A 144,179-nucleotide genomic window follows, 5' to 3' on the forward strand; every position below is an offset into this window, starting at 1 on the left:
ACAAGATTGTATTTTCTATAATCCACCAGATTACAGAAAATGGAGACGCCTCGGTGCCTTTGTGGTCCACATGTCTACAGATGTGATCCCAGCAGTTTAGTGTGGGCACTAAAATAAAGTATTTGTGAATGTATGGTGGGTTTAAAGCTCAAAATAAATTAGAGTTTTCTAGACAAGCATGAATTTTACAAAAGTTAAATATTTACTGCAAACAGTTAAGACTAATGTAACAACAAAATTAAGAGGAGGAGGGGCGGTGGGATGTGGGGAGGGGGGTGTTGTTGGTGGTTTTAACAAGAAGATCTCTAATTGCAGGTCAGCATTCCTCAGAAGATATAGAGAAGCTGAGACACAAAGATGAAAAACATCTATCAATTACTCATCAACCTGCTGTGAGAGGTAGAAAGGCATCAACCAATCCAACCAATAAAGGCATCAACCAATAAATCCAACCAATTTTGTCAACCAAGAAGGTTGACAAAATACTTCAGCTCTTAACTTGGAGACTTTTAAGTTCAATAAGCTTTGGCCAAACAATATTGCCAGTCAGATAGGATTTTTCAGCTCTCTATTCTCTTATTTCTTAACAGGAGCACAAAAATTATTCACAGAGCTGTGTCAGACCAAAAGTCCATCTAGCCCAGAATAATTTTTCCACAGATGAACAGAAGCAGATGCCACAACATTAAAGATGTTAAACCACAGAAAGTACAGTCTGACACTTTGCCACTTTCAACACTGTATTTCAGCAGCCAGCTGTTCAAGGAATTCTGACTGTGCAAGTCGACTGTTATTAAACAGTCAGTGATGATCTACTCTCAGCAAAATTTTCTAACTATTTTTAATCTGTTCCTGGACTCCATGACATCCCGTGGCACTAAGTTCAATCAGTTAATTATCTCTCAAAAGGAAAACTACTTCCTTTGTTTGTGTTGAATCTGCTGCCAAATATGTTAATGTTGTACTCTAGTTACCAGAACAGCAAATACCTCTCCTATAATCAATAGGGAGAAAGATGTCTCAACTATTATGTTTGCTTACACAACTTCTGACTCACAAGTAGTTTTATCACGTTTGTTGACTCTGGATATCAAACAGCAGATTCAAATCTATTTTCATTTTACTCATACCAATGTCAGCATCATGTTGACCTAAATCATTGGATTTTAAGAAAACACCTGTAGTAAAATAATTAAGAGATTATAAGAGATTATTAGCCTATCTATGTGTTGGGAGAAGTTGCTTTTCTCTTATTTTTGTCTTGTCATAAAATAGCCATTGTTAATTATTGAGAGAAACAGCATAACAAAGTAGATGGATTTTTGTTTTGTTTCTGCAAGGCCTTTCCTTTTTCAAATTCTGATATTTTAATTTTTTTTTTCTTAAAACTCCATATATTAATATCTTGACTTGTCATGGACAAAATATTTAATTGACAGCAAGAAGAATGCTACAGCCTCAATTAGTCACTCTCTGCAGCCTATTTGACTTACATTCTGGTATGAAAACAAAAGCAGTAACTATGTCCAAAAAAGAAGTAACATTAAAAGATTGGCATCTTTCAGACACTCTTCATTAATATTTTAGTATTTCTCTACCATTACATAATTTTTACATTATGCCATGTAAATCAGAGAACTTTCCCTGTCTCAACCCTTGATGGTGTTATTCCTTTCAGTGCCTATCACCACCACCACACCACCCACCACACAAAACTCCCCCCTTACTTTTCCTACTTCTGTATTTGCAGACAAAGCACTATTGTGCTTTGTTACCAAAATAAAGACATCATCTATACTTTAGAATTTACTCAAACTCTTGGCTGAGCAAACAATAAAACCATACACTCACATCAGGAGATACTTCTCTGTAACAGTTGTACAGTCCAAGTGAATCAAGGAAGTATATTGAAGACTATTTTGATAATAAATTCCCTGGAGAAACTCATTTTCATCTGGGGACAGTAGCAATGGTTCTCCAAAACGAAGAAAAGAGTCAGTTTTTCCTTTACAAAATCCTGATGATGCAGGAAAAATTTGCAATTAGACTACAATAGAAATAAACATGATTTTAAGGAACAGCTGTATATGTTTTACATTGATTTCAAGACCATAAAGCCAAGTCAAAATTCACATGCTCTCCAAAATTATTAAGTACAATGCATTGATTTGTTTAGCCTGTAACAGGGTTTGCTGGGACAAAAACATTACCATTTTTACTATGACAAGACTAGAGTTCCTGATTTTGCAGGATGGATTATGGGGAAAACTATGCAAATGTAAAGTCTTTGTTGTGAAACTCCAGGCAATTCAGTTGGTGGTATTTCTCCTTACAAAACAAAAGGTTATGTTCAGAGTTGTGTAACTTGGGTGGGGCTATAATGAAATATTCATCCAGATGATACACTTGGTATTCAGTGGCTTAAATTATTCCAAGGAAGTGTGTCCATGCCAGCTGAAAGAGCAAAATAAGTTCAGTCTTGGCTCTCTGCAAAAGGGGTGTGCTGGCTGGTAAATACCCAGGTGCAAGGGATGGAAAGCTACAATGGGATCAGAGGGTTCAGCTGTGCTCTCCAGTATCTTTACAGGCTTATTCAGTGTTCTCCAGCTCAGCAGATGCTCAGCTACACAGGAGCCGGGTCCTTGCTATTGTACTGAACACCCAGTGCAATGCCATTTCCCCATTCCTGTGTGACAAGTTCCTCAAAATGAGAAACCACTGTAGCAAAAAACCCCTTCCATAGTCAGCAGATGAAAATTCCCCAGAAAAATACATTATGGTGATTTTTGTCTGATACCAGGCCTTTTACTGGTATCCTCTTCTTCCTCTTCCTGCATGTCTGACAGCTGCCTTGGCCTTTTGAACCACTCAGATCTCACACATCAACACAGATCCTCTTTCAGCACAGGCTGTCAACACAGTTTTGGAGCAGAGACTTGCTGCTTCACTAACTTCAGAACCATAAGTGCAGGGGCCAACATGCACAGCCTGAATCCTGACTGACCACACAACTGGGGAAGAATTTAATAGTCATCTGTGCATGGGAGCACTGTTTGAAACCCTATGCTTGTTACAAATATTTCATATAATTTATTTTAAAAAAAAAAGAAAAATAAAAAACCAGAAGGATGGACTTGGACTGATTGAAATGATTTTTCACAGATTTGGGACTACAAAAGTAGTGAGAATTGTGAGAAGCTGAAACATTTCACTTGTAGTTTCTGCATTTTGTTTTTGCTATTTCAATAATTTTTTTTAAAAAAATGTTTGAACGGAATTCAGGACAAAATAAAATCTGGGCTAACTGAAAACATTTCTTTTTATTTTGGATTGCCCTTTCACCAAATAGTGTTCCATCAGCTTTGTCTTGGTTTTTTGACTTGTAGGAGGCAGTAAGGTTTTAAACAATGTTTCTTACCTCCATGTCAGCACTCTATCCTAGTATTGGCACTAACTTTTTGATAATAATGGATGAATGATATTAGTCAATTGTTGCATGAGAAAATTTATTTTTAAAAAAACAAACCTCAATTTCACTCAGCTGAAAATAGAAACTTTATGAGCACATCTACAAATTATTTCCATAGTTTTGAATTAAATGTTTTGCTTTTAGGCAATCTTCACTAGAATACTTTCTTAAAATATTTTATGAAAATATAAACATATTTTTAAAAAGTGATAAAGTTTTGCCTTTATTGCTAAATGCGCTAAAGGTGGTAGGGGGGTGTTTTCTTAATATTTTTTCCCATTATATTTTTTAAAAGCATTTTTTGCATCTGGTGCTTTTGGAGAATGTCACTTCTATTCACTGTAAAAACTTTCAAAATAATCCTTTTGGCAAAAGAGCAAAGTGTTATCAGAGGTAGAGGATCACTGTATCATATTACAAATGCTCCTTTCTATTAAGCTTTTTACTGTTGAGAACAAGAAACACTCACAAATTGTCAGGAAAGATACAGAAACACATTTGATATACCCAGAAGAACTACCAAGCTAAGGCTGCTTCATGGCTTCCAGCCATGTGGAAAGCAAATTCAACCTCCCTGCTTTGGGTGAGCTTTTGAGAGCATTTCATTCCAGTTACTGCTAACTTGCTCCTTTCATACAGGTTCATACAATCATAGAAAATAGTAACTTAGAAGGGACCCATCAGGATCACTGAGTCCAGAAGAAGGCTGTGAGAAACAGTTTTCAAAGTTTTGCTGAAGTGCAAAAGGATTACATCTACTGGCTTCCCTTGATCAGCCAGCTTCCTTCCCTGTCGTGGAAGAAAGTGAGGTTTGACCAGCAGGACTTTCCTCTCATGAATCCATGCTGGCTGTGTTGTACTCCAGGTGTTTTTCAATATTTTTCAGAATAATCTTTTCCATGCTTTTACCAGGCACTACAGTGTCACTGACAGACCTGTAGTCCAGGGTCATCCTTCTTGCCTTTGTTGAAAGTCAGAACAACCACTTTCCAGTAGCTGAGACCTCTCTGGATTCCCAAGACAGTTCAAAAACCTTCAGGAGAGGCTTTGTGGTGATACCAGCCAGCTCTTCGAGGATTCTTGCATGAATCCCATCAGGCCCTATAGATTTGTAGGGATCCAGCTGGAGCAGCAGATCCTGCACAACTTCAGGGTCAAGGGGGTGTTGATCATTCTTACAGATGTATACAATTGCGAAATACAGAATTTGCTCCTTTGACAACAAAGGAGCTTGGTGGAGTTGATGTAGGATCTGGTAGTGATTACAGGAAAATACTGAATCCTGAGTCTATTCCAGCCTCTGCTAGCATCATAACTGATATTCATGGCATGACAGAATTGCTACAAATAATTATCAAAACACCTCTAATAGCAGGAAGCAAAGATCAGCTAAGACTTTCATTTCTAAGTATTTATTTTGGCTGTGATTCTGTGTAAGAAATATGCAGAGTATAGAGCTCACTAGAATCTTCCAAGTAGATTTGGATAAGAATACAGTGAAGGGAAGAAATAGGGTTCCTACCTTTTAGATAGTAATCTCAGACACTTTAGGCAGTAATAGGATTAAATATAGTTAAAGAAGGGTTACATAAGAACACAGAGAGAACCAAGATGAAATTGATAATGCTTTTAAACATATGGAGGCTTTATCCTCTCTCCTTCAGCTTGTTTTGAGCCAGTGACCCAATCTTTTTCTATAAAGTTGTTGATATTTGCAGTGATTTTTCCTTGTTCTAATTTCCAACTACTATCAAATTATGTAGCAGCTGCACAAGTATGTTCTCTTAAGCAAAATATCAATAAGGTTTGTCCAGTTTCCTTACTATACAGAATTTACCGCTGTAATTCTATATATAATTTACATTTCTAGATTGAGAACTGTGAGGTTTTTTTTTCTATAGAACTGCATTTGGACTGCTGGGATAGGTTTTGTCTTCAACTGATACATGAACTGATACCTAAAAGAGGTGAAAGATTTAACTTCTTTCCTTGTCATATTTTATTATGAAAATTTTAGGGCATTATATTTTATATAGAACTTGGCTTTGCCTCTGGCTTTCTGAAAAAAAAAACCCAAGTGGATATTCAGGGATTTGTTTTCTCTTCTAAACTTCCTAAAAATGAGACTCATCTGAAACCATCCTGCCAGTTATGATCTCAAAGATGTCTCAGTTTGACAGCCTAATCTTTTGTAGGGCTTTTCATTTTTGCAGAGGCTTTCTTTCATCAGCCATCTCATCAGAGTGACTGACTAAAGACTTAGCTGAGGAACTACCAGGACTGCTGCAAGACCAGAAAGGTTTCCGTTAGCAGGGATGGATCACGATACAGATCTTGAATGCTTTTGGTTATCAGTGGTTTATGTGGAATGAGGTTTGTATTTCATGAATGTTTGTTTAAGGACTTCCAGAGAAGAGTCTAGAGCAGTTAGGATGTTTCTTTGAGTAGATGGAATCTAAGTAGATACATCAAAAGATGTATGTTCAGAGGAGTATGGTTAGGTCATAATTTCTAGTACTGAAAAGCTAGAGTACAGCAAAGTAATGTATCCCGTGCAATCCTTGGATTACACCGCAGCTTCTATTTCCCTGGCCACATACTCTTTTCTTTTCCCACCAGTAAATATCCTCTTCAGTGTGCATACTGAACTGTGCTAGTTCTTGTGCTCCTGCTCCTTCCTCTCCTTCACCTTTCAAGAAGATGAGCCAGGATGCACACAACCTCCTAAAATCAAGTGCAGCTAACATGTGATAGTATGCCACTGGTGATCTGTTCTCTTTCCACATCTTGTTTGTTATTCATTGTCCAAAATGTGTCCCACACCCTGTATAATGCATGTGACTCAAGGTTTTCTCTAGATACGAAATTATTATTTTCCTCCTGGGCTTTCCTGTTGCCTGCTGTAGTCACCAAGTGATGCACAAACAACAATTAAGTTATTTTCACAACATACCAGTGAGACAGCATGCTATTATTATACCTAATTTACATGTGGAGAACTAAGGTATGAGGAGCTGTGGTTCCACGTGTAAGCTATGAGCATCTTTAACTACACAAGCTGGGACCATTCTTGGAACAGAGATGACCTATTAACTAAATGAGGTAGGGTTACTGTTGAAAAATAGCATGTGATCGTGTAATTAAAAACGAAGTCATACCACAGGTGCCTGATAGAGTCAAAAGAGCCTTATTAAAGCAGAGGTAATTCTGATATTTCCTAATCTTTCAAGCTAAATTTATGGCTCTTACTTACATATTTTAATCTGGTTAATATTTGAAAATTGTAGGATACCCCACAAAATCAGGAAAAAGGAAATTTCATTAGATCTCATTATCCTGGCTTTCATGCAAGTCATCAGAAGGGTCTGAGTTCTTTGACCTCACAGTAGAGTCCTACAATATCTGCCTGCCCCAGGCTGTGCTTCTGCAGAGGTCTAGACCCATCTGCTGCTAGTAAAATGAATCTGAGGGGAAAACAACTGCAGTTTCTTTTCTGGAACAATGAGCACTCACAGCACATAGGTAATATGGAACCACAATCTGAATCAGTAGCATTGTCTGAGTGGGGCATGATGGGTGTTTTGGTTGTTTGATTGGTTTTTGGTGGGAGGAGTTTGAGGTTATTTTGAGGGGTGTGTTTCTAGAGACACTGTTTCATTAATAGGTTTTAATGGGATTTTATAGCATTAGAGGCTCAGATAAGTTCAGTTTGAAGAGACTTTATTGATTTTTCAGTCTCCCAAATATGATCCTCGATGCTGAACTCACACCTCTGCCAATCAGATACATTTTGAGTTGCTTCAACATTTCTCCTATGACTTCACTTACGTTTATAGTAAAGCTTCATGAAAACAGTTCTACTAACAGATCTACTGTCAGATCCACTAGGCAATCACTGTGTATTCAGCAGTGTACTCCAGAACCTGGCCTAAAAATAAGACAATGGCAAGATCCTGCTACATTTTATGCTAATTTATTCCTCAAGGAAGGCATTTTACTCCTTGTCACTTCCCTTGTTATCTTTAACAACTTCCATAATTTAATTGTGGGTTTGGTTTATCATTTGGATAACATGTCTTGAGTGCAGTCTTCCCATACGCAAGAAGTTCTTTGTATTTTTATTTTGTCAAGCAAATAAAAGCAATGACTTCTATCTAAATTAGAAGCTTCATTTTATCTTTTAGTTTGAAACATACAATCCACTAATATCTCTTGATGGTAAGGCACAGGAGAGTTTAATGATATCTAGATCAATCATACATATACATATATATGTGTGTATATATATGTACCTCAGCATTGTGACTTTGTGACTCAGTGTATTCACCTACCTGTGATTTGTGCCATGTTAATCATGTATCCTGTTTGTTACACAATGCAAGGCTGGCCTTGAAAAGGGAATTGGAAGGTCTCTAAACATATGTGGGTTTAGGAAAAAAATATGACTATTTATTACTAGTTTTTATGTATTATTTTTTCTATGTGGAAAAAGATGCTTTTCTTAAAATTCTTTTACCTCTTATGGCTGAGAAAAACCAGAAAAATTGGCCAGCAGCTGGAGCTGTAGGTTTATACAGTAGCTCACACATTAACAACCCTGGAAACACCAGTGTATTTTATTATAAAGTAACTTTCTTGGAACTATGCCCTTACATGTTTAAAAAAAGAAATTGAATAACACAGAAGTAACACTAAATCTTAAAACGATTACTTTAAAAATCTTAGCTCAGAGGGATTTTCTCCTTGAATTTGCTTTGTTTGCAGTCAGTGACTGCACTCCTCCATAGCAATATTTGTCCTGTGAGTATAGAGCCCTCAAGGGTTTATCAAGTCTGCTCTCCCTCTAGTCCTGACGCTTACATATTCACACTCAGGAGATAAAGGGAAACACATCTGATGGCACACCAGAGCAACATGTCATTGTGTCAAAATCCTTTTCCCAAAGAATAATGATTTCTTTCCAATTCTTGGGAGCCACCTCCTACACAAGTACTACCTGGATTGATACCTTTAAAACGCTCAGTCCTCTCCAGCCCTGCTGAGGTCAGTGGGAACTGAGGTGCACTTTTCTTCTAAGAATGATCAAAGCCTGGCCCAAGAGACACCTATCCTGATGGTCAGTCATTACTAACACTGAGACAGGAGTCATCTCTATGAAACGTGGAGGTGCGGACAAAGTACACTTTCAGACACGGAGCAGGAGTATTTTCCTTCATGTACAATGTGCCAGTTCTCAGCTCCTCCAGGCTGTCCTCATTCTCTAACTCAGCAAAACACTTGAGACAAGTGCCTAAACTTAGGTGTGTGAATACTCATACTCAAATAACACTGAAATGGGTAGTATTACTGTATTATTAAGATTTATTCTCTCTTATATCCTTTCACAGCTAAATTCTCCTCCACTTGCCTGAGACCCACAGAATAAGGTTGGAAAACCCTTGGAAGCTTCCCCAGGCTGAGAATTCTCAGGAATATTCATCTGTATTTGTAGTCTTATCCAGCCTGTAAACATTTTTACAGATAAAACATCGTTCACTTTATTATCAAGGGGAAAAAGGGGGTCAGTGAAGTTGCAAGATAAGGTTTTCCACCTTTTCTTAGGTTTTCCTCATTTTTTTAAATCAATTAATCTTCTAGAACTGCTATATCCTATTTTAACCAGAATATCCTATTGATTTTTTAATACAAACTGCCTAATTTCAGCTACAGGCTTCTGAATGTCATTAGCCTATTTAATACTATTTTGATTTTAAAATGTCAATGTAAATCAACAGCAAACTAGATATTTGAGCCATTATGGCATCTTCATTGTTACCCTAAGAAATTATTTACCATATTCTCAGATTTATTTCTTTTTCAAAGCAAATATTTTCTTTGTCTCTAGGATGTTCCTGCAGCTTGTTGACTAAACTAGAAGTTACAAAGTTTGACTTCAAGCCCTTGGGGTGCGCGGATCCCACAGTGAGCAGAACAGAGCTTTCCAAAATAAGCTTGCTAACGTCAGAACCCCTTGTTGCTAAGAGAAGAAGCGACTGTAGCCTGGTAAAAGCACGTTGTTTCAACAAATCCGTTTCAGCTAGCAGCCAACCTGTCCAAAGACAATGGAAGTAGCTTTAAGCAATACATACCAAATTGTTACATCAGCCTGTTTTACTAGAGTAAGAAAATATTGGAAGGCTATTGAGGAAAATAGCAGCGGGGGGGGCAATATTCTCTACTTACAGAGGTTGGAGAATGTGTATGTGTTCTATCAGTCAGAAAACTAATGGAGGGGAGAATGACCTACCCCAGGCTAATAATGTACAGTACATGCAAGTTCTCAAAAGAATTTCCAATTAAGATGCTTTTTATTACCACACTAACCGAAGGCCCCACTACCACATGGTACATTACTTTTGAGAATTAAATATTAGTTTAGATCAGAGGTATGTATTCCCATGCCAGCTAGGAGGAATGCTACACAATACTGACCCTCCTCTAGGAGCAGCACGTAAATTCATCCATACTTCTCAATATACAACTTACATTCACCTTCTGGACCACCTGGATGAATCTCTGCACTGTGGTTCTTTGTTTCTCTTCAACTGCTAATCTATTAAAATGAAACACCTTACAGTCTTGTGTTCTGATCTTCCTAAAAATACATACATGCCTGAGAAGATGAAATTAGACTAAAATACAAGAGAATTCTTAGCCTTCACAGATTACAAAATGACATGTTATACTGGCTACATGGATAATACTTAAAAACTTGTGACTTTTTTGGAAGTTCACAAACTTCACAGATAAATGGTAACTAACAAATGTTTAACTAATGGCAGTGGGATACAACTTATTTACCCCTACTATGTCATTTACCCCTACTATCAGACAAAGCAGAACCAAGGCTCCACAGAGTGAAAATATCCATGAGAAATTTACCTTAGTAGGAAAACCACATTTGTATGTTTGATTCATTTATCATGTATTTTATAGAAACAAGTTACATATCAGTGGGGCTGGCTTGACTTTTCTGTGCAAAATTACTGTACCTCGAAAATACTGACATTTCAAAAGCACTTCAGCTGGTTTGTGTGTCCTACCTTTGCTGGTTTGTTTGGGTTTTTTTGGGGTTGGTTTTTTTTTTAAATTTTAATTTCTTTTAAATCACTGCAGGATGAAATGTCAACTTTTGGAGACCAATTTGCAAAGCCTTTATGGGTACACATATATTTATGCATTTATACCAAAATAATTTTGTTTTAAATCCCTAAAGCAAGAAGAAAATATCTGTGCTCAAAAGAGATAAAGAATATTCCAGTTTTAGAAAATAGGCCTTGATTAAAATTCTCTTATTTTGATGCTCTTTTTATTGGCTTAAGAGAGTTGTGAATCCTCTCTTATGGAATACATACAACTGAGACTGACTTCAGGAACATTCTCTCAGTTCAGGGCAGCTCTGCCTTGCTTATATATGTGATCATGCTAGTTGTTATGAGGAAAAATCACATCAAAACCACCCCCAAACTACTGCTCTTATAATTCAGCCAGCACTGAAAGGCAAAATCAGCTTTTCATGACCCAAAACTAATTTCCCTGGGAGTCCATAGAAAGACTTGGGATTTCTCAGTGGTCTTTCCATCAGATGCAACAGCTGTTCAAGTAGAGCTTCCTGCTCTCTGGTCCTCATTCGTGTTCCCCCTTACTATGTAGTTCTCCTGATATTAAGTCTGAGCACCAGACTCTGCCTTGATTTTCTCAGTCATTAAACTAATAATTAGCATTAAATCTGCAAGGTTCTCTAGTGGAAAACTCTATGTTAGCATAGTGTACTGTTATCTAGTATGAGGAATTGCAAAATAATTGTCCCTTAAATATGAGTTTAACTCAACTATGATCTTTTGAGATCACTTGCAACATATATCTAAATGAGATTCTAACTATAGATAGATTTTAGGAAAAAAAAAAATTTACAGGGTTTTATTTCAAGTTTTTACATACAAGTCCTTGAAGGTGAAATGCGCAGTTACGCAATCATAAGGCAAAGATTTAATGTCCCTCTAATTAGGAACATGACCAGTTCTGTTCATTTACCTGAAGGAGGAAAGGCTGTTCAATGGAGTGGGCATTAATTTGGGCCTTGGGAGACTGCAGCTCAGCTCCCTGCTTTTCCAGGTGTCTCCTCTGTGCCTAGGTATGAATCATATATACCCAGATTCTGACAGATATTTCATTGTCTGCCATTAAAATCTTGCTTAATTTGTCAGTTGCCTAAATCAAAGAACTAAAAATGGCCCTATGAAAATGACCGAGGATGTTTGATATCTCAGAATATTCCCTATCCCACTTAAAAAGACCATCTATATCTATAGTATTGCTTACAAATGTCTCCTTGGTATTGCCACCTGCTTGATCTGCTTTAATACAAAGCTCATTTCTTTCAAAATATTATTCTACTACTTTCCTATTCTTAAATCCTCATTTCTGGGCATCAGAACTAAAATCTTCCATGCTATATTTATTCACTTAGAAAATGGCATGACTTTAACTAAATTGTTGCAAGAATGAAAGCACTTCCATCTGAGAAATTTATATTAATCAAGTTTAGGTACTGAAATCAATGCACTTCATATTTGAAGAGCTTATGTGAATAACTAATCAAAAAGAAGCACCAAAATTCTGGAAGTTTCCAAATAGTCCACACAAAGTAACTATCTGAAACATTCAAGCAAAGCCAAGTAGTAAAGGTTTTTGAATAAAATTCTGTTGATGGCAACAAATACAATTTTTCAAAATACAATAGGATATATTACTCCATAGAATTTTATGAGGGGAAAAAAAAGGACTAATTAATTTATTTTGTTCAGCTTTATTTGATAGTCTTCACAAACTCCTGTTACAGTGGTTGAATGTGAAAATATTATATACAAAGGACACACCCCAAAACAAATATACTCTGTCTACTCATCAGTGCACAGCAATGACATTCTTTTCAAAATTAATCTCAGGAAAAAGTGTTAGAGATGTTGAAAAACATGAAGTTTAAAAGCAGACATAACCTCATGTTTCCACATTTTTTAAACTTTATAATTCCAAGTTCACATCTTTAGTAAAAACTTCCTTTTTCAGATTCAGAATATGATTTTTAAATTTAATTTTTATATTTAGGAAAAAATATAAATACCTAGCAAATTTGGAATTCAGGACTTTCAAGCTATCAAAATGAAATATTGTATTGGCCAATTACAATTTTCTGATTGATTACTGGTTCATGCAAATTATTGGAAATTTGATTTATTGTCTTGGTGGAAATATTTATGTAAGACTTGAAGTATGGGAGAGATTTTCTTCATACTTTGCCTACATAATAACAGTTAAAATTGACATTTTCGTTTTTTCACTAGGAAATACCAGGTTTGATTTATTTGGCAGTTGGCATTCAAATGGCAGTTTAAATTCAGCAGCCTATTGCACAAATTTTGGAAAAGCATGTCTACCTTTGTCAATGTTCCATTTCCCACAAGAGATTTTAAAATTTAACACGTGAGTTAACAAGAGAAGTCTTTCTCTATTTCTTGTCAGCATTTTATAACAGAGTAGGATTGTTTTTTCTAAAATATAGAACTGAACATTTACTGTGGACTAAATTTGTTCAGCTGTAGCTACATCAGGCAAAACAGAAGAATCAGGACCCTTTCATCATTGTGCATTACAAGACAAGGAGTTTGCACAGTGACTTCATTCCCCACCACCTCTATAAGTGCAAACTCTGTTCCTTACTTGTGTTCACCTGCTTTTTAATTAGCACCTTGCAAAGCTGCACACCTGCAGCAGCTCTCTTCTCACCTCACTGCACATTGCCCATTAGGTTTCCACAGCACACCCTACGCAGAAATAATTTTGTCACTACATCATTACACCTCCTTCCCGTTCAGGGAATATCAGCAAAAGTCACCTGCTTATAATTATGTTATTCTTGGGGAATGAGAACTATTAATTTTCTTTTTAAAAAACATTAAACCTTTTCAAATAAAAATCTTACATATCCAATATCAGTTTTGCAATGGTTAAGATCAGCGTAAGGTGTTGAAAAAAAAGCCCAAACAAAACAGAAACAGAGATTTTTCTCTTTGGATCTCATTAGCAAGTATGCCAAACCACAGCCAAAGGTTTTGAAATGTTCCCACTACTGAAACATATAATTTTGCATTAGGTGCATTTCTTGTAAAGTCACACCACCCCTGTTCTGTTGAGCTGGTTGCTGCTGATGAGGGGTTCTTTTACTTTTCTATGTTGCATCACATTTTGTGTAAATCACATGCCCATACAAACACATACCACACTCACCCATGAGCCCAGCTGCTCATGAATAACTTAACTGAGAAGTAGTTCAGCAAACCCCAAAAACCTTGAAAACTTCAGGGGAGTCTGATGCTTGGCCACATTTTGAACTGTAGTAAGGAACACTGTTTTCTTATGAATTTCCTTACAGTGAAAGAACTGTCCTCCTCTAAGCTCTGCCGTATGACAAACATCCTGTCACAGACTGTATTTTCCTCAGACTCCCAGACAGGTGTGCACATGTACATTTGTGAGTGTATATCTGCAGGAAGTGCAGAGAGTGATAATCTGCCCTAATACTATTTAAATCACTGTGATTATAAATGATAAGTTACATGCAAAATGGAACTTTTAAAAAATGTCACAGTGGCTTTATATGCATAAATAATTTATATGGCCTCTCCACATATTTAGTATGTTTTATTTAAGTAAAAATACTGAATATTCTGTGATTTTCTTAATCCCCTAGAGCCTGTAATTCTGTTTCTAAGTGTTCACTTATGTCTCTTTGAAGCAAGTAGGACAGGATGCTAAGTGCTACCCAAGCAAAACTGTCATGTATCACTATCATTTTGTGGTCATGTTGCAGAATTGTAAATAATTTCACCAAAGACAGCAAGGACTTCTTAGAAAGTAACATACACTTAAAATCACAGTATTGCAGTCTTTACAAAACATAAAATTACAAAACACAGTAATGGAAAATTGTGGTGGGGAAGAAACTGTGATCAAAATTACTAAAATTAATATACTTACAAGAAAACAAGGACCAAGGTTTATGTGGAATGACATTTTTTACCTGAACCGTATCCTTTGTTTAGCAGGGTGTGTTTGTGGTACAGTGGTACAGCACTGATATACCAGCTAAATTCTGTGCTGTTTACTGATGTTTTTAAGAAAGGATTGTGCAACTGAACTTGTAGAATAGAACAGTCGTAATTCATTTACTTTAATGGCAAAACAGAGTTAGGACTAAGAAAATATACAAGCAATTTAAGAGCAAAGACAAGGAAATTGCACAGTATTTGAGAACAGAGCTTTCAGCACTGTTAAATCCTTTAAAAATTACAAATCCTGTTGAGGGGTGTAAATATGCAATAAAAGTTAGCTGCCATATATCTATATGCAAAATCCACAGACATTTGCAAAGTAGAGAAGATATTGCATGCTTGCAACTCAACAATAATCAAATATAAGTTTCACAATGTGCTTCTAATAACATTTCTGTGAATTAACATTAAAGGATTTCTGTCAATGAAGTACACTTAGTTAAAGCACAAGTTGGTCATACAAATATGTCTAATGACTTCATTTAAAATATTATTTTTAATATTAAATGAAAATAAATGTAGAGTGAAAAATATAATTAATTTGGAATTTATCAGTTGAAAAAATACCTTTAGAATAGGAAAACTCCATTCCATTTCCTGTCCTAATTCTTGTTCTAACTTGCACAGAATATTTTGTTCCAATGATTGCACTACTTAGCAGATACATTCCTGCCCAAGAAACCCAGCCAAGTGTTGAGATTAAATCTTTATTTAAATTATAAGATAAAAATAGTGCCATGTGCTTTTTTTTCTCTGTACCCTGTGGTATTAAAACCTAGATATCAATCTCTGTAACAATGAATCAGTGAAAGAAGCCATAATTCTGAAATCCTGTTGAGAAAACACACATCATGTGGTCTCAGAATCACAGAATGGCTGGGTTTGAACGGGACATCTTGCGGTCATCTCGTCTAATCCCTCTGCCCATGCAGGGCCACCTAGAGTTGGCCCATATCCAGGACCACGTCCAAACAAATTTTAAATATCTGCAAGAATGGAGACTCCACAGCCTGTCAGTCTGTGCCAATGCCCAGTCACCATCACAGTGAAAAGTGTTTCCTGATATTCAGAGGGAACCTCCTTGTTTCATGTTGTGTCCATTGGCTCTTTCTCTGTCACTGGGCACCTCTGAAAAACAGCGTGTTTCTGTCTTCTTTATAACCTCCCTTCATATTCTTATAGATATGAACAAGAGGCCCCAAAGTGCCAATTCAACTTCATGTATCACAAAGTTTAGCTCAGACCTGCTTCGACTTGATCAACATTTAAAGGCTGGAGTAGGGTGCAGACAACTATTGCAATACCTAAGCCACGGACATCTGTCCTTAGGAAGGTGAGTCCTGATGCAGCTAAACAAGTGGGACTTTTTAAACTTTTTTTTAACACTGCAAATCATCCTGACAGCCCCTCTACATGCCTTCTTGGTTAGTCAGTAGAAAAGCTCAGTACCAGTTTAAAAGTGGCCCTCTCCCTGTGTGTTTCCAGACACCCCAGAGAAGGAACAAAGTAGTTTAAATATAGGTACTCACCCATATTGTCATGACTTCAAACACAGTTAGGCCACAATACACACAAAATGTTAAATGTCTCTGATGAGGCACTTCAGTAGTTATTCACACTGACAAGGAAACACTAACAAGGAAACTGCCTCAAGCTACCTAGTAGGTATGTTAAGCCTGTCCCAGGTGGCGAATCCAAACCAGTCATCTCTTGGTCTTTGCCCCAAGACTAGCATGCAGTCATGCTTTGTAAAAAGTGGGAGAATATAATTTTGGCATGCATGTAACCATTCAGTTTTTCTACACCCTAATAATTAGAATACACAGATGATATTCTTGTCTTTTATCAGTGATGTCTTCTTCTAGGGAAGTGTCAGAAACCCAAATATAGAATTGACCAAGAGAGAACACTTTGCCGCTGTCTTATGGACAACTATATAGCCAAGGGACAAGAGTAGTCATTTTTCTTCACAAATATTTATTCTATATCACTCTATTGTTATTAATCATAAAAAATAGTTTAATTATACTAATCACATATAATTAAATAAAACTACTTGTCAATCTACCTCTATTCTTCATTCTTTCTTCAACAAATGCATTCTGAAATGTTTATATGCAGTCTGAGAAAAATTGCTTCTCATATGTCAAATAAATTAATACCATAGAAGACATAGATTATGAAAAGTATCAAGCACACATAAATACTGCAATGAATATGCTTATTTTGCAGTGCCAATACAAGTGAGTCTTGTCATTTTTGCATACAGCCTTGGGAATTATAGCATCAGTTATCATCAGTCAGAGGAAAGAATAAAATAAATACCAATCTGTATAGAGAAAAATAATCTGCACTGTTCTGATCATTACCAAAATAAAACACAATGGGAACGTAGGTCATTTATACTTATAAGACTTACAGACTTAGATACACAGAGAATTTAGCCTTTTAGCTGAACTTGGTTGATTAAAAATCATGTCCCAGTAATTAGTCAACACCTGTACTCTGAAAATTCACACATGGTATCTATATAAAATATATTAGAAACACAACTGGGATACTAGTTCTTAATAAAATATTTCTTGAAAGAGCTATTCTGTTAATGAAATACATGCCACATTCTCAAAATATGTTTTTTCTCAAATGCTTTATTACCTTCTATCACCCCAAATGAGGGGTGGCAAGGGTCGGGCTTAGATCTTGCTGAGTCAGAGTTGACAATGAAAGCTTCTGAGGAACAATTGAGTGTTCAATCTGTTACATATTTTGGTCACACAATCTGGTTTCTGCTTTGTAAATGGAAGATTTCATAGTCCCTCTTTGATTGAATTCTTACACCTTCAGGCATAAAAAAGATGCCTTTTACAGCAGTGCAAATAATTTCACAATTTATGGTAACCACAATTGACTACAAGATACTCACACACACAAAGATGGAATTTTTCTGTCAAAACCACAGCAAACAGTTCTCTAGCACAGTAACACTTGAATCTGTTGAATGAACTCATAATTTTAAAATGTCATTCAAGTTTCTCTGGTATCTCTGAAAAACTTGTGGAAGAAAATATGTCTAGCACCTGTGGGTTTTTTGATATAACAGACTATGTTCTACAAAACCTATGAATTACAAAATTTTTACAGGCTCTTTTCATTGTTCCTTCAGCCTCAATATGGTTTCAGTAGGTCTGAAAATGTACTGGTATATATCCAGGCTCCCCTTAAAAATAAATGCAGTTTAGGCTGTTCTAGTTTCTTAGGCTAGTGTTTTACAGCTTCTCTGTGAAGTGTTTTCTGGATGTTCTTCATATTTTAGTTCTACAGAGTCGTAAATACAGAAGGGAAAATGATAATGTAAAAATCCATTACTTATGGACATATTCCTTCAAACTTTCTGCCAGTCAGTAACAGAGCTGACTGCTGCAACTGGCAAAAAATGGGTATGGTACTCCCAGGTTTCAGCCATACAGAATGGTGTACTTACATGCTCTTAAACCAGTTACCTTGGCCAAAGGAAATAGAAATTTTATTTTCATGAACACAGAGTCACACAATGAAAAAAATTCCATAGAAGTCTATATCTAGCATTCCAAACAAGTAAAAAACTCATCTCCTAATCTTCTCAAAGACTGCTGAAGGGCAAATATGTAATTAAAATATAAGAGTTTCTGTGATTTTACAGTTTGGTAATACTATTATTTTCTTTCATTATTTTCTTACTGTTCTTACAGTGAAAAACCATTTTGATAAGAAGAAAGGGGCAAACAAAACAAAAAATTGATTTTATCGTAAAGTATTTCCTCATCTGTGAAACTGTTGTAATTAATTGCTTATTCAGGCAGAACATATTTTATCTTTCCCTGTTTAAATTAGTGGTAATAATATTTATTGGGTCAGCTAAATATATAATTGCATAGTGTACAGATCTACCCAGGCCTTTTTATTTAAGAAAAATTAATTATAGCTTCACTGGTCCTTTAACAGTGCAGATTCATGTTCTCTACACATCAGTGTGTTGGGGAAGTGTAAGATGCATTGTGCCTCCAGAAGAGCAAAATATTTCCATATTTCAAATCTGTGAAGTTTCATGGATGAGCAAACAAAAATAATCACTGCTGCACACATTTGTGTCAGACAGCCTTATGGATACATATTTCTGCTGCTGAAATCTTTATTTTTTTAATGTGCCAGTTTATTAGATCATGCACAAGTCAAAGTACATGAAATAATATCTACTAAGCCAAAATAATTGTGGCCATTGCTCCCTCTTAGATGTCTGTTTGTGGGATTTTATTGTTACTGAAATATAGCTCTAGTCAGAAAAAGGCCATATCAATTATTCCAAGGTATCTCCTAAGAAAATGCATTTACATATTGCCACAAGAACAGCTGAACAGATTTAGAAAGTCTAGCTTTTGGGATCAGGCTGGTTGAAAAGTATTTTGAAATGAGAAGGCCACCATTTTGTTTCTATGAAAAAGAAAGAAACACAGAGGGTTCTACTGGAGCAGCACAGAGGCTGAAATGAGCTTTTTGACTACAAAGCAGCCAAATAAACAAACAGAAAACCCAAACAATCATTTGCATGGCCCTGTTCAGAAATGCCTCCCAGCTGCTTATATTCCTATGGGTGCTTAGAATATGTGGAATGTAAGAATTAATCAGTGTTTCATTTAGGAGCTTGCTTTGGACTTTATTGTTTATAAATAAACCAATCTATTTGTTTGTTTATTCCTAAGTGTACTGTGCCTTAGAGCAAAACCTGATAAAAATGTCTTAGAAATTAAGTATATGTGTTTCTATGAATGCTAAACATATTTTATAGCAGTTATTAAATCAGTTCAGATTTAGTAGATAACTGTTTCAACCAAAAAACAAATTGTGGGATGGTTTAATAATCCTATACTAAATTATGCAATTCTATTAAATTATGTGGAAAATGAACATAAGGAAGAGAGTCAGCAGAGACAAATTTCTAATACATTAAAATCCAAGTGAAAAATTTTTTTGGTGTTTAAAAGAAATAGGATTACTATCCAGAGGTCATTTTTCATTAAAATGCTGCACATGTTAACACCTACTGCACATGGATTAGAGGTGTTCTGTTGTTTAAAAAAGAAAAAAATCCTACTGATTGAGGATTTTAAAAAAAAATCTGTCATGCATATAAGACACAGACTATGAGTCCATAACAATATGCATTGCCATGAAAATGTTGTAACAGCTGTAAGGAGTTGTGCTGCCACTTTGCCAAAAGAAAAACAAAACCTATTTCAAAGCACAGAAGACTGAAAAATAGAGCAGGGTCTGGCATGCACTATGCATCACATTTTATACTTGGATTGGTCAAATGGATACTTGCTCTTCATACAAATTTCACTGAATTAAGATTTCTGAAGCAGTGAAATAAAGGAATAGTAATCAAGTGCATGCAGATTCACAAGTAAGAATATTCAATATTCATTTCCTCCAAATTACTGAAATGTGTATATACTCATTTACAGCAGCAGGAAAGGTGCTGAACTTTTATTATGCCTTTTCATCTGAAAAATTTCTTTGCACATAGATGGAAATTTATAATTCTGCTTTGCTTCTGTAAATATAATTTAATATGGTAATCACAGATTATTGCCTATTTTTTCTGGCATTGTTTTTTACCATTAGAGGTCATCTAAATTCAGTCAGCAGTATTGTCGAAAATTTATCAGATTTTGCTGTATTTCAAAATCAAGACTAAGAGTATGAAATACTTATCTTAAATACTTTCAGAAAAGATAAAGCAAGAGTGCACAAAATCCAAATAAATGCACTAAATAAACAATATCACACTATCACTGTAACTGAAATATCCCACTGGGATGTAATTTTCCTCTAATGACTGCAACAGTCGGCATAATTTTAGCTTGAATTTCAAGACCTATATTCATTCCTAAACATTAGACTGAGGCCATACTTTTTTAAATGTAATGTCCAAAATAATATAACAACACTTATATGACACCAGCCAATACCTATTCATGGAGTTTCAAACTGCTGATGAATGATAGCAAGTCCAACTGCTTTTTCTCACCTGTCAGGTAGAATCCACTGTCCCTGTCTTAAATTTCGTCTTTTACTTTTATTAAAGAAGCTCACTTTTAAGCTACAATATATTTTTTTTAATATCTTCAATATAACAATTTAAGCAGAGCTTTTATTCAATAGCTAAAAACTTTGATCTATAAGTTTTCCCACCTAGTTTTTGCATGTCAAGGTCACTACAACTGGTAACTTGTGAAGATGTAACATGTATCTACCACTATTAATTTAAGAGAGCAAGGGCAAGAATGGAGAAATGAATGAGGGAGAAGACTTCTGCATTACAATTTGTAATAAATGGAATTAGGATTTGCCTTGTTTAGAAATACAGCTCTGTGCTTATTTAATTAGAGACAGGATTATATTTCACAAGCACATAAAAAACTGAAGTTACAGCAGCCTATCTTCATCACCACCTTTTCTACTTTGGGGATTTATTTTCACTTCTTATTCTCTTATTCTCCGATGATGAATTTTCATTCAATTTTTTTTTTTTTTTTGCGCCAACATGGAGTGCTTTTACATCCAGTCTATTCTGTGCTGAAAGCAATTTGGAGAAGCAATGTAAATGAAATGTCATCTTGTAACAGGTGACATAATGAAGCAGTCCTCTTCCACCCAAGGACTTCTTGCCACACAGACATAATTTCTTGTCTTTAAATATCTCTTTTTGTGATTGCCAAATCAGCAGGCTAAAATCTTATAATCCAGAAAGACAGTTCTGGACAGAAAAATCAGTCACTTTTCAAAACAGAATTAGAAAAAAGAGATTGGCAAAAGGGCATGTGCAAAAATTATTGAACAGCTTGGGATGATTCCTGTTACATACGCAGGTTTAAAGAATGGCATGGCACTCTTGTTACAGAGCTCAGGAGTGGCAGTATACTATTGTCCAATTACTAAATTTTGTAAGAGGAATTCCTGCAGAGTTAAGTCCCCAAGTACTACTTCTTTGAAATAGTCTTTTGAACTACATAGCCAAAGTGTCCCTGTCTGTGTCTTGCATGACTGAATAAAGGCAGCACCATTCTTAAAGCTGTAGAAATAGCTGGAAAGAATGATCAGCAAAAGTAGCAGAACACTATTTGTTAGAAAACTAGAATGCTAGTTGGATAGCAATGAAGAGCAAATACAGAAGTAGCCAAAAAAACAAACAATGAAACAAACAAAAAAACACCCCCCAGAAAAAAAAATAAACAAACCAAACCAAGATGAAACAAAACAAAACAAAACCACAAAAAAAACCCCTGTATTAAATCTGTATTTAAATGTCCAGATATATACATAGTTGAAAATGTGGAAATGAGAAAAGTCTGATCATTAGATTTCTTATTTTGTCAATATGAACTGTTAAGAAATACACACACATATACACATATATATGTGTATATATATGTGCATATAAATGTAAACATGAATGTAGAATGGAAGGGAACTCTGGAGGTCCCAAATCTGTGAAGTTCTGAAGTGAGTGTGGTTGCTTTGGTTTCATCCAGCCCATGTTGGAACAGCTTCATGGGTGGAGATCTCAGAACCTCTCTAGGCAGCAAGTCTGGTCTTATGCTCTTAACCTCTCTGAATCTACAGACATGTATTTATTATTCATCTGTTATTGAAGTATAAGACCTTTATAGCAGAGAAAAACCATCACAGTTATCATGGATATTTTCTTTATAATGCATTATTTATTTTTATATAGACAGCAGTTAACTCCTTGTGACACAAACTGAAGAAACTAATAGATACTATATAGGAAAATCTTTCTTTCTGTAGTTGAGTGGAAGGATTTGACCACAGGAGATTGTACTGATATTTTCCCAGGTACTGACAAGAATGAAAGCTTTGCAATCAGCTCCTTTTATCTAGCACTGTATAATATCACACTCATTGCAAAACGTCTCCAGTATCACAAGGGCACCTTGAAATCCATGTTCCTCTGAGCTAAAGAAGTCCCTGCAATACTAGCTGCAATCTGCAGCAATAGTCCAGATACTCACAAAAAAACTCTGGGACAGTCTAACCTGGATTCACATTCATTACTTAAATTGAGGCTATTTTTGTTCAAATTGCCCATCAGTCTATTTGTGTACATATTAAAAGAAAGCAGAAATAAAGGAAAATAATTAAAACCATACCCAGAAAAGTTATATAAAGTAAAATTTGGGGGGTTGAATATGATCTTGATCCAGAAAACATAACATGGGGTTTACATGGTCTCTTTGAAGGGGAAGAGTGGAAATTTATCTACACATTATCAGTGTGTAGGTGTCTGAAGACCATGATGAAAGGGAATTTATTTTTAAAACAACATGCTGTCAAAACTGGCATATGTAATTTGATCAGGGACTATTTAATTACAAAGCCTTATGACATACACTAGTACAAAAATATCTATTAGAGTGATATTATCCCTTCTTAATTCATCAGGATGGCAAGAGTTTTTGCCTAAAGCTTTCTGAATAGCTCCCAATACAAAGTTAATCATGTTTATAATCTATTTCAGAATTAGCTGGATTTGTATTATATTGTAACACAAATGTTTTGAAAATATTTTGGAAAGCATTTCAAAAGGAAAACTTAATCCAATTCTGTCTGGCAGTGCATCCACATGCTGAACCTTGAAAAACCACATTACTGCATGAGTCAAGTTTCTCTTATCCTTTCACCTAATTTTGTTCTCTGATTTTTATGCCAGTTATAAACTTAGAAATATTTAGAGTCAGTGCAATGTTTAATGGAAAAATCAACTTTATATTGTAGTATATTCAGTGATTTAAGTATTTTCTTTTATACACAGGCAGAGTAATGCAAATTCTTCACATAAACACACTTTAATTTTGATGTTAGCGAAAGATATAGCTAAAGACTTGGATGACTTAAACACACTCTGAGTACCATATCACTGATGTTTTTTCTTCTTGTGACTAGAAAAAGGCATTTAGAAGTGTCAAGACCAAGTGGTTCTTTTTGATTTTTCTCTCAGGCAGCTGCAAAATTACATGAGAAGAAAAAAAAAATTGAGAGTGTTATATTGAGAAGTGTGCATGTCCGTGCATGAAGTTCAAACAAAATATGCTGGCAACACAGAACAAAGTTCACCGGCTAATTCCAAATACATTCTTTGGGTAATTTTTCAGAGGGCAGTGATCACAGAGTTAGCATAATAAAGGCTCTTTCAATAAGTAAACTTCTAAAGGAGCTAAAAATTCCCTTCTCTTGAAGCATAGATGCAATGCCAAGACCGTGCCAGCACACTGCCTTTCTGTGTGTCTGCTATGTTCTGTATGCCTGCTACTCTGCTCCACAAGTTCTCCTGACATGCTTTTCTTCTGTTTGTTTAGGTCTCCTGTGCAATTTCTTTCCTCTCCATGCCACACCTTGGAGAAGAGAGGGTCATCTACTCTCTCAGGCTGCATCCTGATTCCTGTCAGAGCTCCTTTGAAAAACAAGGATTCTCCTCATAGCCCACTTCTAAAGGACAAGTCATATGCAGAAAATTTTGAGCTGCTGGAGTGCTCTCATTATATTTCCAGGCCTATAGGTGTGGTCTGGAAAGTGGATGTATCTGGCACTGGCAGGATCAAGATATGCAATTTAATTTAACTCCCTTGAAGACCACAAAAAAACCCTACACTAATGCAGAACCCCAAAAGGAGAAGGAAGCTTGGAGGTGTCCTCAAATGGTAAGCCATCACCATAGAAATTAGAGAATGTGACTGATGCCATCAGGATTCAGTCCCATTGGAAGTGCTGATTTAACAAAGAAAAGTTAGAGTTACAGTGGAAGGCATATCAGAATATGCAAATTTATGCTAACAGAGTTTATTCTGGTACTAAACTGGAAGGAATAACATGTGAAAATATATATGTACTTAAACAGTCCCCCTCATATCTTAACACAGTGACCATGAACTGATCTGTCTTGTACCTTTGAAGTGGTCTACCTTCCTATACCACAGCTATTTTCTAGCTAACAATCTACACATCATGAATTCAAACTTCCCTCTATTTGAGTACATTTTCATCTATTTTTGAGAACATTTGCATATTTTTTTATATATTCTTAATGTGCAGTTTCTTAGGTCTTCCTGCTTTAATCCATGAAATAATAGTTAGACCTAAAAATGATTATCTGGTGGTATAGATCCACTGTACATCCACAAAGAAAACTTAAAGCCAAAATACATACACAGGAGAACAGCTCCACAAAATGCTTTTCAGTAATTCTCCATAGAATAGCCATAAAAAGCATTAAGTGTAGAGATGGGTGAACACAGCTGTGGATTCTTCTGTGATCCTGTATCACGGGCTGTTCTGTGGATAATCCTTTTAGAAATTCTCTTTGGCCTGAGCCAGCATGTGCCAAGTTTCTGCATCAGTCATGACATTTTGCCTTGCCTAGATAGAAGCCAGTCAACAGCTAACGCGATTACATGGCCAAGAGAGTTTTTAACAGGAAAATGGTTTAGAAACTTGAAATTGGATTTGAACTGATAATTCCTTGATTGAAAGGTAGCTTTTCATGTACTGATGCTGAATGACTATTTCTAGCAATGAAAACAGAGGACAAAAGTAAAAAAAAATTTGGTTTTCTCTTTCTTTTTTTTTTTTCCCCTTAAGGCTTCAGTTTGTTGAAGTACATGTCACTTGGTTTAGAAGTCATTCAGAAGTCAAACATGTCTCTAAATACAAAGAAAGATCAACTTGCAGTGGACATATGCTGATTGTCAAGATATTTACAGTAAATGGGCTGTGAGCTTTGCAATCCACATTGCAGCTCAATTAGAACAATCAAAGATATCCATGAAAGTGTAATTATGGTATAGTGAAGATTATCCTATTTGCAGCTGAAAATTGCTTATTAACTGCATGTGAAAATGTAAAATATTATATCCTAATAGTTCTATTATATTGCATTTTAGCAGAATTAATTTTATCTCAATAGCCAAAATTCATTACTTTAGACCACAAGCTGAATGCAAATCACACTAATTTGCTAATTGTTCCATTTCATTCAAATTAACATCAACTTCTTAAACACCAACTTGTTGACTGATTTCCCTGTCACGGGCCATTTCCCTGTCATTTTTTCTGAGTTTACTGTGGAAAGACAGGAAACAGACCTTGAAACCTGAAAGCTTTGCCTTCTGAACACAAGGGCCTACCCAACATAGAGTTTTAGCTGTTTCATTGATCAAGCACAAATTGTAAACTCGGTTGGAGCATTTAGAAGGCACTGTAAATCCAGAAGAAGATGCAGTATGAGGATGACCCAAGTAAAAACATGCAGAGCTTATATTTGCTTATTTCCTTTTGCCTATCACAAACAGCACTTTAAATGGAAAATCTTGGAACTTTTCCTGTCACAAACAGCACTTTAAATGGAAAATCTTACTACTTAAATGGTCATCTTACTACAATTTATCAGTTAGCAAGTACTTGATAATTTCAGTTAATCAATATTTAACTATTTTTGGTCTCTCTGCAATTGCAAGCACTTGCATTTTACCCACATTTCTATCTGTGAGAACCTCTTAGGGAGGTAGCTGGCTGCCTGTGATCTGAGAAGCTTTAGTCCTTACACATACTTAGGCTGACACTTGCCTGACTCTCAGTATATCCAGGCTATGGTGGAACATTGTGCCTTCTCTGCAACACAATACATAGGGGAAACCCCTCATATTCGGTTCCATTCCTGTCTAAGGTTGGATTTGTCTGTTGGTCCTTCATCACTGCAGAAAACTAGAGCTGTTTTTTCTATGGTAGCTATCTATCCATTGGACATCTCAGCATTCCTTGCTCTGCTACTGATATTAATATGTCTTACTTCAATGAGTTTGAGACAAGTATCTTTTCCCCTACATTTTTATACAGGAGATTTTATTTTTAATATTACTTTCTAGGTAATCTCTTTTTAACTATTGCCATGAAATTTATTGTTGGCAAAGAGGCTGGAATTTTTGCATTAATAACTAATGTACTCATAATCCATTTTTTTGAATAATTTATTAAGACAAACCCCAAGAGTACCTTAAAAAAACACAAAACCATACCTCTTATGAACATACCACACCTATATCCACAAATGCTGATCACTCTTCTTACAACCTCATTAGTATATCTGAGCCATCTGCAGTGCCAAAGTAATGTATGACCAAAGATCCAGCCAAACACATGTCAACTCTAAGTGTTTTTGTTGATTTGCATCAGACCTCAGACTATGTTCAAACATGACTGATAAAAATGGGTTACCTTTTCGTAAGGAGGGGAAGGTAGCAGCAATGTGCAGGATTTTTCCTCCCAGAACGTCACTGGAGGTTGCCTCAAGATATAAAGGGAGAAATGTGGGCTCGAATTGAACAGGGTAAGTTGGGTAGTGCTTAAGAGAAATTCATCAGATTTAAACCTCATCAAAAGTTTCAAAGGCCTGGTTCACATCCAAGAACTCTGTTTTGAACTGTGCCAAAACAAAGCAGGGATCTAAAAATAAGACTGCATTGTGTCTACCATCATCTCCCTTGTTTGTTTTTTTACCAAACAAAATTGCAATGATACAATCCATTAGGAAACAAGGAAAATGAAGGAGTTTTTTAGACCCTTTCCTAATGAACAAAGAGGTGATTCTAATGAGAAGGGATAAGCAGACTACTGATTTACAGTCCACATAAGCCAAAGGAAGAAAGAAAATAAGTCAAGTCCATCTACCCTCCTGGCTTTCATAATTTGCTAATTTAAAAAAAACAGAGAAACCACCAAACAAAAAAACCTCCTCTAACTAAATTAGGTTGGTTACTGAGGATGCCTGTTTCCGAGATCATCTTAATAATTTTTATTTTCATAATTAATTTTGAGAATATTAACATGAGCTTTAATGTCGAGGTTCCTACTTCTTTGTAATCAGATTAAGTAATTTCAATGTCTTTCATGTGTTTTCTAGTTCTCCTTTCAACTCCTTTCATAACTGCTTGCTTCTATTTATATTTCTCTTACCGCAAAGCCAATGTCACTAAGATACTTCTGTTCTTGCTCATAATAAATCTGCTATTTTTGGAAAGAGGCTCAGCAACATTTGTGCTGATTAATTGCTTTCATTTCTTTCATCCTGTCTTCCAATTTCCATCTCTTTTAGTTTGCATTAACCCCTTACATTCTCTGGACGGACATCTAGTGGAGCCAGGCTACCATGGTGCTGACAGCTCCTTAACAATAGCCAGAGATGCTGGAGTATTTCAGTGTCACAGGCTGAAAAAACACTCCCACCTTCTTGATATGGCCACATTCACAGATAAGCTGTGATGAGTCCCATGTTTTTCTTTCACACTACTTGTTCCAGCCTAATTGAGCAATGGCAGCAGGGAGACATTTTTCTCTTAGCACTCATCAAGATGTAATAACAGGATTCCTATTGTTAAGCAGGCGAGCTTAGCTTTTGTTGGCACCAGTAAGAGTTTTAATGTAAACATCAGCCTCAAAAGACAATATACTGATAGTTAACAGAATACAAAAATGTCTAATAACAACATACATTAATTTTTAATTCTGTCACATGATTCTGAGATTGTCAATATTTTAAGTCATAAACTTAACATAATAACTTAAGTTAGAGCAATCCTATAAAAGGCACAGACATCAGAATACAAAGTGGATTTCCCACTCATAAAGCTTGTTTAAAGGTAATACTGAAAATAGCCAGAGCCTTGTCACAGAGAAACAGATGTAAAAATAAAGGTCAGGAACCTGGTTCTCTCTGCCTCTGCCTTGGCCAAGAGAACCAGTCCAGCAAAGACATGGAAGCAGCTCACTTTTTGCTCCCTCCAAGAACAAAGGGACAGAAAGGGAGACATTGACATGTCACATGTAACCAAATACAATGCCTCCTGTTATTTGCTATTAGCTATCAGACTTAATTTTATTTTACTCCAGGCCTTCCTTTTATTTTGCACTCCAAGAGCTCCTAGTGCAAAATTCCTTTCAGCATAGTATATGCTGTCTCTACTTGTAAACAACAGCCCTCAATAAAAGATTTATCATGATTTATATCTAACTATTAGTTGTTCAATAGTGTAAATCTACCTATAACATTTTCTACAGGACAGATAATTTTAGGGGTAGTCGGAGGTGACAATAAGCTTTGGTAGAAGGCCAGTGCCTTCTCTTTCCTGGTTGCAGAAAATTAGTGGAACAAAAAAGCCACTTGATATTTGGTCACTACTATTGGTTTGATCCACCAGAGCAAAATTATACCACAATGAAATGCTAGGCCAGAAATAAGTTTAAAAAGCAGTTCTAAAATGTCAAACTTGTACACCTAACACCAAATAATTAGACCCATGCTCAGACACATAACAAACCTGATCACCAGTTACTGAGGTCACAGGACCTCCACTGAGGCAAGTGCCTATTTTGCAGATTTTGGTTCTGGCTTTCAGAGCACTGTCCAAATGTAAAGTTTTTTAAAACTTTACTAAAAAAGTCATCAGTGGCCTGACTATAATTAGCCACAAGATCCACAATATCATTAGTACAAGAGATGCTGGTCATAATGATATTATTTTTTCTATTGTTCACATAAAGCCAAGGATGATGACTGCCAGATATAGCCTATCTACTTTGCCTAAGTCTTAGTGCCAGAGAAAGTTTATAATATGATTACAGATCTGCTGCATTATGTCAGATGCTTTTTTTTTTTCTAAAATGCCATCTTCCAGATTCACGATTTATATTCAAAATGCCTCTAGTCCCAGGGTTGTAAAACATAAAATGACTGTGGAATCAATGAAGAATGTCTCTCCGAGTTTACAGACTGGAACAATGGCTTGAAATAGCACAAATTGCCTTGTATTTCCCGGAGGGATGTTATTGCTGAAGTCTGGTGACAGTTTCCTTAACATCAATTATTCCACTGATTCTACTGTGCCACTACTAGGTAATGACCCACACTGGATGTACCAACAGCTTTCGGCAAATGTTTGCTCTGTGAGTTTAAAGATATTCACTGCATTTCATGGTGCCTACCATACAATTTGAATGCAATTTGTGTGAGAAGGCACTGTGTACCTGTTGTATTTAAATTGTCAGTGATAGCCATGTGTTATTCTCCACCAGAAGAGGTTACTGCTGGGTCCAGAGAGACAGAACGTAAATCGTCCTCACCCCTCCAGAAAGCTTTCTGGCTTTCTAATATGCAATGAATACTGCAGCATAAAGACAATGTGCCACAGTTATCTTGCTGTTTTCTGACAAATTATGTCCATGCCTTCCTCAAGAAAAGTTGAATAGGTTACTCTGTTGTTGGGAGAAAAAAAAAGAAAAAACAGAAAAGTATTATTTATTAAAAACAGCTGCTACCACCTTCCTGAAAATCATTCTGTTTCATTTGTTTAACATAAGGAAAAGAGGGGGGAAAGGATGGAGCAAGCAGTGTAGAATAAACTGTACCCTGCCCTCTGAACAAGAAAAGTATTATTTATTAAAAACAGCTGCTACCACCTTCCTGAAAATCATTCTGTTTCATTTGTTTAACATAAAGAAAAGAGGGGGGAAAGGATAGAGCAAGCAGTGTAGAACTACCCTCTGAACGTTGCATTTGGCACACAGACAACTCACTAACCATTTCTTAGTGATAATTAGCAAATCAACTCCTGTCTATTTATTGGTTTTCCTGTTCAGTTGGTTTTGCTGTCATGGTACATTCAATCACTTTCTTTCTTCCCACACAGTAAATTTACCAGTAAATGTATTATTCTGGCACTATTTTATATATATATTTTTTTCATTTATTTTATTTTTTAATGTCCACAGGGTATTGATGCAGTTATTTTTGTAACGCGTGAAATTGCATTTACATAGAGTATTTTTGATCATTTGTCATGTCACATCCTTTGCAACCCTAATACTTGTGTTTGGTGCATTGAATAAGGCAGTATACAAGCTAAATATAGTCACCAAAGTAAAGCACTGGTTCATGATGAAAGCAGACTTCTGGGATTACAGCTCCAGTCCCATGGTAGTAGCATTCCCAGAGGGCAGAGAGATGTTCAGATGAAAGAGAAAGGCAAAAAATCTCGGATAGGATGGCTTTTTACAGCTTCCAGAGAACAGTTGGGGTTCTTTTTGGGTTTTTTTTTTGTTGTTGTTTTTTGTTTTTTTTTCTGTTTTTTTCTAGGCTGTGTTTCTGATTTACCTGTATTGTCACAACAGCTCCAAGGACACATCATGACAGATTTTCCCCAGTTGTGTCCACAAGAAATGTTTGGGAAAAATTAATGTTGCATTCTGCAAATGTTGAGGCCTCCAGATATCAGAAAAGCTCTTCTATTCCCCCTCTCCATAAGACACCATCTTTTCACTAGGTTTCTTTAATTTTATTTTCCTCATCTGCACTCTTACTTTTTACTTGTTCTTACATTTTAAAGGAAATTTTAATGAATTTCAGCTATCTCTTCAATCAATTATACTCTTTTTTTCTTTCCTTTTTAACTGAGGGGGTATAATGAGGGACTTTTCCTCCTAAATGTACAGATAGATTGCTTCTCTCTTCCATTACACTAGAAGGGCAGATCAAGGAAAAATAAAGGATAAAGACCACAACTGAATCAAAACTACGTGTTTTGCATTCATGAATACAATCAAGATGCTCATTTCAAGTGCAACTAGTAAAAACTCTGTAACTACAGCAATAAAGCTGTAAGAACAATACAAACCACACACTAAGGCAAAATTACTCTGCCAGACAGAGTGCTCCGGTGAAACTTGAATGAGAAAGCAGCTTGTAAAACAAAGTTTCCTCTTCAGCATAAAAAACACAACAGTTTGACATGGAGAGATTTGACGCGGAGAGATATTTATCAATGACAATTCATACTTTTCTCAGGCAATTTTAAACTGCTGAATCTAAGGTCAAGGCAATAAATAGTCCAGGCTAGAAGAACTCAGTGGACAAAATCAAGTTGTCAGAAAAGGCCAAGGAATTACATTAAGGTCAACTCTGCCATCCTGATTCAGTCTTCCACCGTATCATCTGCATTAGCATTGATGTTGTTACATGTTCATTATTCTTTGGCTACATACAGTGAATAATTGCAGTACATAGTGTAGATGGTGTTTATTTAACAGAGAGAAAGGCAGTAATTCTTCAAAGGCTTCAGCTGCAGTTAAAATAAACTTAAGGTGCTGTAATGACAATTGCCTCCATTACAAGAGCAGACCCATGGGACCAGGTCCTGGGTCATGCAAATAAAGGTAATACTTTAACATAAGACACAAGCCTCTGCTTGGTACTTCTTAATTTTGAGTACTTGAAAACTCTGTATTTCCTTAATGCGTAATTGTCTGTGTGAATTTTCTAAAATGTAAACTGAAGCAACACAAAATAAAACAGAAACTGTTGCACCATGGTGATGGTCTGTTGAGGTCATCAGTAGAAGGTTGATGACATTCGATGTGTGTCTACTTCGACACTGATTTCTGAAGAGGAGCATGTGACTGTGGTCACAAAGCCTTTTGCAGTCTTTATCCACTACTTTCCTCCTTCTCCAATTTTTCCAGACCAGGATTTTCCCCATGAGTTACCTGTTTTTTTCCTTTTCAGTTCTTCTTGACTCCATAATGATGATTTCCCGCTTTCAGCATCTCACTCCCAATTTGTCCATTTTCTCTCAATACTTCCCTAATAAGCTGATTTGTCCCTGATGATCCTGGCTGATAAGTTTAGGTTCTTCCCTGCCCTGGCCCAGGTCTTCTGAGCTCAATATCACAGTCTCCTCCTTTGCTTCCCACTGACAGTCCAGGACTTTCCACCTCTGTATCTGAGGCCAGAAGTCAAAGACAGATTTTCATAAGACTATCCTCTGTTTCAGAGAGGAGGCCTAATACAGAAGCTTTCTCCCTTTATTAACTCCACAAAATTTTCCAACTAAATGGCTTTTTATCTTGCAAACCTAATTCCAGATGGTAAATACATCATCTATAGTGCATGGGCAGTGAGATAAATTATGGGAATTCCCTTATTTATCCTGTGATAGAATAAAAAAAAAAAAAAAAAAAAAAAAAAAAAAAAAAAAAAAAAAAAAAAAGAAAAAAAGAAAAAACCCAAAAAAACCCCACAACCAACCCGGAAATATTAGAATGGTGTAAGAACAAAAAAGTTACTCAGTTTATCTTCCTCTACTGAAGGAGGCTGGACCACTCTTAATGGAGGCTTTTCTACACTCTCTTTCAAAGCCTCTAATAATAGAAACCCTACTTATACACTAGGCAGTTTTTTCATGTTATTAATTATCATTGTGTTTTAAATATTATAATTTCCCATTTAACTTAACCCTGTCTTGTTGCAAATTTAGTCAATATTTTCTTTGTCCTATGGTGGACATGGAAGACAGATGAACACCACAATGAAACAGCCTGTATATATTGGAGGATTTACCCTTAAACAGTCTTATTTTCCTAAATTAACTCAGTGTTTTCAAATTGTCTTCTGAGATCATACTGTCTAATTCATGTCATTTCTAGCTCTACTCTGAACTTATCCTAACTTGCCTACATCATTCACATCAGAGAAAATTCCTAAAAGTAGACATGCTATTTTAGCAGAGCCCTCACCAGATCTGGAAAAAGCAGAAAAACTACTATCTGTATTATGTACAACACAGCTGCTAATACCTCCTAGAATGAAATTTGTTTTTTCTTTAACCACATCAAACTATTGATTTACATGTATTATGCTGCATATGCAATCTCTTCAAAATGCTTCTCTGCAATTCTTCTGCCTAAAGAGTGATTCCTTATTTTGTCTTTGTGATTTTTTTGGCTTTGGCTTGTTTTTTTTTTTGATTCTCTAGTGTCTTAATATGCATTTTTCTTTACTGGTTTTCATCTAACTGACTTCACATAATTTCTCAATTTATCATATTCATTATCTACTGACTTATTTTTTTTGTATTGAGATATTTAGCTGTAGAAAACTTTAATGAATTCCTTAAATAAAAGTTATAACTTTCTACTATGATAGCTATCCTTCTTTCATTTTATCTTCCCATGAGACCCTACCTAACAACACTGAATTTGCTATTTTCTTTGCTGAAGTATACTTCCATCTTTATCCTCCTCTTCCATACATGCAGCCTCTTCCTAGGATCACAAATACATCATAATCATTTACATGACCAGGTCTCCAGTATTGTCTGGCTAGTTTGAATCACACCTAAAACTGCTGGTACCAACCATTTATTCGAATAAAAATTTTGTGTCCATCTGACTAGTTATTATTCCTTGTGTGAAAAGCAAAATTACTCTTTCAAAGATACATGCTTAATTAAAACCATCTCCCACAACCCTGCTATTTTGATGCATTACATAGCTGCACAAAAATAGCCTCGTCCACACCTACTCCTTCTGCTTGGCAGTTTATAGTATATCCTTACCATTAAATTAACCTTGTTTTTTTCTCCTTTCATCTTCACCCAAGTATCCAACCACACTGCCTCCTCCTGAACTTCAGAGCAGGTATGTGTACATTCTTGCTCCACAGAGCAACAGTTCCCTGTGTTTTTCCTTCAGCACAGGCAGGGTTTCACCCTATATTTAAACTAGACGAGAGCATTGTAACTATTTCACATAAACTTGCCTAAGTGCTTTTCAGGGAAAACAAAGAATGACCTGTTGTAGTGACCTGTCTGGGTACCAGCCCAAGAACAATGCAGGCTAGAAGTGCATGCAAGGAGAAGCTGGCTGGGTATGGATTAAAATGGTTGAACATAAAAAGGCAGTATTTTATTAACAGAACAAAAGGCCGCACAGCATAGCCAAGCGAGTAAACAAGAAAAATTGTTACAGCCCTATAATTATCATGTAAATTGAAATTAATAATAGTAGAAATACTCATCTCATGCTCTTCTAATCAACAAATAGTAGATTACAGGGTAATTAGTAGGGAATTTATATATGATTATTAAGCTCCAGATTACATAGTGACTAATTACAGTAGCAATGTGAAGGCCTTCCATGCCAAGGACCATAGAATCTTCTGGCAAAAATACATAAATTAAAGGTGGAACATGTCCTACAATTCTATACATGATCAAGCATGGTTATTAAAAAAAATAATAAATTATCTGCTTCTCTAAATTAAGGCAAAATTAAGGCATCTAAATAATTTAAATATTAATTAAATATTAACTATTTTTAAAAACACACAGTAACTTATCAACACAAGTTTTAGCATAACATTCTAGTCATGATTTATTGAATAACTGTGATAAAAGTATCTGCTTTATTTCTGTTAATTTGAAAAAAAAAGGACAATTCAGCCTAAGGTAACATTCTAGTCATGATTTATTGAATAACTGTGATAAAAGTATCTGCTTTATTTCCGTTAATTTGAAAAAAAGGACAATTCAGCCTAAGCTTTTAAATTTTAAAGCCTAAGCTGTATGATGAGCATAGTATTTTTGCAAGTGTCACTTCCACTTAATTCCAATGACCATAGGACCATCTCTCTCTTTTCAAAAGAGGTCATATCCTTAAAAATTTAAGCCCAATGTGAATTCTTCCTGAAAATTCAAAAATAAAATGTAAGAGATTTTCTAATTCAATCAAATCTAAAACCGTCTTCCTATGTCCACATAGGAACAAAAATAATATGATTTTCTGGTGTTGCACAGTATTCAGCAACTCCGTTGGGTGGAACTGACAGACACTGAGCATTAATAAAACTCAGACCTTAATTTAGGAGCCCAAAGGGAACTTTCAGTCTTAACTATAGCAGCCTTAAAATCAATCATCATAAGAAATTACCTTAAAGCATAATTTTAGTAAAATTATGTTAAAACAAGGATAACTTATTCTATGGAAAAACCAGAAGAGTAGATAATTTCTAGGCATTAGAGGAGAACATGTGTACAGCCACTGTCATAGCCATTCTATTTATCAATATCTGCTTTCTACTGCAATCTAAAGCAGTAACAATGATCTTAAAAATAAATCAAGACTGTAACAAGTGTGAAAAGAGAGCAAAAGAGTAAATGGAACACAGCATTCATTCAGCATAACTTAATCAGGAGAATATAAAAGTTAAATGCTATGCTAGTAAAAAAAAATCAGGTCTGGGAGAAAAAACACCTAATTAGAAATAATATTAAAAAGTCTAGAACACTCTTGCAGCTGCCTAAACCAGCTTCACTTTTAAGTTCCAGTTATAAATGCTAAACAAGATCAAAAGAATTGTTCTTAAGCAAACAATTTGACATAAGCTTAATTCTTATATTAATAAGGACCTGGGAATCTGCTAGACAATGTTAAACTGTCCAGTGCTGCTGAGCACTATAGAAGATGTGTAAGAAATTGTGCCTGAACTGTACCCGAATTCTGCTTTCAAATTAGCATTTCTCAAAAACTGTGAAGAGCACTTATAAAACCAGGAAATATATAATTTGATCTGTGAATCTTCCATTACTCCAGGCAAGGATTATTTTTGAAAACCTACTACTTCTTGATTTCTTTAGAATTAACTTGGGAGGATACCTGGCATGTACATTTCTATGCCTGTCCAGTGCACAAAACTGGCTTTGTTGCTCCTCTGACTTCATCCAGCCTCCTTAATTTGGTAGAAAAATGTCATAGTCAGAGGAATCCCACAGAAAAGAAGAAATAATTATTGAGTAGTCCGTTTTCTAGTGATTCAGGAATCAAAAGCCAGGGCTGTTCTCAACATGAAAAGAAGATTAGGAAGCCTGAAGCTCTTTCTCTTAATTATTCCTATCTTCTGTGCAGGGCTTTTCTTCAGGGTCTTTTGCCAGACAAAGCTTAAGAGTGAGGACTGCAGTCTTGTGAAGAACACAGTGAAGCCAGAGGGGGAAATGGATACCTTGGGCTGCAAGATGCACTTAAAAAGCTGACTTTATAATAACTCACAAAGCTTATAGCATACACTGTCAGCATATTCTTACTCTTCAGCTGAATTTTTAATTAATATAATTTTAATTAAATAATGATTAAATTCACCTGTTGAAACACAGAAGAAGCATTGCTGCACTATCCATCATTGCACCACAGGTAAAAAAGAAAAAACGTCAGTGGGGTACTTGCATGTCGTCACTGTTTCCAAAATCTTGATTAAGGATAAGTATGGATTCTCTTTCGTACTTCACAGTGAAAAAAAAAATTAAAACTTCTTCTGTATTTTTATACTTTCTTGGAAGACCCAGCTGTATTGTATGCTCATTTATCATCAATCATAGCAATAATTAATCAATCCATTAATCACTCAAAGAGAATTTTGCCAAACATTTGGAAAAAAAAAAAAAAGGTTTCAGTTGATAATACACATATATGTGAAATAGACGAGGACAGAAAAGGACCGGGGCATAGAACTTCTGTTAAATATTTATATTCTTGCAAAATAACTAAAATGTTGAATCTTCATTATACCAATACCTTTTAAGTACACATATGCATTACAAAAACTGATACAAATGCTACTACAGAAGGTGAAATAAATCTAAATCAGCAGAAGGAAAAACAGTTGTGAGTGGGAATGAATGAAATATGCCAGAAATTGTTAGGGTTTAGATGGAATGCAGGGTAAGTAAGTTTTTAGGCTAATAAAAAACAAATAGTGACAAATAGGTCTGCAACAAAATGTTTATATTCCAGAATAATGAAATAGACGAAAGGAGAAATATAAATTCCAAATATGTCCTGAGGAAGAACATAACCTAACACAGTTAAGTTCAGATGGGTACCACAGGCTTTAATCTTCAAACCAAAAGCCATGAGAGATTTCATATATTATGCTAATGTTATGTTATGTTATGTTATGTTATGTTATGTTATGTTATGTTATGATAAATAGCAACATGCAATTGCAGAAGAAAAGAGATTGTTAAATAGAGAAAAAACAGAGATATTAAATAATGGAAGAAGATTGAAAAATGTAAAAACCCACAGGAAGTATAATAGCACCTTGATAATGACTGTTGAGAAAGTCTTATGGATATCTGTCCAATGTTTGTGAAAATGTGTTTCAAAGGAAGTCAGTAAAGAACTATGAATAATAAAAAGAAGTCAAGACTAGCAAGATCTTGAGTTAAATTTGGCTCTAATGAGATACTGCTGTAGTAGGACTCCAACAAAATAAATAGTTGTAAAAATTTGAGTTTTCTTTTTCAATGACATGAAGGTAGGCTCTTTACAAATAATTTTGACAATAAGGCTAAAATAAGAAGAAAAAAATAAAACACCATGTCTATGTTGCAAAAGGTAGATAATGTACCAGAGTAATGCAAAAGAAATACGATACAAGTGAAATGACTTGGAATGAAACCATGGAGTTTATTGTCAAAGACTACAGTTTATAATTCAACCATCAATGCAGTCCTAAGAATGCTAGAAATCACAAAAACTAGGTTTCACTACTTTTGTGTCTTTTCTGACTATTCTTATTAGTTTTGATGAATGAGATTATTTCCTAGGTACAACAACCAATTTCCTAGTTACAACAACCACTGTCGATAAGCAAACATAAGGTGTTCTGTTTTTAAGAACACTGGATCTTAAAAACACCTTTGGATTGCATCTAGATTTAGAATACAAGTGTTCTGACTCCACTATATCCTGTAGTGGGTCAATGGCAAGACATAATTTGACCAAAAAAAAAATGGTCTGTTAGGTCATTATCTTATGTAGGTAATTTTCTTCAGCTGCATCACCATCACATGTGGCTCACCTACCTCCTCTTTTCCTTATCACCTCTTCCATCTTTCTGGCAGAGCTATTATTGTAAAAGTGTGGTGTCCCACACCAAGGAACTAGTGAGGCTGGAAAAAGCTTTCCCTTTCTATGGCTTCACTTTTCAGTCTTTGCCAGGACTGTTCACTGTGGTTGCGCAGCTGAGGGGAGAAGTGGAAGGGGAAAAAGAAACAATCAGCTGACAACTGCTTACCTTGGCCTGAATCTCATTTTACACCAATGGCTGAGATGACAAGGCACCTGCATTTCCATCTTGACTTTGTATACTATACTTTGTATACTAATAATTTGCTGATCAAATGTAAATTCTTAGCCTTGTCCACACCACACTTGCCCTTGCCTTCTCTGACCTGCACTCCCTCATAGATGACTACTAGTTCCTTGCTCAGCACACTGGGATCTGCAACTCTGCTTTCAGTATTTTGTTAGTGTAGTTAGCAGTGTTAACACTTTCTTCTCTTTATGCCACAGAAATAATCGTGTTCTTCAGGGAGAAACAGAGATAATTTAAAGAGAAATAGAAAACAGGTAATTCACTTACACTCACAAATTTGGGGGGTTTTCAGAAAAATGTTTTCTATATGAAATAAATTCAATAAATTCAATTTTCTATGAGATTTCTAAAAGATAAAGACACATCATGGCATTTTAGATCATAATTATGTGTTTTTTAAAAGTGGAATGCATCATTCAAGAGGCATTCAAGGAATAAAAATATATTAAAGAGGAAAATTTTAGACCCTTAATAAATGTTTGGTTTAAATTTGAAACATTTTGTTTCAAACTGCAACATGACATTATGAGTTGTGATTCTAATCTAGTTTTAAAGTTGTCTGGTTGGATAAATGAACTACTTAGAAAACATCTCATTTTCACTAGCACATACCTAGATAAAACCAGGAAAACTGAATTAGAATTAAATAATTGGTATACTATTTTATGTCTGTGCTTACATTTTACAGAAGCAAAAATCTAAGAATAAAACCGTGAGTTAATAATTTGAGTTATTTTTTTGAGGCACATATAAGATTCTCATAAAAGCTACGATATAAAAACTTTTTACAGTAATGATATAAAGCTTTGCGAAATAAAGACAAACAGAAATTAGCAGAAATCTCTGTGGTATATAATAAGAGGTCTTGAAGGGCTCCAGAGGTCATAGTTTTCCCCATCTTAAAATAATTCCAGACTTAGGATTCATGAGGCTTTACCAGAGTAGGTATTCTCATGGCCTTGACGGATTGTCACAGCTTCAGCAGAAACACTTCTCGGAATTCAGGCAGACCTTCATCTCATGCAAAGAATTTTTTTGGGATATTTTTATACCTGATGTTTTATTTTGAGATATCTGATGCATAATCACTTCTAGTGACAAATTACGTTATATCTGTAATAAGAGGGAACCCAGTTCTTATAGATTATATTAACGTGTGAACTAATAGAAAATATTTTAATTATCTGGGAGGCCTTAGCACAGATATCTACATCCACCAGTACCATTTGCCAGTATTTTATTTCTGCACTGCACTGTAAGGTTCATTTGGCAAGAAATTAATTCCTATTTTCAGCAAATCTATAAAACCACAAAAATACAAATTACTAATACCACATGTGCTTTGCATCAATAGTTTGACTTTTTTTCTGCTTTATAAAATCAAAATTTCATACTCCTTTGGCAAATAATAAATGGGGGTGATGCAAAGGGAATTTTTTAGTTTGCAGCAATCTTGTGTCATGAGAACACATTTTCCTTAATCATTACGTACTGTCAGAAACCATCAGTGTGGCACTTTATTTCTATGACATATTCCTTGCTCAGTGCTTATTTCATGCTTTTTGGATTAGCAAAAAACAATTTCACACTCAGTGAAATTAGCGCTACATGTAATAAGGATCTGGGGTTTGAAGCTTCATTCTGCTGAATTGGCCTGATTTGGTACAATAGCTTCCTAGAGAACCATACCTCTTTTTTTAAAGGTTCAGTGAGATCAAAGGTAATTTTTTTTCTTCTTTCTCTCTACTCTCATCACAACTGGAAAAAACATTAGAAGAGTTTTGTTGTGGTGTGGGTGACCAGACTTGAAGAGCAGTCTGGCGAAAAGGTAATTAAATAAATTAATTAATTACCCGAAAGGTAATTTATTAAGGTGGATAACAAAAACAGAAGCCAAACACAGTAGCCCTAGAAGGTAACACCTTGTGGGGGGCAGCCAACAGAAGACCAATATTACAGGGAATAGAACATACACAAACTTGGTAACAGAATGAAGAACCTATGACAACAACATGACTATATGTGGAAAACCAACTAACCAATCATTAACACATAACCTTGTATAGAGACTATGACTTAACCTATATTAACATAACATAACACATAATCCTGTGCTTCTCACCATAACATATCAGATGTCCTTTTTCTTAGCATTCTGCTTTTTAAGCAGGCCTTAAGTTGGTGCCTACTGCATGGTCAGCCAGGGCTAATTCACTGCTGCTTTCTGCCTGACCTACTCTCACAGAGTTTCAATTTAGTAAAGCACGTACTGTTAAGTGTGTGCTTAACTTTTTGTTAGTCAACAAAGCATTTTAACGTTTCTTTTGTTCCTACTGACTCCAAGTCACACACAAGCTTAAATGGAAAATGCATATAATTGATTTCATAAAACAAGACCAAACTGTGAAATACATTTTAAATGGACTTATCCAAGAAAAGCTGTGATCTGATTCCATTACAATTCATTAAAGATTTTTCCTTCTTAAGGTCCCTGGGTATGGCTTGGGAGATTAAATTTTCAACCTTTGAACCTGATCTGAAGTTAAAATCTTTCTCTCAAAAAACTTTGAACAAGTATGAAAGTTTTCATGTTTTGTTCAGCAAATCACTACTGATTTTAAGAAATAAAAATCCTCTGTAATGTAATGACATTAAGATAGGCACTATTTGTAATATTGCCAAATAAATGCTATGGGTGCTCTCCAAATCATCTAGTGAAAATCACTTCTCACTGAATCTTGAAAATAATATCACCAAGTATTTTCACATTTCTTCTCAAATGTGTAAGTCATCTTTGGGCTTTTTTTTTTTCACAATCAAACACTAAAACTGAAACAATTTTAATAGAACAGCCCATCCAGGAGTAAACATCTTGAATATTTATAATTAATGAAAAAAGTACCAGCAGTAAAGTAACTTTCACTCCATCCCAAATAACAGAGCAGAAGAGTACTGCAGAAACATATGATGTCTCCATCGTCCAACTTTGCCACTATCTCTAACACTGTCACAATATGATTCTCACATTTTCAGCTTTTAAATTCCTAACTTCAGAAAACCTCATGCGCACTCCTTCATTAAATTCCTTGCTCTTCCTAAGTAATAATCCCTGGAGGCACAGATTGGGGTAGTCAAATGTTACTAGTGATAGAAAAATGGGGTGATCAGCTGTCCAGACTAAAGAGCATATGCTCATTCAGAAACACCTCACCAATGTTACAGTCATCTGCACCCTAAAACTTGTACCTTGGCATTCTTAGGGAAGCACTCTAATCTCTTCATTATTTCTTTGTGAAATCCCTACATCACCTTACCCACATTTCTTTCTGAATTACAGTAATTTTCTTCCTTTCAATATTTCCCAAGTTTCAGGTGTTCAAATGCAGATATTAAAAACAACTGATAAAGCTAGCTAAATCATTGCTAAAGAACTTTACATTTTTCCCATTATATTTAGAAACAGATTTGTATAGTCATGCACTACCACATGTGCATTTATTACCCATTTCTCCTAAGGGACTGGAAAAGGACAGAGCTGTCCAGGAAAGTCATGGCATGAGCCATGGCATGATCAAATCCAATTTCTGTTTTCAGTGCTTTCTATAGACTGGGTTTCTCAGTCCCCGGTGAAATGTAAATCTGCTGTTCCCGCAACTGGAAGTTCAGAAGGAAGCTGAAAAAGGAAACTCTACAAACACTCCCCTTCAAAAGGCTTTCCCCAAGGCTCAGAAACCCTCAGCAGATTTACTCCTTAGCCATGACACCTGGAAGTTCTGCCTCGACCCCCACTATCCTGCCCACCCCACATGGCATTCACCTTTCCAACAGAAAACATTCTTTCTCCTTGGCCTATTTGTCTGCTATTACTTATTATTTACATATTTAATTTTTCACATATTGTATGTTCTTATAATGAATTTGGGAACCATTTGTAATGGAGAATATGACAAAGGTGAAGACATCTGGCAGAGTTTTCTATTAATTTTTGAGTAGTAACCTTTGCAACTGTACAATTGAGAGATATGAACCTTGTTGAAAGCAATGAGACTGCTTGGCTGCCTGATGAAAAAATTTCTAAAAACAGTTACAGACAAGAGACCCACAATATATAAACATCATTCTTATACTCATGAAAGCATCACCACTGATAAAATAATTAAGGAAGTCAAGTATCTGAATAACAAGAGTCACAAAAAAGGAGTAACAAAATACAGATCAAAACCCCATCCCCCTGTTACAGGACCTACCAAGTAGTTAAATGCAGCCCAGGTTAAAAACAGACTTATTTTTCTTTTTAATAAAAATATGTAGTCAGAGACATTTTAGTAAAATAAATTGTATATATATGACTCTCTTTCATACACAGAGAAAGAAAAACTAAAACTGGAGGGAAATACCAGAAAAGATCCTTTTCCTATAATCTGAGACTCCCCAAAATTATATATTCTTTTACAAAATTAATACATATTTTTAGATGTATTATCCACTAATCTCGGACATCAGTAAGTGCACAATTCCTGTTAATTTCCACTAGGATGGAATCAGTATCTAAGCAACCATTTTCCCAATACTTTAAGTATGACACTGTTAACTAATCCCAGCAAACAAACAAACAAAAAAACCAATCCCAAGTGTATGTAGATGATACCTGATGCAAAGCCTCTGTCATCCCTGTGACTATGAGAAGTAGATGAATGGATGATGAAAAATAATCATTGCAAAACCAGATAAACACATTGAGAAATTTTGCAAAACATTGGTATAAACTTCAATAAAGTGAATTTATTAATGATGAAATATGATTTATATATGTACTAAAATCAAAACTGGAAAATAATGTTTGCAATTATTTTTATGTTACTTAAAGCATCTTTTCTTTCTAAATCAGTATTTCCTCTGATTCAAGACACTGTCTTCCTCATTCCCCTCAGACTTGCAGGGAACTGCACTGACACTGTATCAATTGATGCAGTAACCTATCCCCTGAAATGCTATTAGCTTGCATTTGAATTCTTGGGTTTTACATTTAATTAAGTAATCCTAATTTCATCTGTATAAAACTTGTAAAATTACTTAAGTCTGAAAACAGAAGAGAAGAATGACTGTGTGCCAAATTGCGGCTTTATAAAAGTTTACATCTTCAATAAAACTATGAATGAGTGATCTATTCCAGCTATCTAAAGAAATTATCCATTTCCTTCCAACACACAAAATGTTGACTCAAAGGCCAGAGATCAGCTGCTAAGTATAGTAGGAAAGTTATGTAATTTGTTGTTTTGCAAGATCAATGAACAATTGGATTTCTCATATGCTGCTGAACTCAGCTGCATCCATATTCCATTCTGCCCAACATTCGTAATACTTAATATTTATGTTGACTACTTTATTGATTTTATACTACATCAAAGTAATACACAATGTAAAAAAAATAAAATGTACCATAAAGGAGAAAAAAAGTGAGACCATTAAATTAATTCATATGTAAACTGATGATAAATTGCCCTTCTTCTTCAGGAGTTATTGTGACCAGCTATGTGGTATATATACCTGGGCATAACCTAGAGTTTGCACAGATGTATAATGATCCCATATTAAATCAACCCTTGACTCTTCCTAAATGCCACAATGCTTTTATTTTTTTTTTTTTTTTGGCTAAAGTTCATACTTAAATGAGCATGATGGCTAAGAAATTTCATTTTATTCTATTTTCATTTTATATTTGAAATATGATTCCTTCTCAGATTCATTGCTTGAGCAGTTTCATGGTTTTGGTTTATGCTCCTGTTCATAGAGCATGTAAGTGTATGCATGACTTTAACCATGCATGTAAACTTAACAGCAGTTATTGAATCACTGCACCTTATGACTAATTCCATTGGCTTTAACAGAATCTAGGCACTTGCTTAAAACTAACAAAAATTAAGTAGGTGCTTAAATACTTTGCTTAATGAGTCTGCAATGACTCTCATGTACTGAACAGTTAATGAACTGAACTGTAAACATGAATAAATCACAGTTAATATCAGGACTTTAACCATGCATGTAAACTTAACAGCAGTTATTGAATCACTGCACCTTATGACTAATTCCATTGGCTTTAACAGAATCTAGGCACTTGCTTAAAACTAACAAAAATTAAGTAGGTGCTTAAATACTTTGCTTAATGAGTCTGCAATGACTCTCATGTACGGAACAGTTAATGAACTGAACTGTAAACAGATGAATGAATCACAGTTAATATCACTTTGTGATTGCTCAGTAAAACATACTTGTTTAGCAAAAAAAGTCTGAATATCATACATAAATTGTATTTCATATGTAAGTGTACAAAATCAATTCTAAGAAATCTAAAACCTATTTCCTCAGCTTTGGTAGTAATCAGATTGTAAGAGTATCAGTAGAAATACTTTGAAAGCTTTTCTATCTGCTTTAGCCCATGTTTGTGTGAAAATATTAAATAACAATAAAAGTATAAATTAGGCCAGCTTGAAGTGTTAAAGTGATAAGTATGACATTACAGAATGAATTTAGTCTTTATAGTATTTTAATTTCATTAAGAGCAGATTAAGAATATATTACTTCACAAAAGAAGATACCAGTTACAAATAAAAAATGCATAATTAATATTGTTGTATTTAACAGAAAATGTTCTTCCTTTTTGCAATTCAGTTCCAATTTTAGCTATCATGCGTTCAAGCATTTTTCCTTCAATAAAAAAATAACAAGAATTGCTTACATTTACCCATGAATATAAATATTTATAGAATATCTTTGTATACTATTTGCAAAAGTTTGGGGGCTCTGATTTCATCTTTGTTTTAGAGATAAACTGCAAAGATTTGAAAATACTTGTCTAAGCTGGAAGTAAATAAGGGTCAGATTTTGTTTAGCTGATTTTAATGCTACAGAGGTAAGAGAGAATGACAGTCTCATCTTGAACCCACGTGAGTTAAATCTAACTGCTTTTTTTCTGATAGAGCTAGTCAAAGAAAGGAATCCAGAATACTACCCACCATATGACATGACAATCTAAATGACGTGCCCATCTCCTTCCTCTGATTTTATGGCCAGTTTCAACACCACTGTGAAGTCAGTTGTCATGCAGAGTACAAAATCGTCCAGGTTGCAAAAGATTTATGAACGAAGGTATTTTTAAAAACTATTAATGGGAACTTCAGCTGCAGACATGTATATCCATTCAGAGTGCTGATTTCTTTTTTTCAAGGATCAGTGTGTCAAATAGTAAAGGCATAAGCAAAATAAAGGGTTGTATAAAGCTGACCCAGCTTGATAGAAATGCAGTCTGGCTCAGAATTCCTCACAGCTGTAAATGCCCTAAAACCTTGTTTGTGGTAAGGGTTTGGGGAAGTGATTTGGCTAGAAACCCCAATAACTTTATTTAATAAATGATTCCCTGAACTAATTCCTGAACTGGCTCACCAGGAAGCTACCTGAGTGTCAAATGCAAAAGCAAGGGCGTGGGTGCTGATGTGAGAGAGGGAGGAGAACAACAGAGTTGTGGCAGCCTGGATTTGGATCAGGTTAAAATGAACCACACCTGAAGCCCACATAAATTGTGACACAGGGACAATTTGATGCTAAATCAATGCAGATATGATGGACTCTGAGGTCTGACAACATTCTCACCTTGATGCCCATGACTAGAGGAAGATTCTAGCTGTTTCTTTTTTCTCACACAATCCTTAGTCTTGTACATGAAGATACCAATATGAAACCAAATAAAATTTTTAAAAATGTTTAATAAAAAGATTTATTCTGTTCATGCATTAGATGAACATGCCTTAAAAAGACATATACAATTTCACTTTAAAAGACTTTTAATTATGCTAAATAGAGGTGAAAAAATATTTTGTCACAGAAATTTTACATTTATCTAAATGAGAAGTCTTTGTTGAGATAGCTTAATTCCCTGCAGCTGGTAGCAACAGATAGAGTTTATTATTCTGTCTGACTACCCTGAAAGCTATGAAGTTCACATTACATGTCTTGCTAGGAAAAAAACAAACAAAAATTAAAATAAATTTAAAAAAAACAACAACAACAACAAAAACCCTCAAAAGCTCAAATTAATTTACTTGTTTGTGGAATTTATTATTTTATACTAACTTTTGCAGAAATGTGGTAAAATATGCAAAAACACTACAGCTACATACCATAAATTGTACAAATAAATGTGAATAAAATTATATTTGTTTATACAACTTTTGCAGAATTCCACACAGCAATGTAACAAACACATCCTTTCATTGACACAGTAAATGTGGAGCATTTGTAAAGTAGGAATGCACAGTATCGGAGAATATGTCCTACAATTGCATTCAGCAGCTTAAAGAAGGGAGGCTAGAATGAGAGCTCTTCTTATACAATTAAGAGCAAAAATTCCGGATATCCCATTTTGTGGGTGACTGCTATAAGCAGCATACTATCCTGAGTATTGAAAATGAGATAAGCCAGTGCAAAGGGACATAACTAGTTATCTGGGGAAAAGAATGAACAAAAAGTTGTCCTAGTGAATTGCTACTTGATTCTATCTTTGAACTGAAGCAAATATCACCACCAGACATCAAAGAGCTTGTCCACCATGCTGGCACTTCAGGGTCTTCTATCAGCTAAGACACTGTTCCTATAACAGTTTTTTTTAATATTAAAATTGGTCACAACTTACTTTTGTGAGGGTAGCAGTTTTGCATGTATGTGAGATATACCTTCATAATGTTTAACAGAACAAGTTCCTCAGCAAATGCAGGCAAAGCAACATCTTTTTTCCAGATCTCAATCTAGTTTTGGCAGAAGCTAGACACAAACTTGCTCAGACTGGGCAGAAAGTCTAGACACCCTAGTAACAGCATTTCCATGTTTGAACTGGCTACACCAATGCATTTCCGAAGCAAGGAATCAGCTCAGCAAGATTCATCAGAAACACGGTTTTGGATGCAGGCAACAACGTTAAATTCTTTGTATTTAAATTCTCATTTGGATACTGCCACTATACTCATCATAATTTAAATGCTTTTAAAAAAATGTTAAACATAATCATATTCAAATAAAAGTGTGATAGTTGCTTTATGAAGGTGTGTGATTGCTCATTATACAGATAGGCTTATTTCCATACTATGAAGGAACTGCTTCAGATGGGTGGAATAATTTCCCCCTTCCTTTGTCACAGGCCAGGATTTTTTGCACGAAAGGGTGCTGGTTTACATCATAGGACTTGCCTGATCATGAACTTCTTTAGCAAAACAAAACAAATGAAAAACACATACCAGTACTAATTATCTTTACTAGTTATTCTTCCTCCTCAGAGCAGTCCCACGTTTTTAGGCACCGTATGTAATGTGACTAAAGGAGATGATATGGAGCTATTTATTAGTAATAACCACCACTGAAGGACTTCTCCATTTCCTCCTTACAGGTTTGAACAGGTTCTCCAGCTAACTTGTTGTAGTAGTTTTACTACAGTGATGGCGATGGTAAATATATGCTTTAACGAGATTTGTATGGAAAATTATATATTTGCAGGGAAGAAAGAAGCAGGCTTTCAGGAAGACAAACGCCAACCTTCTCAGACTACAGGAAAGACACTTTTGTCTGCAGCCATGGAGACATTTAAATGACTGATTCCTCTCCCAGAGAGTTAGGTGCGTAAATCATATTCCATTTGCATGGAATGTGTACCACAATGTGCCCCTAAAATGACAAAAAAATGATCTGCTATATCAATTCACTGATCGGTAGAAAGTTTTGTTATCCTTTACATTGGTTTAATATTGTTAACTAAAGGTTTCCTGGGGGAAAATTAAAAAAAAAAAACTAACAAAAACAAAAACAAAAAACTAAAAACCAAACAACAAACCTACAAACCAAAATGAAGGAATGGGAGGAAAGTTAGTAATTTAGGACCCAAATAAACATTTAACTACCAGTATGGTTCTATGTGCTGAAGTTTGGCAAATGCACATATATGAAAGGCCACAGGGAACAACCAAACTGACACCTGTAACCCTTCTGGTCCCTGAAAATTCTAAATTCATAAAGAAATATAAATACATGGAACATTTTTTGTCACTGAAATAGAAGAATAAGCCCTCACAATGAATTGAGAAAACCATTTAAACTACAGTTCTCTGGTTTTGGGTTTGTTTTTTTTTTCCTAAATAAAATCTCTTTTAAAAAGATCTTCACTCTCTTTGGAAAGATTAATCTCTAATATCTGGAACTTTTAAGAGAAAATGAAATAGAACTAACCATTGGTTTAAGGACCTGTAAGGTAAAGGACTAGAAAAATAAAGGGGGAAAATTGTTTTACAATAAAGAAACCTGGCATTAGGCACTTAATGCATGTGTGGGGAAAGTGAAAACCTGAGAACTAAGAATTATCAAGAGCAAGGGAAAAGCCAAGATTATTCAAAAAGTGCCTGTGACCAAAAGGTGACATTTTAAGTTAAAATAAAGGCAAAGAAGAAGGAAAATAGGAATATAGGGTTGCAGGCTTGCCTATGAATTGTGCCCAAATTGGGCAAGAAACTATGTTTCATATCCATTATTGCAATCTAGTGGCAGCTCTACTTCCACTTGCAATTTATGAAGTTAGGAGCTTTGATTGTATGCAGAAAAAACATTTTCTTTCCCTGAAGTATTGTGGATAATAATCAGTATCTGCATGATAAATTCTGAGATGGTTATAGAGAGGTGACAAAGCACTCTAATAACATGTTGACATTCTAAATATAAACACTGCAATTATGTTGCTACAACAAGAACTAGGAAATGCCTTGCACGGAAAGGAAGGAAGCAAACTTAAATCTTAAGAACAGACACTGCATTGAATTAAACTAATCCTGTGCTTAGGAGCCTTGCTGAATCACAACTCTTTTGAATGGGTGCTGTCATACAGGCCACCAACTGTTGAAGCATGGCAGCAGGAGGCTCTTTAAAAGAAAGTTTTAATGCCCTGGATGCAAGTAATTTAAACGCTAGGTAAAATTTGTAGCATAAATGGAAATATCAGTTGAGGATAATCAAGATCTTAAGTAAAATACTTTATGCCCCTTTTAACATCTGAGAAGTGAATGATTTCGTAGTTTTTATTGAAAAGGAAAGGTTTCAAGAAGATCAAAGATCAATTTTCTTGGCTAGACCGAAGTTAAAGAACTCTCTCTTGAAAATAATTAGCACAATCAGTTTATACCTTTTCTTCTCAATTTGTAATTATTTAGCTAGAGAAACAAAGTTAGATTTTTAGACACACTCAGATTTTTTTCAATGCTTTGATGTGTATTTTTCAAATTGCTATCTTAAACAAAATTTTCAGTTATTGTTAAAGAGCTTTGTTGGCTTGTTTACCTTTTGACCAAACAGAAGTTAAATTTACAGCTTGCTAGAACATTTACAATTGACAGTTTAAGGATTCTTCAAAATATATCATTCAAGGCCTAAACCACAGTAAATCTGATACAGAATGTACAGAACATAGTCACAGACTGGGTAAGGTGGGAAAGGACCACAGTGGGTCACCTGGTTCAACCTCCCTGCTCTAGCAGGGTCATCCCAGAGCACGTGGCACAGCATTGCATCCAGATGGTTTCTGAGTATCTCCAGTGAGGGAGATTCCACAACCTCTCTGGGTGACCTGTTCTAATGTTCAGTCAACCTCGCAGTAACGAAGCAGAAAGGAAAGTAAAGCAGTAAAGTAGTAAAGAAAAATAGAAGGGCAAAACTTGCATTCCAAAGAGTTAACAGATGAAATCTGAAATTTTGGAGCAAAAGTGATGCCATCCTCCTTGACCGGTGACTTTTCAAAGGCTGACAGGAAGCAGAGATGACCTAATGATTTTCTGAATTAGTCATAACCCTTCATGTCAACAAGCTAAAAGATAAAAATGTATTTTATATCCTCTGATATTACAACTATTAATTTAACTCTAAGGATACTTTAAAATTGAGGATAAATGTACATATATTTGTAAGTCTTATAAATAATTTATCTATCTGTACCGTTTTTTTTTATACACACAATTATTTGTCATTATTATTGAACCTACTCCACACAGAAACTAATAAGCCTTAAATTCTCATGATGTCACGTTTAATAAAAAGGAGATGCCAAATGCCACCCGTGTGACTTGATTTACACATCAGCTTTGCAGATATTCAGCTCATGGGAGCATAGGGCAGTAGCTGTGAATAGGGTAAAACTGGGCCACAACAAGGCATGGAAAAAATGAGGATTTCAATCCCAGTTTTGATGTGTGCGCTTTACAGTGACTTGATTCACACACCAATTTGCCTTGTCTTTCAGCATAATCGTCAACAGCTTCTTGGCAGCTCTGGAAGGAGCTATATTCGGTACTCTGCTGCTGCTGCTGTATGAGGCGGGTGTCGGCTAACCCCAGCCATCCCCAGCCACACGAACATCCTGCAGGCTGGAGCAGGGGAGGCTGACGGGCTGTGACCGGTGCGGAATCCACACCTGCTTGGAAACGTGGAGTAAAATAAGGCGTGACAACCCCTTTGGGACGTGCGGGGGGAGCCACTCGAACGCGCTCCCACGCGTGGGGAAAGACCGGCTCCTCCCAGGGCTGTTACTGTGCAGCCGAGGGGGCCCCGGCTGCCGCTTCGCAAGAGCTCCACCGCTCATTTTTAACTTTCTGCGGGGAGCGGACGGGACCGTTCCAGGTGTCCCTGCAACGCTGAGGGAGCGCAGGGCAGGCGCGGCAGCCGCCGGCACTTCCCTCCACCCCGTTTCCCGCCGCCGAGCCGCGCTGCCCCTCGGGCGGGACGCAGGGTGGGGAAGGACAAGCGGAGAGCACCGGGGCTGTCACACGTTTCCGGGCCGTGCCCGCGGCGAGGGGCGAGAGCCGCGCTCCCGCTGTGCGGCGGGGCCGCGCTTCCCCCGGCCCGGCCCCGCCCCGCCAGCCCTCAGCGGGACGGTGCCGCAGCGGCAGCGGCAAACCCCGCCCTCCGCCCCGCGTGTGGCGCGGCTGGGCGCACCCTCGCCATTGTCTGCGCGGCGGTCCTTGCCTGCTGCGGGCACCGGCGGGCGGCGCGGCGCTTGTGGCCGCGATGCTGAAGGGCTGCGCGCCCCCTCAGACGCGGCAGCGGGCTCCAGCCCTGGGGAGCAGCCACCCCGCCTGCTGAAGACTGAAACTTTGCGTCCCTGCCGCTCCCTCTCCTCCCTCTTCCTTCTGCCCTTCTCCATGCGCTGAGCGGCCGCGGGGCGCCCGCTCGGCCCCATGGACGCCTTCAGCGCTGCCAAGGCCAAGATGGGGGCGAAGAGCGGCGGCGAGGCGGCGGCGGCGGGAGTGGCCGCGCCTCAGCCCGCCGTGCCGGCCCCCAGCCCCGCCGGTCCCGGCTCGCCCGCCGCGCTCGAGCCCGCTGCCTACAAGCTGGAGGACCTGGAGACCCTGGCCACCGTGGGTGAGTGCGGGGAGGAGGGGAACAAAGGAGCTGCCGAGGTGACCGTCTGCGACCGCGGCCGGCGAGAGGAGGTGCCCGAACACCGAACAGCTGGCTGCCCCCTTCTCCAGCGCCCTCTTTTTTGTGTTCTTTCCGCCTCCCCCTTCCCGCTCCGCTCCCTTTTCTCCCGCCGCGCCGCCGCTGGCCGGTGTGAGGGCAGCTGGGGTGCCTGCGGTGGCTCTGGGTGCCTGTGGGCGGCTGACGGGGACGCGCTGCGGGAGGCTGTGGGCACTGTACGGCCCCGGTGCTGCCGTGTCACCGGCTCCGGCTGCGGCATCTGCTGCAGAGAAGTCCTGCACCCGGCCCTGGGTTTGGCTTGTCTCTGGGATGATTACTGCCACTGCTGAAGCTGAAAGACCTTTTAGTATAAAACCTGGTTTATCTGGTTTAACTTCATTTACCTGCATCATGATAAAAAATTCATCATTTAAATTAGCTGTCGGGCCAGGGAAGAGATCAAACAGGGTAACCGAATGCAGCTGAGTGTATGTCAAACCCCGACACGCTGTTGCGCTGAATATTGATGCAAAGATGCTTTGCGTGTGTAGAATTTTGGTAGAAGGTAAGGTCTCATCTCACAAGTACCACGCTTACTAAAACTGCCTGTAATTGGTGACATTGCGGAGTAAATGCATGTGCCTGGTAAATAGGCGTTTTAGACATCCGTGATGTTCACAGTGTTCATGTGTGCTGTATCTCTGCATTGCATTTCAATATACATACTGACAGTTGCATATGTTTTTGCACCTGCTTAGGAAGCTTGTATGTTCAAGTACATGAAAGTTTTATTCACTTTTTCATTATAGGACTGTGAAATTATTTTAGATAGATTTATTCCAGTAAATAATGTAAATGTAAATCTTAATTTCCCCTGAACTCTCTTCAGCCAAAAAGGTGTGATATAAACCCTTTCTTAGTGAAGTTAATGGCTTTAAACATGGAATTGGAAAGGCCCAGGAGTGTTGTCAGTGAAGAAAGCATTATCTTCTCTTGAAGTGCATTGTGTTTTGAGATAATGTTCCAGTTTGAAATGTGGGCAGACATTTTACTGATAAATTATTTGAGATTATTAAGAGACATCTTGAAAGGTTTGTAATGTTTTCTTTACCTCCAGAAGTGCTTGCTTTTCTTCATTACATCATGACCATGTGGATACAGTAGTCATCACTGAGGATTAAGACTTCGGGTGAAACACAGATTGCAGAAAAATAGTAATTTCTAACGAAGACAGAGTAGTCATGGAAGTATTCCTGTGGCCAGTGAAGAAATGTGGAAATAATCCTGGTGTCAACCTTAAGCAGTATACCTTTGAGAGTGTTCATTAAGCTGCTCTTCAGAGGCTAAGGAAAGGGAAAATTGTGATTCCACAGGATTTAAAGAGAGACCTAAAAAAAGTGGGACACTGCCTGTTGACTTTGTTTTAGAGAAAGAAATAAAAGGTAAAAGGAGTAGGTAGCTGCCTGTCAAAGCACTGACAGAATACATAGTCTCCTTTTATTCTCTGTCTTCCCTGCCCTGGCTTGATTTTTTTTTCTTTTTTTCTCAAATAACTGTCTCTGATGCAGACCATTCTCTGCATCTCTTTTGAACTGTGTCATTAGGCATTTAATAGGGAAAATAAAGATAAAAAAGATGAAACTGGAAAGGTGTAAAAGTGTGCACAGATAAATATATAAGGCATTACCTTGTCAAAGAAACTGAGCTGGCTTATTTTAAGTTGGTTGAAAAATGAACTTATGACATGCCTGTGCATCTTGCTCCTGACTAGGAAGCAATGTTGCAGCCTCAAAGTGATACTGAAACTGAACCCGTGAATACCTGCTCTGGGTGGCCAAGTTTATAAAAGATGCAGTGCCCCACTAATGCTTCTGTAGCGCGTTAGTTGGAGATCTGAGTCAGACCTAAGTCTGCCTGAGGCTGGGCAGCTCTGTGTGCACCTGCTGACATGAAGCATTGGAGAGCTGATTTAAATGGGCTGCAAGTTAAATCAGTGCAAAATACTGCAGGGTAGTAGAGTAGATTTGTATTTTAGCTTGAGAAACTTTTTTGCTTGGCTTGGACCTTTTTTAATTCAGTTAGTTAAGTACACTGTAGTTTTATATCACGTGTAATGAAAGAGTATATTAGTTCTTTTTAGCAGTGGTTTAAGTCAGTTTTACCTTATCCTCCATTTTGATCTCCCTGCACAAATAAATGGCATTAATGTCATCAGTTTCACTATAGCAATTTAGAGTAGTCTGCTGTTTGACTGCTCTGATAAAGATAACCATTTTCTTTCTGCTGATGTTCTTGAAAGCTGTGTGCTCTGTCTGAGATAATTGGAGATGTTTGGGGATGGGAGGGGAAATACCCAAAAATAACAGGAAGTTCTGGTATCTCCTTTACTAGAATCATTGCTTATAGATATACCCAGGCTTAGAAATAGGTATGGTGTTGGAAACTATCAACTTGAGAAAGTTGAAAGTCAAAATAGGGAGGTGAGTTCCATGCTGTTGTAGCTGTTTATGATTAATATTTAAGGTAACAGAGCTTTGTTGGTGTCTGTGAGATTGTAGTCATCCATGACTTTATGCAGCTTCTCTCAGGATGGAATAAAATCCATGTAAAAAAAAAATTGAACGCAATACTTGCTTTGAATATAACAACTACTGTTTGAAGTTTCCTTCGTAGTCTCGGAGGATAAAAATCTCTCTGCTAACCTGACCACCATAATGCTGGCTGGATTTTCTGTGATCTGTGTTTCTGTGATTTCTGTGGGGATGCTGTGCCTGGTTTGGCAAAGAACTTCATGTAAAGGTGGGAAGAGCAAAAGGGAAGTACAATTTAGTGTAATGATTCAGAGGACATTTGTCTCCCCCAAACATCCCAGGACCCAACCTTTGTTTGGGTGTTTGTGGGCTCTTTGTTAAAAGGCAATTGGAGCTGAGTCTGGGCTACAGGTTTGCTTTGGAGGGAAGTGCTTTAATATTTAGTTGATAAAGTGAAATTATGGCTTTGGGGAGGGCACAGGATTGGGGTGCATACTGGTTTCTGGCACTAAGAGAAGTTAAACAGGAAAAATATTTCTTTGAAGGTACTTCCTGAGGGGTTGAACATGTGGCTTTGAACCTTTGAAGTATATGGGTTTTTTAACTAGTCTCCTTGTATGAAAGTTGAACACTCTTGCTCTGGAGCCATTGAAGGTGCCTGGCTGTCCTCATCTTGTTTTGAATTAATTTTCCTTTCAAAGGAGGTTGGAATACAAATGTTTGCTCAGCATACTTAGAAACTGCTGTTCAGGCCAGGCTGAAATATTCTGTGAATCTCAGTGAATTTACGTACTCAGTTGTGCCAAGATTTAGTTCTGCGCTGTACAGAAACAAAACATTTATATGCTTTGACCACCATTCTCATTTAAAGTTCGTGGCCTGTGCTTTTCTGAACCTATTTCAAACTTCTTATAAGTCTGGTCAGTGAAAGAGGGAGACTGAACACTAATGGCATAGTTTCTGAATCATCCTGTGTTATGATGGGCATTTAATATGGGCAAACTTCCAGTAGCCAGAGTGCCTGCAGTTGGACACCTGACACGTATCTTGAAATAGAGATGCTAAATTTTTAATTATGCCATAATGAAAAAGTAATTCAGGTAAACTAGAATAAGTAATGGAGGAAAATCAGAAGGTACTTTTTCAGTTTTGGGTACGTAAAGTTAGAAAAAGTTTTACATTCCTAGTTGAAATGCATGATGATGGGAAAGGGAGAAGGAAGACAACACCAGGAGGAGAAAGATGACAATTTTTTTTCTTGCCTCTCTTCTTTGAGATCTGTTTCTTATCCATTTTTCAAAGTGCAATTCAATAGCAGACTCTATGTAAATGTAAATTTAGAATTGTGAATCTGTTCAATTGATTGAAGTATTTTTATGCAAAAAGATTCTTTTAAACTACTGTTCCCATGACGTGCTTTGCACTAAACGAATGCAGAATAAAAAATTGGGCATACCAGTATTTTCATTTTTATGCACATGGGAAAATTTAAAAAAGTTCATGGGAAAAATGAGGTGCTACATATTTTCAAATACTTAACTTCTCTATGTTCACACACAAAATATGCTAGCCAAATATATTTCAAGTGGCATTGTATCAGCATGACAGTAGGTACACAGCTGTAGTCTAAAGCCAGGGAATTGGCTAAGTTTTTTGTGCCCCAGAGTAGCTAAGGTCTTTACATGAAAAGAATGCTGGTGGCTTTTTCTCCTTTTCTTGGAGGCTTAAATTAGTTCACTTTCTTACCAAGTGTTATTTTTGGTTTCACTACCAAGGTTGTCACCTATTTTAAATTTTCTAAGGGATGTATGAGCATTTTTTCCCTGTTTTGTCACATTTTCTTGATACTGAGATGATAAATAATAATCCATGATTTTACTTGGCAATGTTCTTGAATACCACAAGTTTTGAAAGAAAACATGGTCTGAATGTTGTGACTGTAATGGTGACCTGAATTCACCATTACGTTTGTACATCTTTGAGGCTTTAGTCATAAAGCTAAATGACTTGGATTTTGTTTTCACTCTCTGTATTTCTTACTTCATTTTTCCCTCCCACAAAATGACACTTGTCCCAAAATAAATCATTATTATTATAGCTGCTGTTGTAGAGAGAAATGACCAGGTGTGTGACTCAGCTTTCTTCCCTTGCTTTTCCTGTTACCCACTGCTGAGGTGAATTCCAATACCATAATGTTTATTGTAGATTAGGCAGCAACAGGTTCTTTCCCATAAGTTTCTTGTTCTCTTTAGGATGGAAAAAAATGGATTGAAACAAGTATTCTCTTTTATCTTTCAGAGAGGTCAGAAAAGTGAGAGTGTATGGAAGAAGTCTGAACATGTGAAAATTGAAAGTTCACATTTCTGCTTTTCTATCTTCAGTGTTTAAAGTCAGTCTTGAGGTAAATTGTTAGTGTTTGCCTGTCACCTGTTTCTTTTGTCTGAATCTAGTTTAGATATTTAATTGATTGCAGAAAGAAATTCAGTATTCTTTTTCTGATGTTGTGAATTTGACAGTGTGTTATAGAATAGGCTTCGACACTCAAGTATGCTTCTTAAAGATAAGTAATTTGTAAAGTCCTATAAATAGCCCAGAGATGCCCAGAAGTGCTTTTTGCAATGCAAATAATCAAATAATCTGGAACCTGACTAGTATTAATATATCAGAAATAAGCATGCAGAACTTGCCCACAAAAAAGCACCTAACACCATACTTTTCCTCTGCCAAGTTTACACTTAAAAAAACCCTGATGTGCCAGGTGAAAGTACTTTGGAAAAATTTCTCTGTTAAGCATTTTCTTAGCCCAAACTGAAGGAGATAAGAAACATGCAGAGAAATGGAGATTTTAACTGTTTTTTTTCTTTTCCCCTTTTCAGTGGGAAGAAACAGAAACTTTAAAGTGCTAGGGGTTGAAAGCATGTAGGCTCTTAGGGCTTGACTCAGTTTTTTCTGTGTTTAGTTTCTTGAGCATGCATGTCTGGACTGTTTGTAGAGGACAGAGAGAGCAGCCTTTTGGAGCTGACTGTGTTGACATTTTGTATTGAAAACTTAGCAAAACAAATCCCTTCCCAAAGTGTGTTTAATCCTGGTTTGGTCCACTTTTAAGGGTGATAGTGTAACTAGAAAAAAAAAAGAGTCAAGTGTGGTGAAATTTATATACGATTTTGTTTATTATGACAGACATAGAGGTGGATACAGCAATGAAGAGTGATTTTTTTATAAAGTAAAGATAAGAAAGTGTTTTTACCTTCCAAGGTCTTGTCTGGGCATAAGCTGTTTTTAACCAAATTATTTAGCTCAGTGTAATTCCCCTACTGTTAACTCTTACCGGTGTAAAACATTTTCAGTATTAGCTTGTACTGCTCAGCGGTAATTTGACATGTTTTGTTTACTTGGGAAATCATCCTTTTAACTCTGCAATATTTTAGAGGGTTTTTTACCAGCTTCAAACTGGTATGTAAAATTTTGCTGAGTACTGTGTTTGTGTGTGCCTGGGATATTTAGGGTAGAACAATTCTCTAAATTAGACTATTTCTGCTTTCCCATAGAAAGACTGACTTTTAAATGACTGAATAAGTGTTGATTTCTTTTTTTAAAACATAAAGAAGGGAGAAATATATGATACAACATTCTTTGATAATGATATTCAGTTTGTCAACTGCACCGTTTGCACTTCACATTAGGGCACTGGTTCGGTTTCTTGTATGAAATACGGATTTTTTTAATCCTTATTTTTAATACCGGAGTGGATCAAAGATGGTGATCTATAGAACTTGGTCATGAAAGCTTTCCACTTGGCTGCTCTTTTTCTTCTGGCCAGTTTCTTCACTCGCATCCCAGCTTGGAGCAGTTGCTGGCTGGTCTGTTGATTGATTGTAACTTCTGTGTAAATGTGTTGTCTTTTTTCTTCAGGCAGTCAATTGGTCTGCTTCGATCTGTTTCAAATCAGACAAATCATGTGTGTGTGTTTTATTTATTTATTGATAACTGAGGCGCATTAAATACAAGTGAAGGAAACATCTTTTTCATGTCACTGAACTGTATGGTACAACCTATTTCTGTATGCTACTGATGGTGATGAGAGAATGGAATGTGAGACTTTTCTGCTGGGTTGATCTGGTCAGTGGAACCATTCCCAAAGTGTCTGATTTTCTACTCCTGTGACTCTTTATTTGTTAGGGAGAGTGTTTTATAGTCCTTATGCCAACCAGCTATCTTGTCTGTATATCAAGAGATGAATTTTTATGTGAAATCTTTGCTCTTGTTTCTTTCGTGGGTATTTGGTTTGAATATCACCTACAGATTTCTATATTGGATATATGTATATGTAAATATATATATATTTAAGTTTACACAAACTCATAAATTTTAAGTTTTGCTATCTTGATAGAGGAAGAGTGAGAATATGTAATTATTCTGCTCATTTTCTGTCAGCATATTTGGGCTTCTTAATGGCTATCACACCAGATCTTTGTTTCTAGAAACTATTCATACAGTACCTACAGTATGCAGGAGTGTGTTTTTTATTTAATTTTTAAGCTGGTATATTTTGTACTTCCTTAAAGGATTGGTTCTGAGCTGATTTTGCATGAAAGATCATGTACCTATTATTTGTTAATTTGATTCTAGTATGCAATTTGTATATTCAGGTGTAATTATTTATATTTTGTATTTATTGGAGTGCTGGAGAAAAGGAACTCAAAGCAGAAGAGCTATATATTATGAACAATTATCAGCAGTTGTAACCTGTGACTTAGTCTTGTTTTTTGTATGTATTCTTGATGTTGTCTAAGGCTTATTTTTAAAAGCATTAAATCTAAAATGCAGTAAATTATTTTACCTGGAAAATGTGATTATAGAACCTCTGACGTTGTCTAGTACAAGAGGTCAAGGTGCCAACATTTGGGGTTTTTTGTTTTGTTTTCTGTTTGGTTGATATCTTGTTTGTCTCTTTCTTCATTACGTGATTCCTTCCAGGGTGGTAAGGGCTGATTACCAAAATCGTGTAAAATGACAGTTTGAGTTGTCCATTATGCTGTGTTTTTTGAGAGTTTTGGAATTGTTCTTTGCTAAAATGTAGCTTCTTACAGAGCATTCTTGGTATTTGTTAAAATATTGTTATGTTTGTTTAGGGGAATATGGTGACTCAGAGCAATTTGAAATATTAATAGTAATGACTCTGCCATTATTGTTGAAGGTGCAGGGTGTTCTCTGCATGGAAACAAAATGTCTAGTTAGTACTGCTTTTTATGCCCCTCAGGTATTACGCCAGTCAGTAAATTAAATGCTCTGAAATGCTTTAGGTAGATGTTAAGGGAACTGTCCCTCCACTGACTCTTCCAAAAACAGGCTAAACTGGGTGTAAGATTTTTACTTTGCTGGTCTGCTAATGAGGATGCACTGTAATAGCTCTGTGTATGGCAGATATAAAAATGGAGGGGCTGGTGACTGACTGTGTTCATATTGAACTTCTGGGTGCTATAATAGCAGACTCTTTGTGCCACCTGCCCCAAACTGATGACAGACTTCTACCCTCAGTGCTCTTCCCTCCTAGCTTGGAGTGGCTTCCTACAGCTCTTGGGTGCAGGAGATGATAGCCTGTACAGTTTTAATTTGTGTGGCCTGCCAAAAGTAACTTCAGAGTATGCATTGTAAAGTTTTTGTTTGTTTTCAGGAAAATTAGTGGGTAACTTGTCTGTCCCTGGAGAACAAACAATGAGGACAATGGTGGTCAGTCTGTTTCTAAACTGGGATTCTTGTTATTCTTTCATGAAAATTTTTCAGGTTGCATGTCACTATGTTGAATTTGTGTTCTGAGGCCATTAAATTCTCCCTCACTTCTGTGACTTTCAAAGGCCTTTAAAGACTGGTGGTATGTCTTTGTTTAAGCCACCCAGTTTTCACACTCAGAAGTGGTGAATTTAGAATTTGTGATGAAGTAGCAACATTTTACTTCCTCCCTTTTTAGTAACCAACACAGTTTAATTCCCATATTTGTAGAAATTGTCAATTTTTTCATATATTTGGAAATACTGGAATGTGGGTTATAATAAATTTAAAAAGCATTTCTAAAATTTTCCCAGTATTGCACCTTTATTCAAATTATTTTGCTTGAAAGCTTTCCTATATCTCTTCTAGTATTTTTTTACAGTGAGTAGCTATGGTCCTTGGATTTGTTTATGGAAAGTTTTTCTTGATTAAATTTGGGTTTGTTTTGTTCTGGTTGTTTTTCTGCTGCAAATGCCAGCTAGGAAGAACCTGTGAGAAAGAGTGTGTCCTACAAGACAGAGCCATTAGAAGGAAAAACAAAAGTAACTGGGAAGAGAATTGGAAAGAATATGAAGAAAATCCATAAAAGTTGGTGCAAGATATATTTCTTACGAGCTGGGGAGGGGAAAGAGTTTTTTAATTTTTTTTTTTTCATTTCAGTTTTACACATTCATTCTGGATTTATACATTCATCAGTTGAAAAGTAGATATAAATTGGGGCACATCCCGTCCTGATGCTGTAAAGCTTATTGCATATATGAATTTTAAGTATTTTAATAAAATAAATTATATTCTTTGTTCTGATAAGTGAAGAGTTTCTAGATTTATCTTAACTCTTTATCTGCAACACTTGACTTACTGTAAGGCAAAAGATTTATTTTGGTGGCAATGGTGATAATTTTTTTGCTGCCTTGGTTCTTAGGCAGACCTAAATTTTTCAGTGTTCCTAGACTACTGTTGGTTGAGGACTAGACAGAGTGCAGCCTGGTTTGTTTTATTTGGCATAATTATGTGAAAACAATTTTTTAAAAATACTTTTGAACATGAAATACGTATGATTTTGCTGTCTGCAAGTGATGTTTCTTATCAGTGAATTCTTGATTTTTCGAGAAGAGCTTGCAATACACGGTAATTGTAAGTAGAGAGGCCATACTGTGAAATGATAAATGAGGAAGACAACTGGTTTTGTGACTAATTAACCAGTGTCTCAGCAAGTGGGTTTTTTTTGTCTTTTTTTTATCCTGACAGGTTTGCAGGTAAACTCAGCTAACTTAAGGATAAGGCTGGAGTTGGTTTCGTAGTTATCAATTTCATAGCTTAGTGTCTGCCTCTTTCACTCAGCTTTAAGAGTTTCCCATGAGTGTACCTGGGTGATAAAAGTGTGCAATATAGATAATTTTGTCTTTGAATTGCAATTGAAATGCTTTGGCATAGTATTTGGAGACAAGGGTTTACACTTCTGTATTAAATATTCTTTTAGAATTTTACTGACTTTGTGTGGTTGCTGTTTGTATTTTTAAAAAGAGGGTTCTTGGTGAAATGGAGACTTAACAAAATAAATTAATAATAAGAGAAGGTTGGCAGGCAGTGGAGATGAATGCATATCTGACGCTATACCTTTGGTACGTAGAGTGTTGGAGTTCCTACTAAAAATGAAGTTGAAAAAAGAAGGGATAAGGGGGCTAAATGCTGTTTTGAGACACTTCCATTTTGTTTAGATAGGTTTGTATTTCTTGGGTAATTTCTTATTTTCAGAACAAAACCAGGAGCACTGAGTGCAAGTGTAACTAGGAACACAGTTGGGTGTTCTATATGATTGTAAGTGAAGAAAATGATGTCACTAGTTCTTGATTTGATAAGTGTGTCTAAATGTGTAGTTTTTTGCTTGGTGATACTGGGCGTGCAGTGTCATCTATTCATGTGGAAATGAGCTATGGTGCTTTTTTTATGGATTATCTGATATGCTCAAATTGGGCACTCCTGCATGAAATATGGACAGTTTATGTCCTGTAATAAAATATATTGATAAACCTCTCTCTAATCTTTGTATGTTTTGGCATTTAAAATGTTTGTACAAGGGGGGAAATCTCCTATTGGCAGCTGGGTGTAATAGCTATGGAGAGATTCAGAACTCCAGGTCCTCCCATGATAGTTGAGATTTCTAGTCAGATTGGCTTTCATTTTTGATAGAAATGTTAAGAGTTACATTGTTTGAGAACAAGCACAGCTTTGTTGCTTAGCCTCCTTCTCTGAAATATGAATATTGATATATAATTAAACAATTGTTCTAATAATAGGACAAGAAAAAAAAAGCCACCTAGAAATGCAAGGCCACATGAGGGAAGGAGGAGCAAAGAGAAGGAGAAAAGCCATGCTGTGTTTGATCACTTTGCTTTGGAGAGCCTTTCACAGCATAGTTTTATAAGGAGACAGGTTTTTTTGGGGGGGGAGGGGGGAGGGGCGAAGTGTGGAAACTTGAATAATTTGCCATAAAGTACAGTCATCTCTAAGGAATTTTGTGTGTTGTACACAGACCTCATTTTAAAGACTGAAAATAAACTTGACTCAAAATGGTACTATAGTGAAAACAGGTGCTTAGGGACTCTTTAAGCATTGATTATACTTAGCTTGTGTACTGTCCTACAACAGATAACATTTAGGTTTTATGTCAAGAAGTATGAAATTTTACTAGTCATTGTCAGAGCTTTCTTCTGCTACCTTGTGAGCAGGTGGATTTTATATAGTGCAGTGCTACTTTCTTCTTCCATTTGTGATGTATGAGGACCTCATATATATGACACAATAATTTCAGCAGTCTCTGTTTTGTCTTCTGAGACTTCTTCCTCAGAAATCTGCGAGCATCTGAAACAAGTTTCAGTAATAGTAAATACCTAATATGCCCAATAATTTTTCTTGTTTGGCTATTTCATCTGTCTTCAGGGAAGAAATATGCCTTTTAGCTTTGCTACTGAAAACTTAACGTGCTTCACCTTTTGTAAAAAGTGCTAATGTATAATAATATAATAACCACCAGATTACCAGTAGCTTTCAGTTACTGTTGATTTAAGTGAGCTGATGAGCAGGCCCAGACAGATTGGTTTCGTGGTTATTTCTGATCTTAAATTTGTCCCTGCCTTCTAAGTTTAGCAGCTTTGAGCTTGTGTACTGTTTCCTTAAATGTGGATTCTGAATTACAAATGATTGAACTGTTTGTTCTTTAAATTGAAAACAAATACATTTCTGTTGAGCTGTGTACTGTGTCAGCTATAGTAGTGAGTGACCCTCAGCAATGATGTTTCTATTTTGGAGAAACACAGTGTACAAAGGGCACATCAAGTACTCCTGGCGTGTGAACTGTAGCTCATTAATTCAGTTAGCTGTAATTTAATCTATCATATCAAAGTGGTGTTGGATTTGCTATTCATTACTTCCTTTACTACTGACTGTGGTCTTGTTTTTAAGTGTATCAGACTATAGGTGCAGGTAATTCTGAGGTTTTATGGAGTGAGAGAATTTTAGAGGGTACAAGTAAGAAGCAACTACGGCGGTAAACAGCAGAATAAATTAACCTGAGTTTTGGTTAATGGGTGCATGTGTGTATGTCTGTTACATGAGAAATTCGATGTATGATGAAGACATACATAGGATGAAGAGTGAAATAGCAGAGTGAAATAACAAAAAATCTGAAAGGAAATGTTGATTCTTAGGGAAAAAGTGAACTTGGTTTTATTTTCAAGGTTTGAATAGTCATAAAATCAGAGAATGCTTTGAAATGGACCTTAAAGACCATCTAGTTCCAGCTTCTCTGCTCTGAGCAGGTTTCTTCCTCTAGGTTGCTGAAAGTCCCATACAAGCTGGCCTCAAACACTTCCAGGGATGAGGCATCCAGATCTTCTCTGGGCAGCGTGAGTAATCTAACCTAACATCTGGCCTAGACCTACTCTCTTTCAGTTTGAAGTCATTCTCCCTTGTCCTGTCACTATCTGCCCATGTAAAAAGTAGTGTTTTATTTTGGGGGTTTTAAGCCCTCTTTAACTGCCAGAAAGGCTCAATAAGTTGTCCCCTGATCCTTGCTTTCTCCACGCTGAGCAACCCAGCTGTCTCAGTCTGTCTTCACAGGAGAGGTGCTCCAGTCCTCTCATGACCTTTGTGTCCCTCCTTTGGACCCATTGTAACAGGTCTGTGTCTTCCTTGTGCTGAGAACCCCAGACCTGGGTATACTACTCAAGTGGGCTCTTAGCAGAGCAGACTAGAGAGGCAGAATCCCCTCCCTTGACCTGCTCACCCACACTGCTTGTGATGCAGCCCAAGATGTGGTTGATGTTCTGGGTTGCAAGCATGCATTTTTTGTTAATAATTTCAAATCTGTTAAATTCTTTATTAATCACATATATTTATTCCTCAAATATATTTGTTCAGGGCAGCTAGTCATTGCATATGGGCTTTATTCTGTAATCTTGTATGTCATCCTTTTGCATGGAAAAAAATGTATTCTGTAGGGAGTTCACTTCTCTCCTTGCCTGTTTGTGACATATTACATCTTTCCACCTGTCCCTTCAGATGTATGAAATTTGCAAACTGTGTTTAATACAATTTTTTAAAAAATAAATATTGGATCTCAGATGATGTCATGCTTAAAGAAATACAAAAGGAAGGATTGTACAGAAACAGTGTCCAGCACAGAAATGGCATCAGGTTATCAGCCAAAATATCTTTCTTTACTGCTCCAAAATTAATGATATTGTTACAATATATGCCATAGCCTCTAAAACTTACTCTGATATTGACTTGATTTCCTTTTTCTTGTAGAGTTAGTTTCTTAAGAGCCATTTGGAAAGTCAGGGTTGTTTTATGAAAGGAATTCACTTGTAGTTTGTGTTGGTGTACTTTTTCATAAATTCTCAAATGTTCTCTTCCTGGTCCATTTAAATAATGTCAATTACATACAGTATTCTATTTAAAGTCTTATTTGTTGATTTGGATGAGTTTCCTTGGGCATGATATTGAGAGGTATAATAACTGGGAGAGATTGGATCCCAGTTTTGATACGGGAAGGAATGGAAAGTGTGTGCATAAAACTCGGGGGAAGATGAAACTGTGAGAGCTTGGTAGAGTGGCTTTTCTTTCCTATTAAGGAGCTGCGTAGTAAAAGCAAAAAAAACTACTACATCCATTCTGTGTTTCAGTCACATAGCTGGCTGATATGAAGTTAGAACAATTTAAGTTTAGCCTTATTTTTCTGCACTGTAAAGAAAAAAATAGTGACTGGTCCATACAACCCTGAATAGCATGAAAAATTCAGATCATGGTCCTTTTCTGATAGAGTATTTAAATGTTAAATTGGCATTGCCATGTCTTCAGTAACATTAGGTATTAATACAAGTGATATTTTCAGTCTTTAATTCCATTAATAATGTAATTCTTGGGTACTATCAAGATTTTTTCCAATATTTTAAATTGATATTTGAGAACGCAATTTGGAGACTGGGATTTTGAAACGTAATATTTGTGTTAGGGCTTTTGTTCCAGTTCCATATCAAATACAACTTTATTTGGATATTCTAGACTTGCTTCCTCTTTCTTAGATAATGGGTCTTTATGTGGAGAATATGGTGATATTCATTCTAGTGTCACACAATAGTGATTTCATCACCTTATCTTGTACAGAGTTACACTAATTTTTGTAAGGTATACTATGTGAGAATTTGGAAAGGTAATGGAACACATGAGGTAAATTCCAGATACCTAAGGCATTGTTATTCTGTAGTCTCTTAGGAATATCAGTTGATACTGCCTTCTGAATATAAACAAAGCCTTCCCTTTGAGGAATATTTTGTTCCACTCATGAGTTCTCAGTGTATTAACCTTTAACCAAATAAAAATATATTTGCAGTGCTTCTTCCAGCAGAGATAGTGTTTTAGGAGAAAATTTTTGTGGGCTTGTAGTTTGTTTTGTAAAATTTCATTTATAGAAGATAGAGTGCAGGGTTGTAGTGGTACTGCAGCTGTTCATAACTTGTAGATGCAAAGGAATTATTTGAGTCTTTGTAAAGGCTTTCCTTTTGCTGTGGTTACAATGCTGAGTCATTTGTGCATATTATAATAAAATCTCTAGTACTCACTACAATCCATTCAAAACAAAGATCTAACAAAATAGATTTTTTAGAAAATGTCATAGTTATATCAGAAATATTTTTCTCTGTCAGTATAATAGCTCAAGTGTGAGTAAGGTTTTAAATACCTTCTAAGACTATTGTGCTATATAAACTTCAATAACTTGTAAAATTACAGACTACAGAGATAAATTTCAGCTTGCAAATTGATGTGGTTTGAACCATGATTATTTGTACACACAGTATCCTTTCCTGTGTGCAGTGTTAAACTATATCAATATTTTGAAAAAAAATGACAGATGAATGAGCTGACATCATGTCACCACATTTGTGACACTGGGTCAGTAAGTTAGGTGAGGGTGCTGAAGATTATAAAGCAGTATAGGTATCATTTTGTAGGCACACAGTTTGTGGTGATTGGCAGTGGGGCTGTGGCCGAGCCTCATCCCCAGTGGGCACAGCTGTGAGCAGCATTGACAGCAATGAAACATGGAAACATTGACAGCAATGAGCCATGGAGTGCCCAGGGGCACTGACAACCACCAAAGGGAACAGAGGGCACACAGGTGCAATGCATGAACAATGAGGGTATAAAAGGTTGGGCTAAAGAACAAGAAGGGCACATTCTTGAAGCCTTCTGAAGTGATGTTGTGTTGCTCTGTATGGGTTGGAGCCTTCTGAAATGCCATGATGATACTCTACATTGTGGCTGTCTCAACTGCGACCTAAGATGTAGTATATGCTGTGATATCATTTGGCGTAGGTTTCATAACATGGAGCCTGAAGAATTCAGTGAGTTGCCAACAATTCTTTTTCAAGCCTCACAAATTTATATACTTCCTTACACAGATTAGCATCTTCTGTTTCAGTAGTTTCTATGCCCTGATAAGTGTCATGCACTTGTCAGGCCATATAACTTTGCAGTGGTCTCTTCTGTCTGAGGGTAGACCTATGCACTGTAAACAACTATCAAACTTACGTGTGTAGAGTCAACAGAGGGAAATAGGTACTTCTGTGTTCATAAATTTGATGTGCAAAACCACTCTTTTGAATACAGAAGTGTCTTTTTTCTCCTCTGTTAATTTGCAGGGAATTCCACTTGGCTGGTCCAAAGTTAAGCTGTTGCAGGAAGTGAAGACTTCTGCGTGTCTGTGGATACTATTGATTCTTGGCCTAAAAGATGGGAGAAATTGTGTCTCTCACCTTGTATTTGGGTATAATAACAGCTTGCATACTCTTAGCCTGCAACTTTGCTACTTTAATTTTATTGTGTTGTGCAGGGTTTTTGTAAGTTCCTACCATAAATCGGAATAGGCCAAGAATAATGGTATTTCTTTCAAAGCATATACTTACTGTGTCTTTTGATGTCCAGCCATGAAGATGGTATGAGCTACATGGTGCTTTGTGGTAATCTATCTTTGAAAGTGGAAGTTTTACTCTAGTTTTCAAAAATACGAGTCCTAAGGTTTTAACATATAATGTGAAGACTGAACTTTCTGATGTCTTGAAGTCTTTAACTACTACTCAGTGGTCAGGCTTTGTCTTCCGTGGGAATGCCCAGAGGTTTTGTTTGCTTCATTTTCCCATATCCTGAGTTAGCTCTAGGTCAGTTTAAAATTTAAAAACGAATGTGAAAAGTTTGATTGGAAAAAAATAATGAAAAGTATCTGTTGGCCACTGCTGAGCTTTGATTTCATTGTGCTTTCTGAATATTAGTGTATCAGGTATTCAGCCTGGCCTTTCCAGCTTTCTCAGTTGTGCTGGTATATGTGTGCTCACGTGTGTTTCTGGACTAGGGTCTTCTGTGTTTAATTGTGTGGTAACACAGAAAATAGCAGGGAATAGGTAATCTGGGAACACTTTTTTATTAGTTGCCTATTTACTCATTTCCTGAAACACATGAGAGAACTAAAATGTCTTGAGTGCGTTTAAATTAATTCCTAAGTGTAAGTCTTACCTGTCTTCAACCAGAATCTTTCAACATAATTTGAGTCTTCTACTTTACAATCACTGTAGTGCATACTAAGTAATAAATAGACAAACTGTTTGAAAAGTGTTTAAAAATACTGGTTTTGTGCACTGTGTGGAATACTTCCTCTTAATTTCTGTCCGATTTAGTGCTGCTTTCAGTGAAGATGCAAGTGAAATGTAATTGAAAGGAATGTATTAAGAGGTACTAGTCCCTCAAAGGCTTCTGTCCAGCACTGGTGAAGGAGGAAATCGGTCAAGTACAAACAATGTGGCTTTTATTACGTTGGGTCAGCAATAATAAACCTTTGTACTTCACAAGACTTTATTGTTTGCTTTTTAAAAGGACACTATCAAGGGTATTAAGCTCATGCTTTCTTTGCATTAACATGGGACTGACTTGCAGCAAGTAACTGTTTAGGAAAAGCTGAGTTTCAGGACAAACCAAAAGATGATGATGATGTAAAATCATACAAGTATGTAGAGACAAATTTCTGTGTTGAAAACAAAGGTTGCTGATCAGATATCAAGTACCCCTATTGGGGCTGCTGTTAAAGTTTTGATCTGTGCTGTTGCATGATTTGGTTTCTATTAGACTATGTAGCATGAACTTCTTTGCAACGAAGTGCTTTTAAATCCTCTAGGGATTATTACATTGGTTAACATTGGTTAATCGGTTAACATTACATTATTACATTTGCTTCTTAGTCATCAAAATTTTATTTTTTACTTATTTTTCTGGGATGAAAACATGAGCTTTGAGCTGTGTGTTGTAGTTGTTTGGCTGGCCAGTTTTATTTTAAGGTTTTCTTTTTTCTTTGGGTGTAATTGTAAGCTTACAATGATGATGTGTATAATTGTTTGGTGGTGATATATGCGACCTCATAAGTTGAGCTGTAGCAACTGAAGGAGCAAAAAATGTTGGAACAATATTTCAAGTACCTGAACAGTTGTGTATCTCCTACAGAGGTGCTGTTTTAAACTTGGAAGACCTTAATGGATGTTACCTGAAAAGGATTTTGGTCTTACTAAAACTTGTTATTGCTGTGACATGGCAATTTGTTTAGCTTTGTTTGATTTATTTTGTTTTGCAGGTTTGGTTTTTTTGGTGGTTTTTTTTGGTGTTTTTTGTGGAAAAGGAACTAAATTACTTCAGTCTGAATTTGAGTAAAGCAACCAGCCAAAACAGTTCTGTAAATACTTCCTGTCACCAGGAAATTGAAGGTGAAGATAGAAGTGCTGATAAATGATGAGAGAGAGCTTTACTGTCCTTGTGGGTAAAAATTTGATTATGAGAATGAAACTTCGAAACAGAGCTGCTTTTTTTTTTCTCAGTATGAGATGTCCCTGCTTAGGTTTGGTGGGTTTTTTTTTTTCCTACTTACCTTTTTTGGGAAGGGAAAAAAAATCACTGAGAAACACTTCTCATTAACTGGACAGAATACATGGAAGTGGTGTGTTAATGTTTTGCTTGGATTGATTCTTTATGTACTACCAGAGGTAAGCTGCAAGTCATGCATCCTTGTATAAAATTTGAAGCCTTTTGGCTTAGGCTGGTTCTGGGACATCCAGTTCAAAATACTGAGTGTACTACTTAATCCCAGCTCAAGAAGCAAGAGCTGTGTATTCACAACTCACGTCTATTCACAGACACAAAATCAAAGAGTATCTGAAGAAAGATCAGGATTCATTACTTTGGATTGTATTGGAAAATGTTTGTCATAACATTTTGTATTTCTTCTTTTAAACAATCAAGGCAAATCTTTTAGACTGGAATTTGGGGTTTTATGATACCTGGTGTAGTACTTTACTCATCTTGTTGGTTTTCCTTCTTTTTGCTTGAATCTCAGTTATTTTGTATCTCATTGTGTTTGTGGTAACTAGAAGTGTAACACACTTGAATTAAATATAGTAACTTTTGTGCTAAATTTCTGTTTGTGTTAGCTTTCATTTTAAAGAAGCTGTTTCATAGTGGGTTTAAACACTTGAAGATAATTAACACCAGTCAAAAAGATCCACTTTAAACACATTTATTTAGAAAGAGTCCTGAATTACTCAAAACTTGATGAGAATTTTGAACATTAGTTAATGTACAGGACGCTAGGTGTAGGGTTTGCATACCTGGCTTTTGTTGCTTGAGAAATTCTTTGGAAAGGAACCAGTAGGTTAAAAATTCTTCCCTTTTATATTTACCTTCCAGGAAGTAGTTTATGTGCTTATTTTAACCTCTCCCTACCTGAAAGAATCAATTCTTGTCAATAGGATTTGAATGTTACAACTTTTTACATTCCAGATAAGCTTCACTACTAGCAAGTGTTTGGTATCATTTAAAATAAGCTGTCTGAATAGGCCTCCTAATTTAGTTGAGGAAGTAGCATAAAACTTAGTTTCTAGGTGAAAAAGGAGTTCATCATTAAAGGTTTCTATTTGAGCAGTTTTTATTTAAAAACCCACTTTTGAAGTTGTGATCTATCTGTACTTCAAGTGTAATATTTAAATAGGTAAAAGTAGGAGAAAGAATGATTTTGCAATGTCCTACTTTCACTATGGAAGAAAAGCTTTATCATCCTCTCATCTGTTAATCTTCTTTTTGTCAGTGTTCTTTTTGGTTTTGGTCAATGTCACGAATTGCGGGCTGTGGAGGACTTTATAGAACAGGTGCGAAATTATAGACTTATAGAAAGGTGCGAAAATACAATTGAAGAACCAAGTAGGGAAGTATTAATTTTATTATAATTGTGTTCTGAAGATTGTGGCTATTAAAAGTTTTGAGAAGGGAGATGCATTTATAGTCAGTGTTCTAAAAGCTGTTTAGAAATTGAGAGGATTTATGGCTGTCATAACCAGCAATCTGGTTACTTTCTGGTTTCATTTATTTATTGGTCTCCTGTATTTCAAAATAAATTAAAAAAGGAAGAATAAAGAGACAGAGGAAACGTTCAAGAATTCTGCATGTTTTGCTTAAGGGCACCCTGATATTTACAATATTTTTGTAGAGAGATAATAATTTGTAAGCAAAAAAAATCAAAAACCTGAAATTACAGAGTAACTTGCATCATTGATGTTCAGTTGATTGGCACTTTCTGGAAATCAGAAATATGTCTCTGAAGTATGTGGAAAAACAGGAAACTTAACTGATGGGTGTTTATTAGCGTGATGATTCCCATGTCCTTCGTTCTTAAGGATGGTAGTTCAGTAAGCTTTAAATGAGTGGGTCAACAACAAGAGTAGTTGACCCAACTTATTGGTATTCTCTGGCATACTGAATCTTGTGTGAAATTGAAAAGAGACTATACTGAATGTAAAATGTGGCTAAATGTAGTTTTAGTGGTGTATTGTTACAGGCTCCTTGTATACCAAGTAAGAAGCAGCCTAAAAATTGCCAGGTCTTTGGGATCTTTGGAAGTTTTTTGTAGCATCCTCTTTGAGTCAAAAGGTAGGCTGTACTTTGAACATGCATTACTATTTTCTTTTTAAGTTCAACTGAGCTGCGATAAAGAGTTAATGATATTGAGCTTTCAGTTGGTTTGACAATGGATGTGGCTATCATCCAAAACAGAAGAGAAAACCAGTGGTATGCTAGTGCCAATAAAATTTGTGGAGCAGGTAATCCAGTGATCTTGCCTGGAGTATGATGGGCATAGTTCTTGCTGTGTACTCTCTCACGTTATTGCTAAACAAAAAGTAATTTTCTCTCTTCAAGGGGTGCTGGGTGGAAATGGAATCATAGCACAATGGATGAATAAAAAGTATAGAAACAAGCTCGTCTGGCTGGGCTGTCCATGGTGAACACTACACATGCATCCCTGTTTTCTATGCTGTTAAGGTCTTAATCAGACTGTCTGATTTCAGTGTATATCTTTGAAGGATACAAAGAAAGCTTTACAAAAATTTTTATCTGGCATTTCTTTTGTTGATTTAGCAATATGACATAAAACGGCACCCTATAAAACCTCCTCTAACTTCTTGTTATTTCTCTGATATGTTTTTCAGTGTAAGATTGGACCCCTCTAGAGTAATGCAGATCTGTAAATGCAGTGATCCGAGATTTACAGTGAACAATCCACAGCTGGCTTGCAGAACAGTGAAGACACTGAACTTGGCATTTTCAGTGACATTGGTTTATGGGTTGACACATTAATAAAAATCTAAACTTGGCTGCTGTGATGTCCAAAATGATCATCATCATCCTCGTTTTGAGTTGCCCTATTTGTGTGCCAACCACATATTTTGTTGTAGAAGCCCACAGTTGCTTGTGCCTTGTGGTTTCCTTAAATCATTCTCCCAGCTGTTAATCTTCTGATTACCAGTCTGTTTCAGCAGGCTAGTTTTTCTTGGCTGTGCCACTTTTGTCAAGAACTATTGACAACCCCCATCTCCTAGTCTAGGCTGTTGAAGTTCCATCCCAAAATAAGACAGTGATTAAATGGCAGACAAAATTTGGCATTCAGTAGTTTGTTTGCAGTCTGATACATATCACTTAGTTAATCTCTGATATTAAACAGAATAAAGTCTGTTGTGCTTGTGGCTATCAGACTAATATGTGTCACAGTAGGAAATGTTTCTTCTAATTGTAAATAAAAGTGAATGCATCTGATGATTTTTGAGGGCATCTGTTGAAGTCAGGGCCAATCCTTCTGGGATACAGAAAGCAGCCCCTGGGGTCACAGAGCTCACATGACCTAGTTTATTCTTCATTAAAACAGATGGTATCTATCTGAGCAAGGCAAACTTGGTTTTAAGAAAGAGCTGGGGATTAAAAGGATGGGAAGCTGAAACAGCTGTGTCTAATTAATGGGGGCAAATAACAAGGCAATCTAAGCATTAAATTAGCCATCTCCATAAACAGCAAAATAGTCACTACATGACTACTCACTAAATTGTTTTAGCTGATCAAAAGTTGCAGGATTAGTTTACCTAGCATCAAAAGTATAAGAAATTGCATCAGAAATGTTCCCACATTCTTTATTCTTTTATGACAGGCTTCAAAGAGAGCAGAATGGAAACTGGCTATGGTGTTTTTGAATGGTATTAGGGAATCCAGCTTGTTTTTTAAGACTGAAAATACCCTACTTGTATATATTTTATACATAGGCCAAGTTGGTCCTCTGCAGATTCTGGCTTCATGTCTTTGTGTTTAACCTGAGAAGGTTACCTAATGGAGAAGATTGCAGGCATTCCTTCAAGCTCTGCAACCACATAGAATTTGCAATGGGACCCAAGAATTTTATTGTTTCTGTTGTAAACAGATTATACTGGATTAGCGGTTAGCATTTTGCATATTTTATTCTGTTCGCCCATTTAGTCCTGAAAATCCTGAAAGCAGGCACTCTTCTTGTTGCTGTTGTTACTGACGGCCAGAGACCTTTGCTTACATATGCCTTAGCAGGGAGAAAGGGCCTGTGCAAATAAAATACAACTCTGCCTTCAGACTTGGAAAGAACAACTGTTTTCTTGAGGTGTGATTTTATCATATAGGTGCTTTGTTTTACACTGAAACTCTGGTAACATGTACTAAATTAAACAGGTAGGGGTATGTAGGGGGTGTATGAAGCCATTGCTCTTCCTTCAGCAGGATAGTACTTGATAGATCCCAGGCCTAATCCAGAATGGTACAATGTCCCTCGAGCTCTCTTGGTTTGAGCCAAATATGAAATAAACATAAGTAGGATTAAAGTGCAAATCTGTGAACACTATTTCCCTTAATTTTTACAGACCAGTATAGAATATTTCCATTTTAAGGTAATCATAAGGAATGTTTACTTACCTGTCACAAAAGGTCAACTTCAGTTGGTTCACACAGCTGGACTCTGAGTTGATCAGGGGGAAAAGTTGAACAGATCTTTCATAGGGATTAACAGAAATTGTTCCATGAGTTAGGTGGCTCCTCACCTGGAATGGTGCTTTGATGGAAGACTAATAACACTGCCTTTTTTGCTGCCAAAAATCTTCCTCAAATTTATGCAGCTGGGCATAAGGAATGTTTACTTACCTGTCACAAAAGGTCAACTTCAGTTGGTTCACACAGCTGGACTCTGAGGTGATCAGGGGGAAAAGTTGAACAGATCTTTCGTGGGGATTAACAGAAATTGTTCTTTGTCTTGCTCAGTGTCACTTACTGCTTCAAGTTTTTAGTTTTCTTTTTATGAATCTGAGGGGTAGAATTTCTATCTAGTCACAACACAGCAACATATTCCTATAAAAGAGATTTACTTGACTATGCTAAACAACCACAATAACATCTTGTTGCAGCCTCCTACCTTGACTGACATCCTGTTTCTCTCTCTTCCCTATCAATTGCAAGAAAGAATACTTAAAGAATGTTAGCAGAAATGGCTAAAAGTATGAGCAGGTTTAAAGTGAGATTTTTAATTGCAGTAGTTTATTTATGCAAATTTTATCTGGTTATTTGAAGACTGGCTAAGCATTAAGAAAAAAAAAAACAACAATAAAAAGGCATAGCAATTAGTCCCATGGAAGAGTGGTGGGTGTGTAGGTACTGCCGGCTAATGCAGGCCTAATGGATTTTCTGAGAAGACTTGATGGGGAGAAAATGCGTATTTTGAGAGGAGATGTGTGAAAACAAGTGTTAGATGGCTTCTCAGTCTGTATTGTCTTGATTTTCATAGTTGCTTGCAAGTGTGCTAAAGATGTTTGAAAATAGACTGCCTGGGATCAGTTCAACAATAAAACTGGTTAGGGAGGTTCTCTGTTCTCGCCTGTCTGTGTGGTCGTCTGGTTTTCCCAGAGGCTTTGTAGATTAGAGCCTTGCCACTATTCTGGAATAGCCTGCCAGGCTTTGCTGTTCCTGGCAGAAATGTTTTTAGGGAGGAAGTGTTTCCAAAGTTAGAACTATTGCTAAATAAGTTTCTGACAATTTCTTCTTTGAAATTAGGTGGAACTTGTGATTTCTATTATTATTGTTGGTATTTCTGACAAGTGGTTTTTAAAGATAAACTAATAGCATAAGGAAAAGTAGAGCATTCTAAAACAAAAATTTCTTAAACAAGTAGAACAAGTTCTGAAACATGTAATCACTAGACATCTAGGAACAATTAGATATATGTTCACTTTTGACTTTCCTGTTGGATATGTCTATGGAAGCACTTCATTTGTACAAGTATCAAAATGCATGCAAAACCACATTTGCTTATGGGGTTAGTATTGTTAATTTCCCTGAGTCCACAAAAATGAAAGATGGTTTCTAGTTTTAGTGTGCCGTATGACTGTCATTATTCTTCACAGTATTTTTACTCAGAATTTAAATTTCAGCTCCTAATTCAGAAATAACAGAGATAATTTTTTTGTCTGTGCATGCAGTGTAAATGTAAATAATCAGTATTTAAAGTAGCTTTGACAGATGTCTCTGCTTGGAAGCTTTTGAACCTTTTTTTGGTGTTTGTTTGTTGGTTTTTTTATGTTGTTTTTTGGGGGGGTTTTCTACTGCAGAAGCCTATCCCTGAGCAAATAAAGTTGTTTGCGGGTATAGCCATGTAATGTAACTACATTGTTAAAGGATTTCATAGCATGATAAATTTTCCAGGGTAACCTGATGGTTTACTTTGCTATAACAGCTGGCTTTTTCTGAGACCTGTATATGGTTTTCATGGTTAAAGAACTGTAACTCAGGACAGGTGGGAATGTAAAACTTCTTTGATGGAATCTTTGGTGCTTGGACAATGGTAATCCTTGATGTGTTTGTGCAGTGAGAACTTTTATCTTGAAAACTGGCTTTGAAATTTGTATTGGTAGTGGAGCTGCAAATTCCATAAAACTGGATTGCTGAAGTTAGTAGTTTTTGGTGTTTTTTAGTAAATACTGTGTCTTAAACAACATTTTAAGTGATTGGAAAGAAAAACTGTTAAATAACATAAACATTTTTAGCTGAGAATGCATATACAGAAAACAAATACTTCAAACATTAATTGAAGCTACCAGAGGCAAAAATTCCCTTGTTTTTTTTCTTCATCTCCCCCATAATGCAATTTTAGAAGTTCATTTGTTGGTTTCTTACTTCTACCTATCTCTCAAAAAAGTATTTCCCTTCCCCATACCAGTTGCACATCTTAGGAAATTGTATTTACTATAAATTGGTCATAACTGATCAACACAATCTGAAATCAAGTAACAAACCAGTTAATAATACTGTTGCAGGTCTGTGTGCTGCCTTTTCTAGGGTATGTGCAAAGAAGAGGGTGGAAGTGAGCTGAAATACAAGCTTTTGACTTTTCTGGAGAGAGTGACCTTTCACAAGTTAGGTGCTTGGTTTCAATGCCAGGTGTCCTTTACAGTGGTACATCTTTCTGTCTGAGAATGGGATTAAAAATATCAGGTGCATTGTTGTAATGTAACCTGTGTGGCATTGTTTAATGAGCAGAAAAACAATAAACAATCACCTCATGAGCTGAAATTTGTGTTGGTCTTCAAATGTGTAAAACTGTGCTGCACAACAAATGGCAGTCTGGCTAAATGTGGCAGTTTTAACTTCGGTTTCAAACTAAAAGAGGTACTCAGTTCAGTCATATATGATTGTCTTGAGTGCAATGCACTTAAAAAGAACTTTAATGCCTGTTGAATAGAGAAATGCCTACTGCTTTTTAAAAGTCAATACATTTTAATTTTCCTTCATTATTTTTAGAGTGAGTTTGAAAAGGAGTACATTAACTGTAAAAAAAAAAGGGTCCCAGACAGCTGCTGTTTCCAAGTGATATAACACTGAGCTCTATAAGCAGATTTTAAAAATGTATTAATTTTTAGAAGGATCAGCAAATACTATGTATTTTTTTTCCATCACTTCCTTATCCTACTGAATCACTTTGCCTCTCTGTGCACATTTAAGTTATAATCTCACCTGAAAAACTGGAGTTCCTGAAGGTTTTAATTTAGCAAATTATCTTTGTTCTTTTTCCCTTATGCTGAGTTGATGTTTCTTCTCCAACTTTTCAGGCACAGGTACCTTTGGACGTGTTCATCTGGTGAAGGAAAAAATGGGCAAGCGTTACTTTGCACTGAAAGTAATGAGCATTCCTGACGTCATTCGGCTGAAGCAAGAGCAACATGTGCACAATGAAAAGTCTGTCTTGAAAGAAGTCAACCACCCTTTTTTGATCAGATTGTAAGTTGTTTTATTTTTTAATTCATTTCTCTCATGCAGAAATTGCTAGTTAAAGTACTCCAGAGTCTCATTGCAAGTTCTTACGTACTTAACCAACATTGAGCGCTTAATTCCTCATATGTAATCTGGATTAAAATAGACTTTAGAATGAAGTATGTATTTTAGAAGAATCAATAATTTAAAATAAAGAGGCATTATTTAAACATTCAAACACTAATTTATTATAAAGTGTTTTCTTTATCTTCACACTGCAGAAGAGACATTTCCTGAAATGACAGGAAAACGCTAATGACAAATTGTTAGGATTGGCTCATGAAAATGACTTCTAGAATGATTCTTGATGTTACAATTGTGATGAAAATATTTCTACATGTATGTGCTGTAGATACTGGTAAATAGCTAAAGATATTTCTGGACTTAAACAGCTAGTTTTTAAAAACTTAAGTGAACTTTTGTGGACTTTAGTTTTAAAAAGTTTAAATAACTGCACTACTTGGACTTGGTATTCCTGTATTTGAGGTTGTTAAGTGATGGAACCTATTGAGAAGCATTATTTAAACACAGTTCATAAAGAATATTTCTTTTTTTAATGGAATTGAGGTAACTAATGATCCCAGTGGTCCCATTGTTAAAGAAAGTATCATACTTTTCTGTTCACAGCCCCACAGTGCTTCTTGTGTATCTGAGTCTGTATCTATTAATGGCATAACTAAACCTGTGGTAATTGCAGGTTAATTTGCATTTATCTTTTCTTATGCATGGATACACGGCCATCTATTAACTAAGATTTGTTTCCATTTACCTGCCTTAATCAGTTTTACATAAAATTAGACAAAATTAGCATTAGTTAATCTAGCTGCAGGGAGTGCAGCTTCCTGCCAGGGTTAGGCAAGTATCAGAGGAAAAAGAAGGGAACAGAATGGAAGTCATTCAGAAGATGGAATGAGCTGTGCAGGATGAGGCTTTTCCCCTGCTGTGATGTTGGCTTTTTCCAGCATCATGATGTTATTAGTTTCCAGCTAGTGTTCAGAAATCCTGTGTGTGGCATAGCATCAGTAAGACAAATTCTAGAATATGCAGAGTTTGAGATTCATGGAAGAAAGCAAGATGGAGAAGCTGAGTACATCTGGTTAGACTGGTTGAAGTATGGATGGAATAGGGGGAACCAGATTTTGTATATGTATCTATGTACATCTGGAAATTCTTTAAAAGAAAGCCCTGCCAAAAACAACAAGCAAACTCCCAAACAAACCCCATCTCAGTAGGTCTGTGTGTCAGGGACAGTGGGAGTAGAGAAATTTGGGTGACATGTCAGAGACAGGGAGGATTCATGTTCATACAGAAGTAATCAAAAATCCAAACGGGAGTTTTCCTGGATTTCATTCACACCTTATTTACAAAATACTAAATTTTTCAGGTTGCCAAAGGACACAATTCAAATAGTTCTTTTTGTATGTATGCAAAGCCAACAATTTTCATGTCTTCAACAGAAAAAGCAGAGCTCTAGAAATGTCCAATAGTATGTTGCATCAGCTATGCTCATGTAATTGTCCATGTGATGCCTTTTTCCCTTGTCAGAGGAGACTCCAAGCAACATAGCTGAAGTGAGGTAGTTAAAATTTAGGTCACAAAGGTGTTTAAGTGCTTTAGGTTAAATGAGCCTTTGCAGATGATTATTGCTAGATTGTATGGCAAATAATACTTTCTGCAGCTGTTTGTATGACTAAAAAGTTTTTTCAGCTACCTCCTGCCCAATAGATGTGTGGGGTTTTTTCTGTTTATTGTTTTACTGTAAGTGTTAGCAAAACCAGGGAAAAATTATATAGTTCAGCTTTAATGATGTTAAAGTGTGTTGTCTACAGGGTCTGGTTTTTATGTTTTTAATTAGCTTCACCATCTTTAACACAGATAGTATTCTCCTTTGGTTGCAAAACAGGGAATAGGTGTCATAATATAGGGCAGCATAATATTTCAGGATTTTATTATGGAAAATTATAAAGTATTGCTGCACATAATTGTTTTCTGATGTTTGAAAATTCCATATGTTTTCGTATGTGTGAAGAATGGAGGATTTTTCCCTTTTCCTGTTGCTTTTGAGAAATACCTATTCTAAATATAGGGAGGTACAATTTTTCTGTAGGCAGTGGAGTTATTCATCTGTGTATTTTTTTTAAACATCTTTTTTTCTAAACGCCTTTAAGGTGCTTTTGCAACAACTGATCGCTGGAGATTCCTAGGCAGTGTTTGCTGACAATTGAGTGATGTGTCATACTCACTGTGGTGCAGCTCTTCATAGTGAGATGTAATGTTGACATGTTTTTAAAAAGAGGAAGAATTAATAAAAATCAACTATGTCTTGTAGTTGTATAAGCTAAAATGGGTTGTTTGTCTATAGAAAGTCACAATGGCATCTAAAGTTTATGTGGTGAGCTGAATTGTAGAGTTAATGACACCACGTTATTCTGACCACAGCTGCTGTGATTTTTTTTCTCTTTGGCATCTAAAGTTTATGTGGTGAGCTGAATTGTAGAGTTAATGACACCACATGTTATTCTGACCACAGCTGCTGTGATTTATTTTTCTCTCCTTTTTGTATTATGTTACCATTTAAAGCAGTCTGAATTGCAAGTACAGAAGTTCTTAATTTTGCTCTTTTTCATGTATACTAAATAATGTAACCATTTTTTAGTGCATAGACAAACCTTTAAGAGTCAGTTTTTAAAGAAATTAATTCCAGTAAAAATCCTGCGCTTAATAATATAGATGCTACATTTTTTCTCCTGTGTTGTCAGATTTTGGTCTTCCTCTACCATATATGTTTGGTTTGCTTTGTTTCACACACTTCTGCTCTTCTTTCATTGTTTATTGTAGGTATAGCTTTGCCTAATTACCTAAAATACATTTTCAGAGTGTTTTTGTGTAGTCTGTAAAGTCTGTAAAGTCTGTAATGTTCACACACTGTGAACATTGCCTAATTACCTAAAATACATTTTCAGAGTGTTTTTGTGTAGTCTGTAAAGATACTGTGAACGTTATCAATAGCCAATTAATGATGTCGATGACTATGATAGAGAAGAAGTTCCATAAAAGCAGAAGACAAGCTTGGACTCTGCTTTCTCCATCATTGAGGGAATCAAAGAGCTGTAGCTGATGTCTGTTACTTTGTCTTATTTCCTTGGTTGCCTCAGTGCCACTGCCAAAAATAAAATCTTCTGGAGTAAAAATTACTCATGTCTTGGGGAGCTCAGTTTCTGCTTATCTTTCTCAAGGCTCTATGCCCTGATTAACCATGGGGTACCTGTGATACTGCAGAAGCACTGACTAGAAGCTGAAGTAGCTTCTGTTCTTGTATCACTGTATCAATAAGGTAGGTGAGAATACAGTGCTCTCTATCTTTTATAATGGAATTAGGGTTATTTCTTTGTTTTAAATGGTAGTGTTCTTAAATTGTTCAACAATATTTGTTTTCTTCTTGACTGTTGAGATACATTTAGGGATGTGGTGAGTTGTTTAATGTAGATAGAATTCAATACAACATAATTTAGGAGAATGTGGAAGAGAAGATTCCAGTATTCTGTAATGAAGCATTTTAAAGCTATGTTCTGTATGTGACAGTTAAATTAAAGGTGGTAGTCTGAAGAATGGAAGGTACCAATCCATAGATGAATTCTGAGGTACAGAAATGAATCTTGTTTTGCTATCATTTTTGCTTTTCTATTGCTTTTGTGAAAGATGCCATAGAAGAGCAAGCACTGTCAGCTGGTGCTTTAGTTGGGATTGTGTATCTCCAGGGAAGAAGGCATAGGAGAGCAGAAGGACAACTCTCTGATGTCTAGTTGTAAGGATATTGTCATGAAAGTCTTTACAAAAGCAGATTCTGCTTACCCTCATCACTTTGGTAATGCTTGATAATGTAAAATGTAAAGTGTGTAAAAAAAAATGTCTGGTCATTATGTCAGGGTCAGTTATTTGGTGCTTAGAAGAGACCTGTTTTTCATGATGAAACAGAATCTGTCAATTAGTTTTTTCTTGGCCTGTGCTGTACTTATCCTCAACTATGTTGTTTTATATTGTAGGTTAAGGTGGTTACTTGAATGTCTTACATAATCCTGCTGGATTTTTGGGGGTTTTAATATTTGCAGATAAGGAATCAGGAATTAATTATATACATGGTTGGGGTGGCAGAGGCCTTTTACAGACATTTATTTGTAAAGCAAATCAAAGATATAATTTCTTTATCCAGTAAAACAATACTTTTGTTACAGATTTTGGACCAACCACGATGAACGTTTTTTATATATGTTAATGGAGTATGTGCCAGGAGGGGAACTTTTTAGTTACCTGCGCAACATGGGGCGTTTCAACAACAGCACAGGACTGTTTTACTCAACGGAAATTATTTGTGCAATAGAATACCTGCACTCCAAAGAAATAGTTTACAGAGACTTAAAACCTGAAAATATATTACTAGACAAGGAAGGACATATCAAGCTTACTGACTTCGGATTTGCAAAAAAACTGGTGGACAGGTAAGTTGGCTTTTGTTCTGGTAATTACATTTTGCATGCTAAAAAATTAGAAAAAATGTTTGATTTCAGGTGCTCAGCATTTGATTTAATACTCCAAGTGGTTCACACATACCAAATCCCTTAATCTGAAGGAAATTACAATCTTAAAATGGCTGTATGGAAAGCAGTATTACCCCTTAGGTATAACCAGGAGCAATATCACACATGAGCTATGACAGAAAAAATATTTTTACATGGCTGGTTTTATATATTTAAGTTTTCAGCAGTCATGTTGTAAAAAGGGAGTTCAGGGAAATAATACTAACAAATACTTAGATACATAAATTAATCCTACATACATACTGAGTTTTATAACTCATGTTTCCTTCTAGTTTCCTTTTAGAGATTTCTGAATTTGATTTTAAAACTGGATACAGTGTTTTCACTAGCCTGTGGTGAAAATGAAACTGCGAAAATCTAGACAAAAAGCATAAGGCCAGCTTCAGCAGAACTGATTATTTAAATCTAGCTTTTATATTACTGTCATCATTAGTTACATATGTAAGTTTTGGTAATGCAGTGGCTCCCCCCACCATCATTTCTCTTTCTCTCTGTTTGGACTACTCTTCCAAGACCATAATCCATGTTTTTAAGAGTAAGCAAGAGCATTGGGATTCAAGAAAAGGGAAGTAAAAACCAGCCTGTTATCAGAAGAGTGGTGTGACAAGGCTGGATGTTATGCCTTTGAGTCATCTCTTCAGGGAGATTGTATTTGATGGTTCTGATTGAGGCAGCACAGTGCTGAGTTAGGTGTTACATAGGTGCTCATCCTCTTCAGTCATCCACCTGTTTGATGCTGCTTTAGCAACAAATAGGTCTGTGTATGAGAAGATTTCTGCAAAGTCAGTTTGGAAGGAGAACATGTGAGTGGAGGGTCCGTAGTGACAGAGTCTCCAGGCAGGGGCAAAGGGGAGCTGCTTTATTGCAAAACCCAGGCCTTTTTGAGCAGTTAGCCCATTATCAGCTACATACTTTTAAATCACAACAAACATAATTAACCACCATACACTACGATGTGAACACGCCATGGTTATGTAACTTGTTTTCTACCCCCAATTCAGCTGAGTCTCTTTCCCACAGTCCTTTTCTAGTTAACCAAAGTAACAGGCCTGAGCCATGATTTTACAACGCCTTCCTTTTGTAAGATTTTACTTATAGGTAGCAAGAGTGGATCTGAGGAAGCTGCTGAATGCATCCCTTAGGAAGTAAAAGTCAGATTAAACCAATGAAATCACAAAATGGAATCAAATGTTCTATTCACCTTTAAAGTCTCAAAATTTGTTTTAAAACCATAGAATTTTATTATGAGTATATGAATTCCATTTCCACTGAGCAACCAAAAGGCCTACAAATGCTGGCTTTTCATTTTAATACTTTGTTTTTAAAGCAAAAAGACTTTTTGCAGGAAGAGCTAACATGCTTCCATGTAAGAAAGTAGTACAATCTCTTTATAAGACATTTTCTTACAAGTACTTATGACTTGCTCTTTATATGTAAATACTGCCACTTAGTGGAAAGTCTCGTTTTGTGTTTCTGTGGGTTTAAGGAACAAGAGAAGTAACCTTTCATTAAATAAGGTGATAGTTCATATCAGTGTATATTTTTCAACCTGGTAGATGAATCTCTAAGAGCAAATTAGTTCAAATATATTTTAGGATATCAAACTTTCTTATCATTACTGGTTTTAATTAGGTTTGTGTTTTCCATATTGCTTGGGGGGCAGTGGAGTTGATCAGTTTGTGTTGCATCATAGAAGGTTATAGTACTTTTACATTCATAGCTGATTTTCCTTCAAATGTACAACAGGTAACGCAAATGCAGAACATAACATTGAAATTAGCAAAAACATTATTAATTAGAGCACAGGTGGCAAAGATTGCACAGGTTGCACCTATGCAAATCTGGTTTAGTTCTTTGTGTTACTAGTTTGTTGGGGTTTTTTTTTTGAAACTACATAGTATTCTCCCCACTAGCTGAAGTCACCTTCACAATGTTGGTTTTGTCACTGTAAAAATACACAGTTATCAGCCCTTTATTCACTAGTGCACTCCAACAGGTGCTTTTGTTTATGGCATAGCCTATTTGATCAAAAATATAGGAGATATCGTCATTTTTATGCATAGCAAATGTCTGTACATATGAATCTTATGTGTATGGGTGTCAGTGAGTGTATAGATGTGAAAATATACACAGCATACACGAATTGCAAAAAGAAGTCATGAAGGATTTATGTTCTTCAAACATTGTGAGGTAACCTGCTCTCAGGATCAGCAGAGACATTCCTAGAAAGAAGACATAATACATAAATGAAAACATGGTCTGGAGAAGACTTTGGATATGATCCCATGTTCCATATACATAACACTTCACATAAATTATTCTGTAGCTGCCTAATAGAGGTTTTTCTGTAGACATTTTCCTTTCTTCCCACTGCCATTTGTGAAGGGATGAAATATCCACCATGTCCCTCTACAGTTAAGCTGCTCTTCAGAAAGAGTGTCTGGCTCGTAGCTCATGTTCCCACGGTGGAAAGCAGCCTGTACCTGTACCTTCTTATTAGTACAATTTCTGGAGGGCTTGACTCTTAATGTTTTCTTTTTGAAACAGAGGAAAGAGAGGAGGTTTTCTTTGCTCCTTCTATTCCTTGTTGGTATGTCCTTCTGTTTATCCTTTTTCCTCCCTTTTCACTCATAGTGTATGTTTAAAAATTCTAAATTTTTCTCCAAAACAGTGTGTCTTTGCCTCACCTGCTGTTTATTTCTTCTCTTTTCCACCTTGATGTTGCTTAACTGAAGACTTAATAACCTTTTCAGTTTCTTGTAAGTACATTCATATAAAATAGATGGGCCACTACTTCTAAAAAAGGACAATGTCAGGAAGAAATTTGGGGAGGGGTTTTTATAAATTACTGTTACCTGAAGGCTATAAAAAGGATTTCCTTTGAACTTCACAACTGTTACATTTGTAGAGCTTTCTCTTTTTGAAACGCATATGCTACTTTTTCAGTCTAGTATTTTTATTGAAATTTTTTTTCTGTTCTGATTTCCTTTTTTATGTGGGTTTTGGTTGGGTTTTTTTTTTTGTTTGGGTATTTGGGGTTTTTTGGGATTTTTTGGGGTGTTGGCGTTTAATTCCCATGTTCCTTCAGAGAAGTACAAAACTAACCTGCATGGAATTTTATGGTTTTTTTTAATGGAGAGATTTCACTCAAAGTTATAAACATTTTAGTTAAAATTAAGACTTGAGTGATCTTTTTTTTTTCCCCCCAGAATGTTATTCACTGTTAATTTTAGTTTATTCAGGTAACGTTCCTAAAAAATAAATTTACCTGGGAGTCTTTCTAGAAACTTGAGAAGTGATTAATCTTAAACCTATTGGGGGTAGTTCTGCATTGTTGCATAGGCTGGATGTGCCTCATGGCTGTTCCACACAGTGGACTGGAGAGAGAAAGACTATGTAAGACACAGTAAGTCTGGTTTGCAAAGTGTACCCCTTGTCACTGTAGAAGCAAGCAAGAATGTCTTGCAGAACAAATTTTTGTCGGCTGGATACAAAGGAATCTTTTTTAAATATAATTATGGAGAAACTGCCAGAATACCAAAACAAAAGTTGTTAATCTGTCCCATATGCAAAATGTTTGTCAGGTACACAGAGATGGATGCTGAAACACAATAACCATCGAGACTGAACTTCTTCACACAGTCCTCTTCAAAAGTTTCACAAAACTATTTTGTAGCTTACCTTTTTAACCAGAGTAGATTCTATATTTCGTGTTTTGAATTTACATATTCAAGCTTATCAATTAGCACTTTCTTGTATTTCAGCTTTTATCTTGAAATCTCAGAAGAGTGAATATTTTGTAGCAGTTCGAAGGGAACAGTCTATTCTCTACCTTTTTTCATTGTAATTTATCTTCAAAAAAAGTTGTCTGGAATTTCAGATAAATATGCAGTAGCCACAATATTGTAATGATAAAAAAAATTTAAAATGCTACCTTTTGTATAATCTTACTTGATGTGTTTTCCAAAATACTACACAGTCTATTTCATGACCAACAAAAGAGGAAACATAAGTCATGATCTTACAGCACAAATGCACATCTTAAAAAAGAGCATGAGCTTCTTCCAAGTTTGTGTAGCTCATAAACATACATTTCTTGATTGAAATTAAGGAAGTAGTTAATGTGGTGGTAATAAATTTTATTTTCTAATGCAGCTTGGAAACTTCAAGTTACATTGGCAAGTTATATTCACAATTCTCCTCTTACTTGAGTAAAAACACGGTAAAACTGTCAGCTGTTTCATTTGCATAGCTGCCCAAAATCAGTATGATTAAGTCACATAATGGATACAGCTTTTTAAATTTGAGAAAGGGAGAAGTACGTAATTTTAAAAGATGAGAGAGCTTTGCTGTTGTTCTTAATTCCATAGTCCTGATCTAGGTAACTGCTAGATGGCAGTAGTGTAAAGCAGCACTGTATGTGAGAATTCAGTATGCTTGATTTGGAAAACAAGAGTTTATATTTTTTAGATAAATTAAATTATAAAAATTAAAAATGTATTCTTTACACTTAGAAATGTAGTTTCAAGAACCTTGAAGCACATTGGATGCAAAGTGTGCCTAACACATCTGACAGTTTAGCTGGAGTAATTTGGCTTTTGCCATAGTAAACTGAAGCTTAAAGAAATTCAAGTTATAATTCTTCATCTAAAGCCTTAACTGACTGTACAGCTTCCCTTCATTTATCTTATTTTTATGAGTCAAGACTAAAACTTATAAAAAGCCAACCAATCGGAAAAAAATTCCCAAAAGCTCTTACTCAGTATTGCAAGGAGTCATAGAATGTGCTGAGTTGGAAGGGACCCATTAGAATCCTCAAATCCAACTCCTGGCCGGGCCCAGGACATCCCCAGGAGTCACACCATGTGCCTGAGAGCATTTTCCAAGCACTTTTTGAACTTTCTCAGGTTTAGTGCTGTGATCACTTCCTGGGGAGCCTGTTCTAGAGCTCAGCCACCCTCTGGATGAAGAACCTTTTCCTGGTATCCAACCTAAACCTCCCCTGACTCAGCTTCATGATGTTTCTTTGCATCCTCTCACTGATCACAAGAGTGAAGAGATCAGTGCCTCTCCCTCTGCTTCCCTTTGTGAGGATGTTGAAGATCACAGAGAGGTCTCCCCTCAGTCTCCTCCAGTCTGAATAGACCAAGTGCCCTCAGCCCCTCCTCATGAGGCTTCTTCTCCAGACCTTTCACCATCTTCCTTGTAGCTTAATGTCTTTTTTACATTGCAGTGCCCAAAACTGCATGCAGGGCTCAAGGTGAGGCCATGTCAGCGCAGACATGGGTGAAACAATCATCTTCCTTGCATTCTCTAAAAAAAAAAAGAAGTTGAATTAGTATTAGTTCTAAAGGTGATTGCTGTTCATCTTAATGCATTTGTTCAGGAGTGTGTTACCGTTTTGATTGGAGAAAGTTCTTCCTCTCACAAACACTCAGGTTTTTTTGGTGCAAGTTAGAAATCATGTACAGTGATTATATTCTTTGTCGTATTTTAATAGTGCTCCTTTTGAAATGTGATACAGTTTTCTTTCTTATTCTGTGCTGGGGTTTCAATTTCTCCTGAATTGGTGAGCACATTTTCAAAGTTTCATCTTCTGACTTGCTGCTGGGAAAGGCTAATTTATTCAAAATGAGAGCACCTTATTTTCTCAAATGTACATTTAAACCTAAGTCAAGAGAGTGAAGCCAGGCAAATTCTACATGGGCATTTTTACAAAGAAAAGTTTACATTTCTGGAAGAAATTATTTCAGAATATTTTTCTTTTCAAATGTAATTTGGTCTTTGTAAACATAACTGCTTAGCTTGAGTTTGTTTCATGTCTTTATAGAACTTGAGCTTCATTTATTTAGCAATGTTACAGTTTTATTCTGACATTACCATAGAAAGCTATGACTAAAAATGACTTTAAAATATATCACAAAAAGTATTGCCTACTTATCTCACACTTGCTTAACTACACCTTGTAAATATTTTAAATAACTAAGAATGCAAAATGTTTCCCTTTTAATGAATATTGTGGATGTGATGGCAAGTTAGATTTCAATACTATTTGAAAAACTTTACTTAAATTGCAAAACCAGTGTTCATGTATGTGATATTATTTACTGATTTAAACTACTACTGCTTTATAAATTCCCTCCTTCCCTTTTTTTCCTAAATGAAACTTTGTTTTCCTGGAAAAGGCCATTTCGCTTGTCTTCTGCTGGGCCTGTCAGAAGTAGTCTATGAACTCCCAGGGTCTGCGGCTTAGAGAGTGAAAATCACTGTTAATAATTCAAAACAATGTATAGTCTAATGGGTAGAGTAGCACAGCTCCAGCTGGGAAACTGTGCACAGGTATTTTTTGAGATAGGTAGTTTCTTATTTTGCATGTATCTCTGTTCCAGGAGAATTGGAGAACATCATCAAAGTAGTCTGTTTAGATGTTGTAGAGGGCTTTCTTATTTCTGTTTCTTCGTACAGTAAATACATAGGTATATGTTGGTTAGTTCTTATGTGTATGTTTGATTTTTCCTATTGTTATTTCAGTTCCACTTTGATCTGCATTTGTTGTTTGTTTTTTTGGGTTTTTTTCCCTTCTTTTACAACCAGAACGTGGACTCTCTGTGGCACTCCTGAGTACCTTGCACCAGAAGTTATACAAAGTAAAGGCCATGGAAGAGCTGTGGATTGGTGGGCCCTGGGAATTCTTATATTTGAGATGTTGTCAGGGTAAGTGATAATTACTACATCACAGCAATATTATGTAATACAGAATTATTTGCTAGTTGTGTTTACAATATTTGGATTGCTAAATTTATTACTGATTTACTTGTTTAATTTCTGCCTTTGAAGAAAGGATTTGGGAAGCTTTACAAAACAACATATATTACAGTTGTTATGAGAATGTTTTAGGTTTTGAGTTTGTTGGTTTTGTTTCTTCTTTTCGGTTTGGTTTTTTTGTTTGGGTTTGGTTTTTGTTTTTTTTTCTTAAGGTTTTTTTTAACAGCTTCTCTTTTCACTATGTGTTTTGGAAATTTGAGTTTTGCTGAAATTTAGATTTTTATTCACAATGTCCTTTATATTTGGAAGGTAAAGAACAGGACTACTTCTGTAATTTCCAGCATATGAAATCCTAAATACGGTGTGAGCTTTAGTCTGTAAAAATGTGTAGTGGCAAGTAGGAAGACTTTTATTAATACAATTTGTATTACAACTGAGGACTGGTTTTCTTTAAACCAGAGGAAGAACAGTGAAAAGCTTTATAGATCTCTTTGAAATCAGTTTCCTGAAATGCTGCTTTTGCTGTTTTGGAAGTTTTTTGATAAAGCAGTATTTTCAGAAGATACCCATTCAAACTGAAGAAATGGTTTCTGGCATTAATATAATTAACTGTTCATTACTTATTAGTATTAGTTAAATAAAAGTAATTGTCTCAATTTGCTCTGATTTCAAAAAATAAGTATTTTTTCAGTAAAATCAATAACTGATTTTAGGTAGAATGTGAAACTGTGCTTGTGTGCTACACAAGGCATCTGCATGGTTTTCCTTTTACTTTTTTTTTGTCTTGGCTGTGTTTGAGGGTACTTGAAAAAAGGTTTGGATTTTTCAAAGCAATTGGCTTTCCTGTAGTGGGTGCTATAGGACAAATGCAGATGAAAGCTAGGTTTTCATAGCTTCTGAAGAGACATAGTATATTTCATCAGTTTGATTTCATAGTTCTGCCTTCTGCATAGTTTCATACCTTATGCCTGGAACCTGGCTCAGTGTGCTCTGCACCTTCTTGGTCTCCAGGTGCATCCAGATGTCCTCTGTGGCCTTTCCTAATAAATCTGCAGCCTTGTAGAATCATCAGAACAAAGTGTCCTAGCTTGGATTTAGTCATCCTTTTCTCTGTGCATTTCTGTCATTTCAAAGTGACACTCTTCCTGTGTTTGGACAAGCGTGTAAGTTTGCCTGAGCAAGCAGCTCCCCTGATGGATGGGTGGTCACTTCAGAGCTCTAATCCATTGCTGTACTGCTGTGAAGTTCACTCAATAGTAACACAGCTACCCACTGCTTGCTTTCATAATGTCCTGAGGGCTTGCTTATACATTGACTTTGAATCTCATGGCAGTTTGTAGATAGAAAAGCAATAAAAATAGTTGCTGGCTGACCCAAACAGGCTTGGCTGATACGGTCTAATATGAAGTTGTTATTTATGTAGGCTGATTTGTACAGAGACCGGGCTTCACCCTTTTTTCCATTGCTTCCTGTAAGATGAGCAGCTCAAGTTGGTCAAAAGAGTCCTTCTCAGAGAGAAAAAAGGTATTCCCAGCAAGCTTGTTGCCACTAATCTTAGTCCTAGACAGCAGGAAGACTGTAGATAAAAGCATCTGGGCTGTAATATCAGCGCAGGTGCTGTGATTTACCTTTCTACCATGGGTTTTAGTGGGACCACTCTCTGTTAGGTCTGTGTGATCCCAGTGTAAGTGGATACTGGACCTTTTTTATTTGCATGCCTTACAGAGATGTTGGTAGGATTCTCTCCACTAGACCACTAATAGAAACATTGTTTACAAGGTTAACATACTGACTACAGGTGGCAATCAAGCAAGATATTTGGACTCATTGAGACCTCAAGGCTGAAGTATGACTTCTGTATATTCTACTGAAATATGACTGGTATATGTTGTTCATAAACAAAGGGAGCAGTTGCTGTTTCTGTGTAAGGTCTTCTGCATCATGACGCTGTCTGGCTCAAGGGATGAGATCTGGATTTCAGAGTGGGGGGATGGGAAGGTGGTGGCTTAATATGAACACTTTGGCTTTTAGAGACTTTTAACCAATAGAGATAGCTTAGGCTGTCCTGAAAATCAAGAGAGGTTTTATATAGGCTGATTGACAGAGCAGCTGTCTGCTGTGTGTGATTTTCTAAGGTTTTTTTACTACAGTACTTGTATAGACATGCTCTTCATAATGATTGAATGCTACTTTGGATAGGGACTGCATCCATCACTAAAAAATTAAACACAGCAGCATTCAGTAATTTTCCAAAGCTGGAATAGGGACTCCATACAAGCTTGGTTTTTGGGGTGTTTGCATTTTGAGGCTTGTTTTCTGGGGGTTTTTTTGTTTGATTTGGGCTTTTTTAAGATGGGGGGGATACTACTTTCTTAGGATTTTGTTTTAAGGGGATTAAAGAAGGGCAGGGATTATGGCTTGTATGTGTTTCCTTTAGATGGTAAGGTTGTCACAATGAAAGTATGCTTTTAGCATTTTATAAGCTTTTTGCTGTTCTTGGCGATAGTTTTTGAAGCACTTTTCCTCACCAACTCAAGGTCTAGCTAGATATTTACTATCAAGACTTCTATTAGAGAAGCAGTCCTAGTTTACTTTATCAATTGAAATTCAAAGAAGGTTTAAGAAATCTGAAAATATTTTGAAGGTGAATAAAACCTGACTTCAAGACTAAGTTATTGTCTGCAAGTATATTAATGTAAGACATTTGATAGTTACTTCCTGATGTTAGTCTCTCTGAAGCCCAAAAGCAATTGAAAAGAATTGGTAGGTGTGTGTGTAAAGAAATGGCCTCTCTAAAAACAAACAAACAAACCCACACCTTCCTGTTCCACGGTGTCTTATTACCCTAACTCAATCTCTGGAGGCCTATTGAATTCTAATTCTGCACAAGCTAGGTTTAAGGCAAGGTCCTGTTTAGGCTTGACATACCAAGATACAGAAAGGGCAAGGAACCAGGGAGAAGCAAGGGTAAGAAGAAAACGGATGAATAACACCAAGTTCATTGAGTTAATCTAAACAAGCTAAACAAACTGTCAATACAAAAGCATCTATTTATTTTGAGTAAATGAGTTCTGTTATAATGTAACTCAAAGAAAAATATACTTGTTACTTAACGTTAGATAAGTTCGGTTGTAATTGTACTGTTATCAGATATGCAGCTAACATGAATTTTAGGTATTGATATGGGATTTGTGGGGTTTTTTTTTGCTTCGGTTGTCATATGTGATGTGCTGGTCTGGCATTTTAGGTGGGTTAATGGTTCCTGTCTGCAATTTCATATTCTCAGACCTGGGTGTTTACCCTTGAGGTTTTACAACTTCTGTTCTTTAGATTGTTTTGGGAAAAAAAAATCTTTTGGGGGAAAAAATAAAAGTCCCTGCCATTGTTATGCTTCAGTTAGCAAAAGGAATGGTTTGCAGCTGTTCTCCTGTTTACAGAGATGATATTTTTTGTAGCTTCTTTTCAGTTGGTGAAAAGGCAGCTGTTTGTATTTGTGTTGTGGTGTGAAAAAAGTCTGAAACTCAAGGGGATTTTTGTTGATTTATTAGGTAGCTTACAGCACAATACTTATGTTGTTTTATCTAAAATCTGTGCTGTGTTGAAGATTGACATTTACAAAAAGCGTCAAAATCAAGTTACTTGGTTTGTTCATGAGAAAACTACAATCTTTCAAAGCTGTTGTCATTTTGCATAGAGTTCAAATGTACTTTAATTGCTATAAAATTACTATATAGCCAACTGTGATTTAAATTTTTACAAGAACTGTAGACATAGTAATTTTGGATTTTCAAAGTGGGAAAACAAATTAAAACAATGCAATGTAAATATGAAGAAAATTATATGTTCTTCTAGTCTTCTTGATTTCACACCTCAGTACTGTATAGTAATTGGCTTCCTGCAGCTGGTAGCTTTGTAATACATAGTTTAAAAATATCATTCTAATTGCTTTATGCATTTAGAGATTATAATAGGTAATAAATAGAAAATTTGGTTTGTCAACTTGCTGTGTAGAATGTGAATGGTATTTATGTTGCTCGACTAAAAAAATAAACTTTGTATGATAGTCTTCCTTGCATGGAAAAAAACTTGTGCATGTTAAATAGCAATCATGTTTTCCTTGTTCTTTAGTGTCAGGGCAGGAATTTTTAATAGCACAAGAATTATTCCTGAGGTTCTTCCACTTTTCAGTTAGTTGGGAAGTAATTTTTCACAAAGAAAGTACTCTGACTTTCTGAACACCAACAAAAAATGTCCTTTAGTCTTTCCCTAACCAGATAGTTTAGTCATGCTTTTCAGTGCTTTGAATTAGCGTTTTTGTTTTTTTTTTACCATAAGCCTAAGACACCTTTACTTAATTATTCTAATGGAATTTGATTATTAGCATGGCTGATATTTACAGTATTTCAAAGGGAATGCTAATCCACTTGATCATCAGCTGAATAATGAGGAAATTAATACTTCTGAAAACATAATGGAAATAATGTATATTACTTGTTAAAGAATAAGCTATTTTGACTACCATAAAATAAAAAAAGAGCCTGAAGTGAAGAAACATTGTTTTCATCCTTGTTTTTGTGTTATCAGTGATTTCCAAAGCCACAAGCACCATATTTGTGTATGTACACAGTTAAGCTGAAAAAGTAATTATGTTAGGGAGATGTGAAAATATTTTAATTAACCTGTAATAGTGGTTGGATGTTTCTAATATGGTCAGCACTCAAACTCTGTAGGTTTTTTTAATTCTGTGGGGATTTTGAGGCAGAAGCATAATAAGAGGGTTGTTTTGGTCATGTTATGGAGGACAAAGCAGGACTGAGATTACTGAATGAGTTGCTCCATTCCCTTAGAGGGTTTCCTGTGGTGACTTTTAAGAGCATGATGCTCAGAAAGCTGCCAGTGCTTGGGCTCAGCTGCCTGTACTGGCTGTGCTGATGCACCTCTTGCAGCAGTCAGAGATGTACTGTGCTAGTAAAGGAAGCACAGCAGAAAACTTCCAATTCTTACTGTAGCTATACAACAAGAAGTAGTCTCTCTGTTAGCTCATAACTTCATGAAAAACTTCATAGAAAACATAAATGTAGAATTTTAATTGCATGTTAGTTTACTATTCATCATAGAGAAGATTATGCAATGAAAACTTTATCTGTCCCACACAGGCTGCTGCACTTGGAGAGTTGTGAGCAGTCTGACTGTTTCAAAAAACTTATCTAGCAGAACATAGTTGAATTCAAGATGCACAACAAATAACTGAACTGGATAATGTATTCATGTGAAGGTCCTTTAACATTAAAAAAAAAACTGGTAAAGGGTGTGCCAGCAGTTACAGGACAAGATCAAAAATGGTAATGCTCTTTTGGAGAGTATATCCCTGGGTTTTAGACATAAAAATAAAGCATTTTTAACTGTTAACACAGAATTTTTTTTTTCATAAATTATGTTTTTACTGCAATTATGTAACAATTTTATATTTTTTTTATTCTGTTGTTATATTTAAATTTTAATTCTGCATTCAGTGTGTTGTGTACAGAAATGTTTTCTGTTTTACAATGGTAGCCTTAAATTATTCTTCAAGATAGTGCTTGATTGGTAGTGTCCTGCCAAAAAGAACAACATAATCAGTTATTTGAGGGAAATTGCTATAATGTAATACTGCTTATAAAATTTTAGATTTTTTTTCTAACATCTGAAAATTTTCTGCATTAAAATAGGTTTCCTCCATTTTTTGATGACAATCCATTTGGTATATATCAGAAGATTCTTGCTGGCAAAATAGATTTCCCAAGGCATTTGGATTTATATGTAAAGTAAGTCTATGACTCCAACACTGTCTTTTCTATTCTAAATACCTCTTGAGCACTGTTTCTTTAAAATCTTTTTAGAAGACCTGATTTCAGATTCTGATTTTCTGAAACATCATGTTGGAAAATATTTTATATTACATTTACACTTTCAGTCCAAATAAACTTGTATATTTGGTAGACTTCAAGGTGGTGATACAGTTGTAGTATAATATCTGATTGTCTTTTCTGTGTATTATGGTTATTAAATGCTTTTCCACCTTGTGGAAACCCCATTGGCATGTCCTGTAAGCAGGTCAAGAGGAGAAATATGAGGAAATAATCTGAGCAAAAATTAGGAGAGCAGGAAGAGAACATTAAACTGTTTCTATCTAAAGATACATATCACTTGAATCACTGTCAGCATAATTACTTGAGCAAACTCTGGTATTCAGAAGTTCTAGTGTAAAGTCAACCTAAATTTATGATAGCAGGGGCCCAGTTCAATATGGAGTATTACATACACCTATAATGTGGATTTAATTCTCAGTATTTAGCAATTGTTAAGAGTTTATTGCAGATGAAATAAGGGGGGTTTTTTTCCTATTTGAAAATTCCATAACTGAAATAATTTTTAGTAAACATTGAAACTGAGGAAATGCAATTATAAACATGAAGTTTCTCCTAAGTGAGAATTGAGTGAGGGAGTGATTACAGGAAGTTACTCCTAGGTTAATCACTCCTGATGTTTTGGTAGGCACTTGCTTACTGTTACTCCTGGCTAAACAGATACAAGCAAAACTAATCATTTGAGAGTTTTTTTGGTTTTTTTTTTTAACCTCCACTGAATCATTGGATGCACTGAATGAAGCATGTCTGTCTCCCCTTAGGCTGACTAGTGTCTCATATTTTTGTGTCTTTATAACAGTTTACTCTTAGTAGCTCCACACAGTTACCAGTTTAGTGTAGTCTCATTGTCTGGTCTTCCTAATCCAATTGGTCTTGGAAAGAGAACTGATTATCTCTTGTGTTCTGTGCACTGAATTATAATATTATGATCAGAAGGTGGAACACCTCAAATTAGGTTATCATCACTAACAACCCATCCAATACAGTGAAAGCAGTTACAGAGACTAATGATGTCACCCCTGAGCCTCCTTTTATCCAGGCTAAACAATCCCAGCTCTCTCAGCCAGTCCTTGTAGGACTTACCCTCCAGATCCTTCATCAGCTCCATTGCCCTTCTCTGGACACACTCCAGCATCTCAATGTCTTTCTTGAAGTGAGTGGCCCAGAACTGGACACAGGAACACGAGGTGTGGTCTCACCACTGACAAGTAGAGGGGGCCAATCACTGTTCTGTCATGCTACTTCTGTGGCTTCTCTTGCTTTCTGCACTGAGTTGTGAACACAGTGTCTTGGATCTCAGCCCCTCTTCTTGCTTTTAAACCACAATATGCAGAACTGGATAGTCCTTGAACGTCTCTGCTTAAAGCAAGTGCCAAGGTTATTTTGTCCAATGAAGGCAGTCTGCTTCTTACCTTCTAACCCATCTGTTTTCTCTCTCTTGTTCCAATAAGTCAGTATTTCACCCAGAAAGGAAGCTGTCTTGGGTCCTGTCAGACCCAAACTGTGTCTGAAGTATTAGTGCTATACAATGTTTTAACTTTCTGTTCTGAGGCAGCAAAACTTTTCTCTTTCTGAACTCTGAGACCACTTCTCTGCCTAGGGGTATGTACTACCTGAGCTTATGGGTGTTTACATTTTTTACTCACCTATTCCCTATCACCCTCCTGTATGCTTTACTTTTTGAATTTATACCACTTCTGCTTTCCCTCCTGATGTGTGAATGTCACTCTTTCTTACTGCTTTTTTAAAGTTTTCTTTGGAAAACCCAGTTTTGGAAACCTCCAAACAAAATGTTACTGCTACAGCATTTTACTAATTATTGGTCTGCAGAGTCCTTCATGTAGAATTTGATTCTCAAAAAAATACACCGGCATATCTATTGAAATAATTCTAACATAATTTAAAAATTATTTTTTAGAACCAATGTAATAAAGAACTGCTGAGGTATCTATTTGTTTCAGTTCAATGGATATTTCCCCGGTCCAATGCAGCAAATGTCATATTTAGTAACAACACATGTATCAGCAAGTAAGCTCATCCCTTAACTGTTTTATGATGAATTTTTGAAGCAAGCCAAGAATGATCCATGAAATGTTTTCTGGTTTTATAGGAACTGAAAAGTATCTTTGGTCATAAACTCTGTGAATCTCTTTCTGAGTTTGTGGATTTCTTTTCAGTCCTACTTCTGTTTTAAGTGTGTTTATAGTCTTCCTTGTGGCCTTTTCCATAATGAATGGTCTTCTTTGTGGAGTAGAAAGGGATATTTCTGCAAAGGTGACTGAAAGGAGTTGGTCACATGATTTAATCTAATTGAAATATTGATTGTCTGGAGTAATCACCAGAGTTTTAAAAACTGCTTTCTACGTGGACTTTTTTATTTGTCTATCTGGTAATTTAAATTTCTTCCAGCCGACTTTTAGGATGGTATTTCTGCCAAATGCAACAGTTTTTTAAACAGTCTAGCATAATCAGTTCATATGTTCTTTCTGCACACACACTTGTGATTTCAAGGACAGGTGACACAATGCTATTTTTGGGAGGCATAGTAGACTTACAGGTAGGGTTGGACAGAGGCAGGTGTGTCATTGTTATGTTTGTGTTCTTTTCTGTAAATAAAAGTTGACTTTTTTTAACCTTTGATATTGTTAAAAATTTGAACTAGCCATACTCTTTAATCTCCATAATTTCATGCTGTACGTCATCTCTCAGGAATACTTGATATTATAGAAATAAGGATGGTTAAACTTTTGTTCTTTCTTGTCATTGGTGCTTAATGCAATTAGTCCAGAATGCCAGTTTTCTAAAATCAAATAGCACAATAATATTTGAGATAAAATGTAACTGCTTATAGAAATATGAAGCTATATTTTTCTTTCAACTCATAGGTAATCAGGCTAATTCCATAAATTATGATACTTTTGGTTTTTAGTTGTTCATAGTTTATACTTTCGGTTCATAGTTGTTTAGGGCTTAATATTTGAAGTACTTTGCTATTAATACGGAAGAGTTTTTTGTCTCTAAATTTCTTTTAATCTCTTAAAATGTTGATTTAGTTTTATGCAGAACTGTTCAATGAGCCAGTATCTCAGTGAGGCTTTTTGTTTTCAATTCAATTATAGATGTTACTAGTTTTAAGCAGATGACTAGCTCTTCCATGGTTTCCCTGGATATTTAGCATAAAGATGAGGGTGCAGCTTCATCTGCTTTTTTTAATATGTATTAGTGTTGAGTTCTGATAAAGAGCTTAGAGATCCATTTGAGATATAGAATGCCGAGCAAAATGCAAAAATACAAAGAACAAAATGGCAAGGGGCAGGGGAGGGGAGAGGGAGGTTTTTTTTCCTTTGTTTCTTGGAAGAGTCTAAAAGAAATCTGCAAGAATTCCATTAGATCAAGAATTCTGTTAGGTTCTTTTTTACTGTTTACTCTTAAAAATGTCTTAAAGTATGAGGAAATTAATTGTCAAGGGGAAGCATGTCTATATTCTGTTGCACTCAATAGTCAAATATAAATTACTTCTGTTTAACAGAGAACATGTTTTCTCTACTTCAGAGACCTTATTAAGAAGCTGCTTGTGGTTGACAGAACAAGACGACTGGGAAATATGAAGGTCAGTGTAAGATCTTTAGTGTAACACAGCACAAGGTTAAAAGAATTCTGTAGCAAAGATACAGACCAGCTCTCCATAGAGTTTTTGGAGTTATAAGCATGAAACACATACATTTCCCTGTACATTACTTAGGTTATGCAATCCTAAGTGCAAAGTTTAACCTGTTTATTTCTGTATTTCTGAAAATCATTCCCCTATTTGGATTGATGCTACTCTTCATCATGGTTTTCCTCTCCTCACCACCACCCCTACCACCACCCTTTTTTCATTTTCATTTTTTCATTTCATTTTCATTAATGTGAAAACCTAGATGAGACCAGAAACATGGTATTAAGTCCTGTAGAGCAGGGTGCCAGCTCAATTGGTTCTCTTTTTGTGGCAGTGTTAATCCCAGAAGGACCGCTAATCAAACTTGAAGTTTAAAAATTATTTTAAAATTAAAAGGATTGTTGTAGTACTGTGATATCTGGTCATTGTCTTGGTGGGTCTGATTAAACACAGTCAAATACTCTTCCACCAGGAAGAATTATTTACCCTAATCCAAACAGATTTATGAAGACAATATATACTGAAGTTAGCTTGTATAATCTTTCTCTTTAGAGACATCTAAAATTTTATTTCTCTGGGCAAGGGATGTTAGAGGTTTGCTTTTTGGCCCAAAAGCACATTGAATGGTGAAAATAGGTGAAGATGGTAAAAGGTGCACAATCATCCAGGGTTTTCTTAACATATTAATATAAATATAAATGCTTTAACCAGCTGTCCAGTGTTTCCATTTGGAGCCTTTTTATGGCACAAAGTTCAACTGGTAAGAAAAAAACAGGAAATAATGGTTTTTTTATCCTTCAGAAACCTTTGTAGTCTTTTTCAGGAGGATTTCTTAAGCTGAAAATTTTTAAAATAATTTACCAGTGAAAACTTTTATATCTTTGGACAGTTTTGAAGGAAAACAAGAACAAAAGCAAATCTTGACTTGTTCAAACATGGGCTTTGGTAAATGTGTTTGGCTGGGTTTTGTGTTGCTTTGGGGGATGTTTTTAGACCTTGGTTGCTTAGGTTTGTTTTGGGGTTTTCCCTACAATTGACTAAAATTCTTTAATCAGAAGCAATTCTAATTAGGAGCAGATATTGGGGTGGGAGCACTAGGTCAGACTTGTGTCTGATCCTTTTCCATTGTCATAATTGTTTTAAAAAGATGTAAATCCCACAAGGCGTTTTCTGGTGAAGCATTCAGTCAGATCTGCTTTTGAGGGAACTGCGTGATACTGTTCTCCTGTTCTTGAAGCCTCATTGGATATGAGCATGGATAGTGCCACTCCACATAAATCTGAAAAAGCCCAAATGTGTCATAGTGCTTGGTTTTGGGGAGCTGTATGTGTTATAGTCTTGAGTGCTGTGCTTTGATCAGGCCTGAGACAGAGAACCAGCTGGTTTTCCCCAGTGCTTAATGCCTAGAGAGCAAGTCTGTGCTTGAAACAAGATTAATCATGAAAAAAAGACACATTTTTGTTTCTTATGTACATAAATAAAAAAGGCACCCCAGAGAGAATAATCATTACAAGGCAAATACACCTTTAGCTGTATATCTAAAGTGAAAACTAATGTTTTAATGTATTTACTTTCGTAACAGTACTGAGAACATCTTCCTGTCAGCATTAAATGTCTGTAGTATTTAAAAATAACTATGTGCTTCTCAGACATTATTTTTATTTAAAACACCATCAACCCTCAGTTATTTTTAATAGTGCAAGAATTAGAAAGTATATCTGAATAAAAGGCATTCTCTAAAATGTTGGTGAAAACAAAAGTAAATAGGACTGTAATGAATGGTTTTGTGGGTACTTTAAAGCCTGTCCTTGATCTCCATTGTGTCAGAAGAATGCTAAAAAGCCCAAAGAAACTCCAAACCAAAATTTTTTGGGTTTTATTGCTGGAACTCGGGACCTACTAGTGAATTAACACTGTGCATTTATCCTTTAGAACCTTTTAATGATTATCACCTGAAAAAAAGAAAAAAGGATGGACCTGATATCACAGTTCTTGTAATGAAATACATGATTTGACATACATGTAGCTTAAAAAATAGTTATTTTGATTTCTTTCCTTAAAGAATGGAGCAGATGATGTGAAGAGACATCGATGGTTCAGGTCTATAGACTGGGATGCTGTACCTCAAAGGAGACTAAAGGTACATTCTGCAAATACTGTATAGGACATCACAAGGAGAAATCATTGTTCATTTAAGCTGATCTGTTGAAGGTTTGTTGGCTGTTGCATCTGTGTGTTTGTGTGTGTATAACCACATGTCTATATGCACACTTAGTAATTAAATGCATATTTGCCTTTTTGCAATGTAGAGTTAATTATATGACTGTCTGTTTGCATTTTTGTCTGTATGCGAACTGTCTAAAAAAATAATCCTGCTTTATTTTGCTGAAGATGATTAGTTAATACAAAATTTAGTTTGCAGGTTTAGGGTTTTGTAAGTGATTACTTGTTGTAAGTGGCTTTTTATTTGGGATTGCTAATTTGTTGGTTTGATTTTTTTTTGTGTGTGTTTTTTTTTGGTTGGGTTTTTTTTTTTTGTTTTGTTTTTCATTGTCCTTACATACATGGAAGTATTTTACTCTGGGCTTTAAATTTTTGTGCCAAGTTCAGTTCAGGTAGATGTTTTAATAAAATGGGAAGCACATGGGAGTAGGAGGAATAGGGAAGGTGAAAGAGAGGTATTTATGAATGTAATTCCAACATACTTTTTTATAGCACTGAATTCTAGTATTGTATGATGGCAGATGTTTGCAAAAGCTATCAGCACTACGAAATGCTTTTTAAAGGCCTTTGGAAGTAAAACTGCCTTCTTTCTTTCCTTCCTCAGAGTTCTAACTTGTACAGTTCCTTACAGCAGTGGTTTTCTGTAGCAGAGGTTGAGTTACCACGGGCAGTCAATCAAGTACCAATTAAACATTTGGGTTTTTCTCTTTGCATAAGTTTCTTGCACTTAAATTCCAGGTAGATACCTTGAGTTCTTGCAAAAAAGGAAAAAAAAGACAATATTAAAATGTTCTTCGTGTATTCTTGTAAACAATATCTAATACAAAGCTGTAGATGACTTTTCTCTTTAAGAAAAATAAGTTTACAGTGTTTGAAATGTGTGGATTTGTTTTATTTTTAATCATTACTTAGGTATTTACTATAAATTCTGTTCACTGAAACCTTGCAAAGAACACAAACTGGATGATAACCTGTTTAATAATGTTTGAACTCTGAAGTTTATGACAATCAAAGCAATAAAAAACAAATAGTATTAAAAATGATTGTTAGATGTACAATCAAATGTCTCAGGTCCAAACATTCTTTATGTGGCATTTTTATTTTAAAAAATTAATCAAAAAAGAGTCACTGTGGCATTCAGATTATTAATACAAAACTTATTTCTTAATCTTTGTGATGGTTACATTAACCTCTTAGAAGATGAGATGGTGCTTAATTAAACTTGAGTAGGGATGTGATGTAGATCAGAATTTTACTTGGTTATTTATAGAGGCAGCTATATTCTTCAGAATTTTTTCCCACAATTTCATACTGATGAAGAGATGGAAAAATTAAATAATGCATGGAACAATGTTCCATTTTCCCTGTAAAAACATTATTTTGTCTATTGTGTAAATTATGCTTTGATTCATGGTCCAAATAAGATCTTGAATATCAATACCATATAAACAATAGCAATCACTATTGTGATCATCATTCATTAGTCATCCTTTCTCTTGTTCTTTTCTTTCTGTGTGTCAGTTCACAAAACTGGTTTTTCTGCCAAATTGCTTACAGGGAGAAGGGGTACCAGGGGCTGCCCACAGTGGAGCAGACATTTCTCAGGGGCAGAGCAGATTCTGCACATTTTCCTCAGCATCTGGGCAGTATTACTGTGACTGCCAGACACAAAATTAGGACTCTGGTTTTGGCTGAAGGTTAGAAGTACTATCATACAGGGACCCATCTTTCCCATTGCAAACCTACTGATTTTGAAAAGCCCAAAAGATCAGATCAGATCTCATGAGCTAGTGAAAGCCAGACTTTTTATCATTTTGGGGATATGTAGAATAGCATCTTGCTATACTTTATAGTTTTGTCTGTGGTATAACTTTGAGCCAGTTCACTGATCATCCATAAGGTTTTCTCATTCTAAAGCGTTCTGTTGGATTCAAGCATGATAGTGAAGCTCTCAGTTGCTGAGAAGAGGATAGAGAGATGAATGTCCCTTCATTAATACCTGCAATTAATGAAATGTTCCTGAAGGGATCTTTAACTTGTAGTCTGTGGCCAGAAGCACAGAGCATTCTCAATGTTAGACTTCAGACAAGTTAAAACTACAGGTACTGTGAAGCTGACGAGCTATACTAGAAACTGAAAGGATCCTCTGTAAAAACAAACAAAGCAATTTCTTTACCTGCTTGAATTTATTGCTAGGTTAGGAAAAAGCACAGTTGATAGACAGAAATTAGTAATTTCAACTTCTTCAAAAGCAGTCTATTTGAAAGTAGTGAAGAGGAGGCTTTTTTCCCTCAATATGATAGCAGTTTCCCATGCTGCTATGAAGATTCTTAGTTGAAAAGAAGCTAGTGCTTAATAAAATAGGTATCTATATTAAGTGTATTAATTAAGTGGTTTTTAACCACATTAGTGTAAAATTGACAAAAAGTAGGAATGTGTATGTGTTGCTGCAAGCTTCTCTCTCGTGCCATTCATTATTAGGGAAAAGGGTGAACTGTAAATCTGTACTCCATTTGTTTAATAGATCTTTTACAGAATAGTATGATGGAGAGGAGCTCGTTGAGGAAACGAATAACATTTTTGTTGTGCTTCTTCTACTAGCCTCCCATAGTGCCCAAAGTATCCAATGATGGGGATACGTCCAATTTTGAAGCTTATCCTGAAGATGACTGGAACAAGACACCTCCGGTACCTCCTAAAGATCTAGAAATTTTCAAGAACTTCTGAGTGTTACATCTACACTGGACAAGGTATGTCCAAATGTCAAGAGTTCCCTTGAAAACACTGCAGACCTGTGAGTGAGAACCACATGCAGAAATTACATTTTCTGATTCATAATGGGTTGAAGTGACAAAAATCATCTCACAGGATTTGGTTTTCTGCATTCTTGAAGGTTTATTTGCATACGAATACTTAAATCCTTCTGTCCTTGAATTTTTTAAAGTAGTGTGTAAAAAGAAATACCAAGATTGATTTGACAGATAAGGAAATGTGATAGTTCTTAACTGTAAGGTTTTACTACTAAGAATGCAGGTTCTAGAGTGGTAAGATTGTCAGATTAATTCTGTACTCTGAATATTCTCTCTTATAAATGTGATAGGTTGATACTTGTTACTGAGTTCAAATAGTCTACCTTCAGTTGTGTTCTCTTTTTTTGTCTGGAAGGAAACTGGAGTGTGAAGAGCAAGTCTGAAGAACAATGGAGTTCAGATATAAAAGATGATTTTCTTTGTGGCTAAGAATGATACTGCATTCAGATATGTGTATTAGTCAATGTCATAAAAGATGGAGGCAGGCAGGAATAATTTTTTGCTGTAAACATTTGACTTTAGTTTATTAAATTGTAATAATGATAGTCTACTCTGAAGTAGACTAAGTAAAATGATATTTTTAGGATTATTTTTTTTAACTTATGGTTGAATTAAGTTTCCTGCTATTCCCAGATCCTTTTTGCATAGTTAACTCATAGACTTAATTTTATAAGTTTATACTAAAGTTGTGTAATTAAAAGCACAAATTAGTATATATGTATATAATGGATACAGTACAACTAAAGCACAGGAATTGTGCAAAGATGTAAATTTTTGTACTTTGCAGAGTCTATGATTTTTATTTTTCAAATAATGTTTTTCAAGAAGTTCTTTAGGAATAAAAGTCTTAAAAAAGGATAAATGAGTTTTTCATCATCTTATATGCATTTTATAATTCTTTGTAAAAAACAGAAATAATTACGTTTTAAAAGAGATTTGTACCTAAAATTTCCAATGCCTCACACTTACAACCATAGTACTTGAAAGCAGAAAGACCAGGGCATGTTTATTGTTGTTGAAGATGTATCTTACTGGCTAATTTATGAAGTTCTGTTACAATTATGTCTCTTTGAAAACCAGAATTTTGAGTGATTGTACACTGTCTGAAATGAAATTCCTCACATGAAAACTCAGTGTAAACATGCAAGTCAGTCCATCCTGCTAAAAGGGCTTTAACTGGCTCTGACAGGAATTCTTCCCTCACAAGCTTGTTGTCTTCTCCAAATGTAAAGCATGAGCCATAACAGAACTTTTTTGTTAGTGAAATAGTTATTGTAGAATGCTGAACACTTCATAATATCAGAGGGAAGACTGAATATGTAGTACAGCCTTATCTTTCTGCTGCTCCTTTTTTGAAAATGTCCTAGTCCCTGCTGCCAGCAATTTCATATGTACAGAGTTCAAACCTTAGATGCACAGAGTCTCTTTTTTCATCCTGTGTTAACATCTTTCTAGCAGCTTGAGCACACTTTTTTGGAAGTACTTGCAATATTGATTCATTTTAAGTAGCACTAGATACCAGTATGTGCATATGTATGTATCTCTATATATGGATGCACAGAAGGATGAAGGTAGATTAAATACTAGGCAGAATCTCTTTTTTAATTTTTTTTTCATGTTACATGTTGCGATACTTGTCTTAATATAAGGGAGTTGATTTTGAAGTCCTTCAATTACAAAAAACAAGATGACATTTTTTAAGATGTCGGTTTAGATAACTTCTAGTGAAATTACCATATTTAGACCTTTTTTTTTTTTTTCCTCAAAACACATCAGCTCTCTGGAGTTCTACTACTATGCCTTATGGCTCTACATAATACTGTTTAATTAGATCATACAGACAGTTTTTCCCAAAAACTACTCTCTACCTTTTTGATCTGAAAGAGGAGGCATTCTAGTAATTGCTCCTAAAATTATCATATTTATGATTTTATGGCAGATCTGTTACTAGAGTCTCCTTGTGGAAAAGTGATCTCAATTTTTTTTTGTTTAAACCGTACAGAAGTGCTATTGAGAACCTGTAACTTCTAGGATATTAGATTATTTCTTCATAAAGCAAATCTTACTAAACGAGATTGTATAACTCGTGTCAAAAATGCACAATGTGTAACAAAATCAGGAAATTTCAAAATGATAATTCTGGAATATCACAACGCTGTCTTGATGTTGTGCAAGTTGGTGGCCCCAGCTGCCACTCAGTAAATATTGTGTAGGAATGTGTAATGAAATACAAGACAATCCATAGGAAATTACAGTTTTAACCTAGTGTAAGTACCTTATTCTCTTGGAAAAATGAACCTGGCCCACTGTATTTGTATCTGTTGAATTAGTTATTCTAAATCAGTTGGAAAAACTGAAACACATAAAACACAGCTTATTTTGTGTAAGGGGGAGCAAACAGTTGGGGAGTTTTCTTAATGCAAGTGTATGGTATTTTATGGATTCTGAATACTACATACATCAATTTCTTATTTGCAAATTTACGTACTGCAAGAAAGTGTGCTAAATATAGGATTTTTTTTTTTCAAATTTCAAACGTCCTCTTCAGATCTGAGGAAATGAAGTTGAAATTGAGTAATTTGCCACAGTGGCAGTTAGAAGTTTTAAATGCTTGAACAACAGGAGATTGTGAAATTTCTTTTTATGACTCTTATCCATTGCTGGCAGTGGATGCACTGACACTCGTCATGATGGAGACTGAGGAAGTTAATACAATGTTGTTAATAATGATAATCCTTTGACTTTACATTGTTTCCGAGCCATGTGTACATACACCTAACTACTGACCTCGTCAGCATGCTTTCTAGTACAAAACTGCTTTCAATTTTTTTAATTAAAATTCTGAAGTAAAAAATAAAACCAAAACATTTTGAAGCATTATTTTAAGTGATCAGTTATTTTCTCTACAGTCCTGGACTTAATGAGGTGTTATTACCTGGCTGTTTTATTTATTTGCACAAGTGCTTCTGCTGGGACTTCATGGCCCACTAATGTAGTTCTGTCGGAGTGCTCATGCAGGTAAACACTGCACTAGGAATTCTGGATTTATGGATTTTTTTAAGAAGACTAGAAGACTTATTTTAGTTCCTATTCAAGTAGGGTGTTACCTGAAGTTCATTTTATTTTAGTTCTTTCTGTTAATGTGTACTTCTGCATATAGATTGTTGCATAAGGACTGTTGTCTTGCAAGAGAGCCCATAGGCCTTTGATATTCTACATCAGTGAACAAGAATGTTAAATGTTAATAAAACAACCTTTATTTTTGAGTTTATATATATATATTTTTAATTGCCCAATCTGAGGTTTTAAGTGATAAATATGAATTGTAAACTCAATTGCCTTGTAACCAAATGATATAAATGCTTCATGATTTCAATGAAGAACATGCTGTAGATTTTCCTGTAAATGAGCTTGATCAATGAATATGTGTGCTACTGAGCTTTAACTAATGTGATCTTCCACTGTAGAAAGTCATTGTTATGGATCAAATATAGGTACTAAACTATGTTTAAATGGATAAACAGGGATTTTACAGTTTTGAAAGCAATGAAGATATGGCTGTTCCTCAGCCCATCTGCTTGCCATTCAGAAGAGTTGTAATGCAGTGCTTCCTATGCTATAGAATTATTTTTCAGCTTTCAATGACTGTAGCATGATTCCTTTTTGTACTGTACTGTGTACAGACTTCCCATGTTTTGCACTTTTCTATGGCAAACCTTGACTGCTTTATAAATACTCTGTTGTGTAGTAAGTAGTGATAGTGGTAGCAGGCATTTGTGTGCTGCATAATCAGTTTGGACTGCTCCATTTGCGAGGTTCACTTGGGCTAATGTTGTGTGTTGCTGGTTGCTTGTTGTAGCTCACGTGTCAGTACTGTTCAAAGTTACAAAGTCAGCCCTCATTGCACAATGAAAAATCACTGTGATCTGTACATAAACCCTAGTAAAACTTTATTGCTGTTTAATTTAATGTAATATCTGTCAAATCTGGATTCATTTAATAAACCTTTATATCTTTTCAAATGTTTAAACCTTGTTTGCTTCTATTTATGCTGGAAGAAGATTAGGGTTTTTCATCCAAGAAAATGGTGAAGGGGAGATGAGAGAAGGAGAAAAACAATTGTTCCTTCTTTTCGTGTTTTAAGCCTTTTCAGAACAAGACACAGGTGTTGAAACAGATTTCGGATGGTGTCAAAGAAGCACCAAAAATTACATTTTCAAAACCATTTCAGGTAGTGCACCAATAAGTGTTAATTTGAACTTCTCATTAAACTTTGATTATATGACCCTAATTGCTGTGTCATTTTCACAACTTGGTGACCTGAACACTTTCAGAATGCTCAGTTCAATCGTTCTTTAAACATTGAGAAATACTCTTATGATGTCATGAAAAATATTCTTAAAATGTCAGGCACACCTAACTTACCCTTTATTTCATCTTCCATCAAAACTTCAAAAGTTCATTTTTAATAAAATTGGTTTAGCTGTTTGTCTTAAATTCCTTCTCTTGGGTCAAATGTGTTTTATTTCTGATCTCCTAGATATTTTAATCTGGCGATAATGACATAGTCATGGAACCTACTGGATACAGTTTGGACTAGTTAAGGGTTCATTTTTTTTAGACATAATATTGTTTTTCTACCTGGCTTTATTCTAAATTTTGTGCATTGATGTTTTTCTCTTATAAACCACTATGTCGTGTGCTTCAAGAGACTGCAAAGTGGACAAGTACTACAATGAGCCGTGGTGAGTTTTCAGTCATGTCTTTGATGTGAATCAAAAGGACTTTTTAGTTAAAACACAGGAAGTTTTTGAATGATAACAAGAAAATTTTGTTTGGCATCTTGTTCATACCCCAGCTATGTGGTGGAGTTTTTGTTCATTTGTCCAGGGTACTCCATCTCTTTTGAATGCACATGTAACTCTTTATCTTTTCCAGTAGAAGCCATTTAAAATGTGCTTTTTCACTTATTCAGGGCAGGTAGGTTTTGTTCACTACCCCCAGATCTCTCACTTCATGCTTCATTAGGCCTTTTCAGGGCAAAACACTCTTAAAACAGCATTTGATAGTAGCCCACTGTTCGTGACCCACTGTTAACCAGTAAAGGTATGATACTATAAGGAATGGTAGAAAGCAGCTGACATTGTTACATCTGGATCCTGCCCAGTACTTTGTGAATTCTTACACAATTCACAAATTGAGCCCTTCCACATGCAAACTCCTGCTAGCTGCTTCAATTTCAGCTTCAGAATTCAGGCAGCTTTTCACAGGCGAAATAAAAGGCTCTTCTGCTGTTCTCAGTAGTAAAAAAACTCTGTTTTGTCTTCCATATCCCCTTTCCATCTACCCTTTGAAAATCACCACATATGAATGTGTGTCAAGCTTTGTATTTATCCTTGAAACCAGAAATACTGTAAAATTTTAGTAAACTGAATTGTACAATTTTCTATGTATCCAAATACTTTTCCAGTTTTGTGCAATCGTATTTCAAACTATTAGAACAATAGTCTGTGAAAAGTCAGTGGAGCTGTTATATCAGCTTTGATTTAAGGTAGGTTTATCTGATTCACTGCGCTTGTTTCAATGAGTTGATGGAGCAGCTAAGAGTCTAACAGCTCTTACTGAATCTGTAGTTCAGTCCACTGAAGTCTCTGAGGCACATCCCAAATCTGATATGCGACCTTAAACACCAAAAATGCGGGTCTGTTCTACTTCTAGAATGCAGAATTCTAAAGTGCCATGCAGGTGTGTCTCTGCAGTACTGGTTTGTACATAACCACATTACAGATAGTTACCTTGAAAAGTGTAGTTGGTGTCAGATTAAACAACTAACCAACTTCAATTTTTTTTAGTTGTTTTTTGTTTTGTTTTTTAAATTTCTCTCCAACATATTGTCCCTATTCTGGACTATTGTAATAAAGTGGGCAAATGAATGGGAGAAAAATATTTCTGGGGGAAAAAAAAAGCTTTATTTGGACTTTAATCCAAGAAAAAACTTGATATGCCTGACCAATATATACTTGCAAATGCACTTTTTCCATCACTAAATGTTGTAGAAAAAATGGTGCCTGGTTAGGTCTATGCTTGCTTTTAAGCTAAAATTCCTGTATTACTTAATATTGTATCCAAAAATGTAGTTTTGGGAGTCAGAGTTTATTTCAATTTAAGTCAGTAATCAGTCCAGTTTAGAGAATCCTAAAATCCCTTAGCTGGAGAAGGACAGTCTTTACAATCATCATGCTCTTAATTTTCTGCCCAATTCTAAGCTGTGCAGAGGAGGTGGCCATGCTTTCATTGCCAATACTGTTGCAATTCACATGAAGAAAACAGCAGCTTGCTTGAGCCTGCAGAGCCTAAACTTAAGTCTTTTCACCTCGAATGACCAAGTCTCTTCTTTGAGCAGCTTTGTGAGAGTATAACTGAGCAACTTACCTAAGACTGAGGTACAGAGAAACTCTGCACTTCACAATGGCAACTCTTCAGAAGTTAAGTATTAGAGAGCTCAGGTTTTGATTTGGAATACAAAAGTAAAAGATTCTGTGCTATTATGTGCTTCTGAAGTTTGGTGAACAAATGCCAAAAATATGGAGTGTTTCAAATTTTGTATATAATATCTAGTAGCTTCTTCAGCCTGCTTTTATTTTATTAGTTACAAAGAAATTGTAGTTGAATTTAAGGCTCTCTTCTAAATCAAAATGCTTGTGAAGCACCATTTAAGTGAAGCAGTGCTGCTAGGCTGTGTTAATGTAGTAAATAAAACATTCACAAGTGGCATATCTTCCATTTGTAATGATAACCAGTTTCCTTTGATGCATGTTAACGAGATGGCTTAACATTCTGTTCTTAGTTTTTGGTCAAGCTTTTACCTATTCTACTAGCAGGTATTGCAAAAAAATAAGCAGGTAAGTAAACAGAAGTAGGTAATTTTTTCCCCCAGTTTATAAAGCTTGAGCTGCCAGTTGATAATGTAAATGCAATCTCATGGAAATGTGTTACCAAGAAACAGCAACCTCTTCAGATTAATAAATTCCTGCTTTGAATGTGTTCAGATTTAGAGTTTTCTTTTTTTTTGCTTTTATTTTTATTTTATTTTTTTGTGAATTCTTACCGGGCTGTGCCTTAAAGCAGCCCTGCAGTCCTGTGCTGTGGCACGTGCTCCTCCTGCCACTCTGCCATTATCCATGTAGCAGCTGTAAGTGAGCCTGCTAACCCAGCTGATCTGACAGAAATGTTTTCCTGCTGGCACCTGAATTTTGGATCAAAAGCACTGCTTCCACCTAGTTTATCTGAAAAAGAGTTTTCAAAAGCTGAGTGTGACTGAAGTCTTTCTATTCTCTGCAGGTACTTGCACCAGGGAGTGTGACTATTGCAATGTTGTGTAAAATAAAACAAAATTCTAACTGTGCATTTTGAACCTATCTTCAAATATTTACATAAAGCTTCCATGACTCATGTAATCCCCAACAGAATCTTGATGATGCAAAAAGGAAAGTGTTGTTTGGGACTGAATCTCTTATTTAATATCACCATCTGTCTATTGAAGAAAGGGAGATTCATAGTAATTATAATAATTAATAATTATTTTAAAATAGATTTTCTAGGCATTCCATCAGAACATGAGTGACCATTACGTTTGAGTCAGGCTTTTTACTGATCCTTGGTTTTGGTTTTTGAAAACATCTGAAGTCTGTTTTAGGGACTAGATTCTCCCAGTAATTTTCTAATTTTTTCCTATGCAGCTGGTGATTATTTACATGTGAAATATGGCAAAATTGAAATTATGATGTTAATTTGTTTAAAATTTTAATTAATACACTGAACTGGCAACCAAATAAGACTATGTGTTCAGTTTAGGAATAAGATATTTAGCCATACCAAAGCTTTGGGTGCAAGCTATTTTAATTTGCAAATAGAGTAGTATTGTTTGAATAAACAAGTATCATGAAGGTGGACTGATTTCAGTTCTTCAGCTGGGGATTAACACTGGGAGCTACTGGATGAGAAGTCAAAAGTGGAAGTTTTCTTCAGTTCCTCTCTTCCAACCTGTCAGTAATTATGTGGTAGAAAAAGTGTAGCTATGGCACTACAGGAGAATATTCAGGAGTGAAGCTGGGATATGTACAGGGCATTTCTCAAAACTGCACTCTGGCTTGTGGTGATGCTGAGCAGTTTGTCTTCTGTATCAGGTTTTACTGGGGTGCTTTCATATTGGGAGTCACCTCCTGAGAGCTGATTTTTTCTTTTTGTCACTCTAAGTGCCTTTTATATCACCTTGAAGTTTGATAGAAGTATAAAATCTCTCTTATTACCCCCAAATCCAAGTTTCACCTCAATGGAAGCAGCTGAGTTAATAGTATTAACCCTATCTTTGTTTTGGTTTGTTTTTTTTTGTTACACTATCTTCATGAAATACTAAATGCCTTGAATTTTCACATATGATGTCACATTTCTTAAGCAAAGGAGGCTTTGCAGCATTGAAAGACGTGGGTTTTTACCGATTTTGTTCTATTTATGTGACACATGTCTTGCCAATACAAGACAGTTCTCAGCGTCTGAGTTTGCTGTGGAGTAAAAATCTTTTGATACATGAAGTGAAATAGCCTTCACTAAGATAACATCAGTCTAGGAAACAAACTTCCATTGGGCTTGTGGTGACAGATGAGATTTGGTGAATATTTTTTATATTTCCAGTTATAAAATAAGAAGATTGAATGATCAAACAGTGAAGTGTTTCTTTTTCTCAATGTAATTAAAAATTTAAACTAAATCGACTTTCTTATCATGCCAGTGCCAAAACCATGAGCAGTACTGAAAATTACTTCATTTGTTGTGGTCTGCGTGCTGGATTTTCTGTTTTCAAATTGTCCAAAAGAATAGTAATTAATACAATAAAAAATGCAAATGAGGGGTCATTTACCTTGTATCATCTTTAAGCTTCTAATGTATTCTGTACATTGAGTGGAGATGTCATCCTACTTGAATTAATTCATTCCATAAGCTTTCTCTCTCTCTAAATCTCTTTAGTTGATCTGAGATTGGCATAACTTCAAGCAACTAAAAGAAGAAAATCTGCAAGAGGAATATAGAAACAGTCAATGACATTTAGAACATATGTTGTCCAAAAGTGTGAGGGTTTTGTTGGGTTTTGGTTTCTTCTCTCTGCATAGGGCCATATGCATATGATATATTGGAAGCTAAAACAAAAGCCACCTTGAGACACAGCTTTGAGTTACAGTATAGTTTCATATATTGCCAAGTTCTTGCATTTACTTTTCTTAGGTAGTTCCTTTTAAAGGGAGCAATAGCTGTATTTTTCTGTAGTGTTTTGCAAGTGCTTGCTTCATGTTCGAGCTTGTTTCCCTGTTGCCCCGAGGGTGACATTCAGTGGAGTTCACTTTTGTTTATTCTATTGAAAAATTCCCTCATCCTGTTGTTTTTGTTTTCTCAAGGTGTTATGAGTGATAGCAGCAATACATTACAGATTGAAACAATGAATTATTGTGAAAAACAATGAATAAGGAGACAAACAAAAGAGAGAAAACACATCCTATCATGGTAGAGTATTTAAAAGGATTTCCAGTAGTATGATTAAATTAAAATTCCTTCAAATAAGGTCTTACAGATGCAATGTTTAAGGAATAATAAATAAAATAATAAATAAGATTTCTCCTCTTAATGTCAATAGTTTCATGTACCAAATTTATCTCAGTTTGCATGTTTTGAATAGTGGGAAATTAGTAGGGCTATATGTAAGTATCTGGGAAAGCAGAGTGTCTGGGTAATGTGAAAACCTTACCTTCTACAAAATGCTCTAATAGAAATGTAACACTGCAGAACAAATGTTTACCTGTGGCAAGAAGGGGGAAAAATATATCTGCATTGCATTTATTGCCTGGTATCACAGCAGCACATTTAGGCAGTGTGCCTTTCTTTGCTTGGGGGTTAAATGTTTTCAAATTGGAAAAAAGACTACGTGAAATAAAAATCTTCAGTGCTTATTTCCTTTGATACAGTATCCCTTTCTATGAGAATAAAACCAAAACCAACTAAAAAAACTCCACCACCCATGCAGTAGTTGATTTAAGGCAGATGCAGTTTCTAGGGGTGGAGAGAGTACTTGAAACTAAAGAACAGCAATGTCTTGGGGATGGGAGAGGAAGTGTTATATCCTTGGGTTTGAAAGTTTTCTGTCAGAATCTCATGCAAGTACCTTATGTTACACCAGAGGAGCTCAGAACTTCAAGGATCAAATTAGGTGGATTAATTTGAAGCAGGGGAAGGAAATACTTATGAAAAGTTTTGACTTTCACTTGACTGTCTCACAGAAGCACAGGGTGGTTGAGGTTGGAAAAGCTCTCCAGAGGTCAGCTGGCCCAACGCCCCTGCTCAGGCAGAACCATCTGGAGCCAAAGCAACAAAACAATATTTTGTACTCATCTTAAGTGACATTCTTAGAACCATCTTCAAAAGCTGAGAAAATAAAATATACGCTGCTCTTCTTTTTTCTGTATTTCACTAAAAAATAAAGCATTTATTTTAAGATAAATATTTTTTTCCATTTTAAAGTTTTCTAAGCAGCCACTAATAGCAAGTTATTATTTATTAGTAATATAATTCATTGTTCTCACAATGTAAACTTCAGTGGAATTAAAATCACAAAGTATGAATTTTGTTCAGTTCTTTGTGTTCTCAAATGCTACAGGACTATTTAATGTGTCTGGACTTAATTCAGGTCTGAAGTTGTGAAAGGGACCATGTGTTGGGGCCAGCTGCTGCACGCTGGTTACTGATGACAAGCAAGTCCTGATTAAAGGTGGTGCTGGATTTGCTGTCTATAGGAAGCTTTGAATTTTCATTTGGAAGAAAAATTATTTTATTGGTCAGCAAGTTAATGGTAAAAAATTGTTACCTCAGTGGCTTCCATGTGTAGAACCACAACTTCCAGTAGTCAATAAATCTTTTTACCTCAGAGGTGTTCTAAATGGCCATGCCATTCAACCTCTATTCTCTCAAGTCTGAAAGCTGGTGTGGCCTTTCTGTGGATTGCAGAGGCAGGTTGAAGTTAATGCAAGACTCGGTTCTTTGCAAACTGAGGGACAAAACCTGGTGTGCTCACAAGGTGCTAGGTGTGCACTGAATCCAAAGAGAGCTGGTTGTTGTGCAAAACACGCCTCTATCACACAGAGAAATTTCACAAGAAACTAACTTGCAGCCAGTCCTTTTTTATTGTGGTGTGACAAGCTGACAAATAATCACATCATGTGGCATTGTGCTTGCATTTTCACCAGACACAGTCTGTCTGATTAATAAATGCTGATCCTACATGGCTGGCTGGAGTGTGGGAAGGGAATGTGTCTCCACAAAAAAGCCCATGCAGGAACCACGAGCCCAAGCATGATCCTGTTTGGCTTGCCAGCCAACATTTATCCAGGCAGATGGGAACGAAGCACAGCAAGACCTCTTGGAAAAGACGTTTGCTGGGTCAGGGAAGTTGTTCAGGATGGAGGCTGGAGCAGCCTCACGTCTGTTCCTGGGGCTGGGTGACAGAGCTGTGCCATACGCCTGAAGACACAGACTTGCCTGTTCCCACCTGGTTTTATTCAAGCACCCCAAATATATAACTTCCATATTGCTCATGCAGGGGGCCTCATGTCAACAAAAGAATTCCCTTTAATATTTTGGCTTTTGCTAATGCACAGAGTACATCTTCTTTTCTCCTCCCCTGAAAACTGTGCCATGGGAATTGGCCTGGAATACATGTAATTGAAAACAGAGAGAAACTGATGCCTTTTCCAAGTCATGCCTTTCTTGTGATATACTCCTCATTTACTTAAGCATCAGTTTATGTACATACATTAGTAACACCATATATTTTTTAATCCTCCTCTTTTGAAATACCATGTAATAGTTTAATAAATCATTTCAAAGTCAATAAATACTTTTCCACTGTTAAATTGCAGAGCCTGAGTTGTTCTTTGTCCTTTTGGTGACAGAAGTATAGAGAAAGAATTGTTCTCCCTCTAAATAAAAAAAAAATTAAAAAGGAATAAAATAACCACAGAAGTACTTTTAGAGGATACTCTGGAGTCATATTTATTTTTAAACAATAGTAAATCATTTAATTGTTTCAACTAGGCTTAGTTCCAAGCAGTTCTAAATTTGGAGTTAAAAGAATTGATCTTAAAAAGATGTGCAGGAAAACAAAACTCTCTTCCTCTCCCATTTCCTGTTTGAATTGATGGGAATTTGGGCTCTTTAATTAATTTAGCATGCATTGCTCCCCCATGAACCCCTCTAGTCACAGATCACAGAATGTCCTCTTCTCACAAGCAAAGGGTGAATTTGTAATCCAGTGTGTAAATTATTTTGTCTTTAAAAATGAGCCTATTCAAAACAGAACTATACAAACATTTCCATGGTTTTGTACTGTAGGGTACTGAGGTGATTGCACTTCCAGCTTCAGTGTGTTGAACATGTTACACGTTGCCCTCTAATGCTGCTGATCACCATGCTGGAAGTGTAATACACAGCAGCAAAATCACAGCAAGATAACAGGAGCAACAGCTGACACACACCAAGTGCTCTGGTTCCTCCCAATGGTCCTGATTTGAAAAGAAGGGATATAACCGGATCAGGAGGTAGAAACTCTGCCCCAAGAATTTAAGTAAAAGGCCAGGGGGCTTCAAAATGTCCTTAGACAAAAGGAAATTCCACAGATCTCTGGAGGGGCTGTGTCTGCTTGCTTGGGGCATCGGAGACTTAAGACATTAAATGTGGACTTGGAGTATAGAGGATCTCAAGAGTTTTGAGACTTCAATCCCAAGATTTTTTATTGTGTTCTTGTGAGTCTGGAAAACTTCACAGAATTGAAATATATAGTTTATGATATTTATGTCTGCAAATACAGCATCACTGGGTCAGTGAGGGTAATAATACAAAACGTAGTGAATTAAATTGGGAGGCATCTCATAGGACTATTTTATAAAACAAGGGTAATTTTTTTCTTTGGGGGTTTTATTTCCTTTTTTTTTTTCTTTTATCTTTCTGGGGTTTTCCAAGAAGTTCTAGCCTAGACCTACACTTGTAGGTTTATCCAGATGAAAGCTATGCAACTGTTGAACTGAGTAACCATTAAAGACTCCCTGTTCAGGTTGGCCAAAATCATAAAAGTAGCTCTGTTGTGATTTAAGAAGGCTGTGATGTTGCTATGCTCTGCTATCCTTTTAGGTTGTCTTTACTCACTGAAAAATAGTTTTGTCATCACATTAATGTCTAGAATTTTGGCTAATGCCTGAACTTGGTCATGAGATTGGAAAGATTATTTCTCCTGTAATAGTTTAGGAGTTTCCAAACACTTTAAAAAAATCAGGTTTTTTTGTATGTCTGCAAGTCTGTCTCCCTTAAGCCAGTCATAGGGGGCTAACATCATAATATTTCTGTTTTAATTGAATGCAACTGTCATTATTAAATTGAATATATAAGTCAGGTATTTTGAGGGGAAAAAAGCATGGAATGTGGGCTAGCACCAGAGAATGTGAAGGAAAAAAAAAACAAAACAACATAACAAAGTTGAATCAAAATTTCTATTTTTTTGTTTTAAATAGTCTCACAGAGAATTTGCTGGGAGAGAAGTTAAGGACAAAGTAATTCAAGTGATTTGATTCATGAGAATGCCTCAACACATGATTTCACAGACAAGAAAATCTTTTAGTAATACACCAAAATATTTTCAGATCCAGGTCCCATATGGAGTCATTAAAAGGTGTGATTCAAGAGGCTGGAAATGTGTCATCTTCACGTACAACAAGTGTGCCATGATCCAGTAAAGAACTTCTGCAGATTTGTCCCAATATGATCTTTCCATAGTATGCTACAGACACATCCAAATAGTGGGAGAAATTCTGAAGGCCTGCAGAACACTGGATTTTTGATTGTTGTCAGACACAAGTGCAGGGAGCCTGGCACCCTAAGTCACCTATTTCAGCCTGGTCAAGGCTCTGTACCTTCCAGGTGATTATCCACTACAGTCATTGTAAATGACCTTCTGGGGTCAAATTAGTCCTTAAATTAGTACAATGAGTACTTCAAATTCTTTGATACTTGTGTCTCTGTGAGTGTTGTGGAAGTGTCAAAGCATCCTGGAGTGCAACGTGCAGATCCCAACAGCCACACGTCTCTTCTGCCTCCCCACAGACTTTCTGTAACAGCAGCATAAACACAGGAGTCAAAATGAGGAGGGCTCTTTTTCCACTGTGTTTTAGTAACATGAGAGTCTGTGAGCACAGTCCAAGGAGAAGAAAGGAAGGAAAAAGAGCTTGTGGGGTAGAAACTGTGATCTGGGGTTTGCACTAAGAAGTGACAGCCAGAGAGTGAAAACAGAGCTCTGACAGCTCGTGGGGGGAAGAGGTGAGATCTGAAAGAGCAACGGGACAGGAAAGAGAAGCTGTCACACAGCCAAAATTAATTTAAAAAGGAATGAGGCTGAAAGAACTTGAATGGAGAGATTTCATTTGCCTTGCATTCACCTTCACTCATATGAAAAAGCAGCCTCTTTAAAAAGTAAAAATATTTAAGGGTTTTAGCATGTTGCTCCCTAGGATTAAGCTTGTTCTTACAGCCTGTGTAAGTCAGCAGAAAAATCCCCTTCTCCTGAGAGGACTGTGGAGTGAAAACAGACCTGGCTCACCTCAAGCAGCTTTGCAGAGCTGTAGTCGTGTTCACTGCACAGGCAGGGCTCTTGCTTATGAGGGCTGCTGCCATCATTTCAGCAAAGTTTATGGCCCTGCTGGGAAACCCTGGCTTTTGCTTTGGAGGCTGTAAATATAAATATACAGTTGTTTGTCCTCTCCTCACAGTCCTTTCTTTGTTTGATTTTTTTTTTTGCTTTTAGTGAATACTATTCTATTATGTAGTGAGTTATTTAAATAAACTTATCTGTTAGTGTAGTTTTGTATGAAATAGCATGGATTTTAAACTGGAATAGTGTGGAGGAACTTACTCTCCTTTCTTGAGCTTGGGTAGGCAGACAGATGTGCCCACAAGATGCCTCAGTCTGATTGAGTGAAAGCCTTAAATCCTCTCTTACAGATTGATAAGACAACTATGAAAACACAGTCTGCCAATTAATATTTTTTTTTTTGTAAATTAGTGGTTATTTAACCAGAATATAAAAAGAAAACAGAAGTTCAAAGACCACTGTTTACTTTCTCATACATGACCATGCTTTTTCTTGAAGTTAGGTGATGCTATAGGGGTAAGGATCAAGTATGGATGGGGTTTTGCAGCCTGGTGAGGAGTCTTGCATTTCATCCCTGAACCAGAGATTATTGCTGTTCAAGGTAAACCAGTTTATCTGGGAAGCATACATCCCATCTTTCTCAAAATCCTACCTACTTTTGTAGTAGTCATAATTTGTAGCTGAACACAGGAATTTGCTCTATTTCTATTCCTAAGCCTGCAGGATAGAAGACCTTGGAAATACTGTGGGTCCCTGTCTTTACTTATTAAATTTCTTTTGTTTCTTTCTTTCCTGAGGAAATTGAAAGGACAAGGAATAAATAATGAGAACCAGATTATTTTTGAAATTATATAACAATCAAGTAAATAAACAAAATGCAAACAGCTCAAATAATTACAACAGTGTTGCCAAGCCTTGCAGTCTGTCTTAGTGAGTTTGACTGTCTCTATCCAGCTGAGTTTGCAAGGAGACAGTGCTCATGGAAAGGGGGCTTGCTTGCCTCTCTGCTCTTCCACACTTAACAGTTTCCAAGAGGGAAGGAAAAGCAGGATACCAGCACAAATCCCATTTCCTTGCTCTCCATGTATTTTTGATCCTCTCCCCAAGCAGGAGCAAACCGCTGTGAGGCGAGTGTGGATCATTTGTGCTCGGCTGTATTTTGGAAGAGTTGCTGTGCCCTTTGATGGCTGTGAGCACAGTGATGCTTAGCACTTACATGCAGCACAGTTCTGGTACATCTGCAGCTCCTGGAGTGCTGCAAGTGATACAGATGGCCAAAGCCCCTTCTATCACAAGGCATTCTCCAGCTCAGGGGTTTACACTTGTATTGTGTTACAAAGGCTGTGGCCAAACTCCTTTCTTCCCCAAGGAAACTCAGCACAACTCCCTCACCCATCACAAAGTCCAAATCAGAATCACATTTCTGGACAATGAGCCGGACTCCTGGCCCCAGGCCCAGCTCCTAGGTCTGCCTGGGGAAGCATATAACAGCCTTGAAATCTGCCCTGAACACACTGTGGAGTAAGATAGAGAGGAAAATGCCTTCTGCCCATCCAAAAATCTCACAGCAGTAAATGGAGATGGATGTGCCAGAGCTGCATGGAGCTCTTGATGGTGCCTAAGCTAAAGGAAACATAACTCTCCTCCCACTCCTCAAATATCTGCTACATTGATTTTGTCTGATTTTCCTCTAGCGTAAGAAATTTAGGGGGTGGAAGCTGAGATAATTTTCTGATAGAGCAAAAACATATGTTAACCTTGACTACTATCATGTTTGCCTCCAGCAGCCAAGAAACCTCCATTTCTGCTCCACATTATCACTGGGCAATACTTTTATCAGCAGAAAAAGTCTAGGGAAGTTCTCTGTGGAGAACAGAGGTTTGCTGGTGTGGATCAGAAGAGTGGCTGCTCTTGCTCAACTGTGAGGTCCCTTGAAATGCAGGCCCTCTGTTTCACTTGCTCAGTGAATAAGATGTGTGTGGTCAGTGCTGCTCATGGAGGGAAGGAAATTCTGATAAATCAATAGTCAGGAAATGGATTGCAGAGGATGCAGATGGCAATCCAATGTCTTCTCAGAGTTATTTTCAGTGACAATATTGGCAGGGTTTGTTGTTTTTTGTTTGGTTGGTTTTTTTGTTTTTGTTTTTGGTTTTTTTGGGTTTTTGGTGTATACAATGATTCCAGCTGTCACGGCATAGAAGTTTTGCATTGTGAAAGAGAACATTTGACTAAATAAAAAAGCTTGGGTTTCTTCAGTTTGAAATTGTGCAATCCTGTACATGTAGGGATTAAAACTGAGAGTTACATTAGGAAAATGGCAACAAGAAAAGTCGTCATTTAGGGTATCTGTGACAGTCATACCAGGTGGTTCTCTCTCAGACTTGAAGGGTGGACTCTCCCAGGACCAAGGCAATCTGTACTCTAGCTTTCTCTGTGTAAGAGAATGGCAGAAAGGCTTAAAACTTGCATCAATTTTTTTTTCTATATCTGTTCCTCAATCTTACCTCTAAATGACCTGAGATGGTATTAATTTTTCTGAAGCCCATGGCCTGGGACATGGATACTCCCCTAAGTGTCTCTAATCAGAAACGTTTGTAATTACTATCTGTTTGTGTACTTTTGGTTATTGAGAATGTAGAGCAGAGAGACATCTACTAAATTATTTTGATTAAATCCTGGATACTGTGATCTAAATAGAAAATCAGACATTTTGCAGAAAGGTCTTAGATATCTAACAAATCACCAATGATGTAAGTAGGATTTTTCTAACTAATATTGTTATGGTTATGTAGTTGTTACTCTTTGAAGGTTCTTTAAATACATTTCAACAGGAGTGTTGACAGCTGTGGTGATTGTGATTAGAATGTGATTACTATTCAGAAGATCCAACTGAACTTGGAAGCTTTCCTTCCAATTTGCTGTAATTATGTCACTGGAAGAGGTGCTGTTAAATATGTTAAGGGTCAGTGAGAGAAAATTTAATTATATTATGCTGACAGCTCTTTTGCTTTCCATGCATAAAGTATTAAGTGTTAAAATCCTTGGACTGATTAGTAGAAAAATTCAGATTAATGTCTTATACTGTAAAGAGAAGGAAATCTGCCCACTGTTAGCAAAAAATGAACCCTGACAAACTAGACAGCTATAATCCTTTTATGGGAAGGACTAGGATAACAGAATATGACATTTGGCTTTGTTAATGAAAAAAGGCTTATGAAATAGCACAAAACTCAGAGTTTTGATCACTTCAGGGTGATATCACTGCCTCCACATATACTCACTGTACACTTTCCATGCACAGTTCACTGTGGAGGGGGAGGACTAGAAACAGCTGTCTTGCCTCAGATATTCCAGATAGCAGCTTGTCAAAACAATCTGCTGGTGAGTAGGGAACTTGTTGTGACTAAGTAATTTTTAGTGGATGTTTCATAAATTTATGTAATTTTCAAAGCTCTGCTTCCTTCAGGATTTTCTATGAATCATGGGCAAGAGTCATAAAAGACAGCTAATGTTACTTTCCATTATGGATTATTGTTACTCTGCCCCTTACACACAGTTTTACAGTCTGTATATGTGTGTTTATCAGTTTTGTACTGTGGTCAATGCAGATGAGTTTACTGTGTTCTTAGATGTGAGTCATGCAAGCAATTAATAAAAGTGTCATTTACCCAGAAATCTCAGTGTCCTGGATATTACAAATGGCAGTTATAAGGGAAAACTGATGTGCAAAATTAAATTACTTGCTAGGGGTCACTTAAATGGTCAAATTCAGCCTGCCATCCAAGGCTCCAGACCTCCAAAGCCTGTTTTTTCTCTAAATGATCCTTTGGTAATATCAATGATGCAGGAGAACAGCAGAAAAAATAGGCACCCTGTAGCTTTCGTTCATGTCCACCTAAGTTAAAATGAAAAGCAAGAAATATGATGGAGTTGAGTTAACAAAGGCTACAGAACAGCTGAGATAGTTCTCCTAAAACAGCCTTCTAAGAAGGTGCTCTGCAGCAGTAACAGTACTTCAGATTTTTTTTGAAGTGAAGACAAATCCATTACATTTACAGGCTGTCTGAAAACATAACTCAAAAGATTGGGGTGAACACACACTGGCTGTTTTTCTCACTTACAGAAAAACAAACACAAACTTGTAGTGTTTCTTGACTTTCTTTAACTATGCATTTGAGTATGAAATATAATTGAGAAAAAAGTGTTTGAGTTTAATGGAAATATTATTAGGTTTTTTTTCAACAACTGTGAAGTTACACAGCTTCATAATCCTGAATGGTTTTTTAGTATCCACCTACCATATTTTTTCAATATGGTGATTAATAAGTATTTCATCAACTCCCCACAGCTTTGTACTTACAGTATTTTATCCAAGCCGCATGATGAAAATGTTTATCACTTGGATGAAATAATGAAAATGACCTTATTTGATTTCCTCATGTATTGCTGCCAAAGTCTGTAACAATAATGAAGATAAATACAATCACAGAATATTTTAGCCAAGAGTTTGTAATGAAAAGGCATCAAATACATTATATTCAGCTGTGTAACTGCTTTGTAAGGACTCTGAGACAGAGCAGCTGGTTGGAAGCAGAAATAGTTCAATTTGCCTCATTAGGGTGTGTGTTTATAAAGTGAAATATTCTTGATTTGTACATTAAAATTGTGCAAAAGTATAAAGACACCCCCCAGGCACCATATATGAGGGTGTAAAACTGCAATATCATATAGAATAGAGCCACAGATGTATTTTTTTCAGAAATAAAAATCTCTAGTTCTAAAAACAGAATGTCCTTCAAAAATACCAAACTGCAACAATAGCTGTTGCCATTTCCATGTTTACCCCCTAAAAAACACTATTCAGTCATGGAAATCAATGTGCCCATAAATATATCCACACAAACCTCTGCTCTTTTGTGGTATTTGTGTGTCAGACACTTAAACCTGTTTTAGCTTCTCTGTTCAAGACTGTCTGCAGAGGAAAAAACAGGAGCTGTGGGAAGCAGCCCACCAGTGACCTATTGGGTTTCACTGAAACTGCTGTGTGGGATTAAGCAGAGAGATTTCGAATAAAAGGAGAATGGAAAAATCTATGCATCTTTGTGTCCTGAGGCAATGTCTGACAGTTAATTCAAGCCCCCTTAATCTCATATATGCAGTGTTATATCAGCTGAGAAGCAAGATTTTGCTGCTGAGTTGGAGCTCCAGGATTGCCTGGCTGCTGAGAGGACATGAGAATTGCTGGTGTTCCCAGCTGACTTGATAACAGCAGCCCTGGTGCCTTCTGCTATTGCCTTGGTTTCACAATAAATACGTAGTTGGTGGGTGGGTGTTTCCAGTCAGTGGTGTCTACAAAGCTGTGTTTAGCAATAGTCATGGAGCTGTAAAAATAACCATGCCAGACTTTCCCAACAGCTCTTTTTCCCTTGCACTGAAAGGCAAAATATATTGCTTGAACTTCCCACACCCTGGATATATTTTAATTTTTAAAATTTCTTTTTAAAAAAATATTTTTTTTTATCTCACACATCTTACTTTCCTTTCACCCCCTTTCTACCCAGAAAATACTGGATGCATAAGAAAAGTTTTAGGCAAAGACATGGGTGATGGCAAGTCTGGAAATAAATATTACAGTCCTGTATCCTCCTCTTTGGCTTTTATCAGTGCAAAGATGGCCTCATATCCCTTGTTTGGTTTTGCCATCTTTGTCACTATCAGCTCAGCTACAGTTTCCAGTAGCTCATAACATATATTAAAAAGATTTTTCTTCTGATCATAGCAGAGATGGCATGAAGCCTCAGATTCTGGAGTTTGGATCCCTTGTGCTTGGGGCTGTTTTCAGACCCAAGGGTGCTATGTGTGGAGAGAAAAGGGTTCTGCACATCTCTGCCAGGCAGGCGTGTTCCCCACAGCACATTTTCTAATTTTAAATGTGGTTTCCTCCACCTCCTTGAACTAGTCTTTCATACTGAGTTGATCTCATTGTCTGGCAGCTTTTCCATATGTTCAAGTGTTTGCCTTCTCAGTTCCATCCTATTACTCCTAATAAACTCCCTCATACCATGTTTAATAACTTCTCCTCTTACTACCTCCAACTATATGCAGACGATTATGTTTCCCTGTAGTCAGAACTTAATCAGTTTGCACATGCTGAACACATTAGGAACTTCCAGAGTTTTACGTGTAGAATGGTTGGCCACATATCACCAGGATTTTCTGAAAGAGGCCAGTCCCTCACATGTGCCAGTGACCGGGGAGCATGAATCCTATGATCTGCTGAAGATTGCTCTGGTGGGAGAGTGGCCAGGGCACATCTGTCCAGGTAGGAAGGGAAGCAGGGGGAAAGAGATAAAGAGAACAAGAAAGAGGGGCTTCATCCCCTTCTAGCACCTAGAGGAGAGCTGGGTGTGGGTGGCAGGAAAGGAATTTTATTGCATACTTCCTCCACCTCTCCCTGCTTCCTGGTGCCTAATCTTAATTTACCATTGCCCATATATTTTAGTCTCCTAACACCTCTAAGATGTGTGTGTTCAGCTTTGGTTGGAGCAAGGGGCCCTGGGCAAGTGCAATGTGACCCAGTGGACGGTCCTGTGGGACCAAGAGGTGTTTCCTCCCAGCTGAAGAGGCGAAACAAGCAATAGGGAAGGAAACAGTGAGAGGGAAGAGGATGTTTGGATAAGGTCGCTGCTAATCCACTAAGTAAGAGGACCCCTCATGTTAAATTCAGATGGATCTAGACAATGCTTTACTATACTATTTGTCTGGAGAGATTAGGATAGCAGATAAACAATAAGGACCCCTCATGTTAAATTCAGATGGATCTAGACAATGCTTTACTATACTATTTGTCTGGAGAGATTAGGATAGCAGATTTTATTCATCCCATTGCACACAGATTTCCCCAGCCAGCTGGCACCTCCTTACCATGACAGAATTTACATCTGCATCATGTGCTCTGGAGCTGTATGAAACTTTCCTTCAGCTGCCACCTTATCTCAGACATGTAACTTCCACTGCCTAAACAGGACAGGTACATTTAGTCCATCACAGCCCCAGCAGACATAGTAATCAGTATGTTTTTGTTAATGTTGTTCAAGGGACTGATTTTATAGATGTATGCTGAGTATCTAGATTAAATAAGACTGTGCCCAAAACAGTCCTGACTTTCCTAGTATTTCTGTAGAGAGAATATTCATCCAGTTTGTGCAGGATCCATTCAGTTTCTTCTCTTCTTGTCAAATGTGAACAAACATCATCTCCTCTCCCGGTGAACATACCACTAAGGAAAGTCCTTTCCTGCTCACAGATTTATGCTGTTTACACTTGGTATAAAATTCTTTGATATTAATGAAAATGAGGAATGGAGTCCAGCTTATTTGCTTTTATGGAAGAAAGCTGGTTCACAAGGACATTCCTCTTTATAACTTTCAGTGTAAATGCTGAATAACAAAACCATTAGATAAAAGATGTTATAATTTTTTCATTTTGTGTAAAAAGGTGTTATTTCAACCAGCAAATTAGATAAAACAAGTGGGGAAGGATCCCAGAGATAACTGGGACAAGTGCTTCAATGATAAAGGACAGCTCCTTAGTGTTGGGGTTAATTCCTTGGTAGCTAAATTAGTTCACTGCAGGGCTGTTTGCATCTCCTGCTTGAGTGTCTGTGCTTTTAGGAGTGATCTTTGCTGGGGATATAGATTGGGCTTTGCCACGTGGCGCAAAAAATAAATCAATGGCTAGACTCCTGCCTTCCAGGGGAATGTCCTATTAGTACCCTCCTTCACTCTATTTATCTGCTTCCTCTTAGAGGGAACCTTAAGTGACTTCAATGTGCAGCTTCACTGGAGTATCAGAGGCAAGTTCCCACCCAGCTTAATGGGAACTTTGAGTCTGAATCCCTCTAAGTGGATGGAGATTTTCACTGCTCCAGTACCAAGAGAAATTCTGTACAGGAGTGTGCCCAAGGGAAGCACTCTTTCGTTATACCTTCCATGGACTATTCTTAATGAAAAACTGTGCCTGGGATAACATTTAGCAGAGCCTTTTGGTTCTTAATTTTTTATATTTTTTAAATAAAAAAGGCACTTAAACACCAGAAAGCAGGACTGAAGATACCTTCGTATTTAACATTTTCATGTAAATACTTTCCTATTCACTGGGTTGGATTTTAAAAATAATTTTATTTCAATCTAACTATTTTTTCACTTGTCCAATGGCAGGAAGCATTAGTACTTTGCTCCCTATTCCACTAGGAAGCAAAGCACCAAAGTCTGTCTGATCTGCCCATAGATATTGGGCATTTCCACCTCTGCTAGTTCATCATATAGAAACCAGTGTGTTGAAGTTTTTTAAAATGAATAAAATTTAAATTAATATCAGGCAACAAGGTGTCCATGAACTTGTGAGCCCTTGTGACCAAGAAGGCCAAAGGAATCCTGGAGTTCATCAGGAAGAGCATTTGCTCAAGGGAGGTGATCCTGCCCCTCTACTCAGCCTTGGTGAAGCCACATCTGGAGTGATGTATGCAGTTCTGGGCTCCTCAGGGAAAGAGAGACATGGAGATCCTGGAGCTGGTTCAGCAGAGAGCAACACAGATGATTCAGAGACTGGAACGTGTTGTATGAGGAAAGGCTGAGGGAGCTGGTCCTGTTCAGCCTTAAGAAGAGACAACTGGGGGGTGACTGTGTCAATGTCTGTCAGTATCTGCAGGGAGGGTGTCAGAGGATGGAGCCAGGCTCTGCTCTGCTCAGGGGTGCCAAGCAATGGGACAAGAGGCAATGGGCAGAAACTGAGGCACAGGAAGTTCCACCTGAACATGAGGAAAAACTTTCTTTCCATGTTGGTGATCATGCACTGGAACAGGTTACCCAGAGAGGTTGTGGAGTCTACCTCACCAGAGATGATTAAAAACCAGGGACATAATCCTGTGCCATGTGCTCTGGGATGACCCTGCTTGAGTAAGGAAGTTGGACTGGATGGCCCACTGTGGTCCCTTCCAACCTGACCCATTCTGTGATTCTGTGTGTCTAATATAAGTACTCTCTATCCCTATTTTTCCTTCCCTAAAATACATGTGTCAGAATATGAAAGGAGTTGAGGCAAGTTATACCTTTTCTAAAAATATATCAATATTAAAAATATACAGAAGTTTGTTTTATAGCTCACTAATTTAACTGGCCAGTTGCCTAGTGTTTTACATCACAATGTCTCCTGGGTAAGGACATGCCCTCTTTTTGGTGTCTCACACACTGGAAGTTTGTAGTTTATTTTTAGGTAGTAATTTTAGTAAAGGAACAAATTAAGAAACATAATCAAGAAGTAGATTAAAAGGGCTACCAAGATGCCTGTGTTAAAAACACTCCCATTCATGACATCTTCCCAGAGCTCATTGTTTTTCTAGCATAACACTGAGCAAAATGAAAATAATTTATAACTGCTTGAATTGTCTTGAAGCCCAGAATGTGACTTAGAAAAACAATTTGGGATCACAATGAAAATGGCTCATTACCGAAGAAGCTGAAGTAACACCAGATTTAATCCATCATCTATTTGTCTGCCAGTAAAATTGTGCCTTGCATGAATTTGCTGCTCTGCCTTTCCAATTCTGCAAGTTAATACATACGGAAAATTTCTTTTAAAAGATCATAGAAATATTGTGCTGGCATTAATCAGAGAGATTTTGTCCTATCAGAGAAAAAAAAAACCCATCACCATTTCAGGGGTGCTGCACTTAAAAGCCTTACAATAGTACTGACATGCTCTGAGGGATAGGAAATGTCTGGAAATTGTTCAATGCAGCCTGGACTTCTTTTTTTTTTTTTTTCATTTGAAATGAAAGCTGATCTGTTCAATCACGAATGAGAACAATAGTGGCTTTTAAAGGAATGTAGTTGGGAAGGTTGGCTTTTATTGGCAGTTTGTGCAAGGTCTGTGCTACCAGAGTGCTGTCAGATACAAGTCTGGAGTGACTGAGGAGCTGGACCCACTCTTTTGTGCTGCAAAATCTCAGATTTGGTCTTGTGGTGCACAGACCATGATAGTGGCACCAGCCCAGCAATAATCAAAGACAGACAGGAAAGAGAAGACTCTCCTCTGGAAAGGGCACTGTAAAAACTGAATTACAAAAAAAAATGTGCAGATTCCACTTGACTGGGTGGAAAAGTCCACTGCTTCTCTGTTGTTGCAATAAGGTATTAATTAAAAGTAGGATCTGGTTATAAGTATTACAGAAACTGCATCTGGATGGTACTTAGGTAAGTAAGTAAAAGTAGGGCTTTCCCAAGATTTCAGAGGGAAAGCTTTGTATAGGATTTTTTCTGGACAGATTTGAAGCCTCTGTGAAACCAGACATAAAAAGAAATATTCAGCAATTCATTGACTGCTGCTGATCAAAAAATGGGTTGAATCTGTTCAATCATTTAATGTCTCTCCTAGAAGAAATTCAGAAATATGCATGAAGAAGCAAATAGTTCCCAGAATAGGGAATCAAAAAGCATTAGGCAGGTCAAAGCACATTCAGATGCACTGCAGTAATATCTTGAAAAAGGAAGCCTGTCATACAGAATTGTTATAATTTTATTATTATTTATATTACCATCGCCCCCAAGGAGACCCCATTGTGCTACAGTTCCTGAGGCCCATCTTGAAGCTTTTGACCTGCTCTCCACCAACCTCTTTTCCAAAATCATGTTCTGCAAGAAGGATATTGCAAAAAATATGAAATACAAATTAGACATATTGTCACCAGACTCTTCCATGTCATTTGTTTTTTAAATATAAATGACTACTATAATGAATACATAGTGAAAAGGTATAAAAGTCAATATTTGAAACTCAAAGCTATTCAAAGGCAATTGTTTTTAAATGGAAGGAATGTTTAGGTGATCTGAGTACATTGCAAGGTATCGAGAATTTCCTTCCTCATCTTTTTCTGGGACTTAAACTCCCATAGTCAGTAATCTGTTCTTTCCTAGAAGCAATGTTCTCCCAAAGCATCCTTTGATGTTATAGAGTTTTTCACCCAGTCAGTACAGAACGGTATTTATGAGGACATATTCCAGATATACTGCCACATTTCCACCACATGTGTGTGTATTGAACTATCTTTCTCTTTTAACATGACAGCTTTATCTCGGAACAAGTTTCTGAAACTCCCTCTTACCTTGTAAATTCTTTAGATGCAGTTGTATGATGCTGAGTTTTATGTAAAGAACCAGACATACATTGCAGGATTTAAAAATTCCTTTTATCCGGTTGGGTTGAACACATTAAATGACTTGAAGAAATCAAAAGCAACCTGTCCTTTACCATAATATTTCTGTAATCTCAGCACATGCAGGAGTATACATGTCAGAGGTGAAAAAACAAAATCTATCCGTAGTTATACTATATTTAATAAACAGAATAGTGTATGAAATCAATTTATTTGTTCTCAATTTGGAAAATTCAATAAAATTAAATCCTTTTATTAATTATGTTTATTTTCCTTACAGTAAAACTACAAATCCTAGCTAGACCCTACTCTGCTAAGTTTCATATAAAAATAGTCTTACCCTAAAAAGTCCACAGCCTACACTCATGCTCAGATAAGAAAGCCACATAAAGAGAGCAAATAAATATGGAAAAAACAGTGGAGAAAATAAACAGAATACACAGAAGAGGGCAATTCTCCATAAGCATTAGCTTTAAATCCTTTGTTGTCATTATCTATAATTGATAGACTCAATTACAGGGTAAAAGAAAGTAATTCATTTTAACATCATTAGAGTTTGATTCCTGATGTTTGTCTGATGTTGGCTGAATGGGAGCCTGTAATGCATACAGGCTATGAAGTCCTGGTCAGGATTTTGGAATGAGTTGAAAGGTGTACATACTTCACAATATGAGGATTTGTTTCATTCCCTTTTCTAGATTCTCTGCATCTGTGGTCCAGTTGCCAGGTGGGTTTATGTAACTCATTCTGTCCGTAAGCTATGTGAGACAAGCCCAGGTGGCCTCAGCTCCAAGAAGAGAGGGGAGGGCTCTTAGCCAGGTGCTTGTACAGTGTTCAGAGAAGCTGGTCTCTGTCCCTGATGGGATGAGACTATGACCTCTTAGCTTTCTGTATGGGCTTGGACCCCTGATTCTTGGGGAGAGCTCTTGGAGATGTTGATTTACCTTCCTACAGAAGTCAGGCTCTTGGGAAATTATATATGTCTGTATCTTTTTCTGGAGTGGAACTAAGGTACCTGCCTATATCTGAGAACTGACAACTGTACTTTTAATATACCAGTTATTAAATCAAAACTGCCTTTTTATTAAACATTATTGAGCACAGAAGCTGTAGACATCTCAATAATTTGGCTTGTTTTTACAGAAACCAAAGAGAAAATCTCTTTTCATTTGAAAAAATACAAATAAATTCAAACAACCTGAGTTACAATCTCTGCCACTAAAGTTAGGAATGTTATGTAATGCATTAAAAATGAAAAGCTTTATCCAACAGAGATGAATATTTTATATGAACATTAAAATGGGTGTGGTTTTACTACATTCCACTGCTTTAATAATACAATAGACCCCAAAACATACTGGAGTAGGGTAAGTCAGCATGATGCCTGCTTTATACTGCTGAAATAACTCCCAAGAATAGTAATGAATGTCATCTCAGTGGATGCACTATAAATCATATTCTAATGAATTTTCCCATTTGAACGACCAGTTGGCAGATGAATGTGGCTACATAAAGGGGAAAGTTGGGGGAATGAAAGTACAGCAGAGTCTGTTGTTAGGATATTGTTGTTAGCAATAGGTTCTTGCCTGTTTTATATGAAGCCATCCAGAAAATGGTATTTTAGTAGAATGTACTGCTTCACCTTCTGATGTCCCTTCATTGAGACTTGGGAAATTGGAGAGGAAAGAAGGCCTCTAAAAGAATAACAAAAGGAATGAGAACATTTACAGTCTTCAAAATCCAGCAATTTTCATAGTTACCGCTGAGGATCAGTGCATTTGTTGATTTTCTGGGAGTATTCCCTAACTAGTTTTTATAAGGGCGTCCACCCAGGATCTCTGAACTGTCATTATACAGTAATTCTCATTTGTGAAAGGGATTCTTAATTTTCTAAGTGTCTTAGTTGTCATATAAAAAATATTCTTCATGAGTTGTTAAAATATTGTCAAATAAGTTGTTGATCTGCATTCCATGACCAAGTTCTCTGCTCTTGCAAATGTGCTGAATTTCACTGAAGACACTGTAATGCCTCCAGTTAAACTTGTTCAGACTAAGTTTGGTAGGGCTCAGGGTAGATGTTCATATAAACACTGAAACACTAGTGCTTTTCTCTGAAAAGCTGTATTGTAGTTTCAGATATCCTTACTATGTGTGTGGTTAGGACCAACAGCACCTCTATTGATATCGGATTAAATAAAATTGCTCTGATGTTTTTATTCTTTGAAGGAAACTGGAGGTTGGTATTCCAGGTTAAGAAAGTGTGGCTAGACAGACTTTATGATAGTTTTGCCATTTGGTAGTGCCTTTGTTTAAAATTGCTTTTACTGAGAGTGATGCTCAATGAACATAATACCTTGTTTTACAGGCTGTTCCTTAGGATGTTTATGTGCTGACTCTCTTCAGTAGGAAGAAGTTTTTTGAATTCAAATTATTATTACCGGAGACAAAAGTGGTTGTCTGGTTTTGAAAATTTTAAACTGAGGGTTTTCTTTTCTGTCTCATTGTTTTTAAAAGGATCAATATCTCAGAAAGTATGTGGGAGAAAAGATAAATTATATAGATGTTGGAGTTTTGTGTAACTTATTGCTATGATTAGGGAAGTAGACCATAATAAAATGAGAACAGAGCTTACCATTTTTTCTACCAGTTCAAGACCACCATAGCAGTGTGAGAAAACAGGTATGGTTGGAAGACAGCACTTTAGAGAGAAAATAAATAGAAAGCTAAATTAAAGCATACAAGTTTCTGACTAATTCTTCACAGGCACAATCTCAAAGCCCTGTAAGTCAAAGGAGAAGATATGAGACAGTGATTGGCTGGCATTCATCCCAGGAACTGAGCTGCATATAATTGGATTTCATTAGTCTTTCTTTCCTAAAAATTGAGGATATAAAAACAAAAAGCCTGTTCTTTTCCTATAAGCTTTTATTGTACATTTTAGCAATCTAAAAGTTATCTGTTCTCATCTGTTTTTGGGTAGAACTGTGTGAAGTTATGTACACATCAGCTAAAATCTTTAAGACACATTAAAATTTTTAAGGAGGCATTAGATTAAAAAGATATTTGGACACGAAAGTTTTATTAAGAATTTAATTCTTAATAAGAAAAAAAGGAAGAAAACTTTCTACAGCTGTATGTTTCCAAAGTTTGGTTTCCAAACACCATGTTTTGTTGCTCATGTTAGTGTTTGAACAAATAAATATCTTATTGCCAAATTTTGTTATTAACTTCTTTTAATATGGCATAATCTTCTCCCGACTGTTATGTGGACTGTCTTTTGTTTCTTCTCCTGTATCCTGCCTATACCTGACTACTGTACACTGTTACTTGACAAATACAGTCAGTGCAGTGAAAGTAGAGGATGTACTATCTCTTGTAAAGGTGTTTAAAAACACCCTAGAACTTCTGGAAAAACTGGAAGCAGCTGGTTATATCTTAAACTGGACACTATAACTTTTCCTGGAAGACTTAGGCTCACTGATGTATTATCTGTCTGGAAAAGATATCACCATTGGTCTTTCTTTTTGCAGTTTTGGATATTTTGATATTAGATGGTTCACTAAATATGGAGAAATGGCAACACCCATTTAGGCAGTTGCTCTAGGTTTTGCCAAGTGGGTCAAGCCTTAAAACTATCAGTATACACAGGTCATATGAGAAAATCATGTGCTCACATCACACTTTTTGCTTTGTGAGGATTCTCACAGATCATTTTTCTTAGTGAGCCTGGCCTGTTTCAACAGTTCTTTGTGTGAGTCTGTACTTCCAGAGAACTGTCTGGGAAGTAAGGTAAGGATACTAAGACATAAACTGACTGCTCTATTGCAGGACCAGTGCTGTGGCCAAAGTCTTATTAGATGCACCACATATTTCTAGCAATTTTCCTCCACACACTCTAAATTACCAAGATGGTGATTCTCTGTCACTAGATTTCATGGTTTTTTAGAATTTTATAGTTAGTTTCCCAATCCTTTTCTTTTTTTTTTACTTACAAAATTTTACTTCTTCTAATAAATTGTGATGAGGACACATTTCATTTTTATTAAGAGGGAAATTATAGAAATGGGACAAATTTTTAAAGCCTATATTCACATGGCTGAAACTAGAGATATGAAAAGGTCGTCCAAAATTAAGGTATTAAAGTGATATTGTTGCCTTTTTACTTGGCTTATATTTGAGGTTGATTCTTGGTTTCTCCTGCAGCAAACAAAGACAATACTAACATCTAAAACACAGCAAGGAGCTGAATTACTTAGACAGCTTTGCATTTAAAGAGGAACATCTGGCGAAACTTTCATATGGATTTGACATCTACAGGAAAAAAAGGATAAACCAAAAAAAAAAAAAAAAAAAAAAAAAAAAAAAACAAAACAAAAAAAAACCCCCCCCCCCCAAAAATTTCACCAAAAACCCACAAACAAACAAAACAAAACAAAAAAACAAAACAAAAAAAACCAAAAAACAAAACCAAAACAAAAACAGAATAATTGAAGCATTTCAAGAAGTTCCCAGAGTTAAATTTGTGCCCCAACACGACAGCCCCAAAGTCTCTGTGGCGAGTCAGGAAGCTCAGGAATGAACCTGCAGGGCTTGGATAAACATCATTGGTGTGCGTCCCCCAGAGCTCAAGCAGCTCCCCAACAAGACTTCAAGGCTGAGGGACAAAGCTTCCCCCTTCAGCTCTCCACAGCAGCTCTAGGGAGTCTCTCTCCATTGCAAGGTCTCCTTTGTCAGTCTACAGTGACAAGAGCTGGCTGCAGGAGGCATTTGCATTGGAACTCTCCCCAGAGGGGCGGGGAAGAAAAACAAAAGAAAAAAAAAAAAAAAAAAAAAAAAAAAAAAAAAAAAAAAAAAAAAAAACCAAACCAGAAAAAGACTCCCCACTCCCAGATATCTTGAGTCTGTACTTACATTTACAACTCAGGCCCATTACTAAGACAAGGTGATGGCATGAACTGAATTCAAGAAAGAAATAAAAGATTCTTGGTTTTAGGACTGTAAACATGTTTCAGGTTTTACTGGGATGGCGGGAAAGGAGGTAAGAATAGAGAAATAGAAGTGATTTTTTTTCTCTGCAATAAACTACAGAGGCAACCGTTTTATTTCTTTATTTTAAAAAAAGGAAAAAAATTAAAAAGTCTCAGAGCAGAGAACTTTTTTGCAGGCAAAAGCTGTCCCTTTACTACATTTCTGAGTAGAAACTGCAGAGGTATAAAGAGGAGTAATATAGAAACTCAGAAATTCTTCCATATCTTTCAAAATAAAGAGGTAGACAAAAAGGGAAAGAAAACATGAGAAGTCAAGAGTCACACAGTGTTTTCCTGTGCTCTGTCAGTCTCAAGACCACAGCCAAACCTGCTGAATTGTTCCCTAAACACCCTTAGTAGTGTCTGAGAAGCCCACCTGTACCCAACAGGGTCACCTTCACAGCTCAAACTGTATTCACTGTGAATGTGAGGCAATTAGAATAAACTTTTAATGAGCAGCATGAATTTACAGTCTCTTCCTTCTGATTTAATGGTGTGTTGGCTTACTGATTTATTTTCCAATCCAGTTTCAGGTTTGGATTCAGTGTCTGGACAGAGGAAGCAGCAGCAGTTCATGATGTTTTCTTTCTCATTCCTCCGTTTTATTTGTGATCAGCCCTTATCCTTTCCTCTCCCTGATGAAGCCCAAGTGCAGGGTTAATTGTTTTAAAGCAAAAAAGAGATTACTTGACTCAATAAAAAAAACAAACAAACAACCCCCCCCCACGCACACACACAAGTCTTGCTGTATTTATGAACTTTTGGGGTTGTTTTTTACTTTCTGTTTCAGGAGCTTTAAGTTCATTTTGCCTCAGACTCTACAAGTGAATTATAATTAATTGCTTTATTCTTTTTTATTCAGTGTCTTTCCAGAACAAAGTGGAGTGCATTTGCTTCTTGCAAACTGCAATTTTCTCAAAAGTCTGCTCCATGATGATGTTTTGGAACAGAAGGACCCAGTAGAGGTCTGCCCTGCTGGCAGAGTTATGACAGCTCAGTATTTTGTAAGATGATCTTTTGCATAAAATCTCAAGCTGCTCCAGCTGGCTTTTTTGTCTGTGTCCATATGGGAAGGGGAAGAAGGAGCAGCTCTGAGAACAGGCTGTTTCCAAGCCTGGTGTGTTACTGCCGAGCACTTGGCCATACCTGTCTCAGCTCCCTGCTACCTTTTTGTCTGCCCATGTGTTGCAGCTCACTCCCGTGCCCCTGCACGTCTCATGAATAACATAGTGAGGTTTTGGGGCACTGGAGTAGGTCCTGAGAGACGCTAAGCAGTTAAGATATGAGCATAAGATAATGGTAAAGTGGGAGCAGCTGGAGGAAGCAGACTGATCTCAGTATCACCCAGAGCTCTCTCCAGCACTGCCCATTATTCTTTCCTGATACAGCTGGCTGTATGACTGCATGCTAAATTTATTGGAGACTGGCTTCTGCAAGGGGGACAAAGCACATTTTTATGGTAGTTTGTCAGTCCAGTGGTGATCTAGACGAACCTGGGTTAAATTTAACAAAAAACAAGTAAGCAGACCCTAGAACTCCAGTTCCCTACAGATAAGGTATGTGTCAAGAGAAGCCAGTCACATTGCACAAGCTCAGGATTTAGGTTAAATTGGGCCTAGGAAGCACTTGGGTGAGGTTTAACCTAAATGAAAGCTTAGAAAGTTGTGCCAGTTCTTTAGAACTGGTTTATTTTCAAACATCTTCTGTGTTGTAGAACTATCTGACATATTTGGTACATTATACCTTAGCAGATTGTGCAAAAAAAAAATTGACTTAACAGGAATTATGAGATTACCTTTGAAAGAAGTAAATGCTAAATAGATATATATTTGGCAGTAAATATTTTATAAATATTTTGTGGTGGTTTTGAGAAAAAAAAAGCTTTCTTCATTGTTCTCTTTTTCATCGTCCCACAGACTGACAGAAAGAAATTGTTATAACTCTGTGGAGGTGTTTTATAGCAGCAGTTGTGGAATATCAATGTACAAGGCTCATAAAATCATTTGCAGCTTTCAGACTAATATCTCAGGAGAGGTTTTGTTTTCACTTTTGATTTTTGAGAAACTGTACACTACTAAAAGATGAGGGAGAGAATGAGAAATGACCCCTAAAGGCCAGAAGCTTTTTTTGATAAGAAATTAACATATTTTTTCTGTTTTCTCAATACTAACACTCAAAATATAATATGTAAATGAAATGTACAGTTGCTTTCCTTGCATGATAATGAAGACATTTTAACAGAGTTAAAACATAGACCTATTTTAAACAGTCAAGCCCTGTAGTAAAACAGATGTGTTTTTTCTTTCAGCATATGTGAACCCCCAGCTGTCTGCATGTGTTATGGCAGAGGAAGATGTTGATTTATTGTAATTTTTAATACATATAAAATTAAATATAAGTACTACTATAAAAATTATGTATACTACTACTATAAGTCCCTTCTTCCCAAATTGCATTTTGCTAAACTTAAAATAAACAATGATGAATCAGAGTTTCTCTGTATGGTAAATTCTGAAATTCCTGTTTCGTTCTAAGGATGCTGAATTTGAATTTTCATCCACACAGTCCTCCCAAGCCAGCACTGGCAACTTTGCAAAAGAATTTTCCATAAAATGTTTTTTTTGAGGGCTGACTGTTTATGAAGTGAGACCTTTAGCTGGGAAGTATGGCAATGCACAAGAATTGTTTGCCATTGAAGTTGCTTGTCTGTGGCAGCAGCTGCTGTGGACCCGGCCAGCACACAGCTTTCAGAACTGGTGAAGCTGATGATGTGTGACACTAGTCCATGTTGTTGCTTCAGCAATTATGAAGGTGATATGCCCAGCAAAGAACAGGCTACACGGGATTTTCCTTGCACTCTGGCTTGTGGAGAATGTCAAAGCAAGAGTTAATAGAGAATCCCTTCAGAGGTATTTCAAATAACCATGGTGGACTGATGGTCACTTGATCCCATATTTATGCCCACCTGGAATAGCCACTGCCCCACTCAGCAGGAAGTTCACTGTGCTTCCATCGTGATTCAGTGGTGTCTGACACTTTCTGCTTGTTCATTCTAAGTCACAGTACCGTAAGATGGAAAGCAGGGAAAAAACAGGCTTTGTGCTTTTATTTATAGAAAACTGAATAGCATTTTCACACCATAAAATTTCTACTGTGGAGTAGATATAAGCCATCAAAATTTTATTGTATATGTTTGTTTAAGTTATATTTATCTTTACCCTCACCCTGCTTTTAAACAATTGAGTTTATATTTTTAAGATGTTGGACAAGAAATAATAGCAAATGGCAGGTTTGGAAATTACAAGGCCTGGTCATGCATTTGCCCTCAGAAACTGGATAAAGTTGTCAAGTTGATCAAAGCTTTTTGATCAATACCTCTAAATTTTATATTTTTAAACATAATAAGAGTGGAAGTTAGATTTGCATAGAAGTCTTCAAGATTGGTATTTCTGTGCCTGTGTCACTGGACACTTAAATTTGGACATTTGCAAATATAAAATTAATGTATAAGCAGACACACCCAGACACTTCAGACGAAGATATTTTTTCTGAGCAAGCTTACTAAAAATTATTGAATTTCCATTCAAGGACGCCAGAAACATTTCCCTAAATAGTGTAAGAGACCACTTTTGAGTTATATGGTTCAGCATACACTAGAAACCTAGTTTACCAGTAAATTTCTGAATCTGAGCTTTTCCTGGCTGTAGATTTCAATTTTTTATTTGGAAGATACAAAGTTTTAATGCAATAAGCGGTTTCAATTTCATTCAAGGTATGTCCAAAATCTGCTTTCTTGCATTCCTTGAAAGTTTGGATACCCTTCCTGGGTCTGTTTCTGTAAACAATTCAGGCTACTGACACCAGGGGCTGTGGCAACAATACTTTTTTGAAATTGTTACATAATTTACTGACTTTCCTCCTAATGCGGTACAGGGTAACACAATGTGTATGTTCATTTAGTACAAGGGTTAGTGAGTATATGAATTAATCTCAAACACGTTTATATCCAGAAAAGGCTTATATTTCAGAATAACTGGAGAGTTTCTCTGTTGAAATAGAGAATTGATGAGCATTGCAGAGTGTCAGGGCTTAGGAGTTTGAAAGTGTTTCCTTGGGAAGATGTATTTATGAAGAAATTGACAGCCAGTATGGACATATGCTAGGGCTATTCTAGGAGAATATTGACCTACAAAGCTAATTGATTATATATATACACAAAACAAATCTCAGGGAGGGAGAGGGTTCATTGCAAGTGATGCAACTGAGCAGATATAAACAGACTTCTCAGGTTCTTTAAAACGAAAAAAATACTTCAGAATATGTTGGCCCATTTCTTCAAGAGGAAGGTGGGAAAGGAGAGTGGGGGATGTCAGGAGAGATATGAAGCATATGGCATCCTCTGTATGGGGCTCTGGAGGTGACCAAGCCCTCCAAACTGCAGCACACATATCAGCTGCCAGGCAGGACATGGCCATGGCCACCCCTGGGCATCCAGAGAGAGTCAGGGCACTCCTGCCTCAAATTAAAAAGCTCCAACAGAGATGAATCCACTGTGAAAGATGCAGCTCTCACAAACTCCCCAGAGGCAAATTTTTGTCACCTTGCCAGGGGCTGATAAAATTCCAAGGTGCCATGAACAAGTTGCCACTTTTTTTATCTCTTGTTTCTAAAGGTAAAACTTCAGTTTCTCAGCACTGTAGATCCCAGTTGAACAATCCCAGTTAATCAAGCTTTCCAATCTCTTAAGAGGATCCAATTCGACAAGGACCCTGATGAGTTAAAGTCTTACTTTAGAGGTCACAAAGACAAGTTTTTTATATTAAAAAGTCAGATTGTCAGGTTTATTTATAGTGGGAAAGTATGTGAATTGTTGACCTTTATTGTTAGATTTTTAAATTTCCTCTTCTTCTGTATATAACAATATAGCAAGGTCAAAAAAACTTTAGGAGAGATATGTGGAAAAGGAAGGTAGCAGTACATAACAGAAGGGCCCTTTTTAAAAACAAAATCTTGGAGGAGTGTTTGGCATAAAATGAATAGGACAGGAGTCCATACATAGAAAACCCAATGATTAAGATTAGGAGTAAAGAAAAGGAAGAGAGAAAGCTCTGCCTGTCTTAGTTTGAAGGACCCAAAAGATTTAGAGTATGAATGCAAAACTGGGATATCTGCAGACCACAATGACATGAAAACTGGAGGGGGAAATTCCTGAGGGTCCGCATGTCACTTTCTGGGATTATTCTGTTTGTGTTCTAGGATTTATATGCCACTGTCATTAACAGCTGTCTCCTGATAACAACAGTTTTCAGAAATATATGGGACAGTCAATGCCCAGCAGATCAGAGCTCAGTAAAAAGGCAGTAAATGATTTGCCATTTGGCATGCACTGAGAGTGACATTCCATCACTCTGTCTGCAGATAAGTTTCTCTGTAGACACATCTCATTTCCCAGTTTATTGTTTCACAATTATTCATTATGTGTTAAATGCCATGGAAATGGTTCTACTGTGAAATTGAATTTTTAGTTATTTCCATGCTGCAACTCTGGAATTGAATTAATGGTTATTGGAACTAACAAGATGACCAAAGATGATTTTACCTGCTAAATATTCAGTAAGAAAGCTTTTTGAGAGATACCACAGCATACACATATCAACTCTAGATACAACCAATTAGAGTTACCAGTATTTTAGAAAAATTATCAATTTTCTGAATACATTAAATATATTCTGAATATATATATTTTTTAATAAATAATATACAGTTATAATATATACGTATGTCATATATTAAATGCTTACTTATAAAGCACTCTAACAGTCAGTTCAGGACATATCACATTATTTTCAAAGGATTAATTAGCCTTCATCAGGCAGCAGGAAGTAATACAGAAAGTCTTTTAAAGCCTAGGAAGAATTTTCACATTGTTATATGAAAATAATACTGTTCACACAAGGATCCATTTTGAACACAAATGTTCCCACAGCTCAGCCAACTCAATTTGTTTCACTGTTTTAGTGCCCAGTATTATAATGATCACACAGTTATGTTGTTTATTATCTTCTTGGGGAATAATTTTTAAACAAAAAAAATTTAAACTATAAAATACTTGTCAGTCATCATAAAAAAGAAATCAACCGAAGCAGAAGAGATCCTGTACTGTAATCTGCAATATCTGTTGTTAGAGATCTGTGATCTGTTGTTCTTATGAGGATCTCTGACACATGAAGGATTCAGCATTAGAGGGTGAGAGGAAATGAAAGTGGATCTTTGCAGAGCAGCTCAAACTCTAGACCAAAGCACAGCTTTGGTTGATGTGTGATACTCCTCTGCTTTTCAGCACGAAGGACACAGGTGACTCTGGGGCTGCCTCAAACCAGAATTCTAAAAATCCTTAAAATGCATAATATTAAAGGATTTAAGGCTCTCCCAAGATTTATGCACCTCTAGAAGGAGATGAGAGAAAACCAAAAGTTTGAGGATTTATACTTTGGACTTGGAAACTCCAACAATTTTTTCCTATACAACTATTCTCTACATCACAATAAGCTTAGATGAAGAAATATCAAAAACCTATTTGCAGGGAAGATGTTTAGAGCTAACACCTTTTGAAATTGAACCTAATATTCTTAACTTTTTACAAAGGTGTTTAAATTAAGGAATTAGATTCAAGCTAATCTTTGCTTGGAATGTATCTTAATATACATACTTATATATATAAATATAATATTAATCTATTTATTTATGGCATGCTTCCTTCCAGAAGATAAATAACATCAGGTACTTACATGCTTGTTGCAAATAAACAAAGCTAATAAATATGTCATTTGCACTTACATAATATATTTGAAATAAATCATCCCAAAAAGAATGTTTTAAAACATGACAGCTGTCACATTTTGGTCTGAAGACAGGGGCCACTAGGGGCCACCATACACCTCAGAAAAATTGGATTTCTTTCCCAGGGGAAAATCTTAACACACTTTCCATTTGTATGTAACTGACTTTACATCTCTCATGAAATTTATTTTTAAAAATTGTAAGATTTGCAAAGAAATGTTTTTTTAAAAAGGACACTAGGTAATTAAGTTTTCCTGTCTGTGGAAACCCAGGACACTGGGAATATTTCTCTGTCTGCTCTGGGGTGTCCTGACCCCCAGGGGAGCACTGACTTTGACCCTCATTCATGGAAAAAGTTTCCTAAACTTCATGATAGACTAAAATCCACAAAAGTGTGAAATAGATTATAGAGAGTAGTGTAGGTGTATCACTTGGTGAGAAATTTAGGTTTTGGGATTTTTACTATGTTGTAGGTGGAAGAGACTCAGAAAAACTATCTGCATGGATTAAGATTCCTGATTGCCTTTACATTTCTTCATAGGTTTTTTGTGAGAAATTATAGCAAATTTCTAATATAAGCTGCTAGAATTCAGACACCAGATAAAATATTTTTTCTTTTTCCTTTTCCTTTTGGGATGTTCTGCACAGATTTTCCATTCTCAGAATTCTCTCCTGACACAAAACTGGTCCAGGAGGGTCTCCCCCAACAGGGGAGCACCCTGGGAGGGTCCAGTCTGAGACCCAGAAGTCGAGGAATCAGCAACAAGAACCCCAGTACTTTCTATCTTATTCACTTCCATTGACAGAGTTGTATACAGGAGGCTGGGAAGCACCAAGTGATGAGCTAACTCCATGTTAGTTAGGTTCTTTCTCTGTGAGATACTTCTGGATAAGATGAACTGTGTTCAGCATTTGTTTTTAAAGTTATGAAAATAGCAAAGTAGTCTGATTTGTGTTTTCAAACAGATGTATTTTGAGAGAAGGCCATATGATTTCAGCAAGGAATCATTTATGCTGAAAGTGTAATTGGAGAGACACAAGGCATTGCAAATACCTTCATTGGAGTTCAGTCTTTGCTTGAGGTTGTTATCAAGTAAATACTTATTTTCAAGTAAAATGTCTGGTTCTATCACTCTGCTAACTACTTATAGTAGTTACAATTTCTGCAGGAATCACAGCAAAAATAACATTTAAAAAGCTATCTTGTTTCTTTGGCAAAGGCTACATATACATAATTTCCATCTCCACCCCTTCTCTTTACCCACACAATAATCCCAGTTGAATAGTAATTGACAACACAGAGCATCCTGTAAAATTGAGTCATCTGTTAGTGTTAGAAACAGCAGATCCCTGAAATCCTGAGTGGAAAGAAGTTGTTTTAACCAGTAGACCACTTAGCATTATTATATCTACATATATAAGCACAGTTGCATACTTGGGCAGATATTCCTTATGTATGTTGACACTGATTTCATTGGACTCAGAAAAACTATCTGCATGGATTAAGATTCCTGATTGCCTTTACATTTCTTCATAGGTTTTTTGTGAGAAATTATAGCAAATTTCTAATATAAGCTGCTAGAATTCAGACACCAGATAAAATATTTTTTCTTTTTCCTTTTCCTTTTGGGATGTTCTGCACAGATTTTCCATTCTCAGAATTCTCACACTTAGGGCAAGATCTTAGCCACAGTGGAAGTTTTAAAAATACTAATTTATATCCATTGATATTTCTCAAGTAAGTTTGTGTAGCACACACTGAAGTCATAATGAGACCCCTATTAAATTGAAGATGAACCTTGAATTTTTAAATTTCTTCCCTTTTTTTCTTTTTTTTTTTAATTTTTATTTTCAATTAAAAATAGTTCTTCTGGTTATTTCTTGATCTCCATGTTCAACCAACCACTTTGCAGAAGAGAACAGCTTTCAGCGCCTTTTCCTTACTGGAGAATCCTGGAGACAAAGAAGAGTTTACCTAGATGTGCTGTTATGCTATGATTCATACTTGCACAGCATATCAGTTTTCAACTGCTACTCCTTTGAGAGTGTGAGATGGTCAAAGAGGGTAGTGAATTTTCCTTAATATTTATTAATCCTGTGTGTCTCCTGATGTAAGAAAAAATTAATGTGTCAAATTAGTGACAATTCCAAACTTGTACAGAAGCTTTTAGTCACTAAGGCTTTGTTAAGTCACTGATGATCTCTACAATGCAGCATCCTCACATTTGTAATCTGTGCTCTCACAGGTAAAATTCAAGGATCAAATAGAATGAAAACAGGCTGTCTCTAAGAAGAGTGGGTGGTTCACGAGAGGGAAAGAGATCAAATATTGCTTCTGCATGATCCTTATTGTCTCAAAAGTTAGAACATCAGTGTTAAATCATAGCCTAAAAGTAAGAAGTATTAAACTGTTGCCAAGTGTATTGCTCCAGGACAATTACAGACTGGTGAATTCTGGCATAAGATATTGTTCAAGACATAAATCATAAGGGGGGGTAGCAAAAGCATTTATGATGTATTGTAGAATAAATGTTGTTTTTCAATGGGATAGTACATCTATCAGAAATTACGTTCTGGATTTTCAAAGGATCCTCTGGATATTAAGCATCAAGTTCTTGAAAGTGCTCAGCAGGATGTGAAGATTGTACTCCCCTAAGAGCCAAATGTTGCTTGCATATTGGAAAGGGTATA

At 36.3% G+C, this 144,179-nt stretch overlaps 1 protein-coding gene across 2 annotated transcripts; it reads left to right on the forward strand.

The window, feature by feature from the left end:
• Window positions 1–51,943: 51,943 nt before the first annotated feature.
• PRKX (protein kinase X-linked) lies at window positions 51,944–107,702 on the forward strand. 2 transcript variants are annotated; one of them, XM_039714408.1, is made up of 9 exons: window positions 51,944–52,150; window positions 77,514–77,682; window positions 81,948–82,211; window positions 88,905–89,024; window positions 94,784–94,879; window positions 98,534–98,591; window positions 100,702–100,779; window positions 103,464–103,612; window positions 104,028–107,702. In XM_039714408.1, the coding sequence occupies exons 1-8, from the start codon at window positions 51,967–51,969 to the stop codon at window positions 103,587–103,589; spliced, it is 1,095 nt and encodes a 364-aa protein (XP_039570342.1). In that variant the 5' UTR covers window positions 51,944–51,966; the 3' UTR covers window positions 103,590–103,612; window positions 104,028–107,702. The 2 variants fall into 2 exon arrangements, with proteins under 2 accessions (XP_039570342.1, XP_039570343.1); XM_039714409.1 differs by lacking the exon at window positions 104,028–107,702 and having other exon boundaries at window positions 100,702–100,850; window positions 103,464–103,592.
• The last annotated feature ends 36,477 nt before the right edge of the window (window positions 107,703–144,179 follow it).

This window comes from Passer montanus, unplaced genomic scaffold, assembly GCF_014805655.1.
Source record: "Passer montanus isolate IOZ18808 unplaced genomic scaffold, ASM1480565v1 scaffold3, whole genome shotgun sequence".
NCBI lineage: Eukaryota > Metazoa > Chordata > Aves > Passeriformes > Passeridae > Passer > Passer montanus.

Excerpts from the sequence above, each read along its gene's own strand:
- PRKX (XM_039714408.1), top strand. The coding sequence starts at position 51,967 with ATGGACGCCTTCAGCGCTGCCAAGGCCAAGATGGGGGCGAAGAGCGGC. Across the intron at positions 82,212-88,904 it reads GCAAAAAAACTGGTGGACAG|AACGTGGACTCTCTGTGGCA; the intron begins GTAAGTTGGCTT and ends TTTTACAACCAG. Across the intron at positions 89,025-94,783 it reads ATATTTGAGATGTTGTCAGG|GTTTCCTCCATTTTTTGATG; the intron begins GTAAGTGATAAT and ends GCATTAAAATAG.